This window comes from Schistocerca nitens, chromosome 8, assembly GCF_023898315.1.
Source record: "Schistocerca nitens isolate TAMUIC-IGC-003100 chromosome 8, iqSchNite1.1, whole genome shotgun sequence".
Classification (NCBI taxonomy): Eukaryota; Metazoa; Arthropoda; class Insecta; order Orthoptera; family Acrididae; genus Schistocerca; species Schistocerca nitens.
The window spans coordinates 99,912,705-100,056,883 of NC_064621.1; the positions used below are offsets into that span (position 1 = coordinate 99,912,705).

The following is a 144,179-nucleotide window of genomic DNA, read 5'->3' on the forward strand; positions in this document are numbered from 1 at the left end:
CATGGACTTTAATACACTCCAAATTTTTCTTTTGTTTCCTTTACTGCTTGCTCAATATACAGATTGAATAACATTGGGGAGAGACTACAACCCTGTCTCACTCCCTTCCCTACCACTGCTTCCCTTTCATACCCCTCGACTCTTATAACTGCCATCTGGTTTCTGTACAAATTGTAAATAGCCTTTCGCTCCCTGTATTTTACCCCTGCCACCTTTAGAATTTGAAAGAGTATTCCAGTCAACATTGTCAAACGCTTTCTCTAAGTTCACAAATGCTAGAAATGTACGTTTGCCTTTCCTTAATCTATTTTCTAAGATAAGTCGTAGGGTCAGTATTGCCTCACGTGTTCCAATATTTCTGCGGAATCGAAACTGATCTTCGCCGAGGTCGGCTTCTACCAGTTTTTCCATTTGTCATTAGAATTCGCGTTAGTATTTTGCAGCCGTGACTTGTTAAACTGATAGTTCGGTAATTTTCACATCTGTCAACACCTGCTTTCTTTGGGATTGGAATTATTATATTCTTCTTGAAGTCTGTCTCACGCATCTTGCTCACCAGATGGTAGGATTTTGTCATGACTGGCTCTCCCAAGGCCGTCAGTAGTTCTAATGGAATGTTGTCTACTCCAGGGGCCTTGTTTCGACTCGAGTCTTTCAGTGCTCTGTCAAACTCTTCACGCAGTATCGTATCTCCCATTTCATCTTCATCTGCCTCCTCTTCCATTTCCATAATATTGTCCTCAAGTACATTGCCCTCGTATAGGGGGGGGGGGGGGGGGGGGGGGAGAGCCGAAGGGAAGATGTAGTAGCTGAGGAAGTAAGTCGCAATGCTCACTTATTTCAGTGTGCCATGTCTCCATGCTATCTTCTCAGTGTTGAGGTACAGAGTCATCTGTCAATGGAAAGATGAGTGGTAAGTGACAAAAATAATCTGTGTGTATTAAGTCCCACTACGTGGCCATGGTGTACAGCCTTCCAGCCACGAAGGCGGGATGATGTCTTCCTTACTCATCTTCATATGGGGCACAGTCCTCCGACAAGGCTGTGGTATGATGACTCTCCAATGCGTGGTGTTTGCGGCATACAGCTCACTGGGTGCCATGTTTTACTAGACTGTTTTATTTTCGGACCAGCGGCCAGCAGCAGAGTTGCTAGCAGATCTGCCTTCTAATTCAATTGACACTGAAATGAATGTGGTTAGCATTCTAAGATTTTGTGATCTGTATAACTTGTTTCGGCAAATTTTAGGGAGATGTTCTTTATTTCTTAACAGGGTGACTAGCTCATGCACGTTTTTTGTAAGTGGTCACCCAGTCACATTTCCATGTGCCTTCCTTTTAGCTCCTCTGTGGTTTTACTTCTGTTTTAATGACACGTCTACCACCTTCTGCCCTTCTCAATTGTATTAAAGCCTGTGAGATGAGAGTGACTGTGTGGGTCAACCGAAGTGAGGTGGGAGTGAGTAAATGAGTGTCATTTTACAAGTTTCTTCCTCACTATGAGACAACCATTTTAGTCATTTTATCCACATTTGATCCATTTAATATGCTTAAGGGCACAGGTAACTTCTGTGGTGAGTGCCTGTAAAGTCTACACACACACACACACACACACACACACACACACACACACACACAGTCATCGTCATCATCCCCTCAATATCCGACACTAAAAGGAAAGAACATACGAGAAAGTAGCCAGAAGGCATGGAGACTACTTTTCTACTTAGCCTGAAACCCTATAAAAACCACCACACACACAAATGTTAAATCAGATCAAGCTGCACATCAGCTGCTCAAGAATAGAAGATCACTAGATAAACAGAAGACATCTAAAACTAGCAGAATAGAGAGATATCACACCAACATCTAAGTCACTTAGAACAACAGATCTCTAAAGGGCAGTCAGTAAGTGCAGACGTCACAAGGCAGCCAGCCATAAAATGTGCATTGAACAGAAACTTTGGACCCGCAGCCAAAAAATGGTTACTCATTCTGATAAGTAGCTGCAGGACACACATCAAAATAGTCAAGATTTTGAGGAAACCACTAGTCTCTGGCATTGTAAAACCTGCATAGAACCAGTTAACCCTACAAGATACAGGCCAGTTTCATTACTATGCCACCTTATTAAAATTCTCAAAAGGATGATATTCAAGTGGCTCTAAGAATAAATGTAGCCTTCTCTGATCCCACACCAAGCTGGGTTCAGAACAGGCAACTGCTGCACATTACAGGTCATAAAAAGTGACAACACCTCAAGCATGGATTCAAAGGAAGAAGAGTCACCGGGTTATGTTCGTAGCTTTTTCAGCTGCTTACGACACAGTCAACCCACGACTCCTATTACAAGGAGTGTATAAACTAAGCAAAAAATATGGCACAAATAACGGGATCGCTCATCCAAAGTAAAAGTGTCTGTTGATTTTTTAGGGAAAAGAAGCCAGTGGGAAAGATTAAAGTATGGCTTACCACAGGTGGTGTAACTTAGATTATTTTTGTAGACCAATTGAAGGATGGTACACAACAATGTCCTGTATCAAATTTTTGATATCAACTTCCTCCACACCACAGTGGTATGTAGTAAACAGGACAGGAATAACTGACCCCACACACACACACACACACACACACACACACACACACACACACAGAGTGTGTGTGTGTGTGTGTGTGTGTGTGTGTGTGTGTTGCTATTTCAATGTTTATCCATTAATGTACAACACAAAAACAGGGATAAGGTAAATCCAACAATGGCATTGGCCACATTCAACATCCAACACATTAGTGTTACTCAAGAAAAAGAGGGAAATGTATGCCAAGTGTGAAGTTTCACCAAATTCAAGTGATTTTATTACTTTTGCAGACCTCTTGGAAAGCCACTGAATACTAACACTGCATTTAATACAACCAGCTAATAGCATTCTCGATGGTTTTCACACTGACTAATTCATAATGTTTCACAAGGGTCTTTTGTTTTGGTCCCATACCTAAGGATTTTTAGAAACTGAGCAGAGTAGCAAGTGTAGTGAATTACATTGCTTCACACTATTTGCTGTCACCATTATTCAGATGTTCAAATAACTTACGGGTTTGCTGCTGGGTGACGTCTAACACCGCCGATATTTCGACAGGAGCACACCCTGCCATTCTCAAGGCACAAATGCCAGGAAGAAAAAATGTGCAAGTAAATTTAATACCTCGGTTCACAGAGGAGAAACAAGGAAGACATCACAAACAGAACAAGTGTCAACACAGCCAAAGATAACCAACATCAGAAATATCAATAGTTACTATTAATCAACAGGTGAGGTAGCACTGATTCTGTCCCTCTGTTTTTTGACGAGAGGCAGAGCCGGATTCCAAGCAGCATTTAAACAAAATCCACCATCTCTGTTAATAAGGTTGCTTGATAGTCTGATTTCAACAGCTTCCTTAGTATCCCAATTGCTGGACGTGCAAGCCAGAATCTCTGTGTTGTTGTATTCCATAGGATGACCGGTGTCAAGACAATGTTCTGTAATGTTCTCCCTTTTATCCTCCTTTGTGGCAGGCACAGCATGGGTTCTGAAAGTAATCAGGTTTCAACAATTTAAACAAAAGTCACATCATTTGAAGGTTAGGAACCTGTAAGAGATTTATAATTATTCCAAATGGACAAAATATTGAACAAAGAAGTGCATGTTATTTTAAGCATAACTAATGAAATCTGTGGTCATGTTTTATTATTCCCAAGAACTTAAAAATTCAATGGTTTCTGCTAAAATAAGAACAAACAGTTTATTAACTATTTATCATGTACACTGAAAACTTCGAATAAATTCTGCTAATATGTGGAGATTTTAATATTGGCTACGTTAAACCTGGAGAAAACAAAGATGAATTGCTAAATACTACTCATTCATTCCAACAATGGAAAATCCAAGATGGAATGTAGCAATACCAGATAAGGAAAGTTGCTACTCACCATATACAGGAGATGCCGAGTCGCGATAGGCACAATAAAGAGATTCACACACTCATAGCTTTTGTTCATTAAGGCCTTTGTCAGCAGTAGACGCACACATGTCTGCAGTCTCAGAGCTGAGACCACACTGCGAACAGCAACACCAGTGCATGATGGGAGTGGTGACTGTATGGGGGTAAGGAGGAGGCTGGGGGCAGGGAGGGGAAGGGATAGTATGGTGGGAGTGTCGGACAGTCAAGTGTTGCAGTTTAGACGGAGGGCAGGAGAGAAGGTGCGGAGGGGAGAGGGGTAAGTAGTGGAAAGGAGGGAAAAGAGGGAAATAAAAGAAATTAAAAGACTGGGTGTCGTGTCAAAATGACGGCTGTATAGTGCTGGAATGGGAACAGGGATGGGGCTGGATGGGTGAGAACAGTGACTAGCGAAGGTTAAGGCCAGGAGGCTTACGGGAACGTAGGATGTACTGCAGGGAAAGTTCCCACCTGCGCAATTCAGTAAAGCTGGTGCTGGTGGGAAGGATCCATATGGCACAGGCTGTGAAGCAATCATTGGGATGAGGGGTATCATGTTTGGCAGCGTGTTCAGCAACAGGGTGGTCCACTTCATTTTTGGCCAGTTTGTCAGTGGTTGTTCATGCGGACAGACAGCTTGTTGGTTGTCATGCCTACATAGAATGCAGCACAGTGGTTGCAGCTTAGCTTGTAAATCACAGGACTGGTTTCACAGGTAGCCCTGCCTTTGAAGGGATAGGTGATGTTAGTGACCTGACTGGAGTAGGTGGTGGTAGGAGGATGTATGAGACAGGTCTTGCGTCTAGGTCTATTACAGGGGTATGTGCCATGAGGTAAGGGATTGGGAGCAGGGGTTGTGTAAGGATGGATGAGTATATTGTGCAGGTTCGGTGAATGGTGGAATACCACGGTAGGAGTGGGTGGGAAGGATAATGGGTAGGACATTTCTCATTTCAGGACTTGATGAGAGGTAGTCTAAACCCTGGTGGAGAATGTAATTCAGTTGCTCCAGTCACGGATGGTACTGAGTTACGAGGGGAATGCTCCTCTGGGGCCAGACTGTGGGATTTTGGGAGGTGGTAGGAGACTGGAAAGATAAGGCACGGGAGATTTGTTTTTGTACAAGGATGGGAGGATAATTATGGGCAGTGAAGGCTTCAGTGAGACACACTGTATATTTAGAGAAGGACTGCTCATCACTGCAGATGCGACAACCACAGGTAACTAGGCTGTACAGAAGGGACTTCTTGGTATAGAATGGGTGGCAGCTGTCAAAGTGGAGGTATTGTTGGTGGTTAGTAGGTTTGATATGGACGGAGGTACTGATGTAACCATCTTTGAAGTGGAGGTCAACATCTAGGAAGGTGGCTTGTTGGTTTGAGTAGGACCAGCTGAAGGAAATGGGGGAGAAGTATCTGAGGTTCTGGAGGAATGTGAATAAGGTGTCCTCAGTTTCAATCCAGATAGGAAAGATGTCATCAATGAATCTGAACCAGGTGAGGGGTTTAGGATTCTGGGTTTTTACGAAGGATTCCTCTAGATGGCCCATTAATTGGTTAGCATAGGATGGTGCCATGCGGGTACTCACAGCTGTGCCACGTATGTGCTTGTAGGTAATGCCTTCAAAGGAGAAGTAATTGTGGGTGTGGATATGGTTGGTCATGGAGACTAGGAAGGAGGTTGTTGGCTCGGAATCCATGGGGCGTCTGGAAAGGTGGTTTTCGATAGCAGTAAGGCCATGGGCATTAGGAATGTTAGTGTATAGGGAGGTGGTATCAATAGTGATGAGCAGGGCACCATGTGGTAAAGGGAAAGGAACTGGAGAGTCGGTCAAGGAAACGGTTGGTATCTTTTATATAGGATGATACGTAATAGGTTGAAGGTGCTGGTCTACGAGAGCAGATATTCTCTCAGTGGGGGCATAGTAACCGGCCAGAATGGGGTGTCCTGGGTGGTTGGGTTTATGGACTTTAGGAAGCGTGTAGAAGGTGGGAGTGTGGGGAGTGGTAGGGGTAAGTAGAGAGATGGACTCTGGGGAGAGGTTCTGGGATGGTCCTGAGGATTTGAGTAGCTACTGGAGATCCTCCTGGATTGTTGGAATGGGATCACTGTGGCACGGTTTGTGGGTGGAAGTATCTTACAGCTGATGGAGTCCTTCTGCCACGTAATCCTTGTGGTTCAAAACAACGGTGGTGGAGCCTTTGTCAGCAGGTAGGATTATAAGATTGGGATCCGTTTTTAGATGGTGGACTGCAGTTGTTTCTGTGGATGTAAGGTTAGTATGCATGTTGAGGAATTTGGGGAATGATGGTGAGGCAAGGTTCGAGGATAAGAAATTCTGGAAAGTTAACATGGGTCGGTTTGGAGGCAGTAGGGGTGGATCACAGTTGGATGGAGGAGTGAACTGAGTTAGGCAAGGTTCAATATTGGTCTTTGGTTGAGTCATTCATTCCACTTATCCCAAGTATTTAAACTCCAACCAGGAACATTGAAAAACCAAAATCAGCTGTTGGCCAGATCTTTATAAACGTAGACAGATAATACCACTCAACACAGGTTACAGTGACCATTAAGCCGGATATGCTAACAGTGAATTTAAGCTGGCTAAGGCAATGTCCTATAAAAACTACAGTGCAAAGGCAGTTTAATGATGAAAACATAAGGCTTTTTAATTATCTTTTAAGGACTGAGCACAGATCAGTGATGTATGAAAAAATGATGGTAACAGCATGTTTAATTCCTTTCATAACACATTTCCTCACTGTTTCAATACTGGACTTCCATGGAAGTCAAGGAAAATTGGAAACAAATGCACAAATTCATGGGTAACAAAAGGGGTAAGACACTAGGCAGAAACAGTGCTAACTGAAGAACCACCTGATATACCATGAGGTTGTTAAGTTTAGAAAATACTGTAAAACTGTCTACAAAAACATCATCTAGCAAGCAAAAACACTGTATAATGATAAATTAATAACAGAATTTAAATATAAAACTGAAAGCACTTGGAAAGTCATGAAAAATTAAACTAACAACAAGCACCATTCAATAAACAAAACTGAAACTGAATCTAAATGACAAGTTGACATCAGAAACCGAAAAAAATCTGTAAATGCTTTTAATGACTATTTCAGTACAATAGCTGAAAACCTGATAAAGAACTGCCGTAGAGACAGTACTCAATGTGGAAACCATAAAAACGACGTTTCTCCACAAAGCCTCCAACACTGAAGTGCTCACACTTATAAGACGACTAAAAAATAAACTCTCCAGTGACAGTGACATCACGCCAGATTTTATTGTGAAGAATTGTGGGGAATACACTGTAGAACCATTACCTGATATAATTAAGGCATCCATTAGTAATTAACTTTTCCCTGACCACCTAAAGGTTGCTGAAGTTACTCAACTCCACAAAAAGGGACCAGAAAATTAAGTAGCTAATTACAGGCCAGTAGCACAACTCAGTACGTTTTCAAAAATATTTGAGAAATTGTTTTGCACCAGATTAGACAGTTTTTTTTTTTTTTTAAACACATTCTGTCTACTATCTGAGCATCAGCACGGATTTACAAAAGCTAAAACATCTCAACGCAACATTAAAATCATTAGATAGTATAAAAATTACTGGTATTTTTTAGATCTGTCTAAAGCTTTTGACATCATTGACCCCACCATACTCCTTCGAAAGTCAGCTAATAAAGGCGTGAGAGGAACCCCAAAACCAATGGTTAGAATCATATTTGTCAAACAGAGTGGAAAAAGTCGAAATGAAATTTGAAAAAAATTATACTAATGTTAGTCAGTCTACTGTGTACTGCTCTGAGAAAATGCCTCTTTCATATAGTATACCACAAGGCTCAATCCATTGACTCTTAGTATTTCTGCTATATACTGACGACAAACATGAACCTTACTTCAGGGCATACTACACTATTTGCAGATGACTTTTCTTGTAAGCAGCACAGACGAAGTTGACCATGATCAAAAGATTAAATTGTTTATGTCATCACTGAGTGAAAAGTAAGTTTCAGCCTCTCATCACAAAAACGAGACATCTTTGTCTTGCTCCTAAACAACCAACAGCTCTCCAGTGCAATCTCCATTAAGTTTCTTGGTATATGGCTTGAAGGAAATCTTAAAAGTCAGTTATATTTCAAATAAGGTGTCAATGGTGCATTATATTCTAAGGATACTCAGCAAAGCAAATCAGTCACAAGTGTATTATTCTTACTTTCACTTCATACTACAGTATGGGATTATATTGTGGGAGAACTCACCCTGCTTCAGAAATATTTTTAAAATGAAGGTAATATGTACAATACACAATAAGAGACGTAATGAATCATGCATGCAACATTTCAAGAAACGTGGCATTATGGCACTGCCATCTGTTTACATCTGTAGTATTACACATGCATTAAAACCTACATATTAAGCATAGACAGCCTATTAATATTAAATTAACGCATTCATAGCTATGAAACAAGACAGCAGTTTGACCTACAAATGATTCAGTCCAGAACAGCTTGTTGTCAAAAATGTGTCTTACATGTTGGGATACGGATGTATAACAACTTACCAGCTGAAATTAAAAATACCCTCTTTCTGTTGGAGAATCACTAGTTAGTAGTGATTCTCCAACAGAAAGCGGTTCCTCCTCAATGGTCTGAAGATTTTTTTTTTTTTTTTTTTTTTTTTTTTGTGGTTTTCGGGCGCACAACTTCAATGGTCATTAGCGCCCTGACTACTCTAAGAATGCACCGCGAGGCACAAGTTGACAACAACAACTAAAAGGGAAAACACAATAAAAGACAGACTGACAGGCATAGGATTAAAAAACATCATCAAATGTCCTTAGCGAGGTTTGTCAAATTGATAAAACAAAGAACACGAGCAGCTGCTCGTGGGTTATCCGCTAAAATGGCATCTAAAGTAGTAGGCAGGTTAAGATCGAGGCGCAGTGTTTTAAGATCGGGACAGGACATTAAAATGTGACTAACCGTCAGCAAGTGCCCACATGGGCAGAACGGCGCCGGCGCAGCCGTCAGCAGATGGCGATGGCTGAACCGGCAGTGTCCAATTCTTAACCTTGCTAAAACGACCTCCTCCCGCCGAGAAGGGCGTGAGGAGGACGTCCAAGCCACGGGAAGAGGTTTTAAGGCCCGAAGCTTGTTGTCGGTAAGTGCAGCCCAATCGGCATGCCACAGCGACACAACGCGCCGACAAATGACCCTGCTAAAATCGGACGAAGGGACACAACAAGAAGCTGTCCGAGGCTGGAGGACCGCAGCCTTGGCCGCGGCATCTGCAGCTTCGTTCCCAGGGATACCGACATGGCCAGGAACCCACATAAAGCTAACCGGCGTACCGACGTCCACCAGCTGCTGAAGAGAGCGTTGGATCCGGTGTACGAAAGGGTGAACCGGGTACGGATCACTGAGGCTCTGGATGGCGCTCAGGGAATCTGAGCAGATGACATAAGCAGAATGTCGGTGGCGGCAGATGTACAGAACAGCCTGGTAGAGGGCAAAGAGCTCAGCTGTGAAGACCGAACAATGGCCATGGAGCCGGTATTGGAAACTTTGTGCCCCGACAATAAAGGAACACCCGACCCCGTCATTGGTCTTAGAGCCATCCGTATAAATGAAAGTCATGTTGTTGAACTTCGAACGAAGTTCCAAAAAACGGGAGTGGTAGACCGAACTGGAGGTGACCTCTTTTGGGAGCGAGCTGAGGTCGAGGTGAACGCGGACCTGAGCCTGGAGCCAAGGTGGCGTGCGGCTCTCGCCCACTCTGAAGGTTGCAGGGAGTGAAAAATCAAGGTGTTGAAGGAGGCGACGAAAGCGAACTCCAGGGGGTAGCAAGGCAGAGACATACAACCCGTATTGAAGGTCAAGAGAGTCGTCAAAAAAGGAACGATAAGAAGGATGGTCGGGCATTGACAGTAGCCGACAGGCATACCGACAAAGCAGTATATCGCGCCGGTAGGTGAGTGGCAATTCGCCAGCGTCAGCATGAAGACTCTCTACGGGACTGGTATAAAATGCTCCGATCGCAAGTCGTAAACCCCGATGTTGTATGGAGTTGAGGCGGCGTAAGATGGATGGCCGTGCAGAGGAGTATACGAAGCTCCCATAATCCAGCTTGGAGCGGACGATCGACCGATATAGGCGAAGGAGGACGGTTCGATCCGCTCCCCACGACATACCACTGAGAACACGGAGGACATTTAAAGAACGGGTACAACGGGCGGCCAAATATGACACATGTGGAGACCAGCTAAGTTTCCTGTCAAAGGTAAGGCCTAAAAATTTGATTGTCTCCACGAGTGGGAGAGCAACGGGACCGAGTCGTAAGGACGGTGGGAGAAACTCTTTGTAGCGCCAGAAGTTAATACAGACCGTCTTCTCGGCAGAAAAACGGAAGCCATTGGCGACACTCCAGGAGTAAAGACGGTCAAGAGAACGCTGAAGACAGCGCTCCAAGACACGTGGACACTGCGCGCTGCAATAGATGGTAAAATCGTCCACGAAAAGGGAGCCTGATACATCAGCTGGGAGGCAATCCATTATTGGATTGATCGCGATGGCGAAGAGAGCGACGCTCAAAACTGAGCCCTGTGGCACCCCATTCTCCTGGCGAAAGGTGTCGGACAGGACAGAACCCACACGTACCCGAAACTGTCGATCCATTAAAAAGGAACGAATAAAAAGAGGGAGGCGACCGCGAAAGCCCCATGTATGCATGGTGCGGAGAATGCCCGCCCTCCAACAGGTGTCGTAAGCCTTCTCCAAATCAAAGAACACAGCCACGGTCGGGCGCTTCCGCAAGAAGTTATTCATGATGAAGGTCGACAAGGTAACCAGATGGTCGACAGCAGAGCGGCGCCTTCGAAATCCACATTGTACATTGGTAAGTAGGCGTCGAGACTCGAGCAGCCAAACCAATCGAGAGTTAACCATTCGCTCCATCACTTTACAGACACAGCTGGTAAGCGAGATAGGTCGATAACTGGAAGGCAAGTGCTTGTCCTTCCCCGGCTTAGGAATCGGGACAACAATAGACTCGCGCCAGCATGCGGGAACATGTCCCTCAATCCAGATGCGATTGTAAGTACGAAGAAGAAAACCTTTACCCGCAGGAGAAAGGTTCTTCAGCATCTGGATATGAATAGAATCAGGCCCTGGAGCGGAGGACCGTGATCGGCCAAGTGCGTTTTCCAGTTCCCGCATGGTGAATGGGGCATTATAACCTTCACGATTCGAGGAGCGGAAGTTAGGTGGCCTCGCCTCCTCTGCCTGTTTGCGGGGGAGGAAGGCAGGGTGGTAATGAGCGGAGCTCGAAACCTCGGCGAAAAAGCGGCCGAAGGCATTGGAGACAGCCTCAGGGGCCACAAGGACTTCATTCGCGACCTTCAAGCCAGAAATTGGGGAGTGGACCTTAGTGCCAGATAGCCGGCGCAGGCTACCCCAGACAACAGAAGAAGGAGTAGAACTGTTGAAGGTGCTGGTGAAAGCAGCCCAGCTGGCTTTCTTGCTTTCTTTAATAATACGACGACACTGAGCACGTAATCGTTTATAATTAATGCAATTCGCCACTGTAGGGTGGCGTTTAAAGGTGCGTAAAGCACGTCGACGAGCACGTAAAGCGTCCCTACATGCTGCGGTCCACCAGGGGACCGGTACGCGACGTGGAGAAGAAGTAGGGTGAGGGATGGAATATTCAGCAGCAGCGAGAATGACTTCCGTGAGGTGTGCGACCTGACGATCGCAGCTTGTGAAGGTTTGATCCTGAAAGGTCGCCCTGGAAGAGAAGAGCCCCCAGTCTGCCTTGGAGATGGTCCAACGAGAGGAGCACGGAGAGGGAGTATGCTGCAGGAGATGGATAACACACGGGAAGTGGTCGCTCGAATATGCATCAGCAAGTGCATACCACTCAAACCGGCGTGCAAGTTGGGGAGTACATATAGAGAGGTCTAAATGGGAATAGGTATGAGATGTGTCCGAAAGAAAAGTAGGGGCGCCAGTATTGAGGCAGACAAGATTGAGCTGGTTGAAAAGGTCTGCTAACAAGGAGCCCCTCGGGCAGGATGCTGGAGAGCCCCAAAGAGGATGGTGGGCATTGAAGTCTCCAGTTAACAAAAATGGTGCAGGTAGCTGAGTAATAAGTTGCGTCATGTCTGCCCTGGTAACGGCAGATGACGATGGAGCGTAAACGGTACAAAAGGAAAACGTGAAAGTGGGGAGAGTAATGCGGATGGCTACTGCCTGCAGGCCGGTGTGCAACGTGATGGGATCGTAGTAAATATCATCCCGGACCAGCAACATAACCCCTCCATGAGCTGGGATACCTACCACAGGGGGTAGGTCAAAACGCACAGAGGTGTAGTGTGCCAAGGCAATTTGATCGCATGGGCGTAGCTTCGTTTCCTGGAGGGCTACGACGAGCGGACGATGCGAGCGGAGCAGCAACTTCAAGTCCTCTCGGTTGGAGCGAATGCTGCGAATATTCCAGGTAATAAGTGCCATCGTAAGAAAAGGAAGATGAGAGAAGGGGTCACCTCGAAGGCCGCTTAGGGCCTGGCTTCGAGCGAGCACTGCCGCCGCTAGCAGGAGGCGGACAGTCATCGTCCATGGGGTCTATAGGGTCATCGGCCATCTCAGGAGGATGGCCGGGAGGGGGAGCTTCCTCCGCCGGTGAACGGCCAGACGTTCGGCTACCAGCGGTGCGGCCAGGCGAAACGGATGACGGCCTGGGGCGGCAACCGCTGGGTGGCGCAGGAGAAGAAAGGCGCCGCGGCGGAGAAGGAGAACTGTGCTTCCTATGCCCCTTTTTAGAAGGACGTTTGGTGGAAGTACCGGTCGAAGGCTGGGAGGTCGAGGAACGGAGGAAGTCTGCACGGGATGGTTCCTTCTTGAAGGCCCGTGCATCTGACTTCGGGGTCTTCGACTGAGCAGAAGCTGAGGAAGTGGCTGGTGTCTGTGGGGTGATGGGAGGAAGAGGAGACGTCGACCGCGCGATCTTAGCACTGGCCGAACGGACGACCGTGGTGCTGAAGGTCAGATCGCATGTCTGGGTTGCTACCTCCCGGGTAGTCCGAGGAGAGGCGAGGACAGTGCTGTATTTCCCCGCTGGGAGCAGCGTGGGCTTCCTACTAGCCAATAGCTTGCGAGCAGCCGAGGTGGACACTTTCTCTTTGACCCGAATTTCCTGGATACAGCGTTCTTCCTTATAGACAGGACAGTCGCGGGAGGATGCGGCATGGTCACCCTGACAGTTCACACAACGAGGAGACGGAGGTGGACAGTCACCCTCATGGGCATCCCTGCCACAAGTGACACATTTAGCCGCATTGGAACAAGACTGTCGAGTGTGATTGAAACGCTGACACTGGTAGCAGCGCGTAGGTGTCGGGACATAGGGGCGAACTGAAATGACCTCGTAGCCCGCCTTGATGCGCGATGGGAGCTTAACACTATCGAAGGTTAAGAAAAGTGTCCGGGTCGGTACAAGGTCATTGTTGACCTTTTTCATGACCCTATGGACAGCCGTCACGCCCTGCTCAGCGAGGAAAGATTGAATCTCCTCGTCAGTCAAGCCGTCGAGGGATCTAGTATAGACCACACCACGAGACGAATTCAAAGTTCGGTGAGCCTCCACCCGGACAGGGAATGTGTAAAGGAGTGTGGCCCGAAGCAGTTTTTGTGCCTGAAAGGCGCTCTCAGTTTCGAGTAATAGGGTACCGTTACGCAATCTGGTACAAGATTTGACAGATCCAGCTATGGCATCGACGCCCTTCTGGATAACGAAAGGGTTGACAGAGGAAAAATCCTTTCCTTCCTCAGATCGAGAAACGACGAGGAACTGTGGGGCAGGCGGTAGTATTTTTGTCACTGTTGGCTGGTCACGTTTCCGTTTGTGGGTCGAAGTCGAAAGCGATGGAGTAGAATCCATTGCGGAGGAATCCCCCATGATTGCCAGCGTCTCCGATGGCGCGCTCCTTCCTTGTGGGGACCCTCTCAGAGGGCACTCCCGCCTTAGGTGAATGTTTACACCTCAGGTCACACCTCCCGAGAAACAGACGGAGGGACCAATCGGCATGGTCAGAAGGTATCAGCTCAGGCAATCACCCCTCCCCGGGCCTGGCCTTTACCAGGGGGTACGCGCGTGCCTTACATGTCTACCCAGGGCGGGGACTTACGCGTTACCCCGTCACCGGCTACGCGTGCGAACGCGTGGGTCGGCCTTCAGACACGCACAGGGAGGAAGGAAGAAGAGGAAAAAGAAGAGAGAGGGAGAAAGAGGACAGACTGTCTCAAACGCCAAGGCGGAGACCAGAGAAGGCAAGGAGAAGAAGGCAATGAGAAAGCAAGGAGAAGGAGGCAAGGAGAAGGCAAGGAGAAGAAGGCAAGGAGAAGGCAAGGAGAAAAAGGCAATGAGAAGGCAAGGAGAAAAAGGCAATGAGAAGGCAAGGAGAAAAAGGCAATGAGAAGGCAAGGAGAAAAAGGCAATGAGAAGGCAAGGAGAAGTCAAGGGAAAGAGTAAGGAAGACAGTGAAGTGGAGAAGAGCAAAAAAAGGAACCAACAAAAGGAATGAAGAAACGAGAAGTGAAAAACCAAAAAGACCACGATTATAGGTCGGGAAACCGTCCGTCTCCGGACGCAGGCGGTAACTACCCCCGTGAGGGGGATGGTCTCCTTTTAGTCGCCTCTTACGACAGGCAGGAATACCTCGGGCCTATTCTAATCCCCGGACCCGCAGGGGGGGGTCTGAAGATGACCACAGTAGTGGTCGACACCGGTCACCTTGATAAATAAATTGTGATCAAGACTGTTTTTAATAGTAAATATTTATAAGACATTGATCACTGCTGTTCCTGTAATGCATTCAAAAGTAAGCTCTAATGTTTAATTCATCAGCAATAATCACTGTGTATTAAGCAAAATTAAAGATGTTTAAGGTAATTTCAATACCAAAATAGTAGATGAAATATCTTTGTTTGAGAGACTTTGTAAATAGCACAAGTCAATTTTGCAATGTGAATACATGTTATTTTTGTAATACAAATAGATACAGGAGGTGTGGCAATACAGAAGCTGGACTGGTTGTTGTGCGCATTTCCAGCTTCGTCGATGACGAAGAGAAGAATGGGGGAATTGCTTAGTCTGGCTTTGAGCCTTCTTAGAAATGGGTCATGTCTGAGCTCTATAGGAATTATGCTATGCTCTGAAGTGCAACGTGTTAACATCAAATTCCTCACAAAACCTGGAACATCCACCACAGAAACTTACGATTTGTTGAAAAAAGTTGATGGTGATCAGTATATATTTCATACACAAGTTTTTAAGCTTATTAAGAGGTTCAAGGCCAGTAGGGGAGATGTTCAAGTATAACCAAAATAAAGCCATCCCTCCACTTTGGAAACTGAAGAGAATGTGTAGAAGGTCAGTTTCCTTATTGCCGGAGGTAAGTTCTGAAATTACTCAAATGCTCAGGTGGCAGTCTTCTCGAACAATTACTGTTAGATTTTGCACAATCATCTGGGCATGACAAAGGTTTGTGCTAAAGTGGTGCCAAGAATCTTCACAAATAAACAAAAGCAACACTGAGTGGACTGCTGTGCTGACACTCTTGAAGATGTCAAAAATAGCCCCAATTATCTCAGCAAAGTAATTATGTGTGATGAAACATGGATATTCCAATATGATCCAGACACTAAGCTACAATCCATGCATGGGATGAGCCCTCAATCCCCCAGGAAAAAGGCGCGCATGAGCAAATCAAAGTTCAAAGTAATGACGATTGTTTTCTTTGAAATCCGAGGGGTTACCTACATTAATTGGATGCCTGAAGGTCAGACTGTCAAGCTTATTATGTAACTGTTCTGAAGATCCCAGTGAATGTGTGCACTGAAGGAGACGAGAGCTGTGGAGGAATCACTCATGGATTCTTCATCGGGACAATGTGCCAACCTTTAACATGATGTCTATGAAGACTTTTTGCCCAAAGACAACATTCCAGTGACAGGACATCCACTGCATTCGCCTGACCTAGCACCGTGGAACTTCTTTTCTTTCCCAAAATGGAAGTCTGCTCTTAAAGGAACCAGGTTAGAGTCTATGGATGTAGTGAAGGAGGAGAAAAAAAAGCCACCTTAATAGCACCACATGAGAAGACTTGCAGCACTAGAAAATTCGCATGGACCAGTGCTGGGATCGGGAATGGGACTACATTGAACAGGACAACAGTGCAGTAGTGTACGTTTTTCAATAAAGAGAGCGAGAGACCAGTTTCTTTGTTGCCACACCTCGTATACACTTACTGTCTACAATGTGCAATGCAACGTTGAGCAAAGGAAGTCTGCCTCAACACAAATCCTCTAAACATAGCTTTAGTCATGCTCTTTGGTTTATTTACCTTCTGCAAAGTGTGTGGGAGCTGCTGCCTGTGACAAAGTTTGTGTAGTGCATAGGATTTAACGTCACTGGAAAACACACTGTTTTCCAAAGTGATGTGTGTACTAGGAATACACTGACAGATGCTAATAACTGGAGTAATGCCTTTAATTTGAGCTCACAAAGTAAATAATTCTCTCCACATTCATTGTTTTACTTATTTCGTTTTTATTCAGTTCTTACTCATTTTGTCTTTATATCTTGCCACAGCTACACGACCCCTACATGTCCAACACTGAAGAGCTCTCCCAAAGGAGACTATAGACTGAAAATAACAGCTTGTAAGGACAAAGAGGGAAATTTGCTTACAGATAAACAAGATCTTATGGATAGATGGAGAGAATATTTCAAGGGCATTTCGGAGGGCAGTCTTACCATGAATGAGCAGCCTCTCTATTATACCGCAGATCCAGAAATAGATGTGCAAATAAAAAATACACATTAATCAATGTTCACACTCCCAAAAATGACAAAAATAATGCTAAAAATAGGGAAGAAACAGATTGTCTAGAAAATTACAAAGCACCAGAAACTGGTGAAATAACTGCAGAACTGCTAAAAAATGGGAGAACTGATCTTAATAAGTGAATCCACAAATTACTTACATTGATATGGAATTCCAGAAGAAAGAACCTTAGGCGTAATTGAACCAATACACAAAAAAGGAGACAGGACCTGCTGCTCAAATTACTGAGGAATTATCTAGATGAATGCAACCTGTCACACCTTCTCTAGTATTATCTACAACAGGTTAGCACCATGTGCAGTGTGGATTTCAGCCTAATAGGTCTACAACAGACAAAATTTTGTGTTGAGGCAAATACATCAAAAGGCGTATGAGTATAACATTGAGCTTCATAACCTCTACGTATATCTCAAGCAGGCCTTTGTTAGTTTCAATAGAACACAAATGCTAAGTGATTTGCTGCTACTTGGTACACCATTGAAGTACGTTTCACTTATTCAAGCGACATTGGCTGGTTCCAAGGCTGCAGTGCAAATGGATGGAAAACTGAACAATTAGTTTGGCATTAGTAAAGGACTGACAAGGGAACGCACTCTCTACAGTGCTTTTCAATCTGACTAAGCAGCCATGCAGAAGCTTCAGATATCTGGTTATACAATAACAAAGTTGACTCAGAAATGCACATATGCTAATGATGTCGCAATTATTAGCAGAAGAAGGGTATCACTAGAAAGGACAATATGTGAGCTGAGAGAAGCCACAGAACCTAGAGGCCTTTCTACAAATGAAATAAAGGCTAAGTAGATGAATTTCACCAGGAAGGAAAATAATAACTTGAGTAGACTATCAGCAAACTGTTTCAATTTGGAACATGTCCAGAACTTTGACTATTTGGGTTCTAATATTAACAGCACAAATTCCATGTCAACTGAAATAAAACTGCCTATCCTAAGTGGTAATAGATGCTTCCACATGTTTAAGAAATTGTTAGCATCGAGGTTATTAACTAGGCAGCTGAAGCTGCAACTATATAAGGTCATGATCAGGCCAGTTGTGACCTACAGATGTGAAGCATGGACAATATAAGGAGTGTTGACTAGCAGCAGCTCAGGATATTTGAACATAGAGTGCTGCACAAGATCTATGGGGCAGTTCAGGACAATAATGGTTTCTGGAGATCTAGGACGAATACTGAGCCGGACTGCCTCATACAAAGAGCTGCCATCATAAGAATTATGCCTGGCTTTGACACGTTCTCAGGATAAATACTGGAAGAACAACTAAAGATTTTTGGGTGGAGGCCAACCAGAAGACAACAGAGAGGAAGGCCACGAAATGGTGGATACATGATTTGGAAGAAGACATGAAATCTCTCAAGAGTCTGAGGATGGTGGAGAATCGCGCTGGAGAGGCCAGAATGGAGGAAAGATGCTGATGAGGCTAAAATCCACACAGGGTTGTAACCCCGTAATAATAATAGTAGTAGTAGTAGTAGTAGTAGTAGCAGCAGCAGCAGCAGCAGGAGTAGTAGTAGTAGTAATAATAATAATAATAATAATAATAAACCGCCATTGCTGGTCCCAAGCCCAGATCCTCATCTTACAAGTGATGAGGGAGGAGGAGGGGGAGGAGTAACAACCTCGTAAAAAAACCTGGGTCCATCTGGCTCCGGATGGTAGCACCCTGTGAGGGCCCCTGCCTAGGGTTACGGGTGAAAACCCGTCAAAGGTCTCATAGGCGGATGAGGAATTTTTAACTCCCAACGGCTGAGAGAGCGGAGGAACCAAAAATCTATAACTGCAAGCGTCTGTACCCAGATTGGGCGGCTTGTGGGCAGCGTCTGTTCCTCATGTTAGAGGCGGCTGTTTCAAGAAACCTAACGCTAACAACGTTAGTCGTATTCCTGGTAGGTTACGCAAGTAATCTCCCCAACTTTGAAGAATTTCAACAGTTACAATCTTAACGCATGATGGAAATGTCTTTCAATAACGAAACTACCCCAGGTGGCCAATTCACCGTCGGCAACGACGCAAGCAGACCCAAGGATTCTGGGGAGTCTGCAACACCATGCAAATCCAACAAGATTAAACCCAGAAAAATCTTCAACATAGCAACTCTCAACATAAACTCCCTTCTCATAGTGGGAAAACTTAAGCACCTTACAGACCAGTTACACACGGAAGACATACAAATTGTGGCGCTACAAGAAACTCGCTTCACTGATGAAAACACATTTGAATGAAACAAATTCAGAATATTTAAAGGAAAACCTGGAAAAATTGTAATGAAGAAATGCCCTCAGCTTGGCACAGCTTTTGCTGTAAACACAAAAATTCTCCTGAACTCTGTCGAACATTTTTGGTCAACATCATCGAGAACATCTTTCCTCACTTTTCGATGTGCAAATAAAAAACACACATTAATCAATGTTCACACTCCCACAAATGACAAAAATAATGCTAAAAATAGGGAAGAAACAGATGAATTCTGGGAAAACCTTAAGGATTATATATCAGAAATCCCAGAAAACAATGCAAAAATACTTCTAGGAGATTTTAACGCTCAGATTGGAAAAGAAAAGAAATTCCGCGATATTGTCGGCAACTTTCCCGCACACAAACGAACCAACAAAAATAGAGAAAGGTTAATTATGCTCTGTAAGCAGTTTAAACTCAAGCTAATGTCAACACGTTTTAAACATCTTCCCAGAAAACAAAAAACCTGGGCATCTCCGATAAAGAGTATCGGAGAATTTCAAATAGATCACGTTGCCATCTCCTCCAAATGTGAAAAAGAAATATTGAACACACGTGTCCGAAAATCTCTAAACCTAGATTCTGATCACTATCTCACGAAAATAAAAACTAAACTGATCCCACAAAACAAACAGAAAAGCAGAAACGGTGAATATAAAAACAGAAATAAAATAAATTTTGATCTTACAACCCTGAGAAATTACAACCTTAAGTCCAACTCTAACCTCAAGGATTTTCAGAAAAAACTAAAGACATTCTCCCCTTCACAAAACCTCCAAGAATTTCAGAACAACTTGATTGAGGCAACAGAAACAACCTTTCCAAAAAAGAGCAAACCGAGACACCCGTGGTGGGACAGCAACTGTAATGAAGTTCTGCATGAAAGACTTAAAGCCTGGAAAAAGTGGAACTCACATAAAACTGAAAACAACTTTGATGAATTTAAGCAAGCCAGAAAGAATGCCTCGAAAACTATTCGCAACACCAAGAAACAATATGAAAAACAACAACTGGACTCAATCGAAGAGAATTTAAAGAAATGCAACATGGCAGCATGGTACAAAACATTCAACCAGAAACTCCGAGGATACCAGTCCCCTTGCCTAAACCTTATGAGAAATAATAAGACTCTCGCCACCAACGATACTGAAAACTGAAATCCTGGCTGAATATTTTGAGACACTCCTAAACTGCCAAACAGCCATCCAGACTCTCAGTTTTACGCAACCAGAGGGAAAAGTTGGAGAATATCAAGCTGGCTTCAGACCAGGAAGATCCTGCGCCAAACAAATTTTTAACCTCAAAACAACAATGAACTATTTATCTACAAGGAGCAAGAAATATTTCATAACATTCATTGATTTCAAAAAAGCTTATGACTCAATCGATAGGGACACACTCATCAAAACACTTCGAGAATATGAAATAGATGAAACAACAATCACCATAATCAAAGAAACATTAACAAATACAACATCAAAAGTAAAATTCCAAGGAGAAATTTCACGGCATTTCGAGGTCAAAACCGGCGTCAGACAAGGAGATGCACTGTCCCCGGTACTCTTCAACTGTGTTCTGGATAAAGTCATAGCAGAATGGAGAAAACTCACGCAAAAACATGGAGTTGAGAAAGTCCAAATTGGAGGGAAGTGCTACAAAGCCATTGAAACCAACTGTTTTGCCTTCGCTGACGATCTCGCCTGTTTAGCTTACACACGAAAAGACACAATAAAACAAATAGAATTACTTAAAGAAACTGCTGAAAAAGCAGGCTTGCAAATTTCATTTGAAAAGACAGAAATCATTACAAATATCAAAAATCCACCAAAGAAAATAACTACGAAATACGGGAAAATACAGATATCTAAACATTTTAAATATCTTGGTGAACTAATTCAGCCTGTGGCAAAAGGTCATCCAGCCTGCAGAGCTAGAATACAAAAACTAGAGACAGCAACTCACTATTGCAGACAAATGTATTCAAAAAAATGAATATCCAAAAACATTAAACTCATACACTACCAGACTGTCATTAGACCGCAGATACTATATACATCAGAAACAGTGGCAAATTTTACATACGCAGAACATATAGGAAATCGTGAAAGAAGAATTGTGAGGACAATTCTTGGACACAGGAAAATAACAGATGATCAAGGCAAGCCTGTATACAGACTCAAAAGCAACAAAGAAGTGTATACGAAGTGCAGCAAAATTACAGACGAATTTAGAAAAAGAAGATGCTCCTTTTATGCTCACATCATGAGGATGAACCCGAATAGGCTTACAAAACAAATATTTTTGTACATCGCAAATCTAAAAAATAAAAATTTATGGTTTATCAACACAGAAAGAGATCTAAAAGAAATGGACATAGATCAGGAAACAATATTTAACAGAAACCTTTTTAGAAAAAAACTGAATTCATTCACGGGTTTCGGTGTGAAAATTAAGAAGACTTGTGGAACTAAATGGTCTGAAGAGAGAAAAGCCGCCTTCAGCGCAAGAATGAAAGAAGTGTGGACTGAGAGAAAGAAGACTTCCCAGAACAGAAGCACAAGAAATAACTGTTTTCACGGTCTTTAACGGCCAAATTTGTATAATAATAATAATAATAATAATAATAATAATAATAATAATCCCATGTGGAGTTTATAGTCTCCCATCGGGCACCTCCCCAGGTGGCAGATAGGGGAATGCTCTCCAGATATGGAGGGTACCGGGAAAATAAAATACCCGAGGTGGACCAAACCTATCAACCGAAATCCACAAACGTCTGCCCGGTATCCAGCGGTTATGGGTCAGCGTCTGTTCGCCTAGATGGTGCGGCTGCAGCAACCTTCTTGATCTCAACAATCGAGTCTTATTCCTCGTGATCTTTCCTTGGAAGGACTACCACCAAGTTAGTTTTCAACTTGAAAACCAAACATGATGATAACACAAGGAATGAATCCACTACCCCGGGCACCAATCCCAAGGCTGGCTTTACCTGGTCATTTGATTCTGGGGGACCAGGATTATGTTATGCCTACGGTTGAGAACCAGACGTCCAAATTATCACACACAAAACAAAGACACTTCATCGGTACATTTAATACTAATACTCTCTTCAAACTGGCAAGATCAAACAACTTCCAGACGTGCAGCAAAAATTCCAGATCAAAATCCTTTCAATCCAGGAAACACGATTTACGGACGAAAACCATTTTGACACAGACAACTACAGGATCTACAAAGGAAAACCAGCAGTTAAAACTAATGAGAAAGGACTCAAACAGCTTGCTACAGCAATTGTAGTCCACAAGTCTATCACCGACTCTCATTAACTTCCAGTGCCTCAGAATGTATATCAACGCTCTCCGTCAAATCGGCCAACAAAGCATATACCTTGATCAAGAGACACACACACACACACACACACACACACACACACACACACACACACACACACACACACACCTATAACAAGAAGCACTCCTAGACAGTGGATGACTTCTGCAAATACCTTGGAGAGACGACAAACAAAATTGCCGAGCACCATGCAATAATCTTGTTAGGCGACTAACGCACAATTAGGCAAAGAGAAAAAATACAGGAAAATCACCGGAATCCATACAGCTCACGAGAGAACTAACAAGAATGGAGAAAGATTGATAAGCTTTTGTGCAAATTTCGGCCTCTTAATCATGTCAACACAGTTCACAAAACCCAACAAGAAATTGTATACTTTGAAGTCGCCCAACAAAATGTTGGGTGAATTCCAGATAGACCATGTGGTCATCTCCAAGAGTAACACAGCAGAGATTCTGAATGTGAAAACAAGAAGAGGATTTTTTGAATCAGCCCACCATCATCTATAGATAAAGACCAGATTACAACCCAATAGAAAAAAGCCAAAACTAAAAGTGCTGAGACCAGACCCCAAATACATAAAACTCAACAAAGAAAACATCTTACAGGAAATTAGTCAGACAAACACCACAAATTGGACAGAACTTGTGGACGTGCTCAAATCATCGATGAGATTGAGTCAACCCCCGAGAAGGGGGAAAAACAGGTGCTGGAACATAATGTGTGACCAAGCAATATAAGAAAGGACCAATGCCTGGAAAAACTTCAAGAGTCACAAAACATCAGAAAAATGGCAACAATTTTTAGTAATCCCAAAACAAACATCAAAAACTATTCGGAGGGAAAAAAAGAAATTATGACAAACGGCGACTAGATGAGATAGAACAAGACTTTAAGAAGAACAACACCAGGAATTTTTATAAGATGTTTAAAGAACATATTGCAGGATACCAGCCACCCAATCTTTGCTTCAAGAAACCGGATGGTTCACTAGACACTAACACAAAGAATAACTGCCAAATCCTCACAGACTATTTCAACAAACTTCTCAACTGCGAATGACCTACAGAGGATATTCACTACCAGACTACACCAAATCCCAATGCTAAACCACCAACCATCAACAAAATAGTAGAAATTATGAAGACACTGAAAAACAATAGAGCCCCAGGAGAAGATGGAATTATTGCAGAACTATGGAAACTAAATGATGAAAGATTAACAGGAAAAAATCAACAAAATCATATTAAACATTTGGGAAACAGAACAGATCCTTCTGAATGGAAATGCGCACTCATCGATCCACTTCACAAAAAAGGGGCAAAACTGAACCTAATAATTACAGGGGTATCTCACTCGTGCTGGTCACATATAAAATCCTATCAAAAGTTCTAGTGAATTGATTAGAACAACAAGCTGACCCACAAATAGAAGAATACCAGGCTGGTTTTTGCAAGGGACGATCATGCACAGAACAGATCTGTAATCTGAAAATTATCCTCAAGATGAGAAACACCCAAAACACTGTGGTCACTTTTGTAGATTTTAAAAAGGCCTACAACTCTATAGACAGTAGGGCTGGAAGAATTCAGCATTGACAGGAAGACAAGAGCAATCATTTGGCAAACATTAACTGACACAGTCTCCAAGGTTAAATTTATGGGGGATATCACTGAACCATTTGAAATCCAAACTGGAGTTCTTTAATATCATTCTTGAAAAAATTATCAGGACATGGGAAAAAGAAGTCAAAGGAATCCAAATTGGCATTAGAAAAGATAATAGATTCAACGTGAAGTGTTTAGCTTTTGCAGATGACCTTGCAATCCTCACAAATAATAGAAAAGAAGCCACTAACACCATAGAGAAGTTACACGAAATTGCACAAAGAACTGGCCTGCAAATCTCTTATGAGAAAACCCAATACATAGAGTGCCACAAGACAAATTGCCTATTGTGACAACCCATGGGAAAATCGTACAAGTACCACATTTTAAGTACCTGGGAGAAATCATCCAGCCATCAGGGATCAACATAAAGGCCAATGAGGAAAGAATAAAAAACTACAGAAAGCATATAAACTCACGTGGAACTATTATAACAACAAGTTCATATCCATTAACACAAAATTGAGGCACTACAACACTGTCTTACTTCCGGAGGCACTGTATGCATCTGAAACAACACAAGTAGGTGGGCAAACTAAAATCAAAGAAATAGAGAAACAAGAAAGGAAAATTCTCAGGAAAATTTTTGGCCTGATACAAGAGCAAGGAAGCTGGAAGAAGAGACCAACATCAGAATTATATAAATACACAGACAAAATTACGGATACAATAAGGAAAAGAAGAATGCATTTTTTGGACATATCAACTCAGGCAGGGGAAAAACAAAATGGATAAAAGAAGTTTAAGAGGGCCTCAGACAAGCACACACAACAGTAAACGATGCAGAAAATAGAACTGAATTCAGGATCATCATCAAAAAACAAATTTGACATCACAACACAGAAGAGACCAGGATGCAAATGGACAGTGGAGCGAAAGGAACAACATCATAAAGGAATCCAAGTTCAAACGCTCTCTTTAAATCGGAATAATCGAAAATAATAATAATAATAATAATAATAATAATAAGTCCTTTCTGGTTCTGCCTTGCTCTGAACCCACTATCCAACATGCTAAATAATACAAATTATGGATACAATATTACTGGAACATACCCACACAAAATCACACATTTGCTATACATGGATGATCTAAAACTACTGGCAGCAACAAATCAACAACTCAACCAATTACTAAAGATAACAGAAGTATTCAGCAATGATATAAGTATGGCGTTTGGAACAGACAAATGTAAGAAAAATAGCATAGTCAAGGGAAAACACACTAAACAAGAAGATTACATATTGGATAACCACAGCGACTGCATAGAAGCGATGGAAAAAACGGATGCCTATAAATATCTAGGATACAGACAAAAAATACGAATAGATAATACAAATATTAAAGAAGAACTAAAAGAAAAGTATAGACAAAGACTAACAAAAATACTGAAAACAGAATTGACAGCAAGAAACAAGACAAAAGCTATAAATACTTATGCCATACCAATATTGACCTACTCATTTGGAGTAGTGAAATGGAGTAACACAGACCTAGAAGCACTCAATACACTTACACGCTCACAATGCCACAAATATAGAATACATCACATACATTCAGCAACAGAAAGATTCACATTAAGCAGAAAGGAAGGAGGAAGGGGATTTATCGATATAAAAAACCTACATTATGGACAGGTAGACAATTTAAGAAAATTCTTTATAGAACGAGCAGAAACTAGCAAAATACACAAAGCAATCACTCATATAAATACATCGGCTACACCACTGCAATTTCATAACCACTTCTACAACCCTTTATATCACATAACATCAACAGATACGAAGAAAGTAAATTGGAAAAAGAAAATACTACATGGCAAGCACCCGTATCATCTAACACAGCCACACATCGATCAAGACGCATCCAACACATGGCTAAGAAAAGGCAATATATACAGTGAGACAGAAGGATTCATGATTGCAATACAGGATCAAACAAACACCAGATATTACAGCAAGCATATTATTAAAGATCCCAATACCACAACAGATAAATGCAGACTTTGTAAACAACAAATAGAAACAGTAGATCACATCACAAGCGGATGTACAATACTAGCAAATACAGAATACCCCAGAAGACATGACAATGTCGCAAAAATAATACATCAACAGCTTGCCTTACAACATAAACTTTTAAAACAACAAGTTCCTACATACAAGTACGCACCACAAAATGTACTGGAGAATGATGAATACAAATTATACTGGAACAGAACCATTATAACAGATAAAACAACGCCACATAACAAACCTGACATCATACTCACCAATAAAAAGAAGAAATTAACACAACTAATCGAAATATCCATACCCAATACAACAAATATACAAAAGAAAACAGGAGAAAAAATTGAAAATACATCCAACTGGCTGAGGATGTCAAAGACATGTGGCATCAGGATAAAGTTGACATCATACCAATTATACTATCAACTACAGGAGTCATACCACACAATATCCACCAGTACATCAATGCAATACAGCTACATCCAAACATATATATACAACTACAGAAATCCGTAATTATTGATACATGTTCAATTACCCGAAAGTTCCTAAATGCAATATAACACATACCGTACAGTTAATAGGAAGTGACGCTTGATCAAGGTCCGCGTCACTTTCCATTCTCAACCAGACTTAACGTCTGAGAAAGTAAAGAAATAATAATAATAATAATAATACGTCAACGCAATACAGCTGCATCCAAACGTATATATACAACTACAGAAATCTGTAATTATTGATACATGTTCAATTACCCGAAAGTTTCTAAATGCAATGTAACATATACCGAACAGTTAAAAGGAAGTCACGCTTGATCAAGGTCCGCGTCACTTTCCATTTTTGACCAGACATAACGTCTGAGAAGAGAAAGAAGAAATAATAATAATAATAATAATAATAATGATAATTATTATTATTAATAATAATAATTATTATTATTATTATTTCTTCTTTCTCTTCTCAGACGTTATGTCTGGTCAAAAATTGAAAGTGACGCGGACCTTGATCAAGCGTGACTCCCTTTTAACTGTTCGGTATATGTTACATTGCATTTAGGAACTTTTGGGTAATTGAACATGTATCAATAACGTGGAACGTTATTGACAATCCTGTAGGACTGTTGCATAGCGACTGTTGTGCACGTACAACAACAAAAATAACTGAAGAGGAGAGAAAGTGTGCAACATTCCTACTGGATGTAATTGATCACTGGAATCTGTCTAATGTTACAGAAGAGGAAAAATTAGACATCGACAAGTGCACACCAAGTGGAGCGGAATCTTTCAGTTGTGACCAAGTGAATGGCCTAGAGTCAACGTCTTCGGTATCACCACCAGAAGGGTCCTCAAGCAATGGAAACGATGAAACACAGAACGAGAAAAAGGTAGTTTTTTACTCAAGAAACGAGGTAATCGAAATGCTGAAATATTGGCCTAATATCAAAACACAGCAGAAACCAACCCAAACATTTGCACATCACACAATCTCTGTCATGAAAAACAGATTTTGCACTAGCTGTCCTGCACAGTGTATGTCGTATGAATGGAAAGGGCAGTGGGAAAGTGGAGAGTTAATGTCTGTGAAGAAAAAGTACAAGCATATTACAACATGTGACGGAGACCTTCAAACACCGCCACCATGAAGGTCGATGTGTTTTCGATGTAGACATCAAATTGTGGGAGAAAACAAAAACGAGACAGTTAAATTTCCAAGGTTTGACACCAGTGACAGTTGGGTCTTGCATTTGATGTGTAAAAACAATATTGTAAGCTGTAAAATCATATCTGTTACAGTGAAAATGTGGCACAGCAGAAATGACATCCAGAAAATGGTAGAAGATTGGCACCAAGCAACTTGTCTGCTCATGACAGCTTAAACAGATGCAATGGTGACAAAGGTGGATTCAACAAGGTGAATGTTGGCCACACTCTTGCAACTAGAGATTTTAGATATTGTAGGGGCTGTATAGCCCGTTCATGTGACAACCCATACATACACAGTTATTCCATTGCTTTCACAGATGGGCCAAGTTGTTCCAATGATGTCTGTTGTCCTTCAAGAGCCTAGTTCTTTGAGTGCGCACGCACACGCACACGCACGCACGCACGCACACGCACGCACACAAGCGCACACACGCGCACACACACACACACACACACACACACACACACACACACACACACACACACACAAAGAGACAATGAGCAGAAACTCAGAACAAACCACCCCCTCCCCATACTCCCCCCCCCCTCCCCAGCGTCAACCTACGCCACTAACAGCGAGCCTGCCCTCTCCCCCCATCAAATAGAAGCAGGACCTAAGTAAATTCTCCCAAGAAGACACACAAGGAACCAGAGACCCATTGCCCACCAAGTACAAACTGAGAAACTTCCCAAAGAGTACCAAGCAACACTAACTAGAGATAGACTTGAGAAAGTACCTCAAACAGGGCTTCATTAGGAGTGTCACGGAGTTTGAAATCAACCATGCCCTAACAGCAGCTCATATTTGGAGGCAATTAAGAGGCGCTGAAAGCGAAATCTTGACGGAACGGACAAAAAGTGGGTACCTGGAGGTGGTAATTAGCTCCAAACACACGAGGAAACCAAGAGGCTCAATAGGGAAATGCAGGAGAATTCCCTCAAAGAGCATCATTCCATAACAGATATCCACAGGCATAACTATGCCAACAAAGCCTCAATAGAGAGAATATGTAGCACATCAACGGTAGGAAATAAGACACCTTCACGCAAAGGTTCTGCACAATAATGTATGGTCAACGCACAGTCAACATACTTCTAACTGAAGGATCCAAGAGTGACTTCACCACACAAAAAGCAGCACCCACACGGCACCCTTTGCTCCCGTGCCTCACTGTCTAACATACCACAGCAAACTGCACAAAACAAAGTGCCCGACATGCAGCAGATTGCATGACTTCTCCCACTGTAACCTAATGGAGAAGGAGAAGTTCACTAATTGCAAGGGTGCCCACTCTGCCGTTTCTTACGAGTGCTCCAAGCATACCGAGGAGGCTGCAAATGAAAAACCTCGACAAACCAGCACTACCTTCACTTGGTTGGTTGGTTGGTTGTTTGAGGTTTAAGGGACCAAAGAGCAAGGTCATCAGTCCCTTGTTTCAAAGATACTCCATTCTGCTAACGGGACATCTCAGAAAAGTCAGAACAATAAAACGGAAAAAGGGAAAACGTAAAAGGGCAGTCACGTTGTCATTCGTAAAAAACAAATGAGGGAAGTCGGCAAGAGAACGAACCCAACACTATGCTGAAGCAGCATAGGCAAGACCACCTGTGACTTAAAAGGTACAACTGCTAAAAAAAAAAAAAAAAAAAAAAGGGGAAGAAAAGAGGATTCTGGTCAGGGAGGTGAATCGGGAATCTCTGAACACTGCCTACAGTGGGAGACACCCAAACACTCACCGCCCTGCACAACACCAGAGAGATTAAAAACCTTAAAACTGAGAATAAAAACCACTCTCCCGGAGGAAACCGAGAACCAGAGAGACCATCCGGGAATCGTCAGCCAACATCAAAGGTAAAGTGTGGGGGAGTCTGTACTTAGCACGCAGAGCCAAAAGAAGGGGGCATTCAACCAAAATGTGGGCCACTGACTGGAAGGCTCCACAACCACATAGCGGGGGTGGCTCATCACGCAAAAGAAAACCATGGGTCAGCCTGGTATGGCCAATGCGGAGACGACACAGTGTGGTCGAGTCCTTTTGGGAGAGGCGAAAGGAAGAACGCCATGAGCCTGGTGTCACCTTAATTGCACGAAGTTTATTAGACAGTGGAGTAGCCTCCCAAGAATTGGCCCATGACTGCGCGAAGTGGGATTTGATGTGAAGCCGTAAATCCGCTGCAGGAGGGGTTACAGAAAACGGGGGGTAAGTAACTGCTCCCCCAGCCAAACGATCAGCGAGCTCATTTCCCGGGATACCCACATGGCCAGGGACCCATACGAAGTCAATGGAACAAGCAGCACAGTGAATATCAGCGAGATGGTCATGGATGGCAGAGACCAAGGGATGGCGCGAAAAACACCGGTCAATAGCAAGAAGGCCACTCATCGAGTCTGTACATAACAAAACGCGGTTGTGTTGGGATTGTTTAATAAAGGTAAGGGCCCGGGAAATTGCCATCAATTCCACAGTAAACACCCCACATGTAGGTGGCAGCAGATGATTTTCCGTTCCAACAGAGGACGTGAAGGCATACCCAACATGATCAGCAGATTTAGAGCCATCAGTGTAAAAAACAACAGCATCCCGAAACTCCCATAAAATTTGGCGGAAAAAGGAACGGAACACCACCGGGGGGATGGAATCTTTCGGACCGCGGCGGAGATCCATCCGAATTCGAGGCCGAGGAACTAACCAAGGACGGGTGGAGGGGAGGGAGCGAGGAAGACAGGACAAAGAAGGAAGCTGAAAATCACGGTAAAGAGACGCAAGGCGCAGCCCAACCGGTAAACCCGCCCGAGGGCGGGAGTCGGGTGGGCGACGTCCATGGTCTGGGAACAGGATAGAATAGGAAGGATGAGTGGGAGAAGAACGGATAATGAGGGCATAAGACACCAGAAGCTGTGACCGCCGAACAGAAAGGGGTGGGATCCCAGCTTCAACCAGGAGACTATCAACAGGGCTAGTAGGGAAGGCACCGGTGGCCAAGCGGATACCACGATGGTGGACTGGATCCAGCACGTGCAGTGTGGAAGGAGCAGCTGAACCATAAACTTGACAACCATAGTCCAAACGAGACAGAACTACAGCACGATAAAGACGGAGGAGGAGGGAACGGTCCGCACCCCAAGAGGAGTGGGCAAGGAAGCGAAGGACATTGAGTTTACGGAAACATCCTACCTTCAGGAGTCTGATATGGGGCAGCCAAGTGAGCTTGTTGTCGAAAAGAAGACCCAGGAAACGAAACTGTCAAACCACAGGCAATCGTTGTGCAGCGAGATAGAGCTCTGAATCAGGATGGACCGTAGTACGGCGACAGAAGTGGACCACCCGCGATTTTAAAGGAGAAAATTGAAACCCGTGTGAGAGGGTCCATGCAGAGGCACGCCGTATAGCCACCTGGAGCTGCCGTTCTGCAGATGCCATCGAGGAGGAACTAACCCAAATGCAGAAACCATCCACATACAGGGCAGGGGCGACCAAGGGACCGACAGGCCACAAGTCCATCGATAGCAATGAGGAAAAGAAGGACACTCAAGACAGAACCCTGTGGGATGCCCGTCTCCTGGGTCCGTGGAGAACTAAAAGCAGTACCAACTCGAACTCTGAATGACCGATGGATCAGGAACTGGCGGATAAAAATCGGGAGTGGGCCCCGAAGACCCCACTGATGAAGGGTTAGTAAGATGTGATGGCGCCAGGCCGTGTCATAGGCCTTGCGAAGGTCAAAAAACTGCAACCAAATGGCGGCGCTGGGAAAAAGCCTGCCGAACTGTGGATTCCAAGCGAATTAAATGATCGATTGGAGACCGTCCCTCTCGAAAGCCACACTGGTAAGGGGACAATAGATCCCGAGATTCGAGGACCCAAGTGAGCCGACGGGCTACCATCTGTTCAAGTAACTTACAAACAACATTGGTCAAACTAATTGGCCGATAGCTGTCAACAGATAGGGGGTTCTTACCAGGCTTAAGGACAGGAACCACAATGCTATCCCTCCACTGAGAAGGGAAGTCACCCTGGAGCCAGATACGGTTGAACACCCGAAGAAGATGTTGCCGTTGTGGAACACTGAGATGTTGAAGCAGTTGGTTATGAATGGAATCTGGGCCAGGGGCCGTATCATGAGAAGAAGATAGAGCAGAAAGAAATTCCCATTCAGTAAAAGGTTCGTTGTAAGATTCTGACTCACAAGTGGTGAAACATAAGGTGAGAGCTTCAGCCTGCTGTTTTTGATGAAGGAAAGCAGCTGGATAGGAGGCTGACACTGATGCCACTGCAAAATGGGTCGCAAGATGTTCTGCGAGAACTAATGGGTCCGTACAAATGCCATCTGGGAGGTGAAGGCCTGGGAGGGTGGACTGCCGAGGGCAACCTTGGAGAGAGCGAAGTTTAGCCCATACTCGTGACAGAGGGACAGTGGAACCAAGGGAAGAAACGAATCGTTCCCAACATATCCGCTTGCTCTGTTTGATTAAATAACGGGCCTTAGCGCGAAGGCGTTTAAAAGGTAATAAGGCTGGCTACAGATGGGTGCCTCTTAAAGTGTTGCAAAGCTCGACGGTGTTCACGGATGGCAATGGCAATGGCCGTACTCCACCACGGGACTTGCCGGCGACGAAATGGTCCAGATGAGCGCGGGACAGCAAGGTTAGCAGCGCGAACAATCGCGTCAGACACGTCACGTAGGACGTCATCAATACAACCCGACAAAGAGGGAGAAAACTCGACCTCTGCAGTGTATAGAGGCCAATCGGCGTGGTGGAAAGACCAACGAGGTAACCTGTCCATCGGGGAGCGGGAAGGGAGCGTGATAATCAACGGGAAATGGTCACTATCACAAAGGTCGTCGTGTGGCGACCAGTGTAATGAAGGGAGGAGGAGGGAGAAGAAAGAGAAAGATCAATGGTAGAAAAGGTACCATGACCGGCACTGAAATGAGTAGGGGAGCCATCATTAGGAAGGCACAGGTCGTGGTCTGCAATAAATTGGTCTATAAGAAGACCTCGTCTAGATGGAAAGGCACTACCTCACAAAGGATGATGAGCATTAAAATCCCCAAGGAGGAGGAAGGGAGGAGGAAGTTGCTGAAGAAGGGTGGTTAAGGCAGCAGGTGTAAGAGTCCTGTCAGGAGGGAAATAAAAATTGGAAACCGTGACTGCAGAGTCTAAGTGGACCCTAACAGCAACCGCTTCCAATGTAGTTTGGAGAGGAATCCACGTGCTAGCAATGTCTGTACGGACCAACGTACAAACGCCACCAGAAGCCCGCAAGGGTCCGACCCAATTTCGACAGAAAACACGGAACCCACGGAGGGTCGGTGAGTGAGCATCAGTAAAATGAGATTCCTGGAGAACCACACAAGCTGCAGAGTAGGACGAAAGAAGGGACTTCAATTCCGGAAGGTGACGATAGTAGCCATTACAATTCCATTGGAGAACCACAGAACGATGGTTTAAATGATGGCTGAACACGCTAAATCCAGTCGTACCGCCGGGTCCCCACCCGTCACCGACAAGGAGGGGGCGACATCCATGAACGACAGGTCAGAATCCGGTTGTGAAGTCGGGGAAGGGACCTCCGGTGACACCAGAGGCTCTTTGTCCCGGGACTTACGTTTCTTCTTCTTTTCAGGCTGAGATCGAGGAGGGCTGTGTGGCATAAAGGAGCCAGCTGCAGCAAGATCAGGAACAGAAAGAGACCGGGCGACCTGGGGGCCGACAGACCGCGGCTCTCGCGGTCGCCGCGCGGCAGCAGACCTTTGACGTGGAAGGTGCCGGGAAGGGGCATCCCGGGAGAGGCGCCCTTGACCGGCAGACGCCGAAGGAGTGGGACTCTTCTCCGGCTGGGGAGGGGGAGCAGCACCCAGAGAAGGTGTGGGAGCTGCAGGGGAGGGGGGAGGAGTGGGGTCCGGGATGGGGGTAAGGAAGGGGGAGGAAGGGGTGAAGATGTAACCAAGGCGTAACTAGATGTCATGGACACAGGGTGCAGTCGTGCATATTTCTTACGGGCCTCGGTGTAGCTTAAACGATCAAGGGACTTATACCCCTGTATCTTTTTTTCTTTCTTATATACTGGGCAATCTGGTGAACGTGGAGAATGACTACCATGACAATTTACACATACAGGAGGGGGAACACAGGGACTCCCCTCACGGAGTGGACGTCCACAGTCACCACAGAGAGGGTCCTGGGAACAGCGAGAAGACATGTGGCCAAAACGCAAGCACTTAAAACACCGCATAGGAGGTGGGATGTACGGCTTCACATCACAGCGATAGACCATAATCTTAACTTTCTCAGGAAGGGTATCCCCTTCAAAGGCCAGGTTAAAGGCACCAGTATCAATACGATTATCTTTAGGACCCTTCTGAACACGCCGAACAAAGTGAACGCCCCGCGGTCCGAGATTGTCCCGAAGTTCCTCATCAGTTTGAAGGATGAGGTCCCTGTGAAAAATCACACCTTGTACCATATTTAGAGACTGGTGAGGGGTAATAGACACAGGAATTGTGCCAAGATGGGTACAGGCACGAAGGGCCGCAGATTGGGCAGCTGAAGCAGTTTTTAGCAGCAACGAACCCGACCGCATCTTGCTCAGGGAGTCCACTTCGCCGAACTTGTCTTTAATGTGTTCCACAAAGAATAAAGGTTTGACACTGGTGAAAGTATCTCCATCAGTCCTGGTGCAAACTAGATAATGGGGGAAAGGTTTTGCCCCTAGACGACGGGCCTGACCCTCTTCCCAGGGGGTAGCCGTGGAAGGGAAGGCCGAAGGGGCAAGAGAAGCAGCACTTGAGGAATCAGTACCACGCAGAGAGATGGCCGCAGAAGAACGGCCAGAGTTTTGGACCCGTATGCGTTTCATCTGCATAGTGTCCGCCCTGATACCACCCACACCGATCAGGGGCTCTCCTCACGGGCGCCACCCAGCCACAGCAAGGGCCGTCTGGCATGGCGGCCATTGCCGGGAGTTCCGATGCTCCAGGATGACGAGCAACCACTCCAAGGCATGCATGAGGAGGTCACAGCTCAGGTATCAGAAGTGTGATCCCTGTGGGTTCAGGTGGCTCAACCAAAAGGGTACATAGCAACCCCACCACACGGGCTGGCTACCGTGCTGGCTATGCACCCTAGCATCAGACAACGACGTGAAAGAAAAGGTGGAATGTACTAGGAGGGCGCACGTCGGAGACACTAGGTAAGGTGCTCTTCCCCAAATGGCTCACACTACGGAAGAGAAATTTTGGAATGGAGGTCAAACCCCAGAGGGGGACCAAGGAATGCCAAAAGGAGGAGATCATTACGCAACAAAGCCGGAGTTGAAAACCAACAGAACCAGGAGGATAGTGGGGCCAACATAAGCAAGGACACCAATAGAGGGAGAGGAGAAGGCGAAGGGAAAGGAGCATGGAGGGGAAAGGAGGGGAAGGGAAAGGAAATGCAGCCCGGGAGAGAAAGAAGGCTGCAACAGCTCGGGGCCCCGTGCTCGCCACGCACGTATCCACAAAAGAGTTGTGGACCCCCTGGGGGGACTACCTTCACTTGACAATGACCTGAAACAAGCAACTGAAGTGAAAGAAGACCTAGTATCAGTTCTCACAGCAACTCTGCTCGACTTGGTCCCAAACAACTGCATGAAAGCAGTCAAAAAACCCTTTCTGACTCACCACTAGACCAATATTACAGAAAGATTGAGGCGATACTGCCAGGAAACAAAATACGCGAAGCAATACATGACTACTGGCAACCCAAAACACTAAACAGACACACACATACCACAGTGCACACCAACGAACACAAACTGAACAGGTACCCACCTGACCCCCCTCCCCCAGTCCAAGCACTGAGGCAAAGATTGAGACACTACATCTCAACCTCCTATCCGTAAACATGTCAAGAATTCACACCAAAACGAGCAATGCTAATGCTCACAGTATAACAGGAAGACATCAGTGTTGCAGGTATTACAGAGAATACACACATTTGATCTCTCTAGAGTCGACACACTCGAAGAGGTCAGCTCTGACAGAGGAGTAGCTCTATAGACACGAGATACAATAGCAGCAAAGAAAATTCCCCTCGAAGCAGCACTTAACAATGTCGAAGGAATAATAGTCCCGATAAGACACACAAATGCACCCACACCATAGCCTGTGTGTACAATCCATCCAGGACATCAATACCAATTTATCTCTTACAACAGATGACGACATACAATAGATATATATATATAATTGTAGATTACCTCAGGGGAAAGGCGTCAGATGCTAGGGGACCTAGCTGATAATGGAAATGGGCACCATCAGTTTGACTTCCTGACTACAGAACCCAGGGACAGAGTCACAGTTAACCAACCGACCTTTATCAGCCACAGAAGTTACTCAAAACCAGACCACAATGTACAGTCACATTATTAACACAATGTAAGAGCCTGTTGTATGCACCTCTATAACAAGCAACCATCTGCCAATCCTTTTTGTGACCATTGCCACCCTGCTCCCTAACCAACTCCCCATGACCAACAAACCACGACCGATTCACAAATTCGCAAACACAAATGTAAAGACATACTCTCAGAAAGCCCTGACATACCAATAGCCATAACAGACAACAACGACCTCCAACACACCACCAACTGACTAGAGACTGACATACATCCAGCGCCACACAAAGCCATCCCCACTGTAGAAGTTTGAAAATTGGAAAGAATCCAACCCCAAGAAGCCCTCAACTTAATATGACAGAAATGGCAACTTTACTGACAGCTCAGACATGACAACAACCCAGACCTGAAAAGACACTGTAACAGGCTTAAGGCGAGAATAAAAAGAATTATCTGCGAGTACTGACAAAGACAATAGGACGACACGTGCAGAAAACTAAATTATAAGGAAGGAGGGAAGTTGTGGAAATGAATTAAAATGCTAACAGAACAGTGACAGTTGACCAACAGCACACTAATAGTGGATAATGAGCCAACAACACTCAAAGCGAAACAAGCAGAGACTTCAGATGAGTCCTACAAGTATAGTCCTTCCCACAAGATGACAAATTCAACGTCAACTTCAGACAATATGTAGAGGAACAGATAACCCTGACTTTAAATATCGCGTCAATAGAGACACAAGACAAAAACATACTGACTAAAAGATGTCACCAAAACAAATTATAAACACAATTCACTCTGGATCTAACTCAGGCCCAGGACAGAATGACATAAAACTCACACGTCTGCAGAAGGCCCCAGCGCACCTCCTAGTACCCATCATCTCTCCCTCCCCCCCCCCCTTCCACTACTGTCTGATTGACTAAACTTTACCAACCAGCTGGAAAACTAGCAAAACAAGCCAAAGACTGACCCACAATCCTACAGACCAATATCTTTACTTGACATCATTGGAAAACATACCAACAAATACTAACTGATCACATAAAACACACATACAATGCAAAGAAATCCTCCCCTCAACACAATCAGGTTTCCAACACAATCACTCTACTAACTACTTGTCGATTAAACTGATCGATGGAACAAGGAAAGGCTTCGACAGGGGGTATTGCAAACTCAGTCTTCTTAGAGCGTGCCTTCAACTCGCTCTGGCACCTTGCATTACAATATGAACTAAGTTAATTGGGCCTCCCGACTGACACTGTACAATTAATACAGGTGTATATAACCAATAGGAACTGGAAGGCGTATGTCAGTGGTGTGTCCTTCCAAGAATTCGCACCTCAAGGGGGCATCTTGTCCCAGCTACTGTACACGCCTTTCACAGCTGATGTACTGACGGTAGCAGTCCCCTCGCAGACAGCAGGATGCTACACTGATGACACCGCCTACTGACATACAGAACTCAAGATTTCAACTGTGCAACTGAAGATTGAGACCTACCTACGACAACTATAAAAGTTGATGACTACATGGAGAATCCAGTGAAACCCATCCAAAACCCAAATGATTCTGTTCAGACACATACCTCACAAAAAACCATGACAGAATATAGATGACTTACAGCACACGCACTGTGGCAGACCACAGATGCTTTGTGATAATACTAGGTATCTAAGTGTGTTCCTAGATAAATACCTAAGCTGGCCAATGCAGTACCTACTCGACAATACAAGAGAGAGACAAAGTTTAATTACTGAAGTCCAAGGAGGATTTTATGGCTGTGGCAACCGAACCAAAATTGACACATACGAAACATACATTAGACCTGTGATAAAATATGTCACAGCCCCTTTAGGTGGCATACATGAACTGGTAATGGAGTGAGCATAATCGATCTTAAAACGAATCTTACGGAGCATCTACAGACTGCTGATGCTTACACCCAGTGATTACATGTCAGGTCGCTGGGGTAGACATTGCAGACCAGACTGACTGAAGTTAGAGCAAACTATGGAAGAGACATACTAATGAAATGCCTAGACATGGAAGAAATCCTGACAAGATCATTAGCAAACAAACCAAAATTCAAATATATTTGACCAGCACGCACAGTAGCCCACATCACAAGCAGTGAAGATGATCCACTATCACTGAGCAATTAGATCTCTAGGACACCTGGATGTGCCATTTCTGAATCTGTTTCAGTAGGATACTCATCTCTGACAAATTTTGTCAACATTATTAAGCCTCTTGCAATTCATAAAAGCAAACAAATTGACATTCAGTTATTTGAAGTAAGGAATACCACATCTTCTGCATTGTGGGTACGGCATTTAGGACTCCTGTTTCCCTGCTCAGCCCCATTTACCACCATCCAAGTGTGAAAACACTTTAGGCCACCTTGCTGCCACAACTATCCAATCAGCTCTGAGATAATTTACAGGGAAAACTGAATCCAATGACGACAGTCGCTTTAACAACTGGTGGGTGAACTTCCTCAAATACCCAAAGTCTTATTGCCATTACAGCACATTGTCTTGATAACACAAAGCTTCATTTGAAAGTACGGAGTTGCCTAGAATTTTTCGTCTCGGTACACTGCCGGTAATATAGCTAATTTTCTAAAAAGAGAAGCAACCAGCTGGAAAATACATAACAAGATAGTGGCAGTTTTAACTGACAATGCAGCCAACATTGTTGTTGCAGTCAAAATTTGTAAACAGACTCACATACCCTGATATGCCCAAACTACCAATTTAATTGTCAAACCAGGTACTAAACCAACTGAGTGTTATCAAAATATTAATCTCTTGTTCAGCATTTAAAAAAGAAGTTCATTTGCAATGAACAAACTTGAAGAAATGCAGTTGCAAATGAATCTGCTGATATTAACCCTCCATTATTCGCGTGATAATTTCTTATGGTCATTTGTGCAGATGACGGTGTCATCCACAACATACACACTGTAGTTGGACACTTTAAACAACGTACATGAATGATTTCAGTAGTGCTTTTTATTTGAATCTAAATTAATACTTTTAATATTTGTAAGCACATATACAAGGAGAGTTCTGGCGTGCTGATGTCATCAATGAGTTTTCCACCTCCTCCCCTTCTCCTGAAGGTCTATTGCCCTACGTATAAAACGGTGGGAAATTCAAAATTTTGGCAGGAAATTAAAAAAAAAATAGCTCAATTAGGCTAATGTTTTTCCTACAGAATCAGAGTTGTTCTAAGTATAAATTGGAGAGAAATTCAAAGTCGTGCTGACTGACTGAATACTGGGCCAGTCTCTATAATGTCAATGAAAGAATTGGAATACGAGCACCAGCTTCACTGTGACCTCAGAATCCAAGATGGCTGACCCAGAACGCAAGATGGCAAACAAACACGGTGACTCGGGCATCATGGCGCGCACACACTACAACATAACTATCCACCTCACATCTGTCTGACTACTTATAACAGTGCAGGTTTCCTTCATACTGGCTCAGACTTGTGATACTGGGCAAGTTCCATGAGGTCACATTCAAGTTGTGGAATACTGGCACTAAGATGCCTGAGACAAACATCTGTGCTGGCCCATGCCTACCTGCTGTTCACTCACAAGGGGACCTGCTTATAGTGTGGGTAGGCACCTATCGCACCCTAGAATTGAAGCTGCCAATGCAGCCACGTTGTTGAAATATTGCCTGTTAAAGTTTGGGCAGCTCTTTATATACAGAAAAGTTTCACTATTGTGGCAAGTGGGTGAGTAGCCAAGTGGCAAGCAAACGAGACTCCCGTCCAGGCGACCCTGGTTCAAGACCCGTCTATGTTACTCTTTTTTCCTTTTTGTTTTTTCAAATGCTTGTTTTAATTTATAATTGCTCATGAAAATTTTGCAAGGAATTGATGAAAAAGAATTACAAGCCTCTATAAATCAAAATTACAAATTGGATGTCATGTTTTGTTTCAATCTTTTGTGTTTTTTTATTTTAACAGGAAATTAACTGTAATGAAAACGTTGGCATACATAAATTTGCCTATTTACCTGAAAATTGAGAGACGATGTTAAAATATTTCTTTGAAAATAGTCATAAACCTGTCATACAAATGATGGGACAGGGTCCTAGAAAATTTTATACCTGTCAGATCGTTGACGCGTCGTCGCGCCTAATCCTGTTTATGGTCTGTGACCGTTGGCGTTCCCTTATTTGTAACTGCCTTTCCACGAATAAAGGGACTGCTGTCTGTGTATGTGAGTAGTGATGGTTATAACTGCCGAATACACGTTTCATCAGCTGAAAGCTTGGCTTCGAAGTGTGCAGACATTTATCGTTTAAAATGGAGCAAAGTGTAAGTTGTTCACGAGTTGTCTGTGAGTGCAATTCTGACAATACTGAACATCTGGTGGAAGACCAAGGAGGTGTTTTGTGGGCTCCACCTAACAACGAAGAACAGCAGGAGTTAATAAATGCAAAGCATTGTCTACAGCAGTTACTTATCAAAAACAACTTTTTACTGGAATCAGTGATTGAACGATCTTCATTAATCGGCAGAGAAACGTTCAAATGATTTCTAGACATGTATGGGACTAAGACATTCACGGACCAAGAAGTGTTATTTTCCGACGACGAAGAGGTTGAGAGTCCTTCTGAAGCAAGCCACGACAGAAGTGACGCACGGAAAAAACGAAAAATAGAAATAACACCTATTTCTTCGGATTCTAATGAAGATGATGATGGAGATGGGCGGACCAGCATCTCATATGCAGTGAAAGTTAAGGCCATGGAGAAGGCAGAACTTCATCCAACATGATCATTGAAAATGTTACAAAAACATTCAACAAGATTATTGAAAAGCAAAACCCATTTGTCAAAGTGGAGATTCCAAATCACAGTAGGAGGGATGCGAAATGATGAACTGGAAGTAATCAATTCATATGTTTACAACCGGTTTATCAAGGCAAGAGACCAGAGAGCAGGTCTCATAACACGGATGCTCCGACAGTTGGCTATGGCTGCTGTCTTTCAATTTCTCCGACAGTGGGACAAATAACCCAATTGACGCACTCATATAGTGCACAATATGCCTATCACATTGTCTGGGAAACAGCTGCCTAAAGTATTTGTTTGCCTGAAAGAAGTGACGGGAACATGCGGCCCCCAAGTCGAGAAAGACGACGGATATATGGAGAAATACCAGAATGTTCACATCACATCGACAAAGTCCGGAAAACTGCATAAACAAATGTTGTTGTCGTGGTCTTCAGTCCTGAGACTGGTTTGATGCAGCTCTCCATGCTACTCTATCCTGTGCAAGCTTCATCTCCCAGTACCTATTGCAACCCACATCCTTCTGAATCTGCTTAGTGTATTCATCTCTTGGTCTCCCTCTACGATTTTCACCCTCCACGCTGCCCTCCAATACTAAATTGGTGATCCCTTGATGCCTCAGAACATGTCCTACCAACCGATCCCTTCTTCTGGTCAAGTTGTGCCACAAACTTCTCTTCTCCCCAATCCTATTCAATACTTCCTCATTTGCTATGTGATCTACCCATCTAATCTTCAGCATTCTGCTGTAGCACCACATTTCGAAAGCTTCTATTCTCTTCTTGTCCAAACTATTTATCGTCCATGTTTCACTTCCATACATGGCTACACTCCATACAAATACTTTCAGAAATGACTTCCTTGACACTTAAATCTATACTCGATGTTAACAAATTTCTCTTCTTCAGAAACACTTTCCTTGCCATTGCCAGTCTACATTTTATATCCTTTCTACTTCGACCGTCATCAATTATTTTGCTCCCCAAATAACAAAACTCCTTTACTACTTTAAGTGTCTCATTTCCTAATCTAATACCCTCAACATCAATAAAAGCAAAATGAGGAATTAAGTCGGGGGATGTTCATCTTATATCCTCCCTTCAAGACACCATCCATTCCGTTCAACTGCTCTTTCAAGTCCTTTGCTGTCTGTAACAGACTGACAATGTCATCGGTGAACATCAAAGTTTTTATTTCTTCTCCATGGATTTTTAATACCTGCTCCGAATTTTTCTTTTGTTTCCTTCACTGCTTGCTCAATATACAGATTGAATAACATTGGGGATAGGCTACAACCCTGTCTCACTCCCTTCCCAACCACTGCTTTACTTCTATGCCCCTCGACTCATAACTGCCATCTGGTTTCTGTAAAAATTGAAAATAGCCTTTCTCTCCCTGTATTTTACCCCTGCCACCTTCAGAATTTGAAAGAGTATTCCAGTCAACATTGTCAAAAGCTTTCTCTAAGTCTACAAATCCTAGAAACGTAGGTTTGCCCTTCCTTAATCTAGCTTCTAAGATAAGTCGTAGGGTAAGTATTGCCTCACGTGTTCACATTTCTACGGAATCCAAACTGATCTTCCCCGAGGTCGGCTTCTACTAGTTTTTCCATTCGTCTGTAAAGAATTCGCATTAGTATTTTGCAGCTGTGACTTATTAAACTGATAGTTTCGTAATTTTCACATCTGTCAACACCTGCTTTCTTTAGGATTGGAATTATTATATTCTTCTTGAAGTCTGAGGGTATTTCGCCTGTTTCATACATCTTGCTCACCAGATGGTAGAGTTTTGTCAGGACTGGCTCTCCCAAGGCCGTCAGTAGTTCCAATGGAATGTTGTCTACTCCGGGGGCCTTGTTTCGACTGAGGTCTTTCAGTGCTCTGTCAAACTCTTCACGCAGTATCTTATCTCCCATTTCATCTTGATCTACATCCTCCTCCATTTCCATCATATTGTCCTCAAGTACATCGCCCTTGTATAGACCCTCTATATACTCCTTCCACCCTTCTACTTTCCGTTCTTTGCTTAGAACTGGGTTTCCACCTGAGCTCTTGATGTTCATACAAGTGGTTCTCTTATCTCCAAAGGTCTCTTTAATTTTCCTGTAGGCAGTATCTATCTTACCCCTAGTGAGACAAGCCTCTACATCCTTACATTTGTCCTCTAGCCATCCCTGTTTAGCCATTTTGCACTTCCTGTCGATCTCATCTTTGAGACGTTTGTATTCCTTTTTGCCTGCTTCATTTACTGCATTTTTATATTTTCTCCTTTCATCAATTAAATTCAATATTTCTTCTGTTACCCAAGGATTTCTACTAGCCCTCGTCTTTTTACCTACTTGATCCTCTGCTGCCTTCGCTACTTCATCCTTCAAAGCTACCCATTCTTCTTCTTCTTCTGTATTTCTTTCTCCCATTCCTGTCAATTGTTCCCTTATGCTCTCCCTGCAACTCTCTACAACCTCTGGTTCTTTCAGTTTATCCACGTCCCATCTCCTTAAATTCCCACCTTTTTGCAGTTTCTTCTGTTTTAATCTACAGTTCATAACCAATAGATTGTGGTCAGAGTCCACATCTGCCCCTGGAAATGTCTTACAATTTAAAACCTGGTTCCTAAATCTCTGTCTTACCATTATATAATCTATCTGAAACCTGTCAGTATCTCCAGGCGTCTTCCATGTATACAGCCTTCTTTTATGATTCTTGAACCAAGTGTTAGCTATGATTAAGTTATGCTCTGTGCAAAATTCTACCAGGCGGCTTCCTCTCATTTCTTAGCCCCAATCCATATTCACATACCATGTTTCCATCTCTCCCTTTTCCTACTACCGAATTCCGGTCACCCATGACTATTAAATTTTCGTCACCCTTCAGTATCTGAATAATTTCTTTTATTTCATCATACATTTCATCAATTTCTTCACCATCTGCAGAGCTAGTTGGCATATAAACTTGTACTACTGTAGTAGGCATGGGCTTTGTGTCTATCTTGGCCACAATAATGCGTTCACTATGCTGTTTGTAGTAGCTTACCCGCATTCCTATGTTCCTATTCATTATTAAACCTACTCCTGCATTACCCCTATTTGATTTGGTGTTTATAACCCTGTAGTCACCTGACCAGAAGTCTTGTTCCTCCTGCCACCGAACTTCACTAATTCCCACTATATCTAACTTTAACCTCTCCATTTCCCTTTTTAAATTTTCTAACCTACCTGTCCGATTAAGGGATCTGACATTCCACGCTCCGATCCGTAGAACGCCAGTTTTCTTTCTCCTGATAACGACATCCTCTTGAGTAGTCCCCGCCCGGAGATCCGAATGGGGGACTATTTTACCTCCAGAATATTTTACCCAAGAGGACGCCATCATCATTTAATCATACAGTAAAGCTGCATGCCCTCGGGAAAAATTACGGCTGTAGTTTCCCCTTGCTTTCAGCCGTTCGCAGTACCAGCACAGCAAGGCCGTTTTGGTTATTGTTACAAGGCCAGATCAGTCAATCATCCAGACTGTTGCCCTTGCAGCTACTGAAAAGGCTGCTGCCCCTCTTCAGGAACCACACGTTTATCTGGCCTCTCAACAGATACCCCTCCGTTGTGGTTGCACCTACGGTACGGCCATCTGTATCGCTGAGGCATGCAAGCCTCCCCACCAGCAGCAAGGTCCATGGTTCATGGGGGGAGGAAACAAACGTATGAAGAGTTTTTGGATGAAGTAATTCAACCATATGTGGAAAATAGTCAATTCCTCTACATTGTTGACTCATGGGGTGGGAAAACCTCCATGGACTTGCACCAAATGAAATTCAATGAAGAAGATGGCCTACCACCGCGATGTACACCATTTTGTCAGCCATGCAATGTATATGTTTATCGCAAAGTAAAGAATTACATTCGCCACTTCCAAAACACTCCGTACCTATTGCAACACAAAATAGAAATCACATCCAGGGAGGACATGGTAAAAATCCATTCGCTGGTACATGACCAACTGCAGGCTTCGATATATAAAAATATGATAAGGTACATGAATAAAGCATTATTTTCAAATAGCTTGCTTGGATTTTCAGATATACTACAAGTTCATTGTTAACATTGTTACAGATATGCCTGGCATGCCACGAAGCTAGATCCATTGCAAAAAGAAGTATTCCATAACATCAATGCAGTGGCATTTCCTGCAGACTTTGAGAAAATACACATGCAATTGTGACGGAAATGAATGTGCATTCGTACAATGTTCGTTGTGTCAAAAGTACAAATGTTTTGATTGTTTTTATAACACGTATCATCCGTCGGAATATACTAATCAAAATATAGGAAATATCAATTAACTTTCCATCAAATGAAACATTTTTAACCCCTCATTCGTTGGTATTTTTTAAAAATATTCCCTACTCAATGGAACAAAATTAAAAATAAAATGACAAAAATTGAATAATAAAATATTTCAAGAACTTACATTAGTTAACTTCCTGTTAAACCAAAAATGCAAAAAACAAACAAAATTTGACATTCAATGTGTAATTTTGATTTATAGAGGCTTGTAATTCTTTTTAATCAATTCCTTGCAAAATTTTCATTATTAATTATAAATTAAAACAGGCATTTAAGAAAAGGAAACAAAAGTAGCATAGACGGGTCAACTAGGGTTGCCTGGACGGGAGTCTCGCTCACTCGCCACTCGGCTACTCACTCACTTGCCACAATAGTGAAACTTTTCTGTATATAAAGAGCTGCCCAAATTTTAACAGGCAATATTTCAAAAACGTGGCCACATTGGCACCTACAATTTTAGGGTGTGATAGGTGACTACCCACACTATAAGCAGGCGAAGTGGGAGCTCATAAATTGATGCACCTCCCAGAAGGTCCCCTAGTCAGAGGCATACAGTCACTACTTCTTCTAACTCTAAATTTGAGTTTCTCCACTTCTTTGTTTACATAAACGCTGGTAGGGACAGAACTTTTGCACCTGATTCTTAGTCTCATTTACACAAACACCTTTCCACGGACAGCTCCTTTTCTGGTCTGTCGACAGCCGACAGTCCGTCACTGACATCTCCGGGAAGATATGAACAGCACATGCATACTACCGATTCAATAACCTAATGCTACGGTGGGCACTTGTGCGGCGGCTCTGAAGTAAAAGAAAAAGTTAAGGTACTGAGCTCGTAAAATTCACCACAAAAATAAATTGTGTGTGGAATGAAAAGTGGCTATTTACCAACAGTAACATAACCAACATCAAGGAACTGTCAAACACACAAACTTACATGTAATATGCATGTAGCAGCAACATTTGAGAATGAAACATGTTTATACTCATTCAGAAGTAGAATTGTACCCTCCAAATGTGACACACATGACGGGGAAGTATGACCTTTATTACAAGAATGCCTATCAATACCTTACTTGTACAGGACATATCAAGACCGAACTACCTTCACAACAAGAGACAGTGCAAACCGACGGCAGATGTCGCCTGACATAGGAGCGCTATGCCTCGAGAGTGTGGGCAGGGACTAACAGGAATGACACATGATAGCTCTAGTCGCATACGATTCATACACGTGAGCACTGCTGGCTGTGCTCCATCTCTCTGGGCGGAGAGCTGTCACTGTGCACACCGACACCACTCACAAGTCCCCACAGCATAGAGGCTTGCAGAGTATACGTAGTCTGCTTCTCTAAGGCTTGTAGCTTAGGAGAGCTAGAGTGAAAGTCTGTACCTCGCAACAACACAATTTCACATGTGTCTTAGACTCACTAATTTTCACTGCACTTGAGCCTCAATGTGATGGAATAAATGATATCGGTTTAGACAAAACATTATGCAATCCACAGTTGTGAACGAACACCATTTAAAATGACATTCTATTTGCTAGGAACCCATTAATTCATTCACAATTCCCCTATAAACATGTATTTTCCCATGTTGTAGAGTCGCTGAACTGTATTTAGCACATCAAAATCAGAAAATATACTATAAAATAATCAATTTTCGACCAGGTGTGTCCTCATGCTCTCTAAAATGAATATTGCACCAACAGACTCCACTTCACTCTTCTTGCTTTATAGTACTTAGTTATCAGCAGGTGACAATTCCTCATGGCATTGACCTCTGACGGCATGTCTCAGTTTGGTTTGCACTTCACAGTATACCTCAGCTGTAATTTTTGATCCACAGTCAATGAAACCCATCAAAATGATGCCCTTTTCATCCCAAATAAACAGTAGCCATAATTTTTCAATTTTAGAATGGAGATTGTTTAAAAATGTTTGGTTTCGGTGAACTGGAATGGCACCACTGCATTAACTGTGATTCTGATTCTCCATCGGTACATGATATCTATGACTCTTCACCCGTAACAATGCGGGAAAACAAATCTTCTCCATTTTGTCCACAATGCTCCACAAACAGTCTTGCACTATACATTCTTTTCTCTTTGTGCTAATCAGTTAGCATTTTCGAAATGCATCTCTCTCACAGTGATAACCAAGCTGTTCAGTGACGATTCTGTAAACCGCAGTTTGAGCAAAATTTTTGGAATTCATTAGCCACATCACTAATAGTCAATCACCGATCACTTTGAAGAGAGAAGACCGTTGTCCTCGCAAGTGCCACAATGTTCCGTGCTGTGCCCAGTATCACGCAATGCACAGCACTGATATTCACACAGCACCAGCCTGTGCCACACCCGCTATCACAACAGACTTTTTGCACTGCACACTATGTAGTCCAGGTATTGTACCTGGAGAACCTCATCGTACATCATACCATCAGGATACTGCATCGTACTCTGCCACGTTTGCATCCACCTGCAGCACTGTGTCATACTGAGTACCCCGTCCCTAAAGGCGGCACTCTTGAGGGGGAGTGGCCTCCCTCCTGCATACATATTGCATGCTTCGCCAATACGTACCTTCATTTTCAAAGCAGCCTCATTTCACACGCATTTTGCACGGACAACTATTTGCCTAAACTTGAGCTACATTTCTTCGACATGCTCCTGCCCACAGATGTTTGTAGTTCATCCTGCCACAAACATCTCATGCTTTTCAAATGACTTTCAAGTGTTAATCTCTGTCAATGCTGCAAACCATTTCACCTGTATGGGGGTAGCTATGTAATAGGAAGAATGCTACATAAAATCAGCGAGAAAGTATCTAAAAGAGTTGTAATAATAATGGCGTGTGACGAGGGCCTCCCGTCGGGTAGACCATATAAACTGGATTTGGCCGACGTTGAAACTGATGTCTTGATGGGACAAGTGTCTGAAATATCACAGTAGCTATTGGTTCTCGTTTGATGTTCCTGACCACCTGTAGGTTAGTTGGACTGTAGTTTTGTCTTTCTCTTGAGCTTATGTTCCAATATGTTCTACTAACATGTTTATCACAACATTTTCCCAATAGTCCATACTTCTTTTCTTAGAATTTGAAACATCTATTTCACACCTTGTGGTGTCACCGCCAGACACCACACTTGCTAGGTGGTAGCCTTTAAATCGGCCGCGGTCCGGTAGTATACGTCGGACCCGCGTGTCACCACTGTCAGTGATTGCAGACCGAGTGCCGCCACACGGCAGACTTCCTAGCACTCGCCCCAGTGTACAGCCGACTTTGCTAGCGATGGTTCACTGCCTACTTACGCTCTCATTTGCCGAGACGATAGTTTAGCATAGCCTTCAGCTACGTCATTTGCTACGACCTAGCAAGGTGCCATATTCAGTTACTATTGATATTGTGAATCATGTACCGTCAAGAGCGATGTTCATCATTAATGGATTAAAGTTAAGTATAAACTGATTACGTCCGGTTTCTGAATTCTCATTCCTTGTCATGTTCCAGACCTCACGCCAGCCTGCGTGAGCTAAAACACGTGCATTTCGGCCTCCTCTAGTAACACAGTGTTGGCTCTCCTGCCAACCACAACACACCTCACCCAAAATCTACCTTCCTGACAGTAGAATGTGTCACTCTTCCCACTGCTAAACATCTAGGAGGGTCACTCCAAAAAAAAAATAGTGTGCATTTCTTTTGAATCCATCTTTTATTCTACATGACAGTTTTACAGTGTGTAGATACATCCTTCAGGAACGGTATTTTCATTTCTCCACATAATTTCCATCCCTCCCAACAGCCTTACGACATCTTGGAACCAGCACCTGTATACCCGCACAGAAAAATTCTGGACAAACCTGTTGGAGCCACTGTTTGGCAGTGTGCACAAGGGAGTCATCATCTTCAAATCTTGTTCCACGAAGAGAGCCTTTCTGTTTCCCACAGAGATACAGTGACGTGGAGCCAGGTCAGGACTGTAAGATGGGTGTTTCGGTGTTGTCCATCCAAGTTTTGTGATCGCTTCCATGGTTTTTTGACTGACATGTGGCCGTGCATTGTTGTGTAACAGCAAAACATCCTGCTTTTGCCGATGTGGTTCAACATGACTCGGTGGAGCTTGAAGTGTCTTCAGTGTCATAACAAATGCATCAGAATTTATGGTGGTTTCACCTGGCACGATGTCCACAAGCACGAGTCCTTCGGAATCTAAAAACACCGTAGCAATAACTTTTCCAGCAGAAGGTGTGGTTTTGAATATTTTTTTCTTGGGTGAATCTGCACGATGCCACTCCTTTGATTGCCTCTTCATCTCTGGTGAAAAATTACAGAGCCATGTTTCATCAACTGTCACAATTCTTCCAAGAAATTCCTCTTCACTGTTCTCTTACTGTTCCAATAGTTCGCTGCATACCGTTTTTCTTGTTTCTTTGTGAGCCACTGTCAACATCCTGGGAACCCACCTGGCACAAACCTTTAATGCCAACACTTTCAGTATTCAAAAAATACTTCCATCCCCTATCCCAACGTAGCGTGACAATTCATTCACTGTGATGCATCTGTCGGCAGTCACAAATTCGTTAACTCTCTGCACATCGTCTGGAGTGTGTGCAGTACGAGGCCTGCCACTGTGAGGACAATCCTCAATATTGCTATGCCCACTTTCATCACATAACCCACTTGTCCACTGACTAACTGTACTGCAATCAACAGCAGCATCTCCATACACCTTTTTTAACCTCTTGTGGATGTTTCCCACTGTATCTTTTTCACAGCACAGGAATTCCATGACAGCACATTGCTTCTGATGAACGTCAAGTGTAGCAGCCATCCTGAAGACATGCTGTGACGGTGCCACTCACGAGAACAGGTTGAACTAAGTTTGAAAACAACCAGGAAGGATGTATCTACACACTGTAAAACTTTCACACATGCAGAATGAAAACTGTATTTTTACAAAAATAGTGCGCATTTCTTTTGGAGTGACCCTCACATTCAAAACCTCACCCAAAAACTACCTTCCTGACAGCAGAATGATTCACAGACTCTCCCCACTGCTGTAGGAATGTGACAGGATGGTACTTGATAACGGTCATATGTTGGAAGTAACTGTGAAGAGGCTGTACCAGAAAATATAACTCTTAGCCCTTTGAGGGTAAAAATTTTGTCTCTTGTAAAATGTGCTAAGTCTCTTTAAGAGTCCTCAGGAAACCCCTGTTCTAAAATTGAAGACTGATCTTGCTGTGTATACTATTTTAATGGTGGTTGGAAAGTTTATGTGACATTACTGAGCCATGCTGTGGCTCGCGTTGGTGCTGTTTGTTGGCTTCTGTCCTCTGTTAGAGGCCAAACAGTATCATTTAGTTGACATGGCTGCAGTTGTTTGTCTTCTTCTCGTGTTGACTGGCGCCACTTGGTTTTGCAAGCGATGCCTGTCCGCCAGTGGCAGCAGCGGTGGTTATCAATATGTAGTAACTGTGGCCCTATCTTTGGGGCGATGTCTTGATTCTTCCGGGTTGTGTCAGTGTGCAGTTGAGTTGGAGGACTCAGGAGGAGCCAGGTCCGCGCAGTGCGAGAACACACCGGGACCACTGGCGGCGCACAAGGACTGCCGGGTCGAAGGCCAGTGGTCACGAGTGTGCACGACCTCATCGTAAACCAGATACTGCAAGTTTTAAGTTTAGTACATTTGGATTCAAATAGAAAAACCTCTACCATTGTGAGGTCTTTCAATTCTCCAATGACTTGGGTTCGTGTTGTTGCTCGTAGTGTTGCCGAGGCGAAGTGCAGCGAGTGGAGTGCTTGGGGAAGTCTGATTTGATTAGCTTTCCTAAACTTCTAATTACTGTTTATTGCATTCAGTTTGTTACCATTTGTTAAGTTCAACAAGTGGTAATTTTCCTGCCTCGTGGCCACTAATGCGCCAGTTACCTGCCCTGGGGGTTTGTGTGTGTAATGGCAGTATGCGTTTTCTCACCTTGCCACTGCTGTCCAGTAAGGCATGTAGTTTTGACAGCTTTCTTGATTGTAGGTTGGTTGGCGATTCTTCTACTCTGGTGGTAGTGATTTCTTTCTCATTCCGGGCGCTCTAAGCACAGTATTCTGTGGACGGAATCCAGACCACCGGTTCCGGCTTTGGCGTATTTTTACATCTTTGCATTTGGTTTATTGGACGTCAGGTAGCCTCAGCAAGATGATTATTAGTCATTCGCTGGACTGCCACTAGTCTGAGTTAGCATCTTGTGAAGTGAATGCAACTCTTGGCTGCCTTTCTCGTCGCTCATGAAAGTGTCTTCGCCAGATCTACTCAGAGGTCGATTCCTGGTGCACCGTCTGTGACTGGCCCTTGGGTTTTATTATTGTATTTGTTGTTTTATTGTATGTTTCTAAATTTTTTTATAGCATTGCCATTCTTGGCGTTAGAGCAGGTTTAAGAGAACCACATCATGGTTCAGGTCAAAAAAATCTGACTGTTTTGATCATATTGCGATAGATTAAGGTTTTATTTATGTACTCTGAAAAGGATTTTTGCTGAAAAAAATTTTTTGGGGCATTTAAAGAGCATTTTCCTACCATGTGTGTTTATATGCCACACTCCTTTTCTGTCACCCACTTTTCGGCATAAATTTTAGATCTTCATATCCCCTACATTGCACATTAGGGATTTTTTTACTCCTGAGTGTGTTGGCTATTCTTGGAATGCAATGATCGGTATTCTTTTGTTTCTGCTGTTTGTAAACAAAACGCTTTCAAACACGCGGTCAGTTTTGTTCATGAGGTTTTTTTTTTTTGGTTTTGGGGCGCAAAACTTCTATGGTCACTAGCGCCCGATTGTTCATGTGTGATTGCGAGTAGTTGTCATACTTACATTTGCAGTGCTTGTTAACGTGTGTTTTGATGTGTTTATTGAAGATGACTAAACATAAAGGCATTTTCAAGAAACGACAATTTAGAGGAAACAAGTTTAGAAAGCTTTCTGTACAAGAGGTTATGTCACTTGGCAATGATGTTTCTAATTGTAATTCTTCAACAAGTGCATCATCAAAGAAGCTCTCACCATTTCGAGAGAGTTACAACAAATGTGCTGTAAGTGACAAGGGGTGCAGTAACATTATTATAAATTTGAGAACATTATGAGATGTTATTTCTAAATCTGTAAAATGTAGACAGTGTGGTGGGTCACAGAGAGTGAAAATTTGTGAGAGTGCCAGTGGGAGAAAAGGCCTAGCAATTGCTTTGGATTTATTTAATTTGCACTAAATGCTCAGCTGTGATTTCATTTACAAGTTCTTCAAAACCAGATGCAAGTGGCCCTTATGAAATCAATACTAGATTAGTTAATGCCTTACGATCCACTGGCAAGGGCAAGGCTGCAGGGAGAACATTCTGTTTGGTGATTAACTTACATCAACTACGAAATAAATTTGAAAAACTGACTGCAATATTAGAGAAAGCTGTATGTGAGGTCAGTGAAGAAAGTATGAAACTGGCTGCTAGGGAAGCAGTGGAAGAAAATGATGGATGTTCGGATATTGCAGTTGCACCTGATGGAAGTTGGCAGAAAAGAGGACATACTTCTCTGAATGGTGTGGTGACTGCCACAAGTGTAGATACTGGTAAAGTGTTGGATGTGGATATAATGTCTAAATATTGCAAATGTTGTAAAGTCAATGAACATGAACAGAACTGTGTTGCTAATTTTAGAGGAACAAGTGGTGGTATGGAAGTTCATGGAGTGCAACAAATATTTCATCACTCCGTAGAAACAGGAGGCGTACAGTACACCAAATATTTGGTCGATGGTGACAGTAAGGCATACAACAATGTGGTGAACTCTAAGCCATATGGAGATACCATTATTAGCAAAATAGAACGTGTAGGTCATGTCCAAAAACGTTTGGGAACATGGCTGAGAAAACTAACTGTTGGTATGAGAAGAAAAAAATTAGAAGATGGAAAATTGTTGACCGGACAGGGTCAGTTAACTAAAACTGGAATAGAAAACTTGCATATATACTATGGGCAGGCAATTAGAAGAAATAAAGAAAATCTGGAGGCAATGAAGAGAGGTTTGGGCCATATTCTTCCACAAGTCCTCTACTGACGATAAGCCTTATCATAGATTGCATCCATCAGGAGAAAATTCGTGGTGCAAATACAATAGGGCTAAGGCAACGGAGAATCTTATTCTCACCAACATTCTCTTCCTGCTGCTGTTATTACAGCAATTAAACCTGTTTTCAGAGACTTTGCTCATCCTGACCACCTAAAGAAATGGCTGCATGGGCAGACACACAATCCAAATGAATGTTTCAACAGCATAATTTCGAACCGCCTTCCTCAAACTGTATTTCTAGGCATGCATACAATGAAACTAGGAGTTCATAATGCTGTTATTACATACAATATGGTAATATCAGGAAGTGTTGGGTACTGAAAAATCTGGGAATTAATTCTGAGGAAAATATGATTACTGGGCTGCAACATTACGATAAAATGAGGATAGCTGATGCAGACAGGTCTCAATCTAACATGGCCAAGAAAGCAAGACAAACATCCAGGAAAGCGAAAAGGAAGTTGGAAGACCTGCTAGAGTCCAAAGAAGGGCCATCATATGCAGCAGGACAGTTTTAATTAACTGTAAGTTTCTCTCTTAAAAGTCAATTTCCCGCAAACTAAAATTTTCAGTACATATGCCCCATTATATCAGAAACTATCTTAGATAAATGAACGAAATTTTCAGATACTCTGCATAACAAAAAGGCACCTCCGGTACTACATTCATTAATATTCCCCCATTAGGAAGTTCACAAAAAATATTTTCTGCAGAAAAACCTTAATATTTTTTGTTAATAAATTAAAAAAGTATTTCTTAAAAACCATAAAATCGATAAAGTAGATTTTTGTACAGTTGACTATTAGCATCGTGTAACATCCAATACAAATATTTAGGTCCTGCATCAAATAGTTTTTTTCAGAAATGGGTCAAATATTTACCTAAATTAACATGGGTTAGATAGGCGGGGGTGTGGTCCCCCTTAAATGATTGTGCTACCAAGTCAACCATCATTTTATCTCACCCGTTCAGCGATCAGTTGCCTGTCATTTTAAATTAATCTTGCTATTGCATTACTGTTTTACAGTATATTTGTTAATTTTTTTTTTTTACAGTTGCCATCCTTGGCATTAAAGGCCTTCAGCCGTGACTGTAGTTACTTGGCTTAAAATTCTAATTGGGATCATGTTGGCTTGTTTTTAAAACATTATTTGCTGTGTCTGTATTTTATGCTAATTTGCTAAATTGTAACGCATTGAAAGCACTATGAATTACACAGTTGTTTACTGCTTCATTAATAACGTGTGATATCCTTATCTATTGCTGACTCTGGAATTACCGTTTTAGAATAAATGTGTGTAATTTTAAAATGGAAGCAACAGTAACTGATTACAGCCCCATCCACAATCTTAACCAAATCCTGCCTTCCCTGACTAAAAGGTTTCAATTACCTGTCAGGAGACATTATGTCTAAAATGTTTCAGAAATGTACTGGGCAGGGCAGCATGACCAGATGGTTGGTTGGTTTAATAGAGTGGGAAAGGGACCAAACTACGAGGTCATCGGTCCCTTGTTCCTAATACAACAAGGTCACAAGTGCGAGAATAAAACAGACGAGACACACACAACACAAAACAGGAAGTAAGGAAAGACCACAAGAACAAAGAAAAGGCAACAAACACTTAAAGGAACAAAAGAGGACCAGAAAACAGATGCAAGAAATGGAAGAGTAAAACAAGGAAGCAGATTACAGTGGCTGGTCAACCACTAAAATAAAAAGGAGAAGCCAGCCACTCTTCAACACATTAAAACATCTGCCCTAAAAGCACTAGGGTGGAGGACGCAGAGGGATAAAGGACATACGCTAAAACTCAGATTGAATGATAAAACCCACCCTCACGATTTAAACTTAAAACCAAATCAGCCGATGAGGTGTTGTCTGTTAAAATCAATGGTAAGTCCAGCAACCGGAGGTGACGTCACAGGGCAGCCAAAGAAGGACACAGCATAAGAATATGGGCCACTGTCAACCAGGCGCTGCACCAACACTGAGGTGGGTTTTCATGGTGCAGGAGGTAGCCCATGCATGGCCAATGCAGAGTCAGTAGTGAACCACGGAATCCCTGCGAGAGGCCCTCATTGAAGACTTCCACACATTCATGGTCCCCTTAATGGCTCGCAGTTTGTTGTGTGTACTGAGATTTTGCCATTCCGTCTCCCAAAGCTGAAAACCCCTGCGGTGTAATAACGAACGCAGGTCAGTTGCGGGGATGCCCATCTCCAGAAGTGGTTTCTGTGTAGCCTGTTTGGTCAGCCTGTCGGCAAGTTCATTTCCTGGTATTCCAATGTGACCAGGGGTCCAGATGAACACCACTACACAATTAGACCATTTCAGGGCATAGATGGATTTCTGGATGGATGCTACCAAAGGATGAGGGTAGCACTCGTCGATAGTTTTCAGGCTGCTCAAGGAGTCAGTACGTAAAAGAAAAGACTCCCAGGGCATGAACAGAGATACTGAAGTGCACGAGAAATTACCACCAGCTCTGCAGTGAATACACTGCAGCCACCAGGTAAGGAATGCTGTTCAATATGGCCACCGTGAACGTAGGCGAAGCCAACATGGCTACAAGTCATCGCGCCATCGGGGTAAACCACTTCAGAGCCCCGGAACACAAAAATAATCAAGAGGATGAGAGAGTGGAGAGCCGCAGGGTTAACGGAGTCCTTAGAGCCATGTGAAAGGTCCAGACAAAGTTGCAGCTGAGGCGTACACAGCAAGGTGAGGTGGTAAAGGGAAGGACTGCAGTTCGGAGAGGAGGGACCACACGCAAACTGCTATCGTTAGCCCCAACCTGAGCTGCCGATGTGGGAGATCGACTGCCACAGGCGGGAAAAGGAGACTATAATTTGGATGCTCAGGAGAACTATGAATGTGTGCAACGTAACTGGTGAGAAGTTGTGCACGTCTGATCTGCAACGGAGGGACCCCAGCCTCCACCAGTATGCTGGTCAGCTAAATCGCCCTGAAAGCTCCTGTCGCTAGTCGAACCCCACACTCCCATAGTCAGTTCAGGATTGGATAAGGGCTCTGTAGAGCAGCCGCAGCGTAAAGCGATCTGCACCCCAATTGGTGTTGCTCAGGCAATTGAGTGCATTGAGGTGCTGCCAGCCCATCTGCTCAAGCTGACGAAGATGAGGAAGCCAAGTCAATCGAGCATCAAAAACTTGTCCTAAGAATCAATGTGTCTCCACTACAGTGAGTGGATCATCATGAAGGTAAAGTTCTGGGTCCGGATGAACAGTACAACACTGACGAAAGTGCATGAGACACAACTTTGTGGCTGAAATCTGGAAGCCGTGAGCTACAGCCCATGACTGCGCCTTGTGGATGGCTCCCTGTAGGCGACGCTCAGCAACACCAGAACTGGAGAAGCAATACAAAATGCAGAAGTCATCTGCATACAGAGGAAGAGACGGAGGGCCCGACAGCTGCTGCTAGACCATTAATGGCCACTAAAAATAGAGATGCACAATGCAAGAGCCCTGTGGGACTCCATTCTCCTCAATATGGATGGTACTATGGGAGGCACCAACTTGAACATGTAAAGTAAGGAGCAACAGAAAGCTTTAGATAAAAATCAGGAGCAGGCTCCGGAGGCTCCACTCATACAATGTGGAGATTATACGATGTCACCAGGTAGTGTCTTTTTTTTTTTTTTTTTTTACATAAGTCAAGAGACGGCAACCAGGTGTTGCCCTCTGGAAAAGGCTGTTCAGATGGCAGTCTCAAGGGACACAAATTATCAGTGTTAGAGCGACCCTTGCGGAAGCTGCCCTGACATGGAGCCAGTAGGCCACGTGACTCCAGGACCCAGTCCAACCGCCAACATACCATACGTTCCAGCAGCTTACAAAGAACGTTGGTGAGGCTGATGGGCTGACAGCTATCCACGTCAAACTGGTTTTTACCGGATTTGAGTACCGGAATGATGATGCTTCTCCCACCATTGCGATGGAAAGATGCTATCACGCCAAATCAGGTTGAGATGTCATTTTAAGTCAGACGAGAGGTGTTTAATCATCTGGCTGTGGATATGATCAGGCCCAGGAGCTGTGACAGGCTAATGTGCAAGGGCACTGAGGAGCTTCCACTCTGTAAATGGGGTGTTATAGGATTCACTGTGGTGTGTAGTGAATGAGAGGATGTTCCCTTTCAGCCACCGTTTGAGAGTGCAAAAGGCTGGGGGGTAATTCTCCGACCCAGAGGCTCAGCAACGTGCTTGGCAACGCGCTCGGCATTCGCATTTGTGTCCGTAGATAACATGCCATTTATGGTAACACCAGGAACACCTGTTGGTGTCTGGTAACCGAAAACATGTTTGATCTTTGCCCAGACTTAGGAAGGTGACTTATGGCACCCAATTGTTGAGGCATATCTCTCCCAACACTCCTGCTTCCGTCATCTGATAAGTTGGCGAATGCAGGCATGGAGCCGTTTGAAGGCTATGAGGTGCTATAGAGAAGGGTGCCACTTATGCCACTTTAGAGCTCGCCAACGCTCCTCAATTGCTTCAGTGACCAGCAAGGGACTGCCTTACGCCTTGGGCAACATGAAGAGTGAGGGATCGCATTTTCTGCCGCAGAAACAATTGTTTTAGTCACCTGCTCAACCATGACATCGATGTTACTGTGTGGGGGAGATTCAACTCTGACAGCAGAGGTCAAAGTTTCCCAGTCTGCCTTGTTTAAAGCCCATCTGGGTAGGCATCTGTGGGCCTGACGCTGGGGCAGTGACAGGGAGATGGGGAAGTGGTCACTAACGCAAAGGTCATGTGCCCTCCAGTGGATAGATGGGAGAAGTCCTGGGCTGCAAACTGATAAATCAATGGTCGAGTAACTACCATGAACCACAATGCAATGTGTGGCTGCCCCAGTATTTAAGAGACAGAGTTCGAACTTAGGCAGTAAAGTCTCGACACATCTGCCCCGACCAGTAAGCACGGTGTCACCCCACAAGGGGTTATGGGCGTTGTAATCTCCGAAGTAGGAAAGGTTTAGGGAGTTGATCAATCAGTGCAGCTAATACATTCAGGGGTACTGCACCATCTGGAGGAAGATATACATTGCAGACAGTTATTTCCTTCATCGTCCTTATTCTGACAGCCCACCTTCAAGAGTGGTTTGAAGGGACATGTTCACTACCAACCGAGTTTAGGACATAAATGCAAACTCCACCTGACGCTCAATTATAGTCTCTATGGATCCTGTAATATTCCCTGGGAACCAGATTTCCTGGAGGGCAATGCAGATAGCAGGTGTCAATCTTAACGGTTGCCGTAGCTCAACCAGGTGCTGGAAAAAACCGCTGCAATTCCACTGGAGGACATCATGAGACTGGAAAGGCATGGAACATTCAATGAGGTAGTTTACACCTCAGTCACCTGCTGCCACAGACTTATTGCCTGAGCAATATCCATTGTGTCCGAGTGTGACGAGATCTAGGTCCTCAGTGGACACCAAAAATCTACACCCCATCCTCAGACGCAGAGCTTGTAGGTAGTGGTGGTGTGGGTGACACCACTATTTTCTTGGTCTTGGGGGGTTTTCTTTTTGGGTTTCTCTAGCTGCTCCTTGGGTTTCCCTGGCTGGGAGGAGTTCACTGATTCAGTCTTCGGGACTAAGGATGAGCGTGAAGCCCTAGACCAGTTGCTTTTGGGCTCTTCAGCCACTGCCGGGTGTCATCTTTTCCACTAGCAGAAACCTGGGAAGGGAGTGACCCAAGGGACCCCTTCCTAGGAATAGAAGCTGAAGAAGACTTACACTTCTCCAGCTTAGAAGTGGGGACAGATGTCCCCGATGGTTTGGGATGGGGGGGGGGGGGCTGCTCCCGAAGTACGTTGTGCAGCAGCAACAGGGAGGGAAATGCTCCCCACAAACAAGAGGGCCGGTGTAGTCTGCAAGTTCTGAGAGGTGACTGTGATTGGCGGAGCTGATGGTGCCAGAACTGTTGTAGCGGTGGCATTAGACAATGTCATAAGCACAGGATGCAGGTATTCAAATTTTCTCTTAGCCTCAGTGTAGGTCAGTCAGTCCATGGTCTTTTACTCCACGATTTTCCTTTCTTTCTGGTGAATCCTGCAGTCTGGCAAGCAAGGCGAATGGTGCTCTCCGCAGTTGACACAGATGTGAGGTGGGGCACATGGGGTATTGGGATGTGATGGGCGTCCAGAATCTTGACATGTGATGCTGGAAGTACAGTGGGAAGACATATGGCCGAACTTCCAGCACTTAAAGCATAGGGCTTTACATCACAGTGGTAGACCATCACCTTGACCTTCTCGGGCAATGTATCACACTCTAAGGCCAAGATGAAGGCACCGGTGGCAACCTGATTATCCTTCGGACCCCGGTGGACATGCCGGACGAAATGAACACCTTGTTGCTCTAAATTGAAGCACAGCTCATTGTCTGACTACAAAGGAAAGTCCCTGTGAAATAATATACCCTGGACCATATTTAAGCTCTTATGGGGCGTGATGGTTACAGAAACATCCCCTAGCTTGTCGCAAGCCATTAATGCCCCTGACTGGGCAGAGGATGCTGTTTTGATCAAGACTGACACAGATCTCATTTTGGACAAGCCCTCCACCTCCCTTAACTTCTCCTCTAAATGCTCAACAAAAAACTGAGACTTCGTTGTCATGAAAGATTCCCCATCAGCTCTTGAACATACAAGGTACCACAGTGAATAAGATCCGCTGCAATCCTCAGCCTGACATTCCTCCCATGATGTGACCAGGGAGGGGAACAATTTGGGGGTCATACTTCTGTACATTGAATTGAGCTAGAGAATGCTTAGAGACTGCTGGTGTTTCACCACCAGCAAGAGATGATGGACTACGCTTCATCGTGTGCCATCTGTCCTGATGCCACCCACGGGTGCAACCCAGCCGCAGCAAAGGCCACCTGGCAGGATGGCCATTGCCGGGAGTCCCGATGCCCAGGGGGATGGCCATCTATACCTTGGCATCTATGCGGAGTTAATGGCGCAGTCATCAGCAGAGCGATCCCTGTGTGGTCAGGGGGCTACAACCAACAGGGTACGTGGTGACCCCACCACAACAGACTGACTACCGTGCTGGATATCAGGTGCAAATAAGTTGATGGTCATCGTCGATGCAGAAAGCGATAGAGGATGGCGGATAATGCTCCCACGAATGTGTACTTGTCCAAGAGATGGAGAATGAGTGGGACTGAAATGCGACGACGAGAAAGTGAGCTGAAGATCTCAATGCACGATGGACACAATGAACACAATGCACCATGTGAGGCACCTTTCCCCCAATTGGCTCGCTCTTCAGGAAAATTTTGAAGAATGGAGGTCAAACCCGACGGGGGATCACATGAAGGCCGGAAGGTGTGAGACTCCTTTTAGTTGCCTCTTGCAACAGGCAGGAATACGTCAGGTCTATTCTAACCCCTGGACCCGCAGGGGGCACGTGATCAGAGCAGAGTGCCGATGATATGATCATGTCTCCCTTTCAAGATTTAAGTGTATATACAAGAGGTACCCAAAAAATGAGAATTATTTTTTAAAAGCTATATGTTTAATAAAATCAACTTTATCCTTTTCAAAATACTCTTCATTGCAATTAATATGCAAGTCCCACTGGTGCTTCCACTGTTCAAAACATTTTTTGTAGGCAACTTTAGACATGGCTGACAGCTCCTCCCTCACTTTTCCTTGAGTTCTTCAGTGTTGTGTAATAGTCTGGAATTAATTTTTTACGGATAATTCCTTTTGAGTCCAAGCAAACTGCGAGCAGTGTCTCGACATGACTTTTCCACACATTTTTGGTTTGGGAGATTCTTGGCTGTTCTATTCTGAGCTCTGGCACTTTGTGTTTTAATCACCTGTTACAACGCATGGCAATACGTCTCGGTCCCTATCAGCTGATTATTTCATGTCTCCGAGTGTTCACTCTGCAATGTTTTGACCGTCCGCAAGTGAGTAGGGCACGAAGTGACAACAGATCACGTTTCAGTCCAAATTTTCAGACACAATGCGATACACAGTTATGTAGGAATTTGAGTGTCGCCAGTGTCACCAGTGTCACCAGTGTTCCTGGACGTCTATCATCTTCGGTGCTCTCTCTGCCATCACGAAGTCACGCATACCATTTCAAAACATTTTTATGACTCATTGATTCACTACCATAATAAACACATTGCATCATTTACAAAGTTTGTGGCACTCTTACCCATTTTGAAATAAAACAAGGTTTGTTCGTAGCTCCACTGTTCTTATCACGACTGATGGTCAGAATGTACTGTTACGGTTTTGTTTATTATGAACAGTTTCTGACTACTGCATTCTTCCTTTTAAAACTGCAGGTGGTCTAAACACCACGCTGCTTCATTTCTGAATCAGATCACAGACAGCAGTAGTCTTCCCATGAATATAATTCTGTGAGGCAGATTTGTAGCTCCCACAACACTTACATAACATTACCAACAGAACAGAGGGGCCTCTTTCCAGTTCTGGGTCTGTTTTAACTTTACTTCAGCCTAGGTGGTGGTTTTTAAATTTACACAGTACCAAGACTGAAGGAGCTTTCAACCCCATGATTCTGCTGGATATTTTCACACTAATAACCAGTATTTTTAACACGTGCTACTACACAGAAATCTGTTACACAGACTCTGACCCTATTTATGACTCGTCAACTTACCAAATTCATAGTGTGACTAAAAGAAGGAGATAGCACTAGCGTATTATTTATAATGATAGTGTTAGCCACAACAAATTAAATTTTAACAGAGTGTTAAGAAATGGAAAGTGACAGATACAAATCCTACAATTGACTGATGAGGAAACAAGTACCAGGGCTTCCAGATCCACAGAATGGTTACAGCTGAGCTGAGAAGAAGTGAATGGAAAACATATTTCTTGGGAACATACACAGGCCATTATATGACTAACGTCGCTCTTCGTGAAAGAGTGGGGAGCTCTCGGTTTCCTAGTAGTTGTTTTGAATCCATAGCAAAATTGGAGCATCTTAACATTATAATTAATGGATAGCAGTACATTATGTTAGAACCACATGCATTCTGCAATTTCTAAAGTGTAAAATGTACTGCATATCATCGAATAGATGCAGAGTAGTAAAGGTAGAGATTGCAAGCACCAGTCAGCTGATCAGTTTTGGAAACATCTTGTGCCCTTTCTGGAGACAGAACAGAAACATGTATTCCACACGTTTCAGCTGATCAATAGCTCATCCAATGCTATTAACACGAATCACGACACTGTATTTGGTGTGAAATGAGGTGGACTGACATGGTAAAATTCAATGCCGTCAGTACAATACTCGTTTTAAAAGCATAAGATTACACCCTGAGAGAGTGGGTTTACACTTATTTAGGTGCAAATTTCACTGATTTCGATACCATACTCCTTTTTTTGCAGTGCAAAATTCAGTGCTGTGAGAGCAATATTAATTTCAAAAGCATTCGGATAGGAAGGTTTACACTTCTTCAGGTACACGATTTCACTGATTTAAGTACTACATCCGACGCTTTAAAATTGTTTTAATGTCTTCCTATTGGCAATGTGGTGGAGTCTGTCGGCACAGTCTGTTGTAGCAAGCTTAAGACCACATCTGGAGAATGAGTTTACACTTATTTCAGCTGATTTTGGTGCAACATTCACTGTTTTCACCATAAAATTGATGAGAAAGTTCAGTGATTTGCTGTACACATACTGGCTGCCTCCATTTTTACTGTAGCCACATGCTTCCGTGTTGCACGCATCAGAGAGGTCTGCACGTCTAACTCCTGTGAGCCCAAAACAGATACCTCACATCAGTACTGGTGATGGTGAAAGCACACTGAGGTGGGAGCGCAGGGCATTTGAGGCAGACGTGGTCCACAGCTCATAATGGTTTTGAAGCGAAATTGGAAGTTATACATCTGTTAAGTGGGAAGTAATTTTGCTCACTGTGGTGAGGCATCTAGCCCGTACACGCATCGGGAGACTGGCAAACATCAATCGGCATTCTTAACTCTACAATGTGGCAGACCTGTCTCCCCCGCATTCAGATGACAGTTTGGTGGCTGGGATGGTGTGGCACAAACTGTGGCTGTGCCTCTCCCAACACTGCCTGACTCACCAGTCGACCGATGACAAGTACAGCGACAGTCACGGTGGCATTTGTTTAAATAAAAATGCAATTATTCCCATCCTATATTTCCGCATTCCCTCCAGAATCATCAGAAATGGTAAACAGATACAAATCCTACACGTGACTGACAAGGGATAAATATCGAGACTTTTCAATCCATCAAGTGGCACTTTCTAACACAGTAATCTGACCGAGCTGTCCACACTGCTGTGGCCACAAGTCTACTGTGGTCTGCTTGCAGGGAATGCTCTACTGTGAAAGGTGTATCGAACTCCTATTTGGGAGGGATGACGAGTTTTGTATATCTAGCTCCTAATGTTAATGCTTCATGTTTGCTACACATTTTTTGGTACGCGTTTGACAGTTCGGTGGCAGACAAGTATTCAAATGGACGAAATAGCTGCCGTCCATTTCTCACAAATCTCTTGCGGTGAACATAATTTTAAGGGCTACGAGCCACTGCACATGTGCCCATCGCCAGAGTAAGTATTGTACATCTCTAGACTTTTTAATTTCCAAGTAGAACATATGTCGAGGTTTCACATGTCACTTCATTTCAAATTGAGTCACGTGGTGCAGTGTCATCAAGACTGTTTCAGCTCCGGAATGCCGGAACTGTTACATTACCTTCCTCTACCACAATGTGGGTACCATGGACTTCTCAAATGGACTGGCAATCGATAACTTTGCCACACACAAATGAGAGTAGCTCTGTGTGGCTGCAGCTTGGTCGGTATCCGACAAGGTTATGAGAGTAGCTCCACGAATATCATGTGTCTTCCTGTTGTATTTATTCACAACTGACAATTTTTAAGGCTTTGTATTTAATTTGCTCTCAATGGTGTGTACTCTTCAAGAAGTCTCTACTTTAACACTGGCTCTTTTATATGTAAATTTCTTATTTAATATGCTTGTGTATACCCTTAACAAAAATCTGTTACTTTTAGCAACCGAAAAATAAAAGGTTCCAGTAACATTCGAGTGACCATTATTTCGTGACTATCACCTTTTTTTTTTTTTTTTTTTTTAACTCTCAGTTGTAGTTTGAGGAAATGTGTAATTTACTTATCATACTCCACCAACAGCACATGCATGTGATTCCATCTAGGGTAGAATTTTATTAGTGTAATCATATCAAAGTAATTTATCAAATGAAGTATATTTTCAGGACTTTTAAGTGTTATGGACAGAATATGCCAAAATCTCTTCTGGACTGTCATGCAAAGAGGTGCAGATCCCATGTCACAATCGAACCTTCTGCTCACCCTCACTTTTGTAGAGCGCGTTCTGTTCTGCTAGCTCTCTGTGGAAATATTAAAGAACTGGATCGACCAACATAACTGGATGTCACTTAGCCAACTGCACCCTGTCAATGGGTGATACCACTGGTAGCCGTCAGAAAGCAGCCCTGAAAATTGTGACTACACATCGACTTCAGAATGTTGGAAAATACAGACTCACATTGATTGCTATCCAATATCACCTCTGGGCAATTCAATGGCCAAACTAGTTGGTGGGAGATATTTCTCAGAAACAGACTTGACTGAAACCTATCTGCAGCTTCTGCTTGACAAGGAGTCGCAGCAGCTCCCGGTAACCGACACTCCTTTCATTCCCTTTAAATAAAAGTGCTCAAGTGTTACGAATTGTCCCATTTCAAAGATTTCTCGAGTATTAATGCGAAATATACTGTGCTGTATGAATTATTCTGATAACATCATAGTAACTGGAACTTCCACAGGGGAACATCTCCAGAATCTGTAAAAGCTGTTCCACACACACCACGAAGCAGTTTTAAAGTGTAAACTCAACAAAAGTCAATTCTTTCAGCTATTGACTGAATACTTGAGACATTTAATTTTGCATAAAGGCATCAAACCGATGACAACTAATACCGTCAAGGCGCTAAATCTGTCAAAGAATGTTGAGTAACATACTTTTTCTCGGGAAGTTTCATACCACAAATAAGTTCATTCTCAATGTTTCACACATCTCTCATCTGCCGAATTGATTATGAAAAAATTGTATCCCACCTGCTCAGACACAGCACTGCGAGACCGCATTTCGGACACTGAAAACTTGCCTTCGCTCACCCCCTCGTATAGCTACCTTACAGCTTGGAAAACAGCCAGCAACTGTAGCTGATGCCTCTGCGAGGTTGCAGCCATCCTGGCACACTGGTATTCTGATGTGACTGAGCAGCCAATGACTTGCACCAGGGCACAGCAACTAGGGTGCTTCGCACTGGTTGGGTAGTGCGAGGTCAGGGAGGCAGACATGGCACTGCTGTGGAACTAGTGAGGGGAATGTGTTGTGGCAGTGCTTAGCGAGGTGAGCATCGTCTCATTTGGTGATAGGGGCTCGGCAAATCAGTGCATGTCAGGTGATGTACTGGTATTAAAATGAACAACAACAACAACGCCAATTTTGGGCACAGACAGAAAGAATAGTTTTCTTGCACTCCTTATTTTGCACTAATTTACAACATTCTTTGTTTATCTTTGGCATCACTTTGAAGCCACTAATTTTCCGATATTTGGAACAATTGTTTTGCAGTTGCAATCTGAAGTATAGCTTCCAACGAAGCATCAGACAAACTTGACCTTTTTATTTTTATTTCATAACAATATTCTGGAAAGGAAAGTTGCTACTCAGCAGAAGCTACACTGCAAGCAGCATTGCATGATTGGAGTGACAAATGGATGGGGGTAAGGAAGATGATGTAGTGGGGGGGGGGGGGAGAGGGGGGTGAGAGGGGGGGGGAGAGAGGAGGGTGAGGGACAGTATGTTAGGGGTGAGGGAGAGACATGCTGCTGGGAAACATGCAGCAACAAGGTGAAGAGAGGGTAGGGTAGGGCAGCTGTGTGCAGTCAGGAGGTTAGACTGTGGATGGCGGGAAAGGGGGGGGGGGGGGCAGGAGCAGAAAAGGAGAGAAGTAAAAAGATTGGGTGTGTTGGTGGAATGAGGGCTGAGTAGTGCTAGAATGGGAACAGGGAAGGGGCTGGATGGGTGAGGACAGCAGAGGTTGAGGCCAGGAGGATTATGGGAATGGAGGATATATTGCAGGGGAAGTTCCCACTTGTGCAATTCATAAAAATTGGTGTTGATGAAAAGGATCAATATGCCACAGGCTGTGAAGCAGTCATTGAAATGAAGGCTGTCGTGTTGGGTCGCATACTGAGCAATAGGATGGTCCACTTGTTTCTTGGCCACAGTTTGTCGGTGTCCATCCATGTGGACAGACAGCTTCTTGGTTGTCATGCCCATGTAGAATGCAGCACAGTGGTTGCAACTTAGCTGGTGGATCACACAACTGGTTTCACAGGTAGTCCTGCCTTTCATGGGCTAGTTGATGTTTGCGACTGGACTGGAATAGGTGGTGGTGGTGGTGGTGGTGGTGGTATGTATGGAAAAGGTCTTGCATCTAGGATGATTACAGTGATATGAGCCATGACGTAAGGGATTGAGAGCAGAGGCTGTATAGGATGGACGAGTATATTGTGTAGGTTTGGTGGATAGCAGAATACCCCTGTGAAAGGGGTGGGAAGGATAGTGGGCACAACATTTCTCATTTCAGGGCACAACGAGAGGTAGTAGAAACAATGGAAGATAATTTAATTCAGTTGCTCCAGTCCTGGGTGGTATTGAGTTACAAGAGGAATGCTGTTCTGTGGCTGGGTATTGAGACTTTGGAAAGATAAGGCCAAAGTGGAGGTATTGCTGGTGGTAAGTAGGTCTGATATGGACAGGTGTACTGATGTAGTCATCTTTGAGGTGGAGGTCAACATGTAGGAAGGTGGCTTGTTGGGTTGAGTAGGACTAGATGAAGCAGATGGGGGAGAAGCTGTTGAGGTGCTGGAGGAATGTGGATAGGGTGTCCTCACCCTCGATCCCGATTGCAAAGATGTCATCAGTGAACCAGAATCAGGTGAGGGGTTTAGGATTCTGGGTTTTAAGGGAGGATTTCTCTAGATAGCCCACGAATAGGTTGGCATAGTACACTGCCATGTGGGTGCCCATAGCCGTACCCCGAATTTGATTGTAGGTAATGCCTTCAAAGAAGTAATTGTGGGTGAGGATACACTTGGTGCTCACGACCATGAAGGAGGTGGTTGGTTTGGAATCTGTCAGGTGTTGGGAAAGGTAGTGTTCGAAGGAAGGTGGTGTCAATAGTGACGAGCAAGGCACAGTGTGGTAAAGGGACAGGACCTGTGGAGAGTCAGTGGAGGAAATGGTTGGTATCTTTTATCTGGAGGGTAGGTTCCAGGTAATAGGCTGAAGGTGTTGGTCTACAAGAGCAGAAATTTTCTGTGGGAGCACAGTAACTAGCCACAATGGGACATCCTGGGTGTTTGCGTTTATGGACTTTAGGAAGCAAGTAGAAGGTAGGAGTGCAGTGAGTGGTAGGGGTGAGGAGAGAGATGGACTCTGAGGAGAGAGGTTCTGGGATGGGCTTAAGGATTTGAGGAGAGACTGGAGACACTACCGAATTTCTGGAACGCGGTCACTGTGGCAAGGTTTGTTGGTGGATGTATCAACAGCTGGAGGAGCCCTTCTACCAGGTAATCCTTGCAGTTCTAAGCAAGAGTGGTGGAGCCTTTGCAAGTAGGATTATAATGTTGGGATTACATTTTCAGTGGTGGAAAAAATTCGGAATATTATGTAAACAACATAGAATTAAGTCTGAAAAAAATTCGTAAAAATACGTATGAAAAATCACGAGAAGGATGAAATGGAGGCAAAAGGGGGAAACACATGAAATATGAGGGAGTGGACGATAGAAAAAGGTGAAAACTCACTAAAATTTGCGAAAAGTCACAATGAGAGCAAAGAAAAGATATAAATAATATAGAAATATATATATTTTTCTGCAGGTAGCAGGTCTGAGGGTGGGTAAGTATGAAGAATGGGGATGGCAGATGTGACTGGATGAGGTGAAATTAGTGAATGCAAACTGGGGTGGAACGGAGAAAGAGTGGGAGTGGGGAGGGATTTGTAGGATGAGAAACAAGATTGTGTGGCACCGGAAAGGTGTGGGGGGAAAAAATGTGCGAAAATACAGTAGAGTGATGCAGGTAGAGTGATCAATTAGAAAGTATGGACTAATGATATTGGTGTAGCATAAAATGCTGCACCAACAATCAGCGTGGTCTTGTAGCCATCTGTTGTGCGCAGCCGAGACGATTGATGAAGTGTGGCTCGTAAGCAGAGTGTTCACAGGAAAGAGGAGTGCATAAATGCCTAAATTCAAGAATTTTAGAAAGAGAAAACTGTCGAAATTTCCTCCTTGAAGCGGACTTTTAAAAAGCGGAAGCTGCAATTTGAAACTTTCAATTCCGTCACACACAGTATCCCTTAATTTATTTTTACCTTGCAACAAGGCCTTTAAATGACAAATACCCCATGATGCCTTTCACGAAAGCAAGGTCAGCGATCCATTGCTCATTATTTAAGTCTAATGGTGGAGAACCTTTCGTGTCAGTGAACAGAGATATTTTTTGTCTTAAATTGAAAAAGACTGTGCACTCTTGAGCAACTTAATCATTGCGAGTCACAAAAAAAAGGAATGTCTTCGTGAACTGATTCAAGATCCGCCAAAAATCCTTTAAATTCCGAATGATTCAAGCCTTGCTTTCTACAAAACTTGTAAATTTTTCCAACTTCATCCACGATTAACCTAAATTTGTGCAAAAATTTTGCACACAGCTGTTCTTGATGTAAAGGGCAGTGTATTGACAAAATTGGGGAGTCCAGCTTTGCACACCATTTTCTTCACATGCCCTACAAAACTTACCCCTTCTGCAACATTACAGGCACTCGAGTAACAACTGCCTATCTTTCAAAACATTCTCTAAAGCCAGGAAAATATCTTTCCCAGTTGCGGTACTTTTCAAAGAAATAATATCCAACAGTTCCTCCACAACAGTGATATCTTTTTTGACAATTGTTACAAAAATTGCAAGTTGAGCTATGCTGCAGTTTTCAGTGCTCTCACTGAGGCCAACCGAGCACTATGAAATTTCAACATTCATTGCGCAACTGCTCCTTTAATCCCGCACCAATTTCTTCCACTCTTCGAGAAATTGTATTTTCTGACAAGGTTAAAGCCTCGAACTGGGCCACTACAGGCAGGCATTTAACCTCTGAACACACTGGAAAACACTTTTACAAACTTTCCATCCATAAAAGGTCTTCCACTTTTTGCAATTTTTAGTCTAACAATGTAGCTTGCTCAAACTGTGCTTTCCTATGTGCAATTCAGCTCAGATGTTTGCAGGACAACAACAGCAGTAATTACTGTAACTCTAAAATCTTGCCACACAAAACAGTCTCATAATTTAGTTTAACAACGATACCCAAAGAGAGGGAGCTCAAGTTTCTATAGATACGAGTACAATTACAAAAAGGTATATTTTTGTTTTTCTTTTAGAATGAACACTATAAACAGGGCTAACCTCTTCAGATTGTGGCAATTCTGATTTTGCTTTAGTAATCAGTTCAATTCTGACCAGTCCAACAATTCCTTCGTGTACTGAGAAATGTTTACTTTCGTAGTGACAGCACACTGTCAATGCTTTGATATTTACAGTAGAGCAGCACATTAAGAACAATGTTTTCCCATCAGACTCAACAAACAAATACGAATCTTCCCATTGATCATTTTTTAAAAAAAGTGGCACACCTAAATCTGAACCTTTTCTGCTTGCGTTAATTGCTCCCAAGATAGATTAACAGTGTGCCATTTGATAAGATTCTGAACACCGAAAACTACGCGAGAGGAAAGAGGGGATGCAAGGGAAAAGCAACAATGCCGCTTGATGCGGCACCAGGGGGCACAAGCAACAAGTGCTCAAGTTGGCGTGGCCTGGCTTACACCTTCAAGCCATTGACGACAGCTCATAGGTGTTGTTCCCAAGCTTGGAAAGAAGTATTAGCCATTACCAACACAGTCAAGAAACTTAACATATGTTTGTACGAGGTGAAGTTTCATTTTTTAACGGACTATAATCCCCTCATCACGGCTCTCTGATAAAATGACTCACAGATTGCAATGCTAAGCACTTATTAATCAAATTCAATTATAAAATTCTTTTTCATACCAAGGATAAATACGCAAACGCAGATGCCCTCTCCTGACTTCCAACAGGTCTCGATCCGTTACTCGGCGAAGATGAGATTTTATATCTCAATGAGATAGAAACATTTCCCATTACCAGGAGGCTGGAGCAGCTGCCGCAATCTAAGGTAGACCCCTTTATCAATATTTCAATCTATGACGACTTGTTTTTGGTCTGTGGACTAATTCTAGTAGCTACAGAACAGCACTGCCATGAGTAGTTGTACCCTTCTCAATATAGAATCGCATTCTGCAGTTTCTACATTCTGACCAGTGGGATGGAGGTGGGGAGGTATCCAGGACATAAACGCTGGAGTTTGGATCGGTTGTTGGGGAGGAAGAGACGAAACAGCGAGGTCATTGGTCTCATCGGATTAGGGAAGGATGGGGGAGGAAGTCGGCCGTGCCTTTCAAAGGAAGCATCCCCACATTTTCCTGGAGAGATTTAGGGAAATCACGGAAAACCTAAATCAGGATGGCCGGACGCAGGATTGAACCATCATTCTCCCGAATGCGACCACCTCGTTCGGTCAAACGCTGGAGGGGCTCCACGTATACTGACCAGGGATCGACAACCAGAACAGACGGTCCAATCAGGCAGCAAGCAGCTCCCAAGAAGACTGCCCCCTTGGCCTACAGCTGTGGGAACAGGTTCACTTTGAGTTCAATGCCCTTTCTAGGCACAAATTGGCTCACTGATCAACACATATTCCCACTTCCGATATATAGCCAGTCTCAGGTCCACAATGGGGAGGGGAAGCACCGTTATGGCCTTGTCAAAAATATTTTCAGTCAGAGATCTTCCCGAACAGTGGCCCCCAGTTTCTATCACAAATCTTCAGGAACTTCTGCGCAATAAACAGCATCTGCCACATTTGGGCCCCAACTTTTCACCCACAATCTAACGGTGAAGCTGAGCATACAGTGTGCACCTTCAAAACTGAAATCCTGAATCACATCGGCCACAGCGCAACGTAACACGCTTTAACATAATTTTTAAGTTCTTACAAAGCCACACCCACTGGAGTCAAAGAGCCCGGCAGAGCTTCTGCATGGCCACCACCTGCGTTCACCGATTCATATGCCAACACCGGCCCCATGGCCCCTGCCAGTTTCACTGTCACTAAAGTTCCGCCCAGGCACTGCAGTCTGGGTACGTGCCTTCGGTCGTGAGGACAGACGGATCCTGGCAGTCACCCAGAAGACACACGAGTGCAAGCTGTTTGTGACGAAAGTGGAGGACAGGCAAGTCACCCACCACTTCAATCAGTTCTGCCTGCACACCACCAGGCAGTCACCACCACCACCTCCTCTGGCCACCACGGCAACTTCCCCACTGGACGGTTCTTCTCCTACCTTTCCTTACTCACTCCCAGTCACTCCCATCTGGGTGCCTCCCTCTTTTCCTCACCCTGCAACAACCACATCTTCTGAACAGACACAAACTTCCCGCCACACAGTTTCCGGGCGACACATGGGGCACCACAGCACCTTCTGTCTCTCCCTCGGAATCAGTTCAGGGCAGCACTGGCACTCTACACATGCCCCATCACCTCGGGGAAAGGGGGGGAGGGGGGGGAGGGGAGGGGCCAGACATCGAGACAGCATTGTCACAGCTGGCACCCCATTTTGAGCTCCCTCGCCTCCGTCAGTGTGCAGAGCCCGCCTCCACCCCATCCACTTTGGGCCTGACAGCCCGCAACCGGCAAACAGAGACAGCGGCAGCTCCGGCCACTGGTCTCTCAGGTTTCGCAGCTGCCGACAAGTCATCTGTCTCCTGAGGAGAGTGGGACGTAGTAATGCCCACATGTACTACCTCACTGATGCTATCAGATGCCAGTGTCTCCAGTGGTGACTCCTCCAACGGATACTGCCACCACCCGTCACTCAAAGTATGCACAGTTTAAATGTGGCAACTTTAACAGTATCACACTCTTTCCACCTTTTGCTACTACACCACACTACGTAATCAATGCTCATTCGCCATCTGACAGCATTCTTCTCAGAGCCAGAGCCTTTGATCTACTACTGAACTTCGTTATGGGATTTCTCTGTTCGGCTCAATTGTTTCGCCAGTTATTGTTCTTATGGTGTCAATAAATAATTTTTTAACTACTTTTCAGGATGTTCCCTGCCAGCTGAGAAAGATATTGGCATGTGTGCTTTCAATGCATGGTGCAAAGTAGTTTCTTCACCAAAGCACAGATTGTTCTGTTAGCAGCACTCTGGCGGAGTGTGAAGCAATAATCTATGTAATATAAAGGGACGTAACAATCAGGTACAGACACATAAGATTATTATGATGTTAATGGGACCCAATGACTAAGAAAGTTACCAGGGAATTTTAGAAAACATCTAAAATATGAGCAGCAACACAAATCTTCACTGCAGATAACATCTGAATATACAATTTTGGAGATAAGAGGTTAGAAAAGTAGCTTCAACAACGAATAAGGAGGTATATGTCGTGAAAAAGTTGGAAGACAATCCACGGAACTGTGAGCTATATTGTTCCGATAGCAATGCCTGCATTCATAAATACGTCTGCATCTGCGTCGATTCAGCCATCGTTTCAACATGTGTAAACACATTTCATTTGCAGATGTACAGTTCAAAAAGCTGGTAGCAAATCTGAGTTCTCAGCACTGGTTCATCTATCTGTGGGGCAGGTAGTGCTGATAATCAACATATCATAATATAGGACCTGCCACATCCTGGGACAGCATGACTGTGTGAAACCCTGAAACCCACAGGGAAGAGCAGTTTCTGTGACAGTTTAATCTCTGGGGATGAAGCAAAATCTTCATAGGCGAGTGAAGTCAGCAGAAAATAAGTGTCCTCTCTGATGTCAAAACTTCAAACTACACCTCAGAACAGATTTGTGGTCACCAAACAGAAACAGGAGGCAACGTGTTTGCCTATCACAACACCTTCCCACTCAGAAGGGAAAAGTATTGTCACGCGCTTATTACTCTAGGCCCTACTTGCTAACCAAATAACATGTCTTCTCTCGTTTTGTTTCTGTAAGCAAGTTTCTTTCTGAGGTTAACACTTTAAAATATTTTCTACATGAAAATGCAGGTAAAGTATACAAAGATAATGAAGGAATCTATTTCAAGATCAGGCAAGCAATAGGAAAAAAGGAACAGTTACAGACCACAGTCTGATGCACAAAGTGGAGAAGTGTTCCCATATGAAAGATGTGGAATTTGCCATTAAAAATTTTAAACTTCAGCCAGATGATTATGGCTAGGTCAAAACTACTTGCACATCAGTAAAGGAAATCTTTCAGCAGCTTGGTGTGATTATTTGCAACAAAACATATATAAAGTGTTCATAAATATCATTTTAAAGAGTATATTTGTGAAAAGTTTGCATAGTGATTAGCAACTTCTCAATTTACAGAGATTTCACACAAGGCTAACTTCAGCACTAATCAGTTAACATTCAATGTTTTATTCACTAATGCTACAGCATCCTCACAGTATTATGAATATTTTCTTTGTTTATTATGACTGAAATAGAGTCTACCACCTGCAAAATCTGAGGGTTGAATATATGCTTACATATGTGTACCGTAATTGCTGATTTGGGCTATAAACCAAAGTACCCGAGTATTTGTTGCATTAGGCGTACTTTGTCCGATACTTTTTCAATGGATGCGACGTTTCCTCCTCAATATTTACGTTAATACATCTAACAGCAGTATCACTTAACCCATGCTGTGAAAAAGTTTACACCAGTGAGTACAAACACCATTGTCCACAATTTTACTGAATGAATTAACAGTTTTTGATTAAATTTGATAACTGCCGGATTGTCAATTATGAAAGTTTTATATCAATCACATAGCTTATGACAGTACTCAGCCGAAGAATGATATGTACTACCTCTGCACATGGCTTTTATGGAGATAATTGCACAGAGAAAGAGAGAGAGAGAGAGAGAGAGAGAGAGAGTTTTAGGCGAGCTAGTCATTTCCACCATTTTGATGACATCACAGATCAGTGCTGATGCCCAATACCAAATCGGTCACTATATCCATCTCATTTGGAAGAGAGAGAAGATCTAGGAGCAGGAATACCAATAATGAAATCAGAAGCTAATCATAGCACAGACAGGTGATGTTAACAGGGGAAATTTACTCAATTCCATGTAACTCTCACGAGAACAAATCACTCAGAAAGTTCTTTCCAATTTGAGTTCAATCCAAACAAATACCAGTAAAACAATTTCACTTTAATCTCAACAAATCCTTTGATATGTTTCACAAATATGCATCATGAAGTTGAAAGAAGGTCAACATAGCACAACAGCACAACCTCAATAAGAGTCCTGCCTGCAATATACATCACCTACTAATGTGCACGTAAGGTACGCTGACAAACAAAAAAATACAAAACAAAAAAATACAAAACAAAAAAATACAAAACAAAAAAATACAAAACAAAAAAATACAAAACAAAAAAATACAAAACAAAAAAATACAAAACAAAAAAATACAAAACAAAAAATAATTAGAGTAACAAAATTTTGGGAACAAATGTGTCCAAGTAACATATTTAAATGATTAACATTGCAAGACCACAAGTTAGTGTATGCACGAGATAAGCCATTGCCAATGTAAAATGCTGGTACATTAATAACCAGTGTAACCACCAGATTGTTGAAAGCAGTCATGCAAACATGCATGCACTGTGTTTTGCAGGTTCTAGACACCAGTTTGTGTAATCAAGTTTCATTCCTGTAGCATTTGGTCAGTCAATACAGGGACTGTTAATGTTGTTTGTGGACGACACTAGAACTGTCGTCCAATGATATCCCATACAAGCTCAATTGGAGGCAGATCTGTTGATCGAGCAGGCCAAGGCAACATGCCGACACTCAATAGAGCATGTTGGATAACAATGGTGGTATGTGGCCGAGTATTATCCTGTTGGAAAAACCCCCTGTAATGCTGTTCACAAATGGCAACACAACGGGTTGAACCACAGATTGAAGTACTATTTTGCAGTCAGGGTGAGTGGGATATAACCAAGAGAGCACGCCTGCTGTCAAACAAAATCACAACCCGCACCATAACTACAGGTGCAAGTCCAGTGAGTCTAGTACGCAGACAGACTAGTTGACAGCCTCAACTGCGTTGCTTCTAACAAACAAATGGCAATTACTGTCACTGAGAAAGAACAAGCTTTCATCAGGAAACACAACAGGCCTCCACCCTGCCCTCCAATGATCTCTTGCTTGATACCACTGAAGTCACAAATAGCAGTGGTTTGGGGTCAGTGGATTGCACTCTACCGGGCATCTGGCTCCGAGTCATCCTTTGAGTACCTGATTTTTAACAGTTAGTTGTGTCACTGTGGTGCCAACTACTGCTCAAATTGCTTTTGCAGATGCAGCACGATGCACCAGGGCCGTATGCTGAACGTGATTGTCTTCCCTAACAGCAGTGCCACGTGACCCTCGTGCTCGTGACCACCACTGCCAGCAATCAAGTGCAGTGGCTGCGTTACTTCAAAATTTTTCTGCAGTATTGGATTAGGAACATCCTGTCTGCAGTATTGGATTAGGAATATCCTGCTTCTTGTTGCCCTATTACACAACCTCTTTCAAACTCACAAAAGTGTTTATAATTGCTTCTTTGTTGTTTTGAAGGCATTCTTGACATCAACTCACCACGTTCAATATGAGGTGTAACACTCACAACTGTTATAGCATGTATTTAGAGCAAACCTGATTTGCATCATCATAGTGGCACTACTAGTGTCACTCTTATGCAACTGGCATGAAATTGGAGAAGAATCATTTTTGAGATGTAGCAACATGCCTACCAACTTTCATTTATGATTTAAAAGTCTTTCTCAGTGTTGCAATTTTGTTTTTCTGTCACTGTATGTACACTCCAATGTTGTGTTGCAGCAGAAGTGATGCGTAGTTCAGAAAATAGACACACACAGGTAAAATGTCTTCTTGTATTCTGGACAGGTTTTTGTTTCACAAATTTCCACAAACAAAATTATCACTGAATAAAAATTTTTGTGCTCACACTCAGTTGCCTATTTCAACAAACTGGAGTGATTTTTACAGTTACTTGCAGATAATTTCACCATTGGGCAGTCTACTCACAACTTCAGTACATTCGGCAGGTGCCCGGCAGCCCCTTGTGCTCTGTTTACAGTACCTACCTCATCACTGTAGTTTATGCACATGCTGGGAATGAGGTTCACGTACTACTGCAAGGATGCAATGTCTGAGCCACTAGGTGTCACCAAGTAGCACAAATATTTGACCACCTGCAACAAAAGATACCATAGTTAACATTTTATCTGGGGAAACAGGGAGGAGAAGATTCAGGAACAGCTGGATGCTTGTGAAGAAACTGTGTGAGTATAGAATGAAACTTAATAAATGAATGTGGGATCTGGTTACAACTAGAAACAAAAATACACCAACTAGCACACTAGGGACTGAAGGTGAACCAATGCAGAAGGTGGAAAATGTCAAGCACTTGGGAAATGTGACAGATGAAAATGGGTCATTCCACGGTAACTCACGTTACAAAGTGATGTTTATATTATGAGTTTTGGACAATTAACACAAGGAAATGTTTCTATTAAATATTTTTATACCTCAAAACATACTTTATACAGAATGCTCTATAAACCTATATCACAATAATAGTTATATTACTATATTTATGAAACCAAATATTATAATTATTGTTGGTAACTCATGTTACATTTCCAAGAAATGGTTTTTGCATACAATAAAGTAAATACAAAAGTCTGCTCTGTTTTATGTGAACATTTCTTGCAAGTCTTACACACAATACCAGAAGATCTTATAAGTATTTTAACAAAATCCCTAACATTTAATCTCCAATAAAATAAATATTAAAACATTGTGAGCAGGTAACTAGCGTTACATCATACGATAACTCGCATAACATTGTCACAGATCACAGTCAGACTTTAAATAACAACTGGAATTTAAAGCTCTTGGAGGGTTCCACTTTTGTGACAAGCTTGTCTTTAGTGTAGTATATCTCATCTTTAATTTCAGGCCACTTCCAAAACTCCAATCTTTCATCATAACATCAACATTAAACCCACCATTTTCAATTACCAGGAAAATATGAATTGTCATATTTTTACCACCACCCAGTCATCTACTTGTATATCTAGTGATTTTTCTGTTCTGTTAGTGTTTTCCTCTACAGCTGATGAAGTGGTGTCTCCTACAACTTCATTATTATAGAGTTCCAAGTGAATTTTAGAAATGTTCAAGAAAGGCTTTCAGTTCTTGATTAAGGCCACGAGATGTAGTTTTTTGCTTCTTTGGCTAAAGTTTTCTTCACCCATAAGAACTGCTCTCACATTAGAAGAAGAATTCAACAATGCTTTTACAAAATCTGTTGCATTGTTTACAACACGTTTCCTGCTTTTCACACAAGATCAGACTTTGTGTTTGACAGCCCACCAATTCCATCCACTGGCCCCTTCCCATGATAAGTTGCAAAGTACTTCCATATAATTCTCTTGGCATGACTCTTACTTAGAACTTTTATAGCCTCTGCAATATATCTGTTTTTAAACTGGGAAGCAGGACCATTTGACCAGATTGTAACTTCTCTAATATTTTTTGGTAGTTCTTCAAGAAGTCTATCAACATAGGGAATGACAGTGTTTTTGTGTGGTCCATATTATCAGATACCAACACGTAGGGGTGAGAAGTACCTGAATGTCAAATCATGGTAGTAAAAATACTAATTTGATTCTGCTGCGAATGTGCACTTTGAATTTCATCTTTAATTACAAATGTAAAATTTTAGAAAAATCGATTTGCATCATGGCAGTTAGCATCGCAGAAGGCAGTCATTCCTTATCACTCAGATAGTTCTTTGATTGTTCTCTCAAAGTAGCAGTGCTCTAAAAATTTAGGTCCCACGGTAAGAATATGATCAATAAGATTCTGTAATGTACCTTCTTCCTCTACTTTCAAAATTGTGTCATCACTCTCCTGCCACACATACCATTTCACGCTATTTTTAACTGCCAATAAATCTTGACATTTCATGCACTCTCCCAACCAACAATCAGCTGTAGGCTCTACACATAGAAAAAATTCTGGCCAGTTACTGGTGTACTTAGGGATTTGAGGTACTATGCTATGAAGAGAGTTAATAGCACAGATGAAATACTCGTGATATCTGCAGAGACACACGTTATGCGAATTTACTTTTACCAATCACTTTGCCATTTTCTTCACAAAACATTGTATGGGCTTCTTTCAAAGAAAACATCAAGTGTCGTACTTGCAACTTACTCTTACCTTTCTCATCTTTTACAGTCACAATGTCTTTGTATCCAGGTGCCTTTTTTTTTGTTTTGGTTTTAGGGCGCAAAAGTGCTATGGTCATTAGCGCCCGGTCCGTGACTTAGGAAACAGTAAAAAACCGAAAATGGAAACCAGCAGCAATGGGAACGAAAGTCATAAAATTGGAGAAACTAAAAGCAGAAGGAAGGCTTAAAAATCCACTACAGAAAGGGGTTGGTTGTCCCCAAAAAAAGCTTCAAATGACTGACGTCATTTCACTGGCACTAATAAATTCGAGTACGCCATCGGCTGAGCGCGTGTCATCTGCTAAAATCAACGATATATCAGGCGATAGCTGTAGACGGGAGCGTAACAGATTAAAATAGGGGCACTCAAAGGGTGTCTTACCGTCCACAGCTGAGAGCAGTGGGGAGGATCGCCGCTTAAAAGATGTCGATGGCTAAAAAGACAGTGCCCTATCCGGAGTCTAGCTAAAATTACCTCCTCCCGACGACGCGTTCGGGAGGAAGAGGTCCAAGCAGAAGGAAGAGCTTTCACGTCCCGCAATTTATTATGGGGAAGTGTCACCCAATGCACGTGCCATAAATGAACAATACAACGACATAAAACGCTCCGTAGATCGGCGAAGGGAATCGATTGGATAGCTGGCCGAAGAAGAGAGACTGCAGCCTTGGCTGCAATATCGGCCACCTCATTTCCACAGATACCAACGTGTCCCGGGAGCCAGAGGAACGCCACAGAGACGCCCCCCAGGTGGAGCAAGCGCAGACAGTCCTGAATCCGGTGGACCAGAGGGTGCACAGGGTTAAGAGCTTGGAGACTGAGGAGAGAGCTGAGAGAATCTGAGCAGATTACGTAATGTATCCGCTGATGGCGGCGGATGTAGTGGACAGCCTGGAGAACAGCGTAAAGCTCCGCAGTATAAACCAAACACTGGTCGGGAAGCCGAAATTGATTTGGGGTGTCGCCAACAATATAGGCACTCCCTACACCTATCGATGTTTTCGAGCCGTCGGTGTAAATAAATGTGGCGTCCGTCATTTGTGCAAACAGAGCAGCAAATGCCAGACGATAAACAAGTGAAGGGGTACCATCCTTGGGAAATCGACAAAGGTCACGGAGCAGGCAGATCCGGGGACGGAGCCAAGGCGGTGCTGTACCCCAAGTTGTCAAGAAGGTTTTAGGAAAGTGGAAGGAAAGAGAATGGAGCAGTTGACGGAAGCGGACTCCCGGTGGTGGTAGGCAGGAGGGGCGGCCTGCATACCCTACATCAAAGGAGGCGTCGAAAAAAGGTCATGGGCTGGATTAGCAGGCATGGAAGACAGATGGCTAGCATAACGACTCAGAAGGACTGTTCGCCGATTGGACAGCGGAGGTTCAGCAGTCTCAGCATAAAGGCTTTCCACAGGGCTGGTGTAAAAAGCTCCAGACACTAAACGTAATCCACGGTGGTGGATAGAGTCGAGACACCGAAGAATAGACGGCCGAGCAAAGGAGTAGACTATGCTTCCACAGTCCAATTTCGAGCGCACTAAGGTGCGATAGAGGCGGAGAAGGACCACTCGGTCCGCTCCCCAGGAGGTACCATTCAGGACACGGAGGGTGTTGAGGGATCGCAGACAGCGAGCCGAAAGATAGGAAACGTGGGAGGACCAGCACAGTTTTCTGCCAAACATAAGACCCAAGAATTTAGCGACGTCTGAAAACGGAAGGTTGACAGGACCTAGATGTAAGGAGGGCGGAAGAAACTCCTTACGTCACCAAAAATTAACACAAACGGTCTTACTGGGAGAAAAACGGAAGCCGGTTTCGATGCTCCAAGAGTGGAGGCGATCGAGACATCCTTGAAGACGTCGTTCAAGAAGGCTGGTCCGTTGAGAGCTGTGGTAGATCGCAAAATCGTCCACAAAGAGGGAGCCCGAGACATCAGGAAGGAGACAATCCACAATTGGATTTATGGCAATGGCAAACAGTACAACACTCAGCACGGAGCCCTGGGGTACCCCGTTTTCTTGGGAGAAAGTACGGGAGAGAGTAGTGTTCACCCGCACCCTAAATGTGTGCTCTGCCATAAGTTCGCGAAGAAAAAGGGGCAGCCGACCTCGAAAGCCCCAAGAGAACTGTGTGCGGAGGATGCCTGTCCTCCAACAGGTATCATATGCTCTCTCCAGATCAAAAAATATTGCTACTGTTTGGCGTTTCCGGAGAAAATTGTTCATGATATAAGTGGAGATAGCAACAAGATGGTCAACTGCAGAACGATGCTTTCGGAATCCGCATTGGGCAGGTGTTAAAAGACTGCGGGATTCCAGCCACCAAGCTAAACGGCAATTCACCATATGCTCCAAAACCTTACATACACTACTGCTGAGAGAAATGGGGCGATAGCTAGAGGGGAGATGTTCGTCCTTTCCAGGTTTCGGAATGGGAACGACGATAGCTTCCCGCCATCGTCTGGGAAAAGTACTGTCGGTCCAAATTCGATTATAAAGGCGAAGGAGGTAACGCAGACGATGGGTTGATAAATGCAGCAACATTTAGATGTGTATGCCATTCGGTCCTGAGGCGGAGGAGCAAGAAGAAGAGAGTGCATGTTGGAGTTCCCGCATGGAGAAAACAGTATTGTAGCTTTTGCGATTTTGAGAGGAGAAAGCAAGATGTCGCACTTCCGCTGCACGTTTCTTCGGGAGAAACGCTGGCGGGTAATTTGAAGAGCTCGAAATCTCAGCAAAGTGCTGACCCAATGAGTTAGAAATTGCGACGGGGTCTACTAATGTATCATGCGCGACAGTGAGCCCAGAGACTGGGGAGAAACTAGGCATGCCTGAGAACCGTCTAAGACTACTCCAAACTTCCGAGGAGGGAGTGAAGGTGTTAAATGAGCTAATAAAGAATTTCCAGCTTGCCTTCTTGCTATCGCGGATGACACGACGGCATCGCGCACGGAACTGCTTATAGCGGATACAGTTGGCCAAAGTAGGATGGTGGCGGAAAACGCGAAGAGCACATCGCCGCTCACGTATTGCGTCACGGCATGCCTCGTTCCACCAAGGAACTGGGGGGCGCCGGGGCAATTCGGAGGTGCGTGGTATTGAACGTTCCGCAGCTGTAAGAATAACGTAGGTAATACGTGTGACCTCATCGTCGATGCTGGGAAAGTGACGGTCATCGAACGTTGCTAGAGACGAAAAAAGTGTCCAATCGGCTTGGGCAAACTTCCAGCGTCACGGGCACATATATGGCAGTTGAGGCTGCAGTCTAAGGACACATGGAAAGTGGTCACTCGAGTGTGTATCATCAAGGGCGAACCATTCGAAGCGCCGAGCTAGCGGAACAGTAACGACCGCAAGATCCAAATGAGATAAATTTGTCGTGGAGGCAGACAAAAATGTAGGGACCCCAGTGTTGAGGCAAACTAGATCCGTTTGGTGGAAGACGTCTAGCAATAGTGAGCCACGTGGACAAGGATGTGAAGATCCCCAAAGTGGGTGGTGGGCATTGAAGTCCCCAACCAGCAAATAGGGGGGGGGTGGAAGCTGACCAAGAAGATGAAGGAGATCAGCTCGTGCCATTGGTGTGGACGATGGAATGTATACAGTACAAAGAGAGAACGTGTATCCAGAAAGGGAAAGACAGACGGCGACAGCTTGGAAGGAACTGTTTAAGGGGATTGGATGATAATGGAGAGTATCATGGAGAAGAATCATTAGTCCTCCATGGGCTGGAGTGCCTTCAACAGAGGGGAGATCATATCGGACGGACTGAAAATGAGGGAGAACAAAGCGGTCATGGGGACGCAGCTTTGTTTCCTGAAGACAGAAGATGACCGGCGAGTAGGATCGTAAGAGGATCGACAATTCATCACGATTGGCTGGAATGCCGCAGATATTCCAGTGGACAATGGACATAGGGTGGACAGAAAATGGAAGAATGTGAGCAAGGTTGCCGTCAAGTCAACGACTGCTCAGAGCTTGCGACCGACAGCGTGGAATGGCACTCAGCCGAAGGCAGAAGATCCTGATCCATAGGTTGTTCAGGAGCAGCTCCTGCCACCAGCAATCGGCCGGTTGATCGGCTGCCAGCAGTGCGCCTCGGCGACACAGAAGACGGCCGAGGGCGATTTCCGCCAGGTGGTGCTGTACATGGGACACGCCTTGGCGGAGAAGGAGAGGAACTGGGTTTCTTTGTAGCCTTCTTGGAAATATGATGTTTAGATGAAGGAGGAACCGATGGTTGTGAATTTGGGGTACGTGATAAATCTTCACGAGTATGCTCTTTTTTCGAAGTCTTGGTGTCTGACTTGTGGGCTCGAGATTTAGCAGAACCCGATGAAGGGTGAGCCATAGAGTGGGCAGGCGAAAGTGGCGAGGTTGAACGGGCAATCTTTGTGCTGGCCGATCTGACGACTGTGGTACTAAAGGTGAGGTCCCAAGTCTGCGTGGCCGCCTCCTTTGTTGGCCGAGGAGAAGCAAGGACAGTGCTGTATTTTCCTGTCTGAGGCACGGTGGGCTGTCGACTGGCGTATAATTTTCGAGCAGCAAAGGTCGACACCTTTTCCTTCACTCTGATTTCCTGGATGAGCTTTTCGTCTTTATAAATGGGGCAATCTCGAGAGGAAGCAGCGTGGTCACCCATACAGTTGATTCAGCGAGGGGATGGAGGTGGACAAGCACCCTCATGGGCATCCTTGCCACACGTAACACATTTGGCCGGATTGGAACAGGACTGGCTGGTGTGATTGAACCGCTGACACCGATAGCAACGCGTAGGGTTTGGGACGTAAGGGCAAACTGAAATTATCTCATAGCCTGCTTTGATTTTCGATGGGAGTTGAACTTTGTCAAATGTCTAGAAGACAGTGCGGGTTGGAATGATGTTCGTGTCAACCCTTTTCATAACTCTATGAACAGCCGTTACGCCCTGATCAGACAGGTAGTGCTGAATTTCTTCGTCAGACAATCCACCGAGGGAGCGTGTATAAACGACTCCATGTGAGGAATTTATAGTGCGGTGCGGTTCAACCCGGACAGGGAAGGTGTGGAGCAGTGAAGTACGCAGCAATTTTTGCGCTTGGAGGGCACTGACTGTTTCTAACAACAAGGTGCCATTCCGTAATCTGGAACAAGACTTTATAGGACCTGCAATTGCGTCGACACCTTTCTGAATAATGGAAGGGTTGACCGTGGAGAAGTCGTGACCTTAATCAGACCAAGAAACAACAAGGAACTGTGGCAACGATGGAAGAACTGACTGTGACTGAGACTCAGTGAACTTAGGCTTGTGAGCAGACATAGAAGAAGGTGAGGAAACCATTGTGGAAGAATCCCCCATGATTACCGGCGTCTCCGATGGCGCGCTCCTCCCTTGTGGGGGCCCTCTCTGAGGGCACTCCCGCCTTAGGTGATTGTTCACACCTCAGGTCACACCTCCCGACAAACGGACGGAGGGACCAATCAGCACTTTCGGAAGGTATCAGCTCGGGTAATCACCCCTCCCTGGGCCTGGCCGTTACCAGGGGGTACGTACGTGTTCTACCTGTCTACCCGGGGCGGGGAATTACGCGTTACCCCGTCACCGGCTACGCACAAAAATGCGTGGGTCGGCCTTCAGACACGCACAGAGAGGAAGAAAGAGAAAGGGAAAAACAAAGAAAGAGAAAGGAAAGAGGAGAGGTCTCAAACGCCGCAGCGGAGAAGAGGGTAAAGAGAAGAGGTAAGGAAAAGGGAAGGACAAAGGAAGGATGAAGACATACAGGCAGAGAAGGCGAAGAATGCGGTACATTTACGAGTGTCCGTCTCCGGACGTAGGCACAAACCATACTCCCAGAGGGGGAGAAAGGGAAGGAAAGAGCCAGAGGTGAGGGGAGGAGGGGCGAAGATGGGGGAGAGGGAAGGATGCGGAAAAGGAAGGTATGCAGCCTGGAAAGGAAGGAGGGCCACATTAGCTCGGGGTCCCGTGCTCGCTACACACGTATCCACAAAAGAGTTGTGGACCCCCTGGGAGTGTATCCAGGGGCCTGTCTGCTAATGTCATCACTTTCATAGAATTTGCTTACTGCAATTATTATTTCATCACTTATTTTTTGTTTAGAGATTCTTTCTACTTCTAAAGGTTCAACAAATATATGATACAACCTTCTAATAACACATTTTTGTTTTCTGGGTGATGCTGGAAGTACACATTTCACTTTTGATATGGCTTTTCCCAATGAAGACCTATTTTTATATGGTGGAGGGGCAGAGCTACTTGGTGTAGCTGAAGATGCTTTCTTTAGCCGCTTCCTGTACTTGGAAACTCTTTCTCTAACATTCCGTTTCCTGTCTGCAGCAATCCTTTCTTGTTCTCTTCTACTGAAACATTTTCCTGTTCCTGCTTCTTTTTCCTGAATTTTTCATAGTTTCCTTGTGTTTGATTTTATACTCTTCACCTCTGCCTTCTCATCTTTTCAGCTGCACTTAAAGGCATTCTGCAAAAATTACAAATTGTTTTAAAGTAGAAATAACTATTCCCTATGGGATTTTATGTGGCATATTGAGATAAATAAACATTAAATATGTTGAAATATATTGTTAGTTGTGTTGTATGTAATTGAGAACCAATCTAACGGCTTAAAATTATAACTAATCCTACAAAAATTATGGTAACTCACATTACATAAATAAAGGTAACTCACGTTATGTGAATTAAATATCCTATACCGGGAGAAGGCTTCCAAGAGGCAATTTATTTGAGGTACCAAATTATTAGGTACACGTATGTCAAGGACAGCATGGCATATAAGTTTCTATACTTTAATGTATTTTGTGGAAATTTTTTAAAAATTGGCATCTGGTAACTCATGTTACCCATTTTGGGCTAGGTTATATAAATGTTTTTGTATTTATCATGCTTAAATTGTTTGCCTCTAAAAATATACCAAAAAGAAGAAGTTACGCACTTTAACGTGATATATAAACCATAAAGAATTGTAATTTCATGATTTTTTCTTACCTTGAAATTGATCGTATCTTCTGCATGAACGAACTCAACAATATAGTCTTCAAAACAATGGTTCCCACAAGTAAACGATAGGTTTTGGAGGGAAAAATCAATCTTACCAACGAAATTCAATGCCCAACCTACATATGTAACAGGGGAAAATACTCCAACAGAAAAATTAATTTTTTGATAATGATTCCTCGTTTACATGGAATGACCCGTTTGAAACAAAGGCATCACACAAAAAAAAGCAAAGAAGTAACATATAGAAGTTACTGACCTTTGCATCTGAACTTGGGTACTAAAGTTGTACATAGAATTACAGGCTTGTGAAATGAAGTTCCTCAGAAATAGGAAAGAGGTAACAAGGAGAGAGAGGATGAGGAATGAAAGGGTAAAGGAAACAGTGGAAGAGGAACCCTTACACGGCAGGATAGAAACATCAGGCTAAGATGGTACGTGCAGTCAAAGAGAATGGAAAAAAGAGGATTCCCAAGAAGATACACAAAATGGAGACACAAAGGAAATGACCAAGAGGAATAGCAAGGGATAGATGGTTGAGGACTGGATCACAGTGGACACAGACAGTGGGAAAACAAAACTACATGGTGCAGGTTATGTTCTAAACAGACCTGGCCTGGGCCTGGAAACTGTTCCAGTTATTGTTGTTGTTGTTGTTGTTGTTGTTGATGATGATGATGATGATGAATATGCAGCGATTTCATGAACACAGATTATGGAAAATTTGTGGGAGTGCATGAATTTCAATATCTTGGTTAGCTAATACAGAAGAATGATTGTGACAGGAAGGCTAATAAACTCGGATCACAGAAGACAGAAGCTGCCTCTCAGTTTTGTAAAGACATGCATAATGAGACCTAACTCCTCTCAATAAAGCTACTGCTTTATATTCTAACTCAGTGGATTACTTCTGTTTCTTTTCGTATGTACTGTTGTGACCTGCACAACTTTCCAATAGAGTGGGTGACTGCGTAGGATTGCTAAATATGTAGAATATCCTCAGTATACTCTGATAGAAAACAACCTAATTGGCATACAGCACAGTCTTAACTAAAGTTCCACTACTTGCCCCAGTGCAGACTGAAGACTGTCTACTGTATGGGTACCCCACTTTGTACGAATGATTTTCAGACTGCACTGCAGGATTTGTGTTAGTAGTTTTAGTGCCCCGACTTGCCATTAGACGCCGCTACTGGTACGCCTAAGTACTGTTCAAACAGCATTAGTGTGCATTACAGTTGCAGGCAGTCAACATGGGTCTGGACAAGGTGAGTATGGCTTTACTCGTAAAGCTGTTTCATCAAAACAGCAACAGTGCTACAGCTGCTCTCCTCGACTATCGATATATATAGAGAGATTCCCTTCCGTAATGGGGTTGAAGAACAAAATTGGCAGTTTGAATTAATTTGCAATTTGGGGATTGCTCCTGTGAGAGGCAGAGGACCAACTGTGACAAAAATTGTTCAAGATGTTCCTGAGAATGCGGGACGCAATGTGTGATCTCCATGCAGTTCATGAGCTGTGTCACAACAGCTGAATATTCCACGGCTCACAGTTTGAAAAGCACTGTTAACAGCTGTGAAATAGCATCCACACAGAGTGCATGTAACTCACAGAACGAGGTGGTCATCACACTGAGCAACGGTTGTAACCTGGAATGTTAATGTGGTACACAATGAACAGATATTACTGTCTCATATGGAAATCAAAATATGTCCCCTTTGGTGTTTCATCCATTCTCTACTTCAGGTCCTCAAAGACGTTTCCATGAAGTGTCATTGTCCTACGATCATTCAGAGTTTAATTATAACAACCCTGTAAAATCTGGACCAGAAGACAACAGCAGTAATGTAAATGTCTATACACAGTCAAATGGCTGGATTTGACTAACAAGGGGAGGCCGCCAATTGTGAAATTCAGATTCAATTCATACTGCGCATAAAAAAAGCTCATGGCCAGAGGTGTAATGTGGCAAAGCACCAAGATGCACTTCTCAGCCGTTGGCGAGAAAATCGACAGTTAAAATAAACCGTTTCTGTGAAATACTCTCTATGATTAACAATTTCCTACAGTGTTGTGGCGCAGCGGTAAACGCTCGGGTTCGTAATCCGAAGGTCGCCGGATCGAATCTCGCGCCATGCAACCTTTTTTTTTTTTAATTCAAGTGTGTGTGTGTGTGTGTGTGTGTGTATATATATATATATATATATATATATATATATATATATATATATATATATATATAAATTTTTTCCAATGAAGAAGTGCCAGCGTGAGAAGAAAAGGAAGATGAAAGAAGGGGTCACCTCAAAGGCCGCTGAGGGCCTGGCTTTGAGCGAGCACTGCCGCCGCTATCAGTAGGTGGACAGTCATGGTCCATTTGTTCTATAGGTTCATCGGCCATCTTGTTAAGATGGCCGGGAGGGGGAGCTTCCTCTGCAGGTGAATGGCCAGATGTTCTGCTACCAGCGGTGCGGCCAGACGAAACGGATGACGGCCTGGGGCGGCAACCGCTGGGTGGCGCAGGAGAAGAAATACGCCGTGGCGGAGAAGGAGAACTGTGGTTCCTATGAGCCTTCTTGGAAGGTCGTTTAGTGGAAGTACTGGTCGACGGCTGGGAGTTCGAGGTACGTAGGAAGTCTGCACGGGACGGTTCCTTCTTGAAGGCCCGTGCATCTGACTTCTGGGTCTTCGTCTTGGCAGAAGCTGATGAAGGTGCTTGTGTCGTAGGGGTGGCGGGAGGAAGAGGAGACGTTGACCGCGCGATCTTAGCACTGGCCGAACGGACGACCGTGGTGCTGAAGGTCAGATCGCATGTCTGCGTCGCTACCTCCCTGGTAGTCTGAGGAGAGACGAGGACAGTACTGTATTTTCCCGCTGGGAGCAGCGTGGGCTTCCTACTAGCAAATAGCTTGCGAGCAGCTGAGGTGGACACACTCTTTGACCCGAATTTCTTAGATACAGCGTTCTTCCTTGTAGATGGGACAGTTGCGGGAGGACGCTGCATGGTCACCCTGACAGTTCACACAACGAGGAGACGGAGGTGGACAGTCACCCTCATGGGCATCCCTGCCACAAGTGACACATTTAGCCGCATTGGAACAAGACTGGCGAGTGTGATTAAAACACTGACACTGGTAGCAGCGAGTAGGTGTCGGGACATAGGGGCGAACAAAAATAACCTCGTAGCCCGCTTTGATATGCGACGGCAGCTGAACACTATCAAAGGTCAAGAAAAGTGTCCGGGTCGGTACGAGGTCATTGTTGACCTTTTTCATGACCCTATGGACAGCCGTCACGCCCTGCTCAGCGAGGAAAGACTGAATCTCCTCGTCAGTCAATCCGTCGAGTGATCGAGTATATACCCCACCACGAGACAAATTCAAAGTGCGGTGAGCCTCCACCCTGACAGGGAACGTGTACAGGAGTGTGGCCCAAAGCAGTTTTTGTGCCTGAAAGGCGCTCTCAGTTTCTAGTAACAAGGTACCATTACGCACCTGGTACACGACTTGACAGATCCGGCTATGGCATCTACGCCCTTCTGGATAACGAAAGGGTTGACAGAGGAAAACTCCTTGCCGTCCTCGGATCGAGAAACTACGAGGAACTGTGTGGCAGGCGGTAGTACTTTTGTCACTGGTGTCTGGTCAAGTTTCCGTTTATGGGCAGAAGTCGAGAGAGAAGAAGAAGAGAAATCCATTGCGGAGGAATCCCCCACGATTGCCAGCGTCTCCGATGGCTCGCTCCTTCCTTGTGGGGACCCTCTCAGAGGGCACTCCCGCCTTAGGTGAATGTTTACACCTCAGGTCATACCTCCCGAGAAACAGGCGGAGGGACCAATCGGCATGGTCAGAAGGTATCAGCGCAGACAATCACCCCTCCCTGGGCCTGATCTTTACCAGGGGGTACGTACGTGCCTTTTTTTTTTTTCGTGGTTTTAGGGCGCACAACTTCAATGGTCATTAGCTCCCAGACTACGTTAGGAATGCACCGCGGCACAAGTTTAAAACAGCAACTAAAAGGGAAAACACGATAAAAGACAGACTGACAGGCATAGGATTAAAAAACAGCATAATCAAATGTCCTTAGAGAGGTTTGTCAAGTTGATAAAACGAAGAACGCGAGCAGCTGCTCGTGGGTCATCCGCTAAAATGGCGTCTAGAGTACATGGCAGGCCAAGATCAAGACGCAGTGTTTTAAAATCCGGACAGGATGCTAAAATGTGGCGGACCGTCAGCAATTGCCCACATGGGCAGAACTGCGCCGGCGCAGCCGTCAGCAGATGGCGATGGCTGAACCGGCAGTGTCCAATTCGTAACCGGGCCAAAACGACCTCCTTCCCGCCGAGAAGGGCGGGAGGAGGACGTCCAAGCCGCGGGAAGAGGTTTCAAGGCCCGAAGCTTGTTGTCTGTAAGGGCAGCCCAATCGGCATGCCACAGCGATAAAATGCACTGACAAATTACCCTGCTACAATCTGACAAAGGGACATAACAAGAAGCTGTCCGAGGCTGGAGGACCGCAGCCTTGGCCGCGGCATCTGTAGCTTCGTTCCCAGGGATACCGACATGGCCAGGAACCCACATAAAGCTAACCGGAGAACCGACGTCGACCAGCTGCTGAAGAGAGCGTTGGATCCGGTGCACGAAAGGGTGAACCGGATACGGATCACTGAGGCTCTGGATGGCGCTCAGGGAATCAGAGCACATGACATAAGCAGAATGTCAGTGGCGGCAGATGTAAAGAACAGCCTGGTAGAGGGCAAAGAGCTCAGCTGTGAAGACCGAACAATGGCCATGGAGCCGGTATTTGAAACTTTGTGCCCCGACTATAAAAGAACACCCGACCACGTCATTGGTCTTTGAGCCATCTGTATAAATGAAGGTCATATTAATGTACTTCGAACGAAGTTCGACAAAACGGGAGTGGTATACCGAACCGGGGGTAACCTCCTTTGGGAGCGAGCTGAGGTCAAGGTGAACGCGAACCTGAGCCTGGAGCCAAGGTGGCGTGTGGCTCTCGCCCACTCGAAAGGTTGCAGGGAGTAAAAAATTAAGGTGTTGAAGGAGGCGACGAAAGCGAACTCCAGGGGGTAGCAGGGCAGAGACATACAACCCGTACTGACGGTCGAGAGAGTCGTCAAAAAAGGAACGATAAGACGGGTGGTCGGGCATTGACAGTAGCCGACAGGCATACCGACAAAGCAGTATATCGCGCCAGTAGGTGAGTGGCAATTCACCAGCGTCAGCATGAAGACTCTCGACAGGACTAGTATAAAACGCTCCGATCGCAAGTCGTAAACCCCGATGTTGTATGGAGTTGAGGCGGCATAAGATGGATGGCCGTGCAGAGGAGTATACGAAGCGCCCATAATCCAGCTTGGAGCGGACGATCGACCGATATAGACGAAGTAGGACGGTTTGATCCACTCCCCACGACATACCACTGAGAACACGGAGGACATTTAGAGAACGGGTACAACGGGCAGCCAAATATGACATGTGGAGATCAGCTAAGTTTCCTGTCAAATGTAAGACCTAAAAATTTTGTTGTCTCCACGAATGGGAGAGCAACGGGACCGAGTCGTAAGGACAGTGGGAGAAACTCTTTGTAGCGCCAGAAGTTAATACAGACCGTCTTCTCGGCAGAAAAACGGAAGCCATTGGCGACACTCCAGGAGTAAAGACGGTCCAGAGAACACTGAAGACAGCGCGCCAGGAAACATGTACGCTGCGCGCTGCAATAGATGGTAAAATCGTCCACGAAAAGGGAGCCTGATACATCAGCTGGGAGGCAATCCATTATTGGATTGATCGCTATGGCGAAGAGAGCGACGCTCAAAACTGAGCCCTGTGGCACCCCATTCTCCTGGCGAAAGGTGTCTGACAGGACAGAACCCACACGTACCCTGAACTGTCGATCCATTAAAAAGGAACGAATAAAAAGAGGGAGGCGACCGCGAAGGCCCCATGTATGCATGGTGCAGAGAATGCCCGCCCTCCAACGGGTGTTGTAAGCCTTTTCCAAATCAAAGAACACAGCCGCGTTCGGGCGCTTCTGCAAGAAGTTATTCATAATGAAGGTCGACAAGGTAACCAGATGGTCAACAGTAGAGCGGCACCTACGAAATCCACATTGTACATTGGTAAGTAGGCGTCGAGACTCGAGCAGCCAAACCACACGAGAGTTAACCATTCGCTCCATCACTTTACAGACACAGCTGGTAAGCGAGATGGGTCGATAACTGAAAGGCAAGTGCTTGTCCTTCCCCGGCTTAGGAATCGGGACAACAATAGACTCGCCTTTTCCCGCAGGAGAAAGGTTCTTCAGCATCTGAATATGGATAGAATCAGGCCCTGGAGCGGAGGACCGTGACCGGGCAAGTGCGTTTTCGAGTTCCCGCATGGTGAATGGGGCATTATAACTTTCACGATTCGAGGAGCGGAAGTTAGGTGGCCTAGCCTCCTCTGCCTGTTTGCGGGGGAGGAAGGCAGGGTGGTAATGAGCGGAGCTCGAAACCTCTGCGAAAAAGCGGCCGAAGGCATTGGAGACATCCTCAGGGGCCACAAGAACGTCATTCGCGACCATCAAGCCAGAAACTGGTGAGTGGACCTCAGTGCCAGATAGCCGGCGCAGGCTACCCCAGACAACAGAAGAAGGAGTAAAACTGTTGAAGGTGCTTGTGAAAGCAGCCCAGCTGGCTTTCTTGCTTTCTTTAATAATACGACGACACTGTGCACGTAACCGTTTATAAGTGATACAATTCGCCACTGTAGGGTGGCGTTTAAAGATGCGTAAAGCACGTCGACGAGCACGTAAAGCGTCTCTACATGCTGCGGTCCACCAGGGGACCGGTACGCGACGTAGAGAAGAAGGAGGGTGAGGGATGGAATATTCAGCAGCAGTGAGAATGACTTCCGTGAGGTGTGCGACCTGACGATCGCAGCTTGTGAAGGTTTGATCCTGAAAGGTCGCCCTGGAAGAGAAGAGCCCCCAGTCTGCTTTGGAGATGCTCCAACTAGATGAGCACGGAGAGGGGGTATGCTGCAGGAGATGGGTAACACACGGGAAGTGGTCGCTCGAATATGTATCAGGAAGTGCATACCACTCAAACCGGCGTGCAAGTTGGGTAGTACATATAGAGAGGTCTAAATGGGAATAGGTGTGAGATGTGTCCGAAAGAAAAGTAGGGGCGCCAGTATTGAGGCAGACAAGATTGAGCTGGTTGAAAAGGTCGGCAAACAGGGAGCCCCTCGGGCAGGATGCTGGAGAGCCCCAAACGGGATGGTGGGCATTGAAGTCTCCAGTTAACAAAAATGGTGCAGGTAGCTGAGCAATAAGCTGCAGCATGTCTGCCCTGGTAATGGCAGATGACGAGGGAGTGTAAACGGTACAAATGGAAAATGTAAAAGTGGGGAGAGTAATTCAGATGGCAACTGCCTGCAGGCCAGTGTGCAATGTGATGGGATCGTAGTAAATATCATCCCGAACCAGCAACATAACCCCTCCATGGGCCGGAATACCTACCACAGGGGCTAGGTCAAAACGCACAGAGGTGTAGTGTGCCAAGGCAATTTGATTGCATGGGCGTAGCTTCGTTTCCTGGAGGGCTACGACGAGCGGACGGTGCAAGCGGAGCAGCAACTTCAAGTCCTCTCGGTTGGAGCAAATGCTGCAAATATTCCAGTGAATAAGTGCCATCGTAAGAAGAGAAGGAAGATGAAAGAAGGGGTCACCTCGAAGGCCGCTGAGGGCCTGGCTTCGAGCGAGCACTGCCGCCACTATCAGTAGGCGGACAGTCATCGTCCATTGGTTCTATAGGTTCATCGGCAATGGAGAGAAGGCAAGGGAGATGGAGAAGAACAAAGAAAGGAACCAAGCAAAGGAAGGAAGAAACGAGAAGAAGTGAAAAACCAAAATGACTGCAAATAGAGGTCGTGGAACCGTCCATCCCCGGACGCTGGCGCTAACTACCCCCTTGAGGGGGAGGGACTCCTTTTAGTCACCTCTTACGACTGGCAGAAATACCTCGAGCCTATTCTAATCCCCGGACCCGCAGGGGGCGGAGGGGGAGGGGACGGGGCGATGTGGGGGGGGGGGGGGGTGCCCTGTACTTACACGGAACAGAATGGGTCCTCTGGTCCAAATAAACCTATCATTGAGTGGAAATGGTCAATTTTGTATACTTTGAGACCATCTGCAGCCATTCACACTCTTCACGTTCCCAAACAACGATGTCATGTCACCAGACCACAACGGTTCACGATTGGTTTGAAGAACATTTTGACAACTCAAGCAAAAGATTTGGCCACCCAGCTTGCACAACATGAATCCCATTGAACATTTATGCAATGTAATAGAGAGGTCAGGTCGTGCACAAAATCTTGCACTGGCAACACTTTCACAATTATGGACAGCTACTATGGGGGCAGCACGGCTCAATACCTCTGCCGAGACTACCCACGACTTCTTGCGTTCGTGCCATGTTGAGCAGCTGCACTATGCCTTGCAAAGGGAGGTCCAACACCGTATCCCATGACTTGCCATCACAGTGTATCAGAACAGTTAACACAGTGAAATGTGAGAAGACCCAATATGCAGCCTCAGACAAAGAGGAATATTCAGTGTGAGTAGTTGACTTTGACCAGTGATGTAGCAAACACGTGAGAAGTAGGGTAAACAACAAGGTGACTATTGTGACAGCAGCGGCGATTTTTCAAATGAGGTACGTTATACAACAGTGTTGTCACAACCAGTGTTTTGCTTTCACATCCACTGGCTCTCTCAACTAACAACGAAACTCAATACATGCACCAAAATGTGATTTAACAGCAGCTATTAACATGATGTCACTGATCAAAGCCAATAATTCATACCGAATATACCTTTTGTCCCACAATCTCCCATAATACTACGCAATGTACCATAATCAACCTCATTCCACTTGTTGGTTCAGCCAGAACAAACCCTTATGCTGCAATTGTTATAACCAGGAATAACACAATAACCTCTTCAGTCTGGCTTATTAAATCACAAATCACTTTTTAACAATTATGTTAGCCAAACGTCTACCCAGGCTCACACTCAGAAGTAATGCATAATTAAAATTTGGTTATACCAATGTCCAAATGTGCATGGTGGGGTGCACGTCCCGTAATTATTCCCAAGTCCAGTGAAGTTCAGTCCCTCTGAGTGAAGTCGCAAGTTTTCCGCCGAGCAGCCAGGTAACCTCGACTGGGTGGCGAGTCATCCACAAGCAGCTGGAACCCTGCGTACTGCACTTCCCGATGAGAACTGTCTTTTGCGGCGGCGGCCGGGTTTATATAAGGCTTGCTAGTTAATGGAGCCGTCGGCTGGGGTCGCTGTTTTCCAGGCAAAACCAATCGCAATGTTTCCTGGCGTAGCCAATTGCTGTGTGATGACAAGCGCGTGCGCGCGAAGGCGGCCAGCGATGGTAGCCGCGAGCCGCCTGGAGAAGTGCGGCCAGCGATGTATTTCTCGGCCACGTAAGGGAGCGTGCGTGTGAAGACGGCCAGCGAAGGAAGCAGCGGGCCGCCCAGAGAAGTGCGGCCAGAAATGTATTTGGCGGCTGCGCACTGGAGCGCATTGTTCGGTGTTTGTTAGAAGTGGTGTATACCACAGCAATGTGTTGAAATTTCTTTATGGTAGTGGTTCTTGTCAGATACACTGGTTATGGGAGTAAAGATTGTTTCAAAACTGAGAGAAAAGTATGTTGAAAGATCACCCAACGCATTCCAAATGGAAACTTTTAAAAAGACTATCAACTGAACAGAATGTCAATGTTTCCCAGGAAAAAAGTTTTGATGTTGACGTTTCAGTGGGGAGAGCCGCATCGTCTACCGCTGTCAAAAGCTGGCCTGTGTTTGCAATGCACTAGTCACTGTGCTGGATCTCACGCTCTTGTCTGCTAAGAACTCATTTCATTATTAGCTTTGTTTTTATGACATGAGGACCAAGATATATTTCCTGTTAGCGTTCTTCAGAAAAGAGGTTAACTATCAAATAATGTAAAATAATTTAGGTATTACAATATATGGAACAAAAATATTACTACACGGACACCAGAACATAAAGAGATGAAACAATTTTAATTAAAAGCCCCTTTTAAAACAAAAAGAGTCAGATACAGAGGAAGGTTTGAAACCAGTAATTGGTTTTGACCGGTGACATAGGAAATGTGGAACAAATGCCTTAAAAACAGTGTGGCAACTATAATGTGACGTTATTGGTGATTTTTCAAATGGGCTACAGTACAGACTGTTACCACAACTTTTTTTCAGTACCAGGCTTATTGGCTTTGCCAACTCTCAACAAACTGCCACCTTCAAACATAACCTAGACCTCTGGCTAAAATACAGATCAGTGTGTCACAAGATCTAGTCTTTTTCCCCAATTCATTGGCTTCGTCAACTAACAACAGAACTGAATACATGCACCAAAGGGGTCACCACAACAACTATTACTATGTCACTAGCCATAGCTGATGGCTCATACTGAACATTCCTCTTGCCCCAAAAAGATCTATCAAATGACAAAAATACAATTATTTCTTACGTTATCTGGCTACAAAAAATAAAGCATCACAGGATAGATGGGGTTTTCTTTTTGTAACAGTAGTATATACACTACTGGCCATTAAAATTGCTACACCACAAAGATGACATGCTACAGACGTGAAATTTAACTGACAGGAAGGAGAAGCTGTGATATGCAAATGATTAGCTTTTCAGAGCATTCACACAAGGTTGGCACTGGTGGCGACACCTACAACGTGCTGACTTGAGGAAAGTTTACAACCGATTTCTCATGCACAAACAGTAGTTGACCAACGTTGCCTGGTGAAACGTCGTCGTGATGCCTCGTGTAAGAAGAAGTGCTTACCATCATGTTTCCGACTTTGATAAAGGTCAGATTGTAGCCTATCATGATTGCGGTTTATCGTATTGCGACAGTGCTGCTCACGTTGGTCGAGATCCAATAACTGTTAGCAGAATGTGGAATCGGTGGTTTCAGGAGGGTAATACGGAACGCCGTGCTGGATCCCAATGGCCTCGTATCACTAGCAGTCTAGATTACAGGCATCTTATCCGTATGACTAACGGATCGTGTAGCCACGTCTCGATCCCTCAGTCAACAGATAGGACGTTTGCAAGACAACAACCATCTGCACAAACAGTTCGACGACGTTTGCAGCAGCATGGACTATCAGCTCTTAGACCATCGCTGCGGTTACCCTTGACACTGCATCACAGACAGGAGCACCTGTGATGGTGTACTCAATGACAAACTTGGGTGCACGAATGGCAAAACATCATTTTTTCAGATGAATCCAGGTTCTGTTTACAGCATCCTGATGGTCGCATCCATGTTTGGCAACATCGCTGTGAACGCACATTGGAAGCGTGTATTCGTCATCGCCATACTGGCGTATCACCCGGCGTGATGGTATGGGGGTGCCATTGGTTACGCATGTCGGTGACCTCTTGTTCACATTGACGGCACTTGGAACAGTGGGCGTTACATTTCAGATGTGTTACAACCCGTGGCTCTGCCCTTCATTCGAGCCCTGCGAAACCCTACATTTCAGCAGGGGCCTTTCTGGATACAAAAAAAAAAGTGTACAACTGCTGCCCTGGCCAGCGCATCCTCCAGATCTCTCACCAATTGAAAACGTGTGGTCAATGGTGGGCGAGCAACTGGCTCGTCACAATACACCAGTCACTACTCTTGATGAACTGTGGTACCGTGATGAAGCTACATGGGCAGCTGTACCTATACACGTCATCCAACCTCTGTTTGACTCAATGCCCAGGCGTATCAAGGCCGTTATTACGGCCAGAGGTGGTTGTTCTGGGTACTGATTTTTCAGGAACTATGCACCGAAATTGCGTGAAAATGTAATCACATGTCAGTTCTAGTATAATATATTTGTCCAATGAATACCCGTTTATCATCTGCACTTCTTCTTGGTGTAGCAATTTATTGGTCAGTAATGTATTTACTCTAGCACACAAATGTCAGTGTTCTGAAATAGTCAGATGGCATTTTTGCTGTTCTTTCACTTCTCAGCAATGTGGAAAATTTATCGTACAACCTTTGTCAAGAACATCCATCGAGAGTATTGTTTGGGCCTATTATAATCTTTATCACTGTTAGATCCTTAATTCTGCTACTATATTCAACTTCCTGTATCAGATCTTTTATTATAAACTGTACTTTCACCATTCAGTACTGGGCTAAGTGAAGTGTATGTGTGTGTGTATATATTCTGCTCAGTGTGAACACATCACCTTTTGACAGTGATGTTCCTTTCAGAGTGAATTGACCTTAAAAGTGCACAAATGTTAGCATCAAATTATGCAAACACTCACTTCATGTGACACACAAACTGTTTGGTTACAAAATGAAAGAATGACTTGCCAGCAGTTGCCTACTCAGCTTCAGGAGGCAGGATTCCATGTACTGTTGATACATACATTTAGAAGTAGGGAAAAACTATTAGGTATCTTTTGGAAATGTTAGTTCATTCTTCAAGGAGGGAAGGTTGAGAGGGAGCCAGCTGTTGTAATGACAAGTGGAACAGAAAGTTGTTGGGGGAAGAAAACACCTACTTCCCATGTACAGTCTCAAACTCTGAACTCTCATATGTTGAAAGCATTAATAACAAGAACACTCCAACTGAAATCCCAATATTCACTTTCTTGCAAAGGTCCCAATAATTGTACATAAAATACATGTGACAGATTTGTGGCAGTCACCATCTTTATGAAGTTGTCACAAACGCAGTCTCGACACTGCTACTGGTCAAAGCTGATTGTTAGTGTCTCATTATGGTCCTGCAGGCAAAAAAGGCAGTTTACACTGCATGGATATAGGAGGGCAAAACACTGTGCTGAAGCTTAATTTTAGTTACTTCCAACAAACTACTTTGCACACAAAGGAAGAAACCGTACATCTACTTATCCGCACCACAAAGCCGTAATGCAAAAGGAACTTCAGAAGATCTGTAACATGCAGCTTCCCATGTAACTTCTTATCAATATAATTGGCACCATATATCTATCATACCTGAACTGTACGACTGTGGAAGGTGAAATTCATGATAGTGTTACAAGGCAAAGATGGTGTGTCTTGACGGGACTCAACTTCTACCCACATGGAAAGAAAATACAATGAAGTCATAATGGTGGGAGAGGGAAGGTATGATAATATCATGGCTAATCTTCAAAAGAAAAATGTAAAAGTGTTTTTTTAATGTTCATAGGACACGCACATCTGTTGCTTCTAATATGTTAATAATTTTTACCTTGTGTTGGACTGTGTACAACTGAATATACACAAATTACATTTTGGTGGACATGTTTCCCCTTAATTTATTCGGCAACATTAGTCCAGGAAAATAAAACTGTAAACACAAAGATATCTGGAAATGTTACTTAAAGTCACTAGTGATTTAGATACCATAATTAACACCACAACCATTATTATATTTCATTTTAACCCTTTACGACAGGGAATTTTTTCTTTGTGTGGCAATGTGACTTTTTAATTTAAACAAAGAAGTACCCATTTTCAAAACATACTTTGTACACTTGGCTTCATTTTATGGAATGAAGTATAGTGAAAATCCACTTTTACAATTTTCAAAAGACTTCAAAAAATGCTGTAAAATGCGGGAAAATGTAAAATGTGGGTAATGACGTTTTAAGGTGTACAAGTTACGTATAGGATACCCCCTTACATTTTCACACCTTATGTATGATATATGTACATAACAGGCATAGAAAGACTTGTCAGACACTTGTTTATCGCCTAATGAAGGTTTATTATCTAATAAAAACTGCTGACGTAACGAACTGATAGCTGTCTGGGAAGTAGGAATGTGACTCAATTTATACATAATAATAGACCCAGAATGAGATTTTCACTCTGCAGCGGAGTGTGCGCTGATATGAAACTTTCTGGCAGATTAAAACTGTGTGCCAGACAGAGACTCGAACTCGGGACCTTTGCCTTTCGCGGGCAAGTGCTCTACCAAATGAGCTACCGAAGCATGACTCACGCTCTGTCCTCACAGCTTTATTTCTGCCAGTACCTTGTCTCCTACCTTCCAAACTTTACAGAAGCTCTCCTGGTAGAGCACTTGCTCGCAAAAGGCAAAGGTCCCGAGTTCGAGTCTCGGTCCGGCACACGGTTTTAATCTGCCAGAAAGTTTCATAATAATAGATGTTTCTGCAAGCTTGCAGCTGTCGTTCATTATTCAAATAAAGAAATATTGCACTAGTTACACATTTTTTTGTACTTAGCACAACATGTTTCAAGATTTTTTTTCTTATTAAGTGCAAATATGTACATAAATATTTTGTGTCATGTTTGAATGTGTGTTGTTCTGCATCTCTTCCACTGTAGTCATCTTTTTGAGGTTATCAGGTAAACACACACACACACTACCACTCACATTGATTGTGTAACATCACAAAAAATACGTATGTAAATACTGCACCTGACAAGAATAAATTTTTTGTAAAGGAGAGCTTCCAATTTTAAGTTGGACATGTTTTATTTCAAAAAATAATTTTTTAACTTTCAAGGGCAATGTTTGTCTTCACTGAAGTTGTTTCGAACTAATTTCTTTGTTACAATGTTTATTTCTGTTGTCTTTGTTGCAGTTACTTCTTACACTTTGTTGTAGCTTCATGTCAGTTTCTTTGTAATGGTTGTTCATTGCAGCTTTCTGTAATGTAGCTGCCCATTGCTAATTTGTTTATTGAAGAGGTTTCTAAGAAATCTGAGACCATCCAGCAAGTTCTGTGTTTTCGTGAAGAATTTGCCAGTTGACACAGTTGCAGTGCGTTTTGTGAAAAGGACTGTTTGTAATGTCTTCTGACGGGCCACCGGGGAAGTGTGCTGACTGTTTGCATATCCATAACAGAGTGATATAAAAGACAAACAAAAAACAGACTTCGTTCAGGCTGGGAATAAGTGTTCTCATTTGAAGACTGTTTCAAAGTGAATATGTTTCCAGTGATGACAGTGTGTGCTAAATGTTTTGACAGAATAACAACAATGATAGTATATGAACAAGGTGAAGCCTCGCATGGTGCAGATTTTGCATCAATAGAGGAAGAATTGAATACCCTGAATCAGTCAACTACAGAGGTAGATGTTAGTCCTGTTAAGAAACCATGGTTAATGAAGTCGAGTCATAAGCTCTATGCATCAAGAATACACACAGAAATTACTAAAGCTATGGATGAATACACAACGGCAAAACTGACAATCTTCAAAGTAGAAATTCCATCTTCGGAAGAAAATTAACCGAAGCACCTTTATCAGGAATTTTTCACAAATATCAATTCAGCTGTTGAGTATTGCACATCCTACAGTGAAAAGGTACAAGTTTTAACTATTATTCCAGGGAAACTTTAAAGGAAAATAATTTTGAACCACATTGCATTAGTATCAAAAGTACACGGTAGACAAATCAAGAAACATGGGGTCTGTAAAAGGAGTCTTTGAAAAACCAGATCCCTATTATGGTCATCCTGCAGAAGCGGTTCAAGTTCAAATAGCGCAGTCATTTTATCTGAAATGATAAATGGGATTGTTCTCACCAGAGTGCCAACAAAAAAAAGACACTATAGCTGTAACAGCTGAAGGTCAAAAAGTTGTGAAAGTGAAGAGGTAACTGACTTTCAGTATTAAAGAAAGTTTTGCAATTTATAAGAGCAACTATACAACTCCACATATTGGAAGATCAAACTTCTATGCACTATGACTTAAGTGGGTAGTTCCACAACCACCTAGAGATGTCCATTTATGTGTGTACTGCGTGATTTTTGAACTGTGTGTGGTAACTTCGAAGAACTTACTGGAGCACGTGACATATGACACCTTGTTCGGCGTGTGAAGTCATTAGTAGTCTGTGACGTAAAGTGAGATACTTGTTTGTTTCCAGAATGTGGTGACTGCCCTGGAAAGGGAGGACTGTGATTATGGACACTTTGCCTGAAAGACGTAGCGGATAACTCTGCAGAAATTAAATATGCGACATGCGAGGAAAATAAACTCATTAAGAAAACTGTTGCCTTTGACAGTTTCATTGATGAACTTGGTAAATGGTCAGTGAAAGCTGTAACACCAGCATCTGAAGAAGTTGCAACAACAACATATTGCAGAAATTAAAGTGTGTGTAGAGACTGAAGAACTATGTTTAGTGCTTCACTGTAATTTTACTGAGAATTGGTCTGTAATTCCCCCACAAGTACAAGGGAATCATTGGAGTGATGACCAGGTTTCACTTTTTACAGAAGTGACATTTTCAAAACAAGGCAACAAGTGTTGCAATTATAAGTGATGACACAGGACATGACTCAGCAAATGCTTTGCTAGCAATGCGCATAATTCTTCAACTGCAAACAGGGGCAGAAAAGATCATTATTTCTGATTGTGCCCCTAGTCATTTTAAAAATCGTTACCAGCTGTTTGAATTGAGAAATTCGCCTGTGCCAACTGACTGAGTATACAGTGCTACTGGTCATGGCAAGGTGCCTTGTGACAGTGTAGGAGGCCTGCTGAAGCACCACACTACAAAACATAATCTTTCCAGACCAAATACAGCTGTGATTCAGAATGCTGAGGATTTTATGAGAGTCATGAAGTCTTACACATCCACAGCCCTCATTCTTTTGAGGAAAGAATAAATCCAATAACTCCACGAGCAGAAAGAAGAAGAATGGCCCAAACAAACTACTCTTGTGAAAGGAATTCAGAAGACACATTTTTGAACTCAAAGTAATGGGCGAACTCATACTGTACGCACTTCAGATAGGAAGAAAGAAATTTTGTTCATTCAGCCAACACCTCAGAAACAGCAGGAAAATATTCAGATTCGCAACATGAGAAGGGAGATGTTTGTGACGTGGGACTGACTGGTGGATTGTAGAGATTATTGACACAAGTTATAATTTAAACGAAATTGTAGTGAACTTTATGCTACCACATGGACCAGCTACTGGATATAGGTTTCCAGATGAAAGATAGCAACAATGCCATCAGTGCTCACTTGCCGTATACAGTGTGTTGAAATTTTAAGTGCTGCAGTTCCTATTGGTTCAACAGGAAGGCTATATCAAAGGAAGATACAGAAGCAGTGGCACACATTTTTAGTTCATTGCCTTGCTAATTTCAGTACAAAACAAAGTGCACAGAACTTGTATAAACTGAACCTTTATGTCTTCGGGCCGTTTACATACATTTTGGAACCAATTAAAATGCTTGAAAAAAAGTGAGTGTTACTCATCTTTCAAAACTACAATTATGTTAAACAAGGATAGGTTTTGATTTTTATGAGCATGTTATGTGATAATAAAACAGGTTTTATGCATGGCAAATATTTTAGTTGTTTATAAAACCTGTTCAACCTTAAAGTGGAAGCTCACCTTTTCAGGGAATGTAGAACTTTGTGACACTAATCAACAGAAAGAAGAAAAAAGAAAGAAAAATCAAAATTTCACGGATTGGAATCTGTAAAAAAAATTTTCCATAAATTATTAAAAAGGTCAGAATGCTATGGTAAAAACTTTGACAAGTAAGACCAAATAGAGGATTTCTTTGTAATCATAAAGCAATTACCTTTTAATAAAAAATAACAAAATATCTGGAACTGTTCTAGAGATAGAGCATTTTAAATTTTTTTCCAAAATTTGCATCTTCAAAATGGTATGCACAGTCTCAGCTTTGGAGGGCTGTATCACTGAGCAGAAAATTTTGGGGGGAAACCAAAAACTTAATACTTGTTCCTTACTTAGTTCTTCACTTTAACATATTCTAAATTCAATAATATCTGAGACAATGAAGGTAAGATTTTTTTTCCTAGCCTGCCTGGACTTATATGAACTATGCTTTATAAATATGTCACTTAAACTATAATTTTATGAAGATCTCATTTTCTATCCACACAAGATTGAAGCTAATACATAAGCAGTTTAATACATAAAGCAAAGGACAACATATGCTAAACAAGCTATCAATAAACTGAGGTCCATTCTTTGGTCAGATAAAATAAACAAAAATACAAACAAGATTACATGAATCAATAATACATAGCACTTGTTTACATAGGGCGCAATCCTGGAAAACAACACAACAAGATTGAAGAAGCCAAAGCCATACAAATGGATTTTTTTTAGAAGTTGTAGAGTTTCAATGCGAGAGAAGACACCAAATAAAAAAATTGTGAAGCAAAAGAAAACTCGCATGCGCGTAACCGAAGAGGTGAAGAAACGGAGTTTTAAATGGTATGGGCATGTGATGTGGGTAGGTGATGAACGGCTGGCGAATACACAGTTAAGATGCAGAAACTGAGCTTCATGAAATCGATTAACGCTGACTAAGTTACATGAAAACACAGCTAACTGTGGAAGTTTCTTAAAATTTTGCCTTTAATATACTGACAATGAAGAAAGTTACGTCACACAATATACCACCTGTCAGGGCAACCGATTAATAGTAGGCAATAAGTTTTAATTTATTCCACCAAGTTTCATATAACCGATCATGACAGGACTAAATGCTGTCGACACTCTAAAAAAATATATTTATTACAAACAGATTCATTTTACTTTAAATGGGAAATATTTTAGATTTTACAAAACGGTCAATTAAAATCTACCGGTTGGGGTGTTATTAAGCAATGAATGTCACACTGAGGTAATTACTTTTTTCTCATAAATCCTTAAACCACATTTATTTTCATGTAGAACAGATGGTCAAAGTCTGGCTATACTGTCACCACAAACACAGTTAGCTTGCGGGATGTGTCGATAAAATAAAATTATGTATTGGAGACAGTACACTTACCTACAACAGGTAACGACTGTTTCAACTCAGTCAAATGAAACACAGAACCCCGTGTTGATACCACGTGACCAGCGGGTTCACATCACTGGTCCACATTGACTTTAAATAAGTGAATATCGTAATCAAAATAAGTACGATGCCGCGAAACTAAATGTCACGCACGAATGTTATAAATGAAACTCTAAATATGAGATGGAATCAATGAAATAATCTCAATGAGAAATAACTCTACTATGACATTGTAGTAGCATAAAAATATCTATTGCCCAATTCACAAAAAAATTTGTCACTAGTTCAGAATCGCCATACGGCGTTCATCATAAGAATAAACCTGTGTTAACATTACACTATGTATTCTTCTGCGTTTCCTGTAATCGCATTGGATTTCGTTCCACGTGAAGCGTAAGCCAAGCTGTCTCGAGTATAATCAAACTCAATAATAAGTATTCGTTCTATTTTGTGCGTTATGCGCTCATCGACACGGCGATAATATCAACAGCTTTACCGGCGCATTTAAACTGGGACAGCACTGGCCAACTAGTTAGTTTCCCCTCTTATGGGTCCTCATCCTCCATCAGCTCCTTTCCCGGCTGCCCCCCTTTTTTATTTTCCCATAATCTGTCCAGTTTCCCCCCCACCTGCTCTCGGCTGTGGTCTGTCACATTTGACAACTTTTTAGTGCAGTGTTCCAGTGACTGTTCAGTGTTGTTCGTCTTTCTCGTGTTGCGAACAGAAACCATGCTGTCGCTGGGTGTGAATTTTAAGTCTTTTGCGAACAGAAACCAGACTGTCGCCGTGTTATTTTAATTGTCTGTCTCTTGTTTTACCTGTCTGCTTTGTATGTATTTTCTTAGCGTCATCATCCCTCTGCTCTTTGTTTTAAGTTCCATCATTTCTTTTCGCCATGTTACTCTTTAAGTCTCCGATTTTATCGCCTGTTTTTATTATTTATTCTCTTCATCTTTCTAACAAAGTCTGTAGGCTGAAGAGCGGCATACTAAGTTGCTGCCAGCCCGCCCCCTTCATGGGGGGGGGGGGGGGGGAGGGGGGAATTGAAATTCAATAAAGGAAAAAAAAAAGCCAACTAGTTAGTCTGGCTAACATGCAGTTGTAAAAAGAGACGAGCAGACAAACAATACAGCTTCGAATGTCATTTCATGTTTAAATAGAATGAAATAATGTAAGGCAAAACTCCGGCAGTATGCTCCGTAGGAGACATACGGAAACCTCCCACAGAAATGTGATTTAATACAAGAGTGATGAAAATTGCCAATTTAAGCACAGGGTAATTTTTCTGCGTAAGCTACGTGTGACGAAAAAGCGTATTGCAGATATTTCAGCGCATAGTTAAATACTGAAGCCAGTGAAGTTATTATTTATAGTCAGTCGTCAGGTAATCTCTGAACTCCTTCCATATCAGAATCCGAGGAATCCATTTCAGCACTGGAAGCGTCATCTGCAATGTTGATAACGAGGGCCGGCCGCGGTGGCCGTGCGGTTAGGGCGCTTCAGTCCGGAACCGCGTGACTGCTACGGTCGCAGGTTCGAATCCTGCCTCGGGCATGGATGTGTGTGATGTCCTTAGGTTAGGTAGGTTTAACTAGTTCTAAGTTCTAGGGGACTGATGCCCTCAGATGTTAAGTCCCATAGTGCTCAGAGCCATTTGATAACGAAGCGATCACAGAACTGCTGAAGCGTCTTAACAAATCTCTGTTTGCAATGCGAATTTTGTCAGACATAGGGGATATAAAAATAAAAAAGCTGGCATACTATGCTTACTTTCATTCCATAATGTCATATGGGATTATTTTTTGGGGTAATTCATCAAGCCAAGCTAAAGTTTTACGGGCACAAAAACGTGCAGTGAGAGTTATATGTGGTGTGAACTCAAGAACATCCTGCAGAAGCCTGTTTAGAGAATCAGGGATACTAACTACTGCTTCCCAATATATTTATTCCTTAATGAAATTTGTCATTAAAAATATATCACTTTTTCAAACCAACAGCTCAATTAATGGAATCAATACTAGAAATAAGAATAATCTTCACAAGGATTTAAAGTCACTTAGTCTTGTACAAAAAGGTGTGCATTATTCAGGAACACACATTTTCAATAACTTGCCAGCAGCCATAAAAAGCTTAACAACCAATGAAATTCAGTTTAAGAGAAGCCTAAAGGATTTATTGGTGGCCAACTCCTTCTACTCCATTGATGAATTTCTTAGTAAAACCAACTGATTTGTATATAAGTACAACATAACTTCTGCACAATTTCAGTGCAGTAATGTGTTCATTGAAAATTGGTGTGTGTGTGTGTGTGTGTGTGTGTGTGTTTTAGTATAATCGAACTTCTGCACCATTTCAGTGCAGTAATGTGTTCATTGTAAATAAGTATTACAGTAGTTGTATTACCTTATAAATAAATAAAAAACTTTTTTATTTTAAATTCAGTGCATTAGTATTTGTAAAATGACTCTTAGTGTTCATTAAAAAATGACGTTCATTCCACTTGGGACCTGTGGAATGGTACATTAGCTTATTTGTTTTAGATGTAAATATTTGTCATGTATTGTTGTTTTTCTGACATGTTCCACATCCTGGAGGACCTCCTCACTACGGATCAATTGGAATGAAAGTAAATCTAATCTAATCTAATCAACAATAGAATTCATGTAGCCAGCCAGATGTTACGTCTTCTGCTCTATTTTTATGACTTGCACACCTCCAACGTTTGGCAGTGACGAGCGACGAAGGTTCATGCATCAGTTCCAGCTTAAACGTCTAGTTATTTCTCGCCACAAATCCGTTAGCTTGGCTCCAGATACTTTCTGATCGGTTCAAATTTCAAATGATAAGGCGGCAAGGGTAAAAATGCAGCATTTGAACGGTGTGTTCGATGCTGTGACAATTATTGTTTTCCGTATTTCTACGATGCTTAGTGTGGTGTCACCTCCAGGCAGGTGCTAGGTGGTAGCCTTTAAATCGGCCGCGGTCCGTTAGTATACGTCGGACCCGCGTGTCGCCACTATCAGTGATTGCAGACCGAGCGCCGCCACACGGCAGGTCTAGTCTAGAGAGACTCCCTAGCACTCGCCCCAGTTGTACAGCGGACTTTGCTAGCGATGGTTCACTGACTACTTACGCTCTCATTTGCAGAGACGATAGTTTAGCATAGCCTTCAGCTACGTCATTTGCTACGACCTAGCAAGGCGCCATATTCAGTTACTACAAGTACTATGTGAACAGATAATATTGTGACTCATGTACCATCAAGAGCGACCTTCATCATTAATGGATTAAAGTTAAGTATCAAACTAGCTACGTCCGCTTTCTGAATTCTAATTCCTTATCATGTTCCAGACCTCACGTCAGTATAGTTCTTCCCCCCTCACGCCAGCCTGCGTGAGGTAAAACGCGTGCATTTCAGCCTCCTCTTGTAACAAGGTGTTGGCTCTTCAGCCAACACAACACTTAGGACGCTGGATCGCGTGTAACCCCATACCTGTGGTAAAAACAGTGGATAGAGTCAAAACAAAGAGTCTTTAAATTTTCATTTAGGTCTCAGAAATTTTGTTTGTAAAATTTTCTTAACTTAAGCGTTCTAAATTAACAATCTTTTATAAAATATCGATAATTAATAAATTATATTTGCAATGAAAACTGGAATTCTGCGATCAATATGTAATTAAAAAAGACAAGAATTCCATGCAAATGCATGTTTTTATAGGATCATTGGGCATAGATCAAACTTAGTAGTCACTTTCTGATTCCAAATAGGAACACTTCCCCGTTCATATTTTGATCTTTTTGGGAATAAAAACATAAAAGGATTGAAGAAAAAAAGGTGGAGTGGGATGGTGGAAAGGGGTGGGGGGTGGGGGGGGGGGCTTACTTACAGGATCAGAAATCTAAGAGTCTCAAGATAGACCGACAACCCTCTGCTGAATGTGTCATAAACAGGTGCAAGCGGTATTGTGGGATCTCACCAGCAAATTTAGATTCTTAAACAGAAATCATTCTGTAAACTGTCTTCACAGTGTGTGTGTGAATCTCTGTTTCTGTAGTTCTATATGTGTGTGTTAATTTGCTTGGAACTAAAAGTTCCAGAAGTGTACTCCTTGCACAGTGGGTAAAAGGAAAGAGTCTTATTAGCTCACCTTTTTTTTTTTTTTAATGCGTGTGACGAGGGCCTCCCGTCGGGTAGACGGCTCGCCTGGTGCAAGTCTTTCAATGTGACACCACTGCGGCGACTTGCGCGTCAATGGGGATGAAATGATGATGATTAGGACAACACAACACCCAGTCCCTGAGCGGAGAAACTATCCAACCCAGCCAGGAATCGAACCTGGGCCCTGAGGATTGGCAGTCGATCGTGCTGACCACTCAGCTACCGGGGGATGCTAGTATTGGTGCAAGGGGGTTTTGCCCCAAAGTACCGTTATCCAAGATGGCGGCGATGACATCATCCAAGATGGCGGCCTGATGTTATTCAAGATAGCGGATTTTGGTGGGAAGATAGGTCAATTGGGCTACCTCCACTAACCTAACCCCCTCCCACAGAAAATGGCGGGAAGTTCAAATTCCATCAGGATAGTGCAACTCACCTCTACTAACCTAAGAAAATGGCTTGAAGATAGGTCACTTGGGCTACCCCCACTAACCTAAGTCACTCGACCGCCACCTCCTCCTAGTAGGGATTGGTTGGGGAGAGGACTCAACCAGTGCTGGACATAAGTCTTTATTTAATCTATTTAATGCAGTACAGCCATCCAGTGTGTTCACCACGAGGTACGGACTCCAACTGACCCAGTATACAGTACTGCCACCAGAGGGCGCTCTCATCCATGACATAATCCAAGATGGCTGCCATGATGTCAGCTGATGACGCAAGTACTGTTACCCAAGATGGTGGGAAACAGTGTGTTTGCCTAGATGTCTAGTACACAGTACCACCACCAGAGAGCACTGTCGTCCATTCTGTGATGTAATCCAAGATGGTGGGGGAAAATGTTGGGAGCCAATAGGAGCCCTTAATCCTGTCACGTGTTAGATTTCAACCAGTAGGATGGCAGTATCTGGTGACGTCATTGGAGGGGGTATAGGGGAGGCTCAGCAGCTCTGGGACCTCAGTCTTGTTCAGTCAGTCAGCAGCAGCAGCAGAAGAAGAAGAAGAAGGAGAAGGAGAACAACAATGGAGCGTCAACAGCAGTTGCACTCCAGCACAGTCATACAGAACAGGAGGAAAAGGAAAAGTAGGCATCCCATATCACATCTTTCTCTCTGGTTAGCCTTATTATTTTTATTATCATCATTCATTGTTTCCTCGTATTGGTCCATGTCTAATGCTTCCTTGTCTTTGTCCAGTAGTAACCATTGACGCGTCCAAGTTAGGAGGGTCGAGCACCAACTTGCCAATCTCTGCCATGTCCAGACCTGTAGCAACCTCACCTGCCATCCTGTCAAGACCTGCAGTGACCTCTAGGGATGTGGTGATAACAACCTCCAGCACGTCTGAACCAGTAGCGGCCACGTGGGATCCGGTAGCGCACATAGCCCACTTGCTGGAGCAGGACAAGGAGCTGCTGTTGTCCGTCCCATTCATTGATTTGTGTGATGAGGACGCACGATCTGCCCCCAACACTTCGAATGCTGTCACTGGTGGTGGTCCTAAACAACAAGATGGAGGTCAGTACTGGTCACCAACATATGACCCATCCTACCAGAACATCCCTGTGATAGTGCAACCACAGAATGCAGATACTGTAGATAAGAAGGCGTCGAGTGCACCTATGCTTTTCATCTCCACATACAATTTAACTCCCAGTGGATCGCTACATGTGAACATTGCTATAGAAGCACATCATGTCTGGGGCATGCAAGCGAGACTAGAGATTGGAAACGTGCCAAAATGTGTTAAAGTGCCAATTTCCAACGTCGACTGGGATGAAATATGTCGTGCAGAGTGCTACTTCATTCAGGAGATGACTACAGAGTATTATCCAATTCTTTCTCCCCCAGACATTGGCCTTACTGGTGTGACACTTTCTATTACAACTGTATTTGATGACTGTGCATTATGTGTGAAACCGGGTGACAACTGTGTTTATCTAAGGCATGCCTCAGTTATGAAGTTATATGATCTGGACACTGCCATGTGTCTTGCATTGGAGAGACTGAACCGTTGGTTGCCTAGCATAGACTCTGCATGCAATGATGTAAACTCCCTACGTGTGCATAGTGTACATGTTGATGATTTGAAGCAGCAACTTCGTTTGCACATGATGGCTGACCCGAAAGAGAAACAGATTAAATGTGTGTGTGAAAAACCTGAGTACTTTGAGGCATCTATTGGCTTGAGGGAGATATGTGCTGAATTTATTGCATGTCCAAAAGCTTTATTTGGCAAATACTGTACAGGTGCAAAGGAGAAGATACATACAAATTGTAATGATATTCCTGAAATACTACACCCCATGTATGATATTTAAATAAATAAATAATTTATGTATATATAATCTCAAACTGTGTTTGTGTTTTATTTCATACCTCTCTCATTATAGTCAAAGTATTACAATTATTAATTTTTTCCAGTGCTCTACGAGTTATTGAGATGATGATTAATCAAGTTACTCTTCATGAGTAAAATACATGGTTTTTTCTCTGTGTAGTCAATATAGCTCAGTCAGTTAAGTGATGCAACTATAGTGGCTACACATACTATTATTAGCCTTTCCAATGTATCATGGTGTAGTTAGTATCACGGCAGGGTGGGTGAAACATTCTCATCACAAGGTCTTTGTTATCGGTGACTGGTCCTGTGAATATGCGAAAGAAGACCTGAAGGAGAACAAGAAGAACGGAATTCTCTTTCCTGATAACATACGAGCAGTTATTGTAGGTCCATCCAACTGTGGGAAGATTAATGTCCTCATGACTCTGCTAACACATGTAGATGGAGACCGATTTGAGCATTTTGTTTATTCTTAAAAACACTGTTTCAACCCAAGTATCAGCTATTGCAGGGGATATTGCATGGAGTACATGGTGTTACATATACGGTATTCAGTGAAAGTGGTCATATCCCTCCAGCTGAAAAAGCAAAACCAAACACTGTCTTCATATTTGACGACGTTGCTGTGGAAAACCAAGACCAAATTCCAAAATATTTCTGTTTCGGTCGTCATATGGGTGCTGTTGTATTGTTTCTAAACCAAACATATTCCAGAATCCCCAAACAGTTGGTTAGGGATAACGTAAACCTCTTCAAACAAGACAATCTGAATTAAAAAAAAAATAATTTACCAGGCACATGTCGGAACTGACATATCGTTCAATGTTTTTGTAAAGATATGTGCTGATTGATGGAATCATTCACAGTATGGGTTTCTCGTTATTGATAAAGCAAGAAAACTGAGTGATGGTGGGTATAGGCGAAACTTCCAAGAGTTTTTGCATATATAGCACGGTAAGAGAGGTTAGTACATCAGTATACACTGCACCATGGACAAATTCGCGTGTATGTCTAGCTCTCAACCCAAGAGAATGGGTGTACACAGACTGGACATTCGCCTGTACATGGTTGCGAAAATTCAGGCTATTGTGCATAAAGTTGGAGGTATACGCAGGGAACTAGAAACATATTGTTGTGTTGTTATTGTAGTGTTCAGTCCTGAGACTGGTTTGATGCAGCTCTCCATGGTACTCTATCCTGTGCAAGCTTCTTCATCTCCCAGTATCTGGTTCCTAAATCTGTCTCTTACCATTATATAATCTATCTGATACCTTTTAGTATCTCCAGGATTCTTCCAGGTATACAACCTTCTTTTATGATTCTTGAACCAAGTGTTAGCTATGATTAGGTTATGCTCTGTGCAAAATTCTACAAGGCGGCTTCCTCTTTCATTTCTTCCCCCCAATCCATATTCACCTACTATGTTTCCTTCTCTCCCTTTTCCTACTGACGAATTCCAGTCACCCATGACTATTAAATTTTCGTCTCCCTTCACTACCTGAATAATTTCTTTTATCTCGTCATACATTTCATCAATTTCTTCATCATCTGCAGAGCTAGTTGGCATATAAACTTGTACTACTGTAGTAGGCATGGGCTTTGTGTCTATCTTGGCCACAATAATGCGTTCACTAGGTATGCTGTTTGTAGTAGCTAACCCGCACTCCTATTTTTTTATTCATTATTAAACCTACTCCTGCATTACCCCTATTTGACTTTGTATTTATAACCCTGTAATCACCTGACCAAAAGTCTCGTTCCTCCTGCCACCGAACTTCACTAATTCCCACTATATCTAACTTTAACCTATCCATTTCCCTTTTTATATTTTCTAACCTACCTGCCCGATTAAGGGATCTGACATTCCACGCTCCGATCCGTAGAACGCGTTTTCTTTCTCCTGATAACGACGTCCTCTTGAGTAGTCCCCACCCAGAGATCCGAATGGGGGACTATTTTACCTCCGGAATATTTTACCCGACGCCATCATCATTTAATCATACAGTAAAGCTGCATGTCCTCGGGAAAAATTACGGCTGTAGTTTCCCCTTGCTTTCAGCCGTTCGCAGTACCAGCACAGCAAGGCCGTTTTGGTTAATGTTACAAGGCCAGATCAGTCAATCATCCAGACTGTTGCCCCTGCAACTACTGAAAAGGCTGCTGGCCCTCTTCAGGAACCACATGTTTGTCTGGCCTCTCAACAGATACCCCTCCGTTGTGGTTGCACCTGCGGTACGGCCATCTGTATCGCTGAGGCACGCAAGCCTCCCCACCAACGGCAAGGTCCATGGTTCATGGGGGGGGGGGGGGGGGAGAAACATATTACCAGACTCTTTTGAGAATGGCGAATGCGTTAAATGAGTTAGTTAATGAAGTCGGTAATAAAGAAGCCGACTTAACTGAATAGGTCGAGGCTATTGAGGGGAAAGTAGATGTAGATTTCCTTGTTGTTGAGAAGGGGGAGCATGTCCATAGTAAGAGGAAGAAGAAAATGACCGGATATATAAAGCCTCACAATGTGAAGATGTCTGATTAGTATACATCGAGATGTCGATGTAGCAGAAAGTGATTCAAGCATGGAAAGCAGATCCTGAGAAATTATGGTTGCTGAGGTTAGGGCATATGGATCGACAGCAGACACTAAGAGAGACCTTTAAGCCGGTTACTGAATCTCTCTGACAGCTCTCAGCAAAAACAAAAACACACGATAATAAGGGTGTTGACAGTGACAAATTCATTATCTGTCATACCCCCAGTCAGATAGATAGAACATTTGGCGTTAGCAGGGGAAGACCGTACATGTTGGGTAACCATCCTATAACTGTAATTGATGACACAACACAGATTGGTGAAAGACGGTTTGAGAGAACACCCAGCTTAATGAATCTTATTTTCCTAAGACGTAGCAAAAAACTTATAAATTATTTAGTTAATGACAGGGAAACATACTGTGAAATACTGCACATGACTGGTGCACATAAGATCACGAAAAACCTGAGCAACAAGAAATATGAAACCATTATAAAAGAAATACTTGAAGGCAGAAAAAACAACAGCAGCAGCATCAGCGGTGATGGTATCGACATTGAGCATAAAGCAGTGAACAATCGAATCCCACAGTATATACTGCTCACTCGAATGAAGTTGTTTCAATAATCTCTGAGCTTAGAGAGAGAGAGAGATATCATCGAATAAGTATGGAGACAAGTAGTTTGAGAACTGCACAAACTAGCACACAAAACATACTGTCATAGGCATGTTATGATTAAAGGTTTGGATGACTTGTGGCAAGCTGATCTTGTAGATATGAGGGAATATTCACATGAGAATAATGGATTCAAATATATTTTAATGGTTATTGATACATACTCAAAATTTGCCTGGACATTACCTGGCAAAACAAAAACAAGTAGAAATGTCACGGATGTTTTTGAGCATTTGCCACACACAGGGACTAATCGATGCCCAGACAACCTCCAAACCGATCACAGTGGGGAGTTCTACAATAGGTATTTCCAGACCGTGATGCAGCAGTACGGAATACATCACTACTCAACATTTACTCACCTGAAGTCAAATATCGTGGAGTGATAGAAAAGAATAATAAAAGGTCGAATGTGGGAGCGTTTTAAGCTTCGCGGCTCATACAAATGGACAAATATCCTCCCAGAAATAATTGCTCAGTATAATCGAACCAAACATACCACAATAAAAATGAGACCAATCGCTGTTCATGATAATGGACTCTTGGATACGGTTTACGATCGCATTAAGATGCTGGATCCACACAGACAGAAATTTAATGTATGTGATTTGGTGTGAATCTCAAAACACGAGACGGCATTTGAAAAATCATACCTACCGCACTGGTCAACTGAGAAGTTTATAGTTTCAAAGGCGCAGCGAACGAATCCTAGAATTTATATACTGAAGGATAGTACAGGTGAAGAAATTGTAGGCTGTTTCTACACCAGGAGTTGCAGAAAAGCTCAGAACCGGATGTTTTTCCGTGGAGAGAGTCATGAGATGTCGGGGAAATAAAGCACTAGTCAAATGGCTTGCTTTTCCTGCTACACAAAACAGCTGGAGTGATGCCGGAGATTTGCTATATAATGGGCGCGCATAGTCCACAATCACCGCAGTAGCATAACATGCGTGCTAGGAGACGCATTAGAGGAGGTGGTGGTATTATAGACAAACTGACGGTGGAATTACACATCCCTAGGTATAACTACTGTGCACCTGGGACAAAGCTTCAGAAACGCTTGGCACAAGCTGATAAGGACGTTAATCTGCTCGACGAAGCGTGTGTGGAACACGACATTGCATACGCTGCAAATAAAGATCTATCAAGTCGTCACATTGCAGATAGGATTTTAGCTGATAAGGCTAAGGCAATACAGAGAAGGAAGGATATTGGTATAGGTCAACGCATTACAGCATTTGCAGTTGATAAAATCATGCGTGGAAAAATTGAGTTTAGGAGTGATGAATTTCAAGCGAGTTATGAATGCTGCACGTTGTGCACTAAACAAGAAGAAGGACAAGGGCGGGAAGCAGAGCTGGTTGAAGAACTGTATCCTGACAGCGACGTATGCAGCTAAAATACACTGAAGCAGAAAGATGCGGGAAGAAGAAGATCGGTTAAAACACCTCGAGTTCTACCAATACCCAAAACATCTGGCTGTTTTATTCTATTTCTCATCCCAGCCCTCTCCGTACTCTCGGTGGTAGATTCCCTCGCTGGTGGTGCTGCAGCTATCGCTCGAGTGGTCAAGATCACGCAAAACTCCCAAGCACAGTTAGAAGAGGCAAGAAGACATAACCGCATGGTGGAAGCCGCAGCCATCGGAAAAGGACTATACTTGAAACCGTACAGGAAAGGGCTTGGTCTATTCATAAATAAAAAGAAAACCCATTAGCGGTCCTACCAGATCGACCACTCACAAATACAGATCTTCTGAACAAACTGCCTATTGGCTTCTGTCTCGGGTTCTTCGGCCGACGTTCATCTAATGATTTTTCTGACGTTTCGCCAGCACGAGTGGCTGGCATTGTCAAAGCTTCACCCTCCATTGCCGGTGGTGAACTGGAGCCGAGCTCGCGGGCGCAGGCTATATGTACCTGGCGCGCCAACGTCCGAGGGCTTCTCCGCGGTCATTTCCGGTGCGGTTCTCCTCTTGCTACCTGCGACGGTCGTTCGCTGCAGTACGGGAAGCCAGGATCCGTTGACCTTAAGGCTTTCCTCTTTCTTGTTCAAACTGTTCGCGTGTTTTTGTATTTCTACAGCTTCTCTGAACAAGCGCGTGTGATAGTGCTTCTCTACAGCCAGAACTTCCGTGTCGGCGAATTTTATTACATGGTCGGTCTCATTCAGTGCGTGCTCTGCCACGGCCGATTTCTCCACCTGCCCCAACCTGCAATGTCGCTTATGCTCTTTGATCCTGGTGTTAATGGATCGTCCAGTCATTCCGACATAAACTTTTCCGCATGTGCATGGTATGCGGTATATTCCCGACATTGCAAGTGGGTCTCTTTTCTCCTTCGCCGATCTAAGACACTCTTTGATCTTCCTTGTCGGTTTGAAAATCGTCTTTACGCCATGTTTGCGCAATATACGGCCGATTCTGTCCGTCACTCTGGGAATGTATGGCAGAAAGGCCGTACAATTTTGTAGATCTTCTGAAGTTTATTAGAGCCAAATTCAAGATACCAAGATTCCGTGGTGTGTTTATGTGGGATACATTACCGAAAACTATGTGGAAAACTGGTGAATGTAGAATTGTGAATTTGGATGTTGCTGGCGGCCCCGGCATCCACTGGGTACACAGGTTATGAAAAATGCTGATACTGTCTACTATTTCGACTCATTTGGTGAGCTGCAACCACCAGAAGAATTACAACGATACTTCATTCACAGAAGACGTCTGTTCTACAATTATCGACGCTATCAGGACTTTAATACACATCTCAGTGGACATCTATGCATCGGGTTTCTCTTGACGTTCACAAAGAAGAAGAAGAAGAAGCATGCTTATAAGGAGGGGGTTTAAACATTCATTCATCAGTTGAGGTTCAGATGCAATGTTGAACACTTTGACGTTAAAAAAAAAAGCGATCATCTGTATTGTGTGCAAATTACTTCCTGCCAACTGATTTGAGCGTTGGTGAATGGAGTATTGCATTTATTGGACTGGAGACGTACAATAGCATGCCAAATATCACTGAGACTAACAATAAACTGGATGTGGGTATTAATGGCGAAAAAGATATTGAGGAATTAGAACTGGGTGCATACGATATCGACGATTTAAACGAGTCCTTAAAACAGTCTGGAAAAGGTATTGAACTATGTACAAACACCAGTACACTTAAATCTGAAATAAGGACTGTAAATGCAACGATTGACTTTAACCAGAAGGGTTCACTAGGGCATCTGCTGGGTTTCACAAAAGGGCAGGTTTTGAAGAAGGATCCAAGTAAATTTTACAAGTCAGATCAGACTGTGGACATACTCCCTGTCAGTAGAATCCGTGTTGAGTGTTAACATTGCAACGAACTCCTGTCTCAACGATAGTCTGATTCACACTATTTACGGATTCTTCCCCTCGGTTGCAACGGGGTATAAGATTGTTGAGACCCCTGTCAATGCAATATACCTTCCAGTGACAGCTCAGACATTGGAGTACTTGGAGCTGCGTATTGTGGACCAGAGGACCAGAGCAATCAACTTGTTGACTTTCGTGGTGAGGAAATCATTGTACGATTACATGTAAGGCAGGATGGGCATACGGCATAAAACAAGTGCACGCAATCCGCAGCATGCCACTTCGCTACCGGACAGCAAAGTGATAACACGTGTGAGCTACGAGTTTCTTAAATCAGTTGGCCTGAAACCGTGTAATGATGTCCTCACTCAGTATAACCAGTCCAGTAGAGTACGATGAGAGACTTATACGTCAGGAACACTTCTCTCATAAACCTTATGCTTCAACCACATTTAACAAAAACGATGAAATCAGGATTGGCATCCAGCACCAAGACGCACTCATGCTTCCATGCAAGAGTTTCATATATCTAGAGGGGTCATTCAAGAAAACTGACGGCAGTGATAGTGGGATCTAAGCTGACACGTAACACTTTAGCATTCCTGTTCCAAGAGATACGCTATGAACTCAATGGGTCTGAGATCGACCGTACACGCAATGACGGCATAACATCAACCCTTAAAACATACATCTCAGCATCACCCGCAGATTTGCATAGTTTAGAAAATGCGGGATGGTTCATAGACGATCCAGACAATAGAACAGTTGCAGAGTACAAGTGATTTACTACCTGCATACCTCTAAAAATGCTTATGGGGTACTTTGAGGACATGAGACAGATTATTATGAGCGCTAAACAGGAACTCATTCTGGTATGGAGTGCAACAGACAGTAAGTCATACATTCAAGGAGCTCAAGAGGAGAATATGATCACAATCAGCAAGATAATACGGAAAATACCTCACCTCACTGTATCAGATGAGGAGCGTTTGAAACTTTTAAAGGTCCTGAATTCAGGTACGTTTCTGTCACTGACATTTCGCTCGTGGGAGGTTTTCGAGTACCCAGTGTTACCAACTGCGAGCAGACAAACGTGGGCTATTAAAACCTCCTCCCATCTAGACACACCTAGACTCATCATACTTGCGTTTCAGACTGATAGAAGAGGTAATATAGCAAATGATTCCACCATGTTCGACGACTGCAAGTTGACTAATGCCAAAGTCCACCTCAATTCAGAATTCTGCCCATATGACAATTTACATCTGCAGTGGACTCTAAATATGCAGTCTAGCATATGACATGTATGTAAGGTTTTGGGCTTCTTACTATAAATTACCAAAGGAGAGGAAGGAGGTTGTCTACTCAATCTGCATAAGTTCAAAGAGCTTTCACCGATCATTGTAATAGACCGCCCAAGACAGAATGAGATAATTAAGTCTGGATCTATAGATGTGCGAATTGAATTTGAATCATTGACAAATTTCCCAGAACACGCTGCCACGTATGCTCTAGTTCTACATGAGCGTGTGATCAACAACTGCCCGCTCACCGGTATTGTGCAACAAGGTGTATAAATGAATAGGTGCTGCACCATACCTAGAGCATTTCACAATGATGTCTCAAGGTGTGAACATTATTGCGTATGCTCAGGGTTTCTATGATGGTGAGTGTAGACTTCATATTTAAACATGTTGCGTTTGTAGCGTACACACAAGATGTTGGCATAATAAAGACATTCTCAGCAAACATTGCATCACTGAGGTCTTTCAAGTATGTGAGGTGTGCTAAGACACAGAAGAGTGCAAAGTGGTTAACGCAATTATACCATGGAATTCACTGGGGTGATCCTGGCATACCGTATAAAGATATGGTGACTGCGCTTAAATTATTCGATCACACGGATACCATCATCTACGTGGAGGCAAAGGAGAGGATCACATGGATGTGTCAAAGCTTTAAATTTGCTTCTATTCAAGACCTGGAATTCTATGGGTGTCCTTCTCTCCATCGACTCAAGAACATGTATCAAAAAAGTGTTGCTGTATCTGCTTATGAAAATGTAAAATTACTTTTAAATTGGATGAGAAACAAATGAAATTTTTTCCTAACAATGAGTGTATATTTCTTTTTTTGAGACCTACGTCCTTAGCATGTAAGTTTAATCCTGATACTATACCTGTTTCCGTTAATATCTGCAGTCCACTGGAAGTGTGCGACCTACTTACCACACCCTTGTGCGCTGTCAACGTGCTATTAATAGTTAGACTTCAGCATTCCTATGAACTCGCCTGCAGAGAATTCTCTGAAATTGTATGTTAAAGGCGCTATGACTTGTAGATGTGCGACTCAAAGGGAGCTGTGTGTCCTACTTTCCACAGCCTTGCGCATTGCCAATGAGGGAATAGTGTTACCAGTGCTATTAATAGGCAGGATTTCACATTCCTCTCCCCTCGACTGCTGTAGATTCTCTGAAAATGTGTGTGTTAAAGGCACTATGTCTTGTAGATGTGCGCATGTAATGCAGATGTGCCTGCAGAATGTTCACAGATATGTTTTACCAGAAAAAGAATAATGATTAGGTTTTTTTTAAAATAACAACAGTGATGTAGGGTAACGAATTTTTTTCCTTTATTCAATTCAATTCAATTCTCGAGATTACAATTTAGTTCATGATGTGCAATATATATATAGTTCTTGAGATACAGTTCAGTTCAACACAGAGATACTTTTAACTTAGTTCTAGAATCCAATACATGTTGGAGATTCCTCGAAGGGAAGGTTTTCTTCCTTATAGAGCCACACTTAAAACTAAAGCAGAGGCATAGACTAACCTACGCGCTAAATACTATTACTAATGAAATTCCATCCAAGCAGACTATATTAAACCGAGCTGCTCTGTGAATTAACGCTCTCCTACTTAACTAGATGGCTCTAAATTTTTTTAAGTACACATTTTCTGTGAAATAATTAATGAATTGCATGGCTCCAACTTAACGAGACAAGTTTTCTGTGTGTGTGTGTGAGTGTGTGTGTGTCTGAAATATACATTTATCATTCAAACACTTTAATAACAAGATTTAATTCGATGGCCCCAACTTAACTGAACAGCTCTAAATATTTTTTTAACTGTGTGGCTCTAGACATTTTCCACCACAGACAGCTGAAATACTTTAATAATAACAATTAACTGGGTGGCTCTAAAGCGTCCAACCCAAACAGCTGTACTAAAAAAATGATATGGATGGAATTCAAACTACTTTGACTGGCTGGCTAGCGGTAGGTGAAGCTTCAACACTACTCTGTTGACACATACACTTACACACACACACACGCACACACACACACACACACACGAATAACAAAAGAGAGCCAATATTTTTTACAGCGCATTGTGCTTATATGTAAATAAAGTCGCAATAATTTTTTTATTTTTCAACATATGGTACTTATATATATCTAAGAAAACAATTTTTCGCATTTATTTTTTTTTCAGCACATGGTCCTCATATATAACTAGATGTATTTACACATTCATACATATTCTTCAGTCACACACACACACACACGCACACGCACACATACTATTTGATCATAAAAATCCCACCCCACTCACTCATTTCCTCTCTATCTCTCAACTTTCGCATCAAGTAAATAGTGTGAAGATAGGAGGATTTCCACCCCATCCTCACAAATGACTCTTTTATCGCCATGAGGAGACAATCAGACTTTAGATTGCAGCACAGTGCACACCTCGTTACCTCGTGATCAAATACTAGTTAGCCAAGTGATGTGCAGAGGAGCGTCCTGAACGCTGCGACAATACAAACAATGCAAATAGTCTTACATAGTGAGGACAGACGATGCCGCACGTCGAACAATCTTTGCCAGCCTCTGTGTATCCCAGACTGTTGTACAGTATGCATACGTTTTGGACTTCAATCCCACAAACTCTACAATCGGTAAACAATATGCCTTAAATCCGCCAACGTTTCTATGGTACTGAGGCGAAAACGGTAAGCAACTGAAACCTCTACTGAGTAAAAACACTTGTAACCGATGCACTTTTGCCTGTTTACTCTAGCCTTGGCACCTTCATATTGAGGATTGGACACAGAAATTGATTCGCCACTGCACACTACAGGGTGTGCGCTGACGTTTCATTGGTATGGAGGCGATAAGCAAATAAAACTTCTCACGAGTACAAATACATTGTAACCGAGGCACTTTTGAATGTTTATTCTACTCTTGGCGCCCTCACATTGACGATGGAACACAGAAATTGCATCGCCATTGCGTAATACAGTCTCCGCCGACGTTTCTATGGTACTGAGGCCATTACGGTAAGCAAATGACACATCTCCTGAGTATAAATAACTTGCAATTGATGCACTTTTGCATGCTTGTACTAGCCTTGGGACCCTCACATTGACGATGGGACACAGAAATTGCTTCGCCATTGCACACTACAAGGTCTACGCCGACGTTTCTGTGGTACTGAGACGATAATGTTCAGCGCATGAAACCTCCCCACAGTATAAATAACTTGTAACCGATGCACTTTTGCATGTTTATTCCAGGCTTGGCAACCTCACATTGATGATGGGACACAGAAATCGCTTCGACATTGCTTACTACAGAGTCTCCGTCAACTCTTCTATGGTACTGAGATGATTACGTTAATCAAAGGAAACCTCACCTGAGTATAAATTACTTGAATACAGTGCAATTTTGCATGTTTATTCTAGCCTTTGTACTCTTCCTTTAACGATGGAACACAGTAATTGGTTCGCTATTGCATACTAGAAGGTCTCTACCGCCACTCCTCTGGTACTAAGGCGATAAAGCTAAGCGCATGAAACCTCCCCTGAGTATAAATAACTTGAAACCAATGCACTTTTGCAAGTTTTTTTCTAGCCTTGGCACCCTAAAATTCACCATGGGACACAGAAATTACTTTGCCAATCCATACTACAAAGACTCCGCCGACGATTCTACAGTACCGAAGCGATAGCAGTAAGCAAATGTAAACCATCCTGAGTATAAAAAATTTGTAACCGATGTACTTATACAAGTTTATTCTTCCCTTGGAACCCTCCCATTGACGATGGGACATAGAATATGCTTGCTACAGGGTATCCGCCTACGTGTCTATGGTACAGAGGCGATAACGATAAGCAAATGAAACCTCTGCTGAGTATAAATAACTTGCAATCGACGAACTTTTGCATGCTTGTTCTAGCCTTGGGACCCTCACATTAACAATGGGACACAGAAATTACTTCGCCATTGCATACTCTAGAGTCTGTGCCGGCGTTTCTATGGTACTGAGGCGATAACGATAAGCAAATGAAATTTATCCTGAGTATCAATAACATGTAACTGATGCATTTTTGCATGTTTATTCTAGCACTGGCACCCTCACATTTAGGATGGGACACAGAAATTGCTTCGCCATTGCATACGACTGGGTCTCCACCGACATTTCTTTGGTACAAATTAGATGACGGTAGGCAAATGTAATTTGCCCTAAGCATAAATGACTTATGAACGATGCAGTTTTGCATGTTTATTCCATCCTTGGACCCTTCACATTGACGATGGGACACAGAATTTGCTTCGCCATTGTATGTTACAGACTGTCCGCCGAAGTTTCTATGGTACTTATGCGACAATGGTAAGCAAATAAAACGTCTTCAGAGTTTAAATAACTTCTAATTGATGCACTTTAGCATGGTTTATTCTAGGTATGGGATCCTCACATTGACGATAGGACACAGAAATTGTTGCGCCATTGCGTACTACAGGGTCTCCGCCGACGTTTCTATACTATGGAGATGATAACCGTAAGCAAAACGGTTCAGATGGCTCCAGGCACTATGGGACTTAACATCGGAGGTCATCAGTCCCCTAGACTTAGAACTACTTATACCTAAGGACATCACACACATCCATGCCTGAGGCAGGATTCGAACCTGCGACCGTAGCAGCCGCGTGGTTCTGGACTGAAGTGCCTAGAACCGCTCTGCTACTGCGGCCGGCTTAACTGTAAGCAAATGAAACCTCTCGTGAGTATACATAAGTTGTAACCAATGGACTTTTGCATGGTAATTCTAGCCTTGGCGCCCACACATTGGCGATGGGTAAATCAAATTGCCTCGTTATAGCACTCTACAGGATATCCACCGACATTTCTATCGTATCGAGGCGATACTGGTAAGCAAATGAAACCTCCCCTGAGTATAAATAACGTGGAACCGATGTACGTTTATGTGTTTGCTCTATCATTGGCAGCCTCACATTGGCGATGGGGCACACAAATTGCTTCGCCATTGCATACTACAGGGTCTCTGCCGACGTTTCTGTGGTACTGAGGCATCAATGGCAAGGAAATGAAACCTCTCCTGAGTGTAAATCTCTTGTAACCCATAATTACGATGGGACACACAAACTGATTCGCCATTGCAAACTACAGGCTCTCCACCGACGTTTCTATGAAACCGAGGCGATAATGATAAGCAAATGAATCCTCTCCTCAGTTTAAGCAACTTGTAACCGATGCACTTTGTTATCTGTGTTGTAGCTTTGTGACCTTACAATGACGATGTGAGACAAATTGCTTCGCCATTACATACTGCAGGGTCCCTGTCGACGTTTGTGTTGTACTGAAGTGACAATGGTATGCAAATGAAACCTCTCCTGAGTATAAATAGCTTGGAACCGATGCACGTTTATGTGATTTTTATAGCCTTGGCAGCCTCACATTGACGATGGGAAACACATATTGCTTCGCCATTGCATACTACAGGGGTTTCGCCGAAGTTTCTATGGTCCTGGGGCGATAACGGTAAGTAAACGAAACCCCTCCTGAGTGTAAATATCTCTTATCCGATGGACTTTTGCTTGTTTATTCTAAACTTGGCATCCTCTCATTGACGGTGGAATACAGAAATTGCTTCTCCATAACATACAACAAGGTACGAGCCGACGTTTCTATGGTACTGAGGCACTTACGGTAAGCAACTGAAATATCTCCTTAGTAGATGTTCAAATGCGGGAATTACTAAGGGACCAAACTGCTGAAGTCGTCGGCCCCTAGATTTAACACTACTTAAACGAACTTACCTGTATTATGCTAAAGACATCACACACAGACACACATGCCAGAAGGAGGACTGCAACTTCCAGTGGGAGGGGCATACAGGCTCTCGTCCCACGTTTCTATGGTACTGAGGCGATAACATTTATCAAATGAAACCTCTCCTGAATATAAATAACTTGGAACTGATAAACTTTTATGCGTTTGTTCTAGCCTTGGTAGCCTCACATTGACGATGGGACACAGAAATTGCTTCGCCATTGCTTACTAAAGGGACTCCGCCGACGTTTATATGGTACTGAGATGATTATGTTAAGCAAATGAAACCTCTTCTGACTAAAGTAGCTTGGAACCTATGCACTTTTGTATGTTTGTCCTTGCCTTGGCGCACTGACATTGACGATGCGACACAGAAATTGCTTAGTCATTGCATACTACAGGGTTCTCGCCAAAGTTTTTATGGTACTGGGGCGATAACAGTAAGTAAACGAAACATCTCCTGAGTGTAAATAATATCTAAACGATGCACTTTTGAATGTTTATTCTAGCCTCACATTGACGATGAGTCACAGAAATTCTTTGCCATAGCTTACTACAAGGCCTTCGAGGACGTTTCTGTCCCACTGAGGTGATGACGGCAACGAAATGAAAAGTCTCCTAAGTATAAATAACTTATGCACTTTTTGATGTTTATTCTAGCCTTGTTACCCTCGCATTGACGATGGAGAACATAAATTTCTTCAGCATTGCATACTACAGGGTCTCTGCCGACGTTTATGTGGTACTGAGGCGATAATGGTAAGGAAATGAAACCCCTCCTGAACATAAATATCTTGTAACCGATGCACTTTTGCATGTTTATTGTAGCCTTGGCTCCATCACATTGGCGATGTGACACAGAAATTGCTTCGGCACTGCATACTACAGGGTCCCCACCAACGATTCTGTGGTACAAAGCTGATAACGGTAAGGAAGTGAAACCTGTCCTGAGTATAAATAACTTGTATTCGGTGCACATTTTCATGTTTATTCTTGTTTTTGCACAATCACATTGACGATGGGACAAAAAAAAAATATTTCACCATTGCACACTATAGGGTCTCCGCTGGAGATTCTATGGTTCTGTGGTGATAACGATAAGCAAATGAAACCTCTCCAGAATATAAATAAGTTGTAACTGTTGCACCTTTGCATGTTTATGCCAGCCTTAGCACCCACACATTGACAATGTGAGACAGAAATTGCATCCCCATTACATAGTAGAGGGTCTAAGCCAACGTTTCCAAGGTACTGTGGCGATAACGGTAACCAAATGGAACTTCCCCTGAGTATACATATCTTGTAACTGATGCACTTTTTCATGTTTATTTTTGAATTGGCACCCTCACATTGACGATGGTCACAGAAATTGCTTTGCCATTCCATACTACAGGGTCTGCGATGGCCTTTCTATGGAACTGAGGCGATTACCGTGAGCAAATGAAGCCTCACCTGAGTATTAATAACTTGTAATCGATGCGCTTTTCCATGTTTATTTTAACATTGGCACCCTCACATTGATGATGCGACACAGAATGTGCTTCGCCATTACGTACTACAGGGTCTCCGCCCACGGTTCTATGGTACTGACGCGATAACGGTAAGCAACTGAAATTTCTGCTGAGTATAAATAACTTATAACTGTTGCACTTTTGCATGTTTATTTTAGTTTTTCCCCCTCACATTGGCGATGGAACTACACGGTCCCAGTCGATATTTCCATGGTACTGAAGCGAAATCAATAAGCAAATGAGACCTCTCCTGATAATAAATAACTTGTAGCCGATGAAATTTTTCATGTTTATTCTAGCCTTGGCACCCTCTCATTGACAATGTGACAGAGAAATTGATCCGCTATTTCGTACTACGGAGTCTGTTCAAATGTGAGTGAATTCCTAAGGGACCAAACTGCTGAGGTCACCGGTCCCTAGACTTACACACTACTTCATCTAACTTAAACTAACTTACGGTAAGGACAACACACACACCCATGCCCGAGGGAGGACTCCAACCTATGGTGGGCGGGGCCTGCAGAGTCTCTGCCCCCGTTTCTATGGTACTTAGGCGATAATGGTAAGTAAATGAAACCCGCCCTGAAAATAAATGAACTTGTAACCGATGCAGTTTATCACATTTATTCTAATCCTCGCACCCACAAATTCACGATGTGACACAGAGATTGCTTCGCCATTGTATAATACAGGGTCTCCGCCGACGTTTCTATTGTACTGACACTATAACGGTAAGCAGACGAAAGCTCTCCTCAGTATAAATAACTTGTAAACGATGCAGTTTTGCATGTTTATTGTAGCCTTAGTACTCTCATATTGACAATGTGACATAGAAAATGTGTCGCCATTGCATACTACTGGGTCTGTTCAAATGTGTGTGAATTCCTAACTGCCGGCCGCTGTAGCCGAGCGGTTCTAGGCGCTTCAGTCTCGAACCGCGCGACCGCTACGGTCGCAGGTTCGAATCCTGCCTCGGGTATGGTTGTGTGTGAGGTTCTTAGGTTAGTTAGATTTAAGTAGTTCTAAGTTCTAGGTGACTGATGACCTCAGATGTTAAGTCCGATAGTGCTCAGGGCCATTTGAACCATTTTTGAATTCCTAACCGTCCATACTGCTGAGGTCATTGGTACCTAGACTTACACACTGCTTAAAGGAACTTAAACTAAATTACGCTAAGGACAACATAAACACCCATGCCCGTTGGAGGACTCGAACCTCCGGCTGAAGGGTACTACATTGTCCCCACTCACGTTTCTATCGTACTGAGGCGATAACGGAGAGCAAAAGAGACTACTCTTTAGTATAAATAACTTTTAACCGATGCTCTTCTTCATGTTTATACAAGCCTTAGCAGCCTCACGTTGACGATGTGACAAAGAAATTGCTTCGCCCCTGCATACTACAGGGATCCCGCCAAACTTTCTATGGAACTGATTCGATAACAGTAAACAACTGAAACCAAACTGAGTATAAATAACTTGTAACTGATGCTCTTTTGCATATTTATTCTAGCCTTGGAACCCTCACATTGATGATGGGACACACAAATTGCTTGCCATTGCATACTACACTGTCTCCACCGACGTTTGTATGGTACTGAGGCGATAATGGTAAGATAATGAAACCTCTCCTGAGTGCAAATAACTTGTAGCCGTTGAACTATTGCATGTTTATTTTAGTTTTGGCACCCTCACATGGACGACGGTGTGGGTCGCCGGTTAGTTGGAAAATATTGTTGTTGCTGTTTAAAATGTTTGTTTGTTGAATCAGTTTCTGGCTATTAGAATGTTGTTAATGCTGTCTTTCGCCGTTCTCAACACTGGCTCTCTATTTACTTTTTAGGCACCCAGAAAGTGATTTAACAAAACGTGAAGCCTGTAATTAGAGTTCCTAGTGCCCACTTCATCTGAGAATCCCATTATAGCTGCAGCTTATAGCTCTGAGGAATTAGGAGATTGTCCGAGATTTCTAATCAAAAACGATTTTCCAAAATAGTTGAGTATATTCTCAAAGTCACAAATAAAAAACACAAGTATCCCTACAACCTAACTAACAGAGCAGTTCAGAGTCTAATGCGCTGATGCAACTATAAATGTCCGAATTAAATGTTGAAATGAATGCTCGCCATAATTTGATGAGAGTATTTCATCAAACGCCACGCTAAATTATTGGTAGAATGTCTGTCCCGCGACGGCACGTGAAAATACGACAATACGCAAACTGAAGCTAGATAATGAAAATCGTCCCAGAATTAACACTTCACTTGAAATGATTTCACGGTTCCGCGTATCTCTAGTAACTTAATACGGCACCCGAGGCTGTTTGTCGCAGTGATACCGATGCGGCGCGACTGCCGACACAGATGGCGTGTCATTCAGCATCTGGAGAAAACTGGGGCCTTGCTTCCTCGCGCAGCGTTCTTATATATAAAGCCGCGGTGCGTACGGCTAAGGGAACGCCTGATCAAATCGGCTCTCCCAACTAGCCGCTGGGCTAGTAACGCACCACTTCAAGTTACATAATAAATTATAGCTTCTTTTGCTGATGGCCGATGAAGCACTTAATTTAACTGTGCATTCAGCACGCAAGTAAGTATTGATAATAAAATTTTGATGTGGCTAAGTTAAATATTTTGGGTGAGAGAATTAATTTAATTACCCTGCACGCAGCAGATGAGCTCTGAACTGTCCCTTTTGAGATCCGCTATCGCTATAATTTTATAGGTATTCCAAAGAAACTTTTCACATCTTCATAGTCATAGCGGACCTCCAACCTATTTAAATCTAAACATCCTAGCCTTATTTCTTAGCCTACTTAATCTATCTTGCTTCCTTCAGTTTTGAGACGAAAACCAGAAAATCATGAATTTCCACTAAAATCTTAATTTGTGAAATCCAAAGTACAGTTTTTATTAAATCATTATGAAAGATGAATCTAAATATAAATTTTGAAGTCTCTAGCTCTTTTCTGTTGCGCCAATGATTTTTACAGAAAAACGTCCAAATCTCGGAAATGGCTTAAGTTATCGAACTGAAATTCAACACACATTAATTTAGTATTATTCCTGATATGCTAGAAAAGTGTTAGGTCATTTGCTTGATTTTAAAGGTATTGCGCAACATTTATGACGTCAGAGCTAGTTACAGCAGACTGGCTGGCACACAATGGAAACTGATGTGAATTTACTACAGCGTGAGTAGGCTGCTTCCCTACATCACCCTCTACTTAATTTTTTTTATGAATGTTAATGAATGAAAAAAAAATTTAATTACAAAAAGGGAAGCAAGAGTACAGTTTAACTCCCTATGAAAAATCAAAATTGAAATGTAAACATGTAGAAACATTAAAAGAAAACTGATTACCTACATTAATTATTTAAATTGTGGGCATGTTCACTGCCTTTTAAACAATGTCATTACTCAAAATTTTAAGCAAAGTCAATGAAATATTTTGGCATACATATTGCCTTAGACAAACGAACACATACAAATTGAAAAATTATGAAAATCTTAGATCAATTAAATACATTTTTACATACACAAATTCAAAGAAAATAACATGATACAAAAACAGATGATTATCTCTTAGCAGTCTTTTCTAAACCTGAAAGAAAATTTTCACAAATGATTTTTACACACGTGGTTGTAGCCGCTTTGGCTGGCGTCCTACACTTCCATTTACAAGGGTAGAGGAGGGGAAGTTGCTATGGTGTGCGTCCTTCTCGATCACTCTAAATTACATGGGGAAAGGGGAGGGGTCACTGTGAGTTGTGTCCAAGTCACTCCACGCTTTCACGCAGCTACCAGGCTGCCATTATCTGGTTTGTCCTGTAGAACAAACAAAAAGAGTGCCTCAGACTCTGTTCACTTAATATCTAAGGGTGGGTCACAATGAAATGGGGATATATACATTTTATCCTTCAATATGTTGCTGGAACAAAGTTAACAGAACTTTTTCAGTATTACTCTCGCGGTTACTTAATTGTCATAAAATCGTTAAACAAATGGCTCAAAACGCCTTTAATCATGTACTAGAGAAAATTTATGCTCCTAAGGCATGCAATCATAAATCATATTTAATCTGAATTTATTATTTCTGGGCCGGAATACTGAACCAATGCTCGGTACATTCCTGATACATTTGTATTTTAAGCACTTAACTGACTCATCTTTGATTACCTTATTCTTAGAGATAGTGTGAGTATGATTAGTGGTTGTTTTCTCAGCTTCTTTGTACATGTGAGTAACTTTTGGTAATAGTACAGTTGTGAGTGTTCAAAACACACTACGTTTAGTTGGCTACTAAATCCTCTTATGGGTCCTCTGCTGCTGTCAGTTCCACATCTGCAATTAGTTACTTACTTACTTTGAAGTGTATTTATGCTGAGCTAAAATAATGTTTTACGTCTGCCGTTATGTTACTTATTTACTTTGCTAGTGTATGAACTTATTTAACACTCACTGTATTAACATTTAAAGCATAGGATAGCACATTTATTTCATATTCATAGTGTATTGCAGCTGATTAGTTTGCTCACGTGGCAATCCATTTCCACTCGATCGGACACTGAAACCACAGGTAGTCTCTCTCAGACCTACCACTAAAATGCATCAAGTAATTATGGACGAGCGTAATGCTAATTTCCTTAAACCTATAGGACACCATGAGCTGCTCTGTCTCATCTAACATGAGGGTACCTATGGTCGCATTCACGCCTCCAACTCATAACCTCAATACGTGTAGGTGTATCCTGTCACACACTACACCAAAATAATGGCCAGCTCCAACCTTATAAATATTTTAGGGACGTGTCCTTCACGTCTCAACCACAAACACTGCTCAATTCTATTACACTGCCTTTCCTTGCTACACCAGGTGAGTTTAACCTTACAACTTATCTGCATGTTTTTCATAACACTAAGCAATCTCTTTCTTACTATTTATTAGTTAGCTCTAATGCATACACTAGGTTTCACTACCACTTCAGATCCTGCTTGTACACGAATTTGTACATCTTTTTTAAAATATTATTGTGGGACCATTTCCAATAAAACAACACTTTGTACTTACAATATTACCAGGCTTCTATACATAATTGTTACTCAAATACATTTTATATCTTAATTACGTCATACTTCTCTATTGTTTGTCACTATTAGGTTTGTCACATTAGGTATTTTTCTTCACTAATCGGTGGATAGAATGGTTCCAGAACTAATGGCTTGATAGCCATAACGGAAAATTTTTGTGTTGGAAAGAAGAGGTCAAAACTTTTGTAGATAGGAAAGATGAAGAGTGAGTGAGACCTGAAATGGGAAAGAAGATCTCACACAGCTGGGACTGCACAGCTGCCACACTGTGTAGAGGTTACAGAACAACCTCCTCCCTGCAGCATTCATTAGTTGAATGCTGGCTTAATAGTCATAACGGAAAATTTACATGTGTTGGAAGAAGAGGTCGAAATTTTGTAGATAGGAAAGCTGAAGAGTGAGTGAGACCTGAAATGGGAAAGAAGATCTCACACAGCTGGGACTGCACAGCTGCCACACTGTGTAGAGGTTACAGAACAACCTCCTCCCTACAGCATTCATTAGCTTAATGCTGTTTTGATAACCATACCGGAAAATTTTGTTTTAAAGAAGAGGTCGAAATTTTTGGGGACAGGAAAGATGAAGAATGAGTGAGACCTGAAATGGGAAAGAAGATCTCACACAGCTGGGACTGCACAGCTGCCACACTGTGTAGAGGTTACAGAACAACCTCCTCCCTACAGCATTCATTGGCTGAAGCTGTCTTGATAGTCATAACGGAAAATTTTGTGTTGGAAAGAAGAGGTCGAAATTTTTGGGGACAGGAAAGATGAAGATTGAGTGAGACCTGAAATGGGAAAGAAGATCACACACAGCTGGGACTGCACAGCTGCCACACTGTGTAGAGGTTACAGAACAACCTCCTCCCTACAGCATTCATTCATAACCTTTGACCACGCCACGTCGATCTGAAAATATGATGCCTTTTTAGAACCTGTCTCAGTTCTTCCTTTTGATTGTCTGAAATCTTATCGATTTCCTGCAATTTAACTTCTATTTTGTCCAAAATAACTGCTTCTTCTTCTTCTGTGTTCAGCTTACTTGTACTAAGATTAACACCATCGTCCCAATATCTCCTATTTTTCAGAACTCGTATAGGCAGCTCCCACGTTTCATCATCAGTTACTACATGTTTATCACTAAAAGGTACTATAATTACTCCGGTTATTGGCAAGACCATTTTTAACTGGCTTTTTTCAAAGTCAACAACACTCTGATATTTTGACAAGAAATCTATGCCAATTAAAACCTCAATACTGAGATTGTTTACAATTAAACATGGATGATCAATTAAATTACCATTTATGTTAAAGGGCAGTAAAGCTTCTTGCTTTACCGTTTTTGACACCTTGCCAGTAGCACCAATTATTCTTAGTCCTGATACCCTCATTACTGTAAGCTTGTCTTTACCCGGTAATGCATCAAAGAAGGACTGAGATATTGCACTCACCTCACTTCCACTGTCTAAGAGACAACGTACATTGATACCCAACATATTCACTATTATTATAGGGTGGCTTATTCTAGGTTGTACAGGTGGTTCCTCAAATTCATCTAATAGTTCCTTTTGGATTTGTCTCCAACTAAAGTGATCAACATCTGTTTTCATTACATTTAGGTCACAGTGTGTAGGGGTTCCTGAATTACATTTTCAGCTGCCTTTTCCAGTCGGTCTATTAATTTTAAATCGAAACACCGCACGACTTCATTACATTCGTATACTCTGTAAATGCATATAAAAGTGTCAATGTATCTGCAAAAATCACTGTATCCAAACTGACAACATCCATACATTGCAAAATGTCTACGGATGGCCAATCAAATAAATAAATAAATAAATAAATAAATAAATAAACATTTAGTTTGCTGAACATAACCCAAATTACTGTAGTCTGAGCGATTCTGCGCCTCCAGACCGGGCATAACACTAGTTACAGCTAAACCACTTTCACCATTATCGTCGGTTTCCTTCTCAAGTGACAACTGGTCACAGCTACTGGGTTCATCGACCCTCAACAGCCTACCCTCTACATCCTCACTTATCTCCTGTCCTAAATCTATTAGTACATTATCAACATCCTGCACAGGCACTTTAGATACGAGCACATCATCCTCATCGTAAATATAAGCATGAATGTCTTCTGCTTCTTCACCTGACAATTCAGTATTTTGTAGCTCTTCCCTATCGTTACACTGCTGCGCCTTCTCTTGCTCTTCCGACTTAGAAAGCGTCTCTAACACGGTATCTATCAAATACTGTGAGTGATCTAATATTTCTGTTGTATCCTTAGGTGCTACCGACTCTTCATCTACATGTTCAGTTTGAGTATTCTGATCGGTCTTACCAATTCCCTTAACTACTGGCTTAGGAAAAGTAACCGCCTGGTGAGCGCCAGTGTCCTCATAGACGGGAACTAGTTTTCCTGCCTCGGCCTACTGCTGTTTCCTTTATTTTCATTATAGTTAACTGGCATAGCATTGCTTTCCGTACTGTGGTTTACATGCATATTTCTGTTTGGAACAAAATTATTATCCCTTGGACGCCATTGTTGGTTCTGATAATTAGTTCCCCAATTCCTACCTCTCTTAGGATGGCGAACACCTACTGTTCTGATGTTTACATTGCCATTTTGCTCGTTCCTAAAATTACTACTATTGTTATTAGCATTTCTGTTATTACGTGCTTGCTCCTCATTGGCAGCAACACGTTCTACACGTTCCAGATACTCAATGAAACGATCAAGATTGTCTCTAGGGGCAGATATAATTCTAGTTTGCCAATACCATGGCAGTCTGGCTTCAAGACCTAGTATTATCATTTCAGGTTTTAATTTTTCGTCCAAATATGACAAACGTGAATTCCATGACCTAGCAAATTCTTTAATGAATTCCTTGCCTGCATTGAAGCGTTTTCCACTCCAAAATTCTCTCAATACTTCATTTTGCTTATTACTAGACCAATATTCATTAATAAAAGCTGTTTTAAACTCCGCTAATGTTTTACACTTCAACATAACATCAGCTGACCAACGCATGGCGTTACCTGCTAAATGGCTTTTAATAAATGAGATTTTCTCTCGTTCAGATCAAGTTGGTGGAATCACATCTTCAAAATCGTTCCAGAAATCTAGCAGGTGGATATTTTTATCTGGATCAAACCGCAAGAACTGCCGACACCCGATAAAAGCGGCGTTTGCAGCTACAACTTGTTGTATACGACCATTACCAGAAGTTACTGAAGCTACTTTACTCTCAAGGTTAGCAATGTTAGTACTGATATTTTCTACTCTCATTTCAACATTATCTACTCTTTGTACAATATGAGTAGTATCAGTTTTGATTGCGTCTACGTCTGCTTGACATATGTTTACTTTTATATTAACATCTTTAAACCTATCTGAGCACAGTTCAGACTCCGCCTCGATCTTTTCTGTTAACTTGTGCTCCAGCTTCGCATCTTCCATTTGGAAGTCTCTGCGAACCTCAGCAACTTCGGATTTTACTGTTTTATACATTTCTGAAAATTGTTGAGCAACCTTTTTCTTAATATCCTCATGGTTGTAATCAATTTTATAATTCAAACTGTCTAGATCCTCTTTCAATTTATTACACCCAGCCTTGAAGGTATCGTCCATTACCTCCAATCGTTTATTAAAATTAATTTGGCTGGCCATAATCTCAGACTTTAATTCAGCATTATTGGACTCTAATTTATTGTCCATTGTCTCAAACCGTTTATTAAAATTAGTTTGACTGGCCACAATCTCATATTTTAATTCAGCATTACTGGCTGACAATTTTTCATTACTGGCAGCTATTGCTTGTAATATAACATTTAAATCAACAACCCCAGCATCTTTGGGTTGCCCACTAGCTGACTTTTTATCACACTCAGGTGACGAAAAACTAGCTCCAACACCAGAATCATCAAAACTAAATGAAACTTCTGATTGATTAGTCATATCTAACTTCTCCTGTTTAAATTCTACTATCCCTGATGACTGTTTCATTTTTAATTCATCAGAGAAACTATCATCCAATAAATTTACAATTTCTACTTTCTTCTTTACTACAGGGGTCTCTATTATTGAATCATTGCCCCTTTTTACACTACTGTCAGGAGACAATACTTCATATTTCACTTTAACATTACTACTTTCATGCATGTTTACATTTGAACCGTTGTCTGGATTTACAGTTCCCTCAACAGACACAGGTTCTAATTTAAGTTTAAACTCGGTTTCTTTTGGCGGTTCCATCGCCGACAGTCTTTTAGTGCAGGTTAGTAAAAATTTTAACAGCTTTTCACTTAACTTAGTTCCTTCTGCACGACGTATGGCGTTGCCGGCGCGGCGTACCAGGATTACTGAGGCGACGTGGCACGTTGAACTGCAGACGGCACTCCGACGGCTGTTGTGTGTTTGCATGGCCCGTAACTGCAGGCGCGATTCCGGCTGCTCCAGCGGACGACTGCGGCACGGTGAAACTGGCTTCTCGCGATGCCGGCAGCACCGCTAGACTCAGTGCCAGCTCCGTCAATCCAGATGCATTGTTAATCCATGCACACGTAACACTTTCACTGTTCTATTACTCAGCTGCGTGTCGCATTTCACTCGCGAATCCGAATAGTTAAAAATCACTTTCACTTAGTTGATTTCCCGGCCGATGCACCATATGTGGGGCGCCGGTTAGTTGGAAAATATTGTCGTTGCTGTTTAAAATGTTTGTTTGTTGAATCAGTTTCTGGCTATTAGAATGTTGTTAATGCTGTCTTTCGCCGTTCTCAACACTGGCTCTCTATTTACTTTTTAGGCACCCAGAAAGTGATTTAACAAAACGTGAAGCCTGTAATTAGAGTTCCTAGTGCCCACTTCATCTGAGAATCCCATTATAGCTGCAGCTTATAGCTCTGAGGAATTAGGAGATTGTCCGGGATTTCTAATCAAAAACGATTTTCCAAAATAGTTGAGTATATTCTCAAAGTCACAAATAAAAAACACAAGTATCCCTACAACCTAACTAACAGAGCAGTTCAGAGTCTAATGCGCTGATGCAACTATAAATGTCCGAATTAAATGTTGAAATGAATGCTCGCCATAATTTGATGAGAGTATTTCATCAAACGCCACGCTAAATTATTGGTAGAATGTCTGTCCCGCGACGGCACGTGAAAATACGACAATACGCAAACTGAAGCTAGATAATGAAAATCGTCCCAGAATTAACACTTCACTTGAAATGATTTCACGGTTCCGCGTATCTCTAGTAACTTAATACGGCACCCGAGGCTGTTTGTCGCAGTGATACCGATGCGGCGCGACTGCCGACACAGATGGCGTGTCATTCAGCGTCTGGAGAGAACTGGGGCCTTGCTTCCTCGCGCAGCGTTCTTATATATAAAGCCGCGGTGCGGATGGCTAAGGGGACGCCTGATCAAATCGGCTCTCCCGACTAGCCGCTGGGCTAGTAACGCACCACTTCAAGTTACATAATAAATTATAGCTTCTTTTGCTGATGGCCGATGAAGCTCTTAATTTAACTGTGCATTCAGCACGCAGGTAAGTATTGATAACAAAATTTTGACATGGCTAAGTTAAATATTTTGGGCGAGAGAATTAATTTAATTACCCTGCACGCAGCAGATGAGCTCTGAACTGTCCCTTTTGAGATCCGCTATCGCTATAATTTTATAGGTATTCCAAAGAAACTTTTCACATCTTCATAGTCATAGCGGACCTCCAACCTATTTAAATCTAAACATCCTAGCCTTATTTCTTAGCCTACTTAATCTATCTTGCTTCCTTCAGTTTTGAGACGAAAACCAGAAAATCATGAATTTCCACTAAAATCTTAATTTGTGAAATCCAAAGTACAGTTTTTATTAAATCATTATGAAAGATGAATCTAAATATAAATTTTGAAGTCTCTAGCTCTTTTCTGTTGCGCCAATGATTTTTACAGAAAAACATCCAAATCTCGGAAATGGCTTAAGTTATCGAACTGATATTCAACACACATTAATTTAGTATTATTCCTGACATGCTAGAAAATTTTTAGGTCATTTGCTTGATTTTAAAGGTATTGCGCAACATTTATGACGTCAGACTGGCTGGCACACAATGGAAACTGATGTGAATTTACTACAGCGTGAGTAGGCTGCTTCCCTACAATGGGAAACAGAAACAGCTTCGTCATTGCATACTACAGGGTCTCCGCTGACGTTTCTATGGTACTGAGGCGATTATGGTAAGCAAATGAAACCTCTCCTGATTATAAATAACTTGTAACGGATTCACTTTTGAATGGAGGACTCGAACCCCCGACGGAGGAAGCTGCGCAAACCGTGGCAAGGCACCTTAGGCCACACATTTACCCCGCGTGGCGTATATAGATTTAAGTGTTAGGAAGTCTTTTCTGAAAATATTTGTCTGGAGCAAAGCCATGTATAGAAGTGGAACATTGAGGATACGAATTTTAGACAATACGTCGTGCTACAGAAGAATGTTGAAGTTTAGGTGGATCGTTCACGTAACTAACGAGGAAGTAATGAATAGAATTGGGGTGCCAAGAAATTTGTGGCAGAACTTGAACAGAGGAAGGGGTCGGTTATAGAAACCGTCTGAGACATCAGGGGATCACTAAGTTACTACTTGAAGGAAGTGTGGGGGTAAAAATCGTAAAGGGAGGCCAGGAGATGAATATAGTAAGCAGATTTAGAAGGATTTAGGTTACAGTAGTTATTAAGAGATAAAGAGGCTCGCACAGGATAGGGTAGCGTGTAGAGCTGCATCAGACCAATCCTCAGAATGAAGAGCACAGCAACAACAATTATATGAAATAATTAAACTCATATTATTGTTGCCTTTAGAAGCCGTGAGGTGGGCAACCTGCAACTGGGATGTTGCACCCTGAACCATGAACCAGGTTAGCTGTTTAGTGGTATTGACACCAATTAGTACTTCGAACATCACGAAACCGTTTAAATACGTCAGTGCAGTGTGGAGCATGCTGTTACATAGGGGGCAAGTGTTACATTATGGATTGGGTGGTACAGGAAATGAAAACAGGGGTAGAAAAGAGAACTTAGGTGAAGCGGGACAGATAACAGCACACTAAGGCAGAAGACATACCGCTCTGAGAATGTTTGTACCAGAAACTCGGCCTTTGAGAGAGACGGGTCACTACGCACCTGTTAGAGCGAGTACTGACAGACAGCGGCGTCACAGGATAGCTACAATAGAGAGGCAGTCGTGCATTCTCTGGAATGCTCAGCGAATAGCAATGCACGGAGATTAGCATCACGCTGTCAACTGTCACAGCAGTCTAGGTGGAGAACAGGACATGAACAGTTACCATATTCCTCCCATCTGCTACGTCTGTGGGAACTGAACCCAAATCCTTATTTTCAACGTGCTACAATATTCTACGATTAGCTGCTAAACCAACACATCTAGTAAATTTCTGGCAACGGACGAAGGAACATTTACTAGTAGTGACATTTTCAGTCGGTACAATTACCATGTTAGGGTTAATGAAGATTCATACACCATCTTGAAGGTCTATTCCCATCACAAGTCCTCCATCGTTTGGGCAAGAGTCGTTGGTGATTACTTACTTGAACTTCCCGAACGACTACGAGACATCATCTACTTGCAGCTTCTTCAGACTGTTCTTCCTGATCTAATGGAGAGTGTTCCTCTGGCAATGCGACAGAGCACGCGGCCGCTTCACGGTGGAGCCCCTACATGTTATCAGCGTACTGAATGGGCATCATACCCTGTGACTCAAGGGTTGTGGGCGACATGAAGGAGTTTGCGCACTCCCAACGGCATAGCACAAGAGGAAATCAGTAGAATGCAGCTGTGGCTGTTCCAAGTGTGGCCTACGGCATGCCACAGATTTTTCAATGCACACGACAGCCATGGGGTAGAAAGGCAGGGCTGTGTTCTGGATGTAATCGTGGATGCTTTGAACATCTCAGTAGACGCTTTCAGCATCCTGTAAATCTGGAAGTCCGCAGCTCGTGGTCGTGCGGTAGCGTTCTCGCTTCCCACGCCCGGGTTCCCGGGTTCGATTCCCGGCGGGGTCAGGGATTTTCTCTGCCTCGTGATGACTGGGTGTTGTGTGCTGTCCTTAGGTTAGTTAGGTTTCAGTACAGGGTGCGCCGCGCGGCGCCCCAGTCGCTCGCAGGGCGGTCTCCACCTGTACGTCACGTGGTGGGGGATCTGAGCTAACAATAGAACAGGTTCGCAGTCGCGTCGGAGCTCTGGTGCAGTGAGGGTCGAGCTTCGCGTATTACGTTGTTTGTGTGCCCGTGACACTTGTGAAAACGCTGAAGATGGATCGCTCGATAGAACAGCGGTATGCAATCAAATTTTGCTTTCGCTTGGGCAAAACTGCTTCGGAAACTTTTGCTATGATTACGGAGGCCTACAAAGAAGACTCCCTATCAAGAGCTCAAGTGTTCCGGTGGTTTAATGAATTTAAAAACGGGAGGGAATCCGTTGAAGACATGGAACGATCTGGACGCCCTTCAACGAGTCGTGTGGATGAAACGGTGGCCAAAGTGAAAGAACTCCTGGACTCCGACCGTCGTTTAAGTCTCAAAATGATCGCCGATGAGGTCTCCGTGAGTAAATTTACGGTTCACCAAATTGTTACGCAAGATTTGATGATGAGGAAAGTTTGCGCAAAATTGGTTCCCCGAGTGCTCACCGCCGAACAAAAGCAACAACGAGTGGACGTTTGCCGTGAGATGTTGAATGATTTGGAAAATAATCCACACTTTTTAGACAACATAGTAACAGGCGACGAATCGTGGACATTCCAATACGACCCGGAGACGAAAGCCCAGAGCTCGGAGTGGCACACACCGGCATCCCCGCGGCCGAAGAAAGCAAGAATGTCAAAGTCCCGCATCAAGACAATGCTGATTGTGTTTTTCGACAAGCGGGGGTTAATTCACAAAGAGTTTGTCCCTCAGGAGAAGACTGTCAATGCCGAATTCTACAAAGAAGTCCTTCAGCGATTGCACAGAGCCGTCAAATGGAAGCGACAGGACCTTGTTCAACGCTGGCGTCTCCACCATGACAACGCTCCGGCGCACACAGCATTCCTCATGACCTCCTACTTGACAGCCACCATACAGCCCTGACTTGAGTACTCCTGATTTCTTCCTATTTCCGAAGGTCAAAAGATGCCTGAAGGGTCATCGTTTCGACGATATTCCGAACATCCAACGTGCTGTCACGAAGGCACTAACTGGGATAACTCGAACGGACTACAGTGGGGCCTATGAAGCTTGGAAAACGCGCTGGCAACGTTGTGTCGACGCCCAAGGCGAGTACTTTGAAGAATATTAATGTTTTGTACAAATTGGATCAATAAATTTGTTTTTCTAGACTGAGTCTCATTACTTATCTACCACACCCTGTAGTTCTAAGTTCTAGGGACTGATGACCATAGATGTTAAGTCCCATAGTGCTCAGAGCCATTTTTTTTAAAATCTGGAATGTGATCTATCGGCACGAAGAATAAACTACCTTCCCTTTCTTAGTTTTCTTGGCTATAGATTCCCATACCTATTATGATGACACCTTTAGTTTATACACTACTGGTCATTAAAATTGTTACACCAAGAAGAAATGTAGGTGATAAATGGGTATTCATTGGACAAATATATTATACTAGAACTGACATGTGATTACATTTTCACGCAATTTGGGTGCATAGGTCCTGAGAAATCAGTACCATTGAGTCAAACAGAGCTTGGATGGCGTGTAGAGTTACAGCTGCCCATGCACCTTCAACACGATACCACAGTTCATCAAGAATAGTGACTGGCGTATTGTGACGAGCCAGTTGCTCGGCCACCGTTGACCAGACGTTTTCAATTGGTGAGAGAACTGGAGAATGTGCTGGCCAGGGAAGAAGTCGAACATTTTCTCTACCGAGAAAGGCCCATACAGGACCTACAACATGTGTCGTTGAGTACACTATCGCAGGCGCTCCTGTCTGTGATGCAGCGTCAAGGGTAACCGCAGCCATGGTCTCCGAACTGATAGTCCATGCTGCTGCAAACGTCGTCGAACTGTTCGTGCAGATGGTTGTTGTCTTGCAAGCGTCCCCATCTGTTGACTGAGGGATCGAGACGTGGCTGCACGATCCGTTACAGCCATGCGGATAAGATGCCTGTCATCTCGACTGCTAGTGATACGATGCCGTTGGGATCCAACACGGCGTTCCGTATTACCCTCCTGAACCCACCGATTCCATATTCTGCTAACAGCCATTGGATCTCGACCAACGCGAGCAGCAATGTCGCGATACTACAAACCGCAATCGCGATAGGCTCTATTCCAACCTTTATCAAAGTCGGAAACGTGATGGTGCGCATTTCTCCTCCTTACACGAGGCATCACAACAACGTTTCACCAGGCAACGCCGGTCAACTGCTGTTTGTGTATGAGAAATCGGTTGGAAACTTTCCTCGTGTCACCACGTTGAAAGTGTCGCCACCAGCGCCAACCTTGTGTGAATGCTCTGAAAAGCTAATCATTTGCATGTCACAGCATCTTCTTCCTGTCGGTTAAATTTCGCGTCTGTAGCACGTCATCTTCTTGGTGTAGCAATTTTATTGGCCAGTAGTGTATCTTGCTTTCGATTCCACTTTATGATTCAATAGGTTTTTCACCCTAATGGAAGAATAGAATGAAACTAGTCCCTGCTGTCAGGTCAGATATGCGAGTGTTTTCGCTCACTGTCTGTTTCTGAGTGTTTTCAAAGTGAGATAACCGACTGACTTTAGCCTCTGAAATTTACATCACCTGTTATGAATGTTTTCACTCAGTCTACATATTTGAGTTATTTCACAAAATACTTTCCAGACTTTTCGATTATACATGATCCATGACCAGGATTCTCAAGCTTTTTAGCACAAATACTGCTTCTTATTTCAAGGAGAGGTGAATAAAATGCGTATTTCTAAAAATGAAGTATTTTCAAATTTTAAGTATTTATTTAATTAAAGTGTTTGGTCGCTTTTAAAAGGTTAATAATAGGTGCTACATTTTAAATTTACCAACAAATCCCCGACTCTTTAAAGAGCAGAACTCCCATGTTCGTAACGGCTTAAGACTTTTAATTACTTCACAATGCCTTCATTTATTAAATATTTGACGTATGAGCGAGAAAACTGGAAAAGATTTCAAATTATATAAAGAATTCTTCTTGTGGGGTAGTTGCAAATACATAAGCCCATTTTGTAAAATGAAGAAACCGCACAACCGTTGTTCAATCCGTAATCTTTTACTGTGTACACAACCGGTTTAGGAACGCGCTAAGTTCCATCATCTGGTGTATACTGTAATAACGAAACTACTGCGTTACACGTCAATGAGTGGCGATCCTCAAGCATCAAATGTCAGATAAGGAACTATGCGGCTAAAATGTCTAAAATGAATTAAAGTTAATTAAAAGAGAGAACAGGAGTTACTTACAAATAAAATCACTAAACCACCTGAGATTATCCTCACCCCAATGTTGTCATCGAATCGAAGGCTCCGTGTCAAAAAGGTAAAAGGGTACTAATTCCAGGTCAACTCGGACAAAGCATTTGATTGACAACCAGCATCAGCTGCGGCAGCCTGGTGATAACTGTCTTACATATTGCTGACAAAGGTCAGATACGCAATGTCTTGGAATAAATTGTAATCTTAAGAGGCATTCTCGATACAATTAATGAATCCACTGATCAGCATCACAAAAATATTTTAGTTATTTATGACATTATATAGCCAGGATAAGATGTCCATATGATGTAAAACCAGTCAATGTGCTATAACAAACTGAAATCTTTAGAAGTGTTCCCAATACCATTAATTAATGCATTCTTCTGTATACAAAAATATTTTGTTTAGTTATGACATTATTTAGGTAGGTTAAGGTGTCCATATGACTTAAAATTACTCGTGGCGCTGGAAGAAATTGAAATCTTAAGAAATCTTCTCGATGCAATTAATTAACGCATTGACCTGCATCACAAAAATATTTTAGTTAATCTTGACATTATTCACGCAGGTTAAGGTGTCCATATAAGATAATATTTTTTCTTTCTTTTATTTTTTTATGCAGGTCCTCTTCTCTTTTAATGATGCGATGGTTCCGTCTCCTTTTTACTTTTACTTCCCGCTTTTCCAATTTAAACAGTACACCAGTAACATATGTTGCCCCTCCCTCCCTCCTACCCCTCTCCCCCCCCCCCCCCCACGGGGTCACTCTTCTTTTGTGAGTACGTGCCTGGCTACCACGGGGTCCTAGTACTTCCACTCTTACTTTCCTCCTCTTCTTTTCCATTGGAAAGACCC

At 43.2% G+C, this 144,179-nt stretch overlaps 1 long non-coding RNA gene across 1 annotated transcript; it reads right to left on the reverse strand.

The window, feature by feature from the left end:
• Positions 1-2,971: 2,971 nt before the first annotated feature.
• On the reverse strand, positions 2,972-105,092 carry LOC126198821 (uncharacterized). Its single transcript, XR_007540104.1, has 3 exons — positions 105,017-105,092; positions 76,987-77,094; positions 2,972-3,566 (listed from the first exon to the last, which is right to left on the reverse strand). It is a non-coding gene; the product is annotated as an uncharacterized LOC126198821 (long non-coding RNA).
• Between the last annotated feature and the right edge of the window lie 39,087 nt (positions 105,093-144,179).